Genomic DNA, 144,179 nt, shown 5'->3' with positions numbered 1-144,179 from the left:
CCGGCTTCAAGTCACTATCTGCGCAGAAGGTGGTGAGGAATTCTCACTTGATGTGGTGCTGAATAGTCAATCCTTCAAGATTAGAAAAGCTTCTTGATTTAGGAGACATTTGTTATGGAAAGATCTCAGTCTCCCTTGGGGAATCTCCCTCCCTTCTCCACATCCAGACTCCCCCAAGCACCTTCCCAGGCAGGTTATAGCCATTGCAGGATGTGCCTGCACATGATCAGCCAGGACCACCATGGGCAGCCATGACTTTCTACATTCTCATGTGTTTTCTTTGAGTTGCTCGAACTGGACATGCTTCTTTTAGGTACTTATTCTCAGTCCCCTCACTCTTCCTCATCACCACCTACTACCATGCCTTTCAAAAATATGTATTTTTATTGAGTTTGAATACTAAAGTCAGATATGATTATCATACATATTATAATCAATATTGAGAAGTTACAAAACCACAATCTAACCATGAGAAAAACATCAGACAAGCCTAAATTGATGGACATTCTATAAAATACCCTCACTTGTATTCCTCAAATCTGTCAAGATCATTAAACATAAGAAAAATCTGGGAAGCTGTCACAGCTCAGAGGGCCTAAGGAGTTATGATGACTAAATGTACCGTGATATTCTGGAATGTATTCTGGGATAGGAAAAAGGCATTAGGGAAACATGAATGAAATTAAAAAATGTATGAACTGCAGTTAATAATACATCAATAGTGGTTCATTGGTTGTGACCCTAGTGATGTAAGATGTCAACAATGGAGGAAACTAGATGTAGAGTGTATGGGAACTTTACTATCTTTGCAATTTTTTTGCAAATGTAAAATTATTCCAAAATTAAAAGTTTATTTAAATACTTTCAAAGTTACACAAAGGAGTTACAGTAGAGATAGTCTGGAATGGACAAGAGGGAACCTTCTGGGGTGATGATTATACTCTATGCTTCGTAGGGTTTTGAATTACATCAGTATATTTGCTTGTGAAAACGTAATGAATCATTCACCAAAGATTTGTGCAGTTCATTGCATGTCAATTTTATTACAAAAGGAAACATATAAACAAATATTAACTTCAGTACATGATGTGCATGCTGAAGTTATTTGAGGGGAAAAAAGTACACTCATGTCAGAAAATTGCTTTGAAGATAAAGTAGATATAAAATGCTTTGAATGTAAGATGGATTGAAAGGATAAAGTGATAGTTGGGGAGATATTTGATAAGGTAAGTAAAGTGTTAATACTGGAACCTAAGTGTGCCTAAGTGTTTCAGGTATTCTCTGTATAGACATTCACTGTACAAACCTTTTGAATTTTCTGTACAATAAAAATTTTTATCATGATGAAATGTTGAGGAAAACATAGACATATATAATGTAGAAAGTCCTTCTATTCCCCACTCTCAGGAGCAACCAGTTAAATCTATTCTATATTCCTCTACATATTTTTCTATCATATGCATAAATTTTTATATAGGATACTATACACATAAAGCTCTGCACTTCATATATTTATTTAATCATTTTTCTTGGACCTTTTCTCATGGCATTTTTATTAATATAGTGGTATAATATTCCAGTATTTGTTTATACAATAATTTATTTAATTTTCCTGAGAGGGAAATTTTAATTGTATATGAGGATTTTTGCTCGTTGGCTTTTTTTTTTACTATTACAAATGGTGAAGCAATAGATACCTTTTTGTATATCTTTGTGTATTTGCATGAGTATATCTGTGGGACACATTGCTAGAAATTGAATATCAGACCAATTTTCAATTCCACCAACAGTGGATAAGAATGCTTGGGTCCCCACACTTTCACTAACTAATTATTATTAGTTTGTTTTAACTCTTTTAAATCTGAGAGGTGAGAAAAGGTAATTGCAACTTGTTTTGGTTTTAATTTCTATATTAGTGCGGTTGAACATCATATTTGTATTTTTGGCTGTTGGTAATTTCTTCTTCTGTTTATTGCTGACCCATTCATTTTCTCAATTTTTTTCTGCTTTCTTTTTAACTTTTTACTTGTAAAACATGTTTATAGTAAACCCCTCTTGTACATTTGCAAATGTTTTCTTTTTAAAAATGTCCTGCAGTTTATATTTCAAAGTGTGTATGGAAGAATTGTTCTGCAATTTCCTTGACTTTGCCATTTTCATGCCTTGCATATGGCTTTTGCCATTCTCTACCATTTTTCTTTCATATACCAGTCCTTTCTGGTAGAGTAAGGGATGTCATAAGGTCACATTAGTTGTCCCATGGTCACACAGATGATAATAAAACTGGAACTTGAATCCAAGCATCTCCACTCCTAATTCAGTCACTTTCCCATTACTAGGAAAGAGCAGAAAGAGTTATTTCCATTTTTTGAGAATGGAGACTTCTTTCTATTCACATGCTGCTAAGTCCTACTGGAGAAATATACAGTTAGTTTGACTGTTACACATGGGTCGAGGGACACATAATCACCAATCTCAACTGGGTCCTTACTGCTGCTATCTAATTAACTTCCTAATTAACTTATTCAAAATTCCTTCACAATGACAATTTGAAACATTCTTCAAATCATACCTCTAATCAACATCCTTCACCTCTCCTTTCTCATTTCATAAAAGAATACTCAACTTCCTCCCCAACCACTCTTACATTGTCTAAACAAGCTGGTGACCATCAATCCCCATCCAATGCTCCCTTTCTCTTGCTGTCACAAAGGGCAGAGGTCTGAGACCTGGGCATGGTGGCACATGCCTGTAATCCCAGCAGCTTGGGAGGCTGAGACAGGAGGATAGCAAGTTCAAAGCCAGCCTCAGCGATTTAGTGAGGTCCTAATCAACTTAGTGAGATTCTGTCTCCAAATAAAAATATGCGAAAAGGTTGGGGATGTGGCTGAGTGGTTAAAATGTCTCTGGGTCCAATCCCTAGCACCAAAACAAACAAACAAACAAAAAAAACAAAGAGGGCAGGGGAGGAGATCCCACCCTTTGCCATCCACTCAGGACATGTCACCAGCTATTACCTTATCCATCTTTTCTGACTCTCGTTAAAAATAGAAGCAACATGAACATGCTTCCTCAACCCTAAGTCCTCCTCCAAGTTGCTCCTTTGAATTATGCAACTGTAAAAGCAAACACCCTTCCTTAGAATGGAGAGGTCTGAGATGCTATGTATGTGGTGCCAAGTTTTCTTGAAAGAAAAAGAAAATATTACATGCTGTAAAGGAGAGAGGGCATCCTTGGGGAGAAAATGGGCTTTTAGCTAAGGAGAGAAGAGACTGACTTGGAAGACTGGCCTGCCTCCTGTTCCCTCTCCAGCCCATTGCGTTGGTTTAAGCCCCTCTGTCAAGAAGAGTGGCCAGAAACCAACAGAAACTTTGAGAGCTCCTGAGTGAGCATGGAGGCCCAGAGGCTGATGGGACAATTCACTTTCAACTTGATGAGAGTCCAGGCATAAGTTGACTTGGATTTTGGCCCCACTGAGTCATTGTGGAAAACAATTTTAAAAGGGCGGTTTTTCCTGCCTGTACCCATTCCCTGGCTCTCCATTGGCTCCCAGAGGAGCAGGTGGTGCCAAACAGATACCTAGGCATGGACACCAGCATGCTCATGATAACCACCCTTGGCAACAATAGCCAATGTGGACAGTGGTTTCTGGAGTAGAAGAAAAAGAACAGAGTGGTGAGTTTAGGCACATGGGAGGCATCACTTTAGGGAATCCTCAGACATAAGCAGGTTAATCTCTGAGTAGGCCAACTTCCTACCTGGAGTAGCTGAGGAAAGAGAAAGTATAAAAACTTGATTGTGACTATGAATGTGACCTAGAATTATAGGCTAGAGGACTTTGTCTGACAGGCCCATGCACAGTCACTCAGAAGGTTTCCAAAGGCAGCATTCACTCCCTTCTTTACCAAAGGAAGATCATCACATTTTGAATAGAGCCTCAGTAACCTGTAGAATGGCCTTTCCATTCCCCTTGGATGCAAGATGAGAAGTGGGCTCTGTCACATTGTCCAGTCATCATTCCATATCCATTGAGGATTTATTCCAAAATCCAATTCCTCAGATACTCAAGTCCATTATATAAAATGGCATTGTATTTACATATAACCTACACACATTCTCATAGATATTTCAAATTTTCTCTTGATTATTTATAATACCTAATGTAATATAAATGCTATGTAAATGCTTGTTATATTGTATTGTGGAAGGAATAATGACAAGGAAAAAAAGTCTATAAGTGTAAGTGCAGATGCAAAATTTTGAACATTTTTTGATCTCCAACTTGATTTAGTCTGGGGGTATGGAACTCACCAAAACAGAGGTTCAATTGGGTTTGGATTGTCATGACTTTGGAAGAGAACAGTTTCTTTCTTTCTTTCTTTTTATTTTAATTCTTTTTAGATATACATAACAGTAAAGTGTATTTTGACATATTATACACACACAGAATATAATTTATTGTAATTCGGATCCCATTCTTGTGGTTGTACATGATGTGGAGTTTCACTGGTCGTGTACGAACAGAGGAAGATTATGTCCAGTTCATTCTACTGTCTTTCCTATGCCCATCCCTTTGCCCTTCCCTTCATTCCCCTTTGTCTATTCCAATAAACTTCTATTCTTCTCCTCACTTACTGTGTGTTAGCATCCACATAACAGAGAGAACACTTGGCCTTTGTTTTTTTGGAATTGGCTTATTACACTTAGCAGAGCATCTCCATTTTCACCCATTTACTGGCATATGTCATACTTTCATTCTTTGAAAAGTTCTTTTCCTCTAGATGGGTGAGATCAGGCTTGCTTCACTGAAGCCTGGGGCACCATTCTGATGAGCTGACAGGGCTCACTGTCAGACTTCCCTGGATCTGCTATGTAAACTGCTTCTCCCCACCTCTTCCCTACTAAACATTTGGCTGGAATCTAGCTCTCTGCTGAAGCAGACTCCCATTTAGGAAATCTCTAGTGAGTTTCACCAGACAGCATAGGTAGCAACTCCAGCTCTAAGAAGGAGGTCTCTCCAGTTGACAGACAGTTCTGAGGCTCACCTAGGTGAGGCAGCAGGAAAGGATGTAATTGAGTGATCACTCCAAAAACTCCAGGGGAAGGAGCATGAGAACAAAGACAGAGAAATGAAGAAATGGGAGGAGTGGAGAGGGAAAATGCAGAGGAAGATGAACTATCCCTCTCTGTATAAGCTGCTTTTGGACTAAAGCTCCTAAGAGCCTGGACCAACATGTTGCCCAGAAATAGCACTCAGTCAGCATTTTTCCTGTAGCTTGGTAAGTTGGGTGCTGAAGTTACTTGCCCGCCCCAGGATATGAACTTCTTGACAGACACACTGTAACTTGAGCAGTGAAAATTTCCCCTTCAAAAATGTGTCTCTGATAAACTGTTGGTCTCAAATAAGCACAAGTCTATGTTTGGGCTATCAAACCGAAAATTGAAGGAGAAGAATGTGACAGGAGATTTTTTTAAAACAAAGAAACATTCAAGGAATGACCCTAGATGGAAGCAAATTCTGGAAATTTTGCTACAGCTTGTAGAGATACAGACCTGAACAATAGATGCTTTTGACTTCTAGTCTTTCAAGATCCTTAAATGCTTTCTGCAACTTGAAAGAAAAACTTCATCACATTTAGGAGAGTTTTTGCATTGCATCACAATCTAATTTTTTAAAAAGACATGTATTTGGTATTTATGGAGGCTTTCAAATGAAAAAAGAGAGACAGAAGGAGAAGGAGAGACAGGAGAAGGAAAGGAATTTCCCATCTTACAAGTGGTCAATCTCCTCCAACATCTAAGGTCAAGAAACTTTAGGCTTTTATTTGCTTCCTTAGGTGTGGAGCCAGAGAGTGGCTGTGATAAATCATTTGTTCTTTGGAAGGAAGCTCTGATACTCTACTTAGTCACCCACATATAGAGTTTAAACAACCTTTTTCTATAGAAAGAAATAACACGTTGACCTTTAGATGCTCTGATTTGAATTTAACATGCACAACTTGTGTCCAGTCTGAAGTGACCCTAAGACATTTCTTATTGACAGCAGTTGGTCACACCAGTTCGGTCATCACTGATCCTAAAGAACCTGAAGAGATTGGTTTGAGGAGTTTCCTAGATACTCACGAACAATGGACTACATTTATTGGTGTTTATTGAGTAACTAATAACAATTGCTATTTATGTGCCAACTCCCTCAGGGGACATTTGACATTCATCATCTTATTGCCCAATCCTCTCAGGTAAGCAAGCCTTGTTATTATCGTCTGGAGATTGACACTTCAAAAAGTTATATCATTGACCCAAGGTCACTGAGTAAGTAAGTATCAGAATAGGAAGTTTTACCTGTCTCCATGACCCAAGATGCTTGACTTATTCCTTCTGAAAGTTTGTCACTTGATTTTCAGCACTTCACAAAGAAGGGTCCACACTAGCTGCTTTCCAGTCCTACCATCAACTCACACCTTAAGCCTTACCTCTGACTTCCTCTGTCTCTGTCATCTGGGAGATGAAGGGAAACAGTTCCCAGCAAATGAAATATCCCTTTCTCAGCCTTCAGTTTTAAAACATCTCCAGGATCACATACTCCTTTTCTAGAAAGTTCCCTCTTCTTGGACCCCTGCAACTTTCCCACTTTCCTGTTGCCTTCCTCAACCATCCTCCTCTGTCTCAGTCAGTGGATTCCTCTGATGCCTTTCCCCTCCCATAGATACAGATTTTCTTTAAGGCTCTGCCCTGTGCCTTGGCGCCACTCTCTTAGATTCAAGATGCAGTGACCTCAGTGGGAGGCAGCATAGCATGATGTCTTTGAGCACTGACTAAAGTACCCCCCCTGTCACATGCTAGTAACTTGGGTAAGTTTCTATTTGCCTCTGTTTGTTCATCTATACCATGAGGATTCTTTGGGATTGTTTAAGCAGAGCACTTGAACCTGTGTCTAACAGATAGCAAGCCTCATAGAAGTGTTTCGCATTATATTGTTCAGGCCCCAGGCCCTAATTTTCACCTGTACTTTAGGCCCCCTCCAATTGGTTGCTTCTTATTTCCCTCTGCAGGTCTCTAAATATCACCATGTTCATTTCTTTCATTTCTGCTCCTGAAAGATCAAAGCACAAAAGATGTTTATTGCAATAAGGATCTTCTAGAGATTTATACTCAAAGAAGGAAAACATTCAGAACCATTAGAAGGTAAATAAGAAGGGGACTGTATATCATGACTGATTACATACTTGTAGCATGGATATTTAATGAGTGAGTATATGGTCCTATGGTTTGTTAGGTCAGAAAATTTAAAATTAATTCATACAAATTCAGGTGCTGCCTAGCAACGTGTGGCCTTGAGCGGGAAGAGTGAGTCTTGACTGCAGTATTGACTGACAGCAGATCCTGGGAAGCTGTCTGTCTCTTCTTCTCCATCTGCAGCATTTGAAATTATGATGTTCATGAAAACTAAAATGTTTGAGTTGACATATGTGAAGTTTCTGGTTTTTGTTTTTGTTTTGGTTTGAGTCTACTTCTTTCCTTTAGGCTTCCATTGGAAATAATTGAGTTAACTGGTTTATATTTCATTGCGCATTATTATTTTTATTTTTTTTTCCTTTTTATTGGTCCTTTTTAGTTATGCATAACACTAGGATTCATTCTGACATAATTATAAAAGAATGGAATATAATTTGCTCTAATGCAGTCCCCAGTATTTACCCTTCCCCTCCCCTCCTTCCTCTCCTTCACCCCTTCCTTCTAATCTACTGGTCTTTCTGCTATTTTCTTAGAGATTTTTTAATTAGTGTCTTGTGGATATGCAGGATAATGAGATTCACTATGGTATATTCGTATGTGTGCAAAGGAAAGTTAGGTCAGATTCATTGCACTGTTCTTCTCTTATCCCCATAACTCCTCCCTTCCCCTCAACCTCTTTGTTCTACTCCACTGATCTTTCTTCTATTTTTTTTAATTCCTCCACTTATTTTTGATTAGCTTCTGTAAATCATATTCAACCTTTGTCTTTTGGGATCTGGCTTATTTCTCTTAGCGTAGTAGTCTTTGGATCCATCCATTTGCCAGCAAATGACATAAAGACATTACTCTTTTTGGCTGAGTAATATTCCATTGTGTATACATACCACATTTTCTTTATACAGTCATCTGTTGAAAGGCACCTAAGTTGACTCAATAGCTTGGCTATTGTGAATTGAGCAGCTATGAACATTGATGTGACTGCATCACTGTAGTATGCTGATTTTAAATCTTTTGGATATAGCCCAAGTTGTGGGATAGCTGGATCAAATGGTGGTTCCATTTGTAGCTTTTTGAGAATCTCCATACTGCTTTCCAGAATGGTTGAACCAATTTGCAGAACCACGACCAACATATGGATGTACTTTTTCCCCCACATCCTCGCCAACATTTATCATTATTTGTGTTCTTGATTATTGCCATTCTAACTGGAGTGAGATGAAATCTCAAGGTAGTTTTAATTTGCATTTCCCTGATTGCTAGAGATGTTGAACATTTTTTTCATATATTTGTTGAACTCAGAAAACTTAACACTAATAAAACCAAATAAACCAAACACTAAGTGGCAAAAGAACTCAACAAATCTCACTTTTTATTTACTCACCTTGGTTAGACATCACCACTATCCCAGTCCACCTGCTATCAAAACCTAATGAATTTGATCCTTCCCTCTTGCTCACCATCTGTTTTCTATTGGTCACAGAGCTCTGCCAGTTCTACCTTTTGCAATTCTCCAACCTGGGGGATGAAACTATTTTGGAAGTGATAATTATACACCATATGGATATAGTGAATGCCACTGAATTATATACTTTAAAATAATTCCTTTTCTATTGATTCTGTTTAGTTATAATGACAGCAGAATCTATTTTGATATATTTATACAAACATGGAATATACATTTTTCTAACAGTATCCCAGTTTTGTGGATGTACATGATGGTGAGATTCACTGTGGCATATTCATATATGTATATAGTAAAGTTATGTCATTTGAATGGAAAGTTTTGAGTTACATGTGTTTTACCACAATAAAAATATTTCCACCTTCATTACTATCACCATAGCCCAGTCCACTGTTATCTCTTCTCTGGAATATTGTCACAGTCTCTTAATGGGACTTTTATGCTTCCCCTTTACCTGCTTCTAGAGGTACTGATCTAATAGATGTGAGGAACCTGGATATTCACAAGCAACCCAGAGTGCTTATCACAGTTTGGGAATCATGGCCTACTGGAAATGAAGTTCAAAGTGCTTAGGCTGGCAAAATCCTTCATGTTTTTCCCTAGTGAGTCCTTCTTTCTCTTTATTTTACTTTTACTTTTATTATAACCATTTTACATTTTGACCAAGGATGATACTTTGCCATGAATGAAGGAGTGTAATTCACATAATTCTTTCAGTTTAGGGAAGAAGAAAGGGGAGAGCAGAGTTAGAAAACAGAATGGGAGAGCTCTGGATTTAGATCTTAGCTCAAATCCTAGCTCCACCACTTATCAGCTAGATGATCTAAGTAAGTTACTTAACCTCTTTGATCCTCAATCTCCTTATCAATTAAAAAAAACACTACTCTACAATCCTATTGTGAATATTGAATTAAATTATATATGCAGACAGTTCTTAGTACTGTCTTAAGTGGTGGCATTTAAGTGGACACCTGGCTGAAGGAAGGAAGTGAGCCATGCTACTAGAGTGGCCCTTGCATTCCTCAAGGGATTGGTTCTAGAACCCCACGGAGACCAAAATCTGCAGATGCTCAAGTGGTTTATTTTAAAATGGCGTCATATTTTCATATCACCCACACAAGTCGTTCCACATACTTAAAATCATCTTTAGATTACTAATGATGCCTAATAAAAATGTAAGTGATATGTAAATAGCTGTTACACTATGGTGTTTAAGGAATAATGACAAGGAAAAGGTCTGTCTGTGTTCGGTAAAGACAGAAAGACTTATCAAGTATTTTTCATCCATGATTTGTTGAATCTGCAGATGTGGAGCCCACAGACATAGAAGAACAACTGTATTTATGTTTTTGCAATAGTTTTGTTAAAAACGTGACTTTTAAACTCGGAAAAAAATAAATAATACCATGCTAATGACAGTTTTTCAATTAAATTCAGAGTTGTTTTCTCAAGGTTCATTTCAGTTTGCAGCCCATATAAAGGGCTACGTACATTTTCTTTTTTGCTGTTATTGTTAATATCATTAAAGTTGGGGCTAGGATCAAACATACCAGCAGAGAGCTTAACCTTGGCAAGGTGAAGCAGCACATCTTCCAGAGAGCCAGAAGCATTTGAGATGACTGTGTGGAGATGGCTCAGATGGAAGCCAAAGAAGCTCCCATCAGTTGGTCTCAATCTTCTCAGTAATGGAGGAGGTGAAGTCATCTCCTGAGAATGAGGGGGAGGGTTGGGGAAGGGGGCTTGAGGAGAGGGCAGGAAGTTGGGAGCAGCTGCTGTAGGGAATGTGATAGGGAGTCAGCAAGCGAGGAATGAACGGATTGTTGAACAGCCAGAGGGGCCAGCTTAGGGTTGAGAGCAGCATTGGCAGAGAACCCGATGAGCAGAGTTTCTCCATTGAGCCAAGAGTGGAAACAGCCACCTTCAAGGGGTCACTCAGGGCTGCAGATTAGAAAGGCAGGAATGGGACAAAAGGTAGGGGAGTGAAGCATTCTAGAGTGGGCACAGACAGTACAATGGTTCATGGACCTGGGTTAAAAAGGAAACTCATTTATTCCTTCAACAATATTTAGCTACTGCATATATTACATATATTATTCAAGTACCTGGGCATGAGGAATGGATGCAAGATCGATACACATGAAATCCCTATTTGGACATATGTCCACACAAATGCTTACCTGAAAATGTTTGCAGAAGTGTTATTCATCATTGTTAAAAACTAGCGAAAAAAACAACTATTCTTCAATAGGGGGATAGACAAGCCAGCTTGTGATACATCCCTGCAACAGTAAGAAGAAATGAACTATCAATACATGTAACAATGTAGATGAATCTGAAAACCAATATGTGGAGTGAAAGAAGTATATACAGCACAATCACATTTGTATTAAAGTGTAGAGAATTCAAATTAATCTATGGCAACAAAACAAGATTATTGATTGGCCAGCAGAAGGGAGGTACAAAGGATCACAAGGAAATTTGAGAGTGATGGATAGTTTTGTTATTTTGTTTTTGGTCATGTTTTCACAGGTATATATGCATGTTAAAACCCATCAAATCATGTACTTTAAACAGGCGCACAGCTCTGGTCGTGGTGGCACTCACCTGAACCCCAGTGATGTGAAAGGCAGAGGGAGGAAGATTTCAAGTTTGAGGTCAGCCATGGCAATTTAGTGAGACACTCAGCAATGTAGTGAAACTCTGTCTTAAAATGAAAAAGAAAATTTGCTTGCAGGGGATGTAGCTCGGTGATAAAGTGTTCCTGGTTTCAATCCCCAGTACCAGAAAAAAAATGTATGCACTTTTATGTGGGGCATATTGTAGTTTAGCTGTAATCCCAGCTACTCCAAAGACATAGGCAGGAGGATCACAAGTTTTGTTATTTTCTTTTTTCTTTTTCTTGGTTTTTTTTTTTTTTTTTTTTTTTTTGGTTCTGGGGATTGAACCCAGGGGCGCTATACCACTGAGCCACATCTCCAACCCATTTGTTTTTGAGACAGGTTCTAGCTGTGTTTCTTAGGGTCTCACTACATTGCAGGGGCTGGCTTTGAACTCACAGGGATCACAGGTCTGAGTCAAGCTTTGGCACCTTAGGGAGACCTGTCTCAAGCTTTGAAATAAAAGAAGAAAAGACTGAGACTGTAGCTCAGTGGTACAGCACCCCTGGGTTCAAACCCCTGAACCAAAAAATAGTGTGCACTTTTTAATGTCAATTTTACCTCAAAAAAGATATACAAGATAGAAAAGATACAAGAAGTCCCTGTCTTCATGAAACTTGTAGCCTACAGGAGAGTCACAAACTAGTGAGTAAATAAATATAACTAGTTAGTGATTCCTGCTATAAAGTAAATATAGGGCAATGTGGTAGAGAATTGGGTGGAACAGCAGAAAGGAGTAACTATAGGTAAGATGATCAACAAAAGCCTCTGAGGAAGTGGCATTTGAGCTGAGACCTGAGTGATGAGAAGGAAACAGTCATAAAAAGTTATGAGGGACGAACATTCCAGGCAGAAGAAACAGAATATGCACAGGCTTTGAGGCAGGTAACAGCTTGATGTATTCAAGGAACAGTGTAATATGAGCTTAATAAGCTAAAGGGAAAGAGTAGAGTAGCCCCCCCTTATCTGCGAGGGAAATGTTCCAAGACCTCCAGAAGATGCCTGAAACTAGATAGTACTGAAATATGTGCACACACACTGTTTTGTCATATACATACATACCCAAAATTAATGCTTTTCTATCTTTATACTTTTTTTTTAATATTTTGAGACAAGATCTCATTATGTTGCTCAGGTTGGTCTCGAATTCCCAGGCTCAAGAGATCCTCCTTGCCACTGGGCACAGTGGTGCATGCCTATAATCTCAGCAGTTCAGGAGGCTGAGGCAGGAGGACTGTGAGTTCAAAGCCATCCTCAGCAACTTAGCCAGACCCTAAGCAACACAACAAGAACCTGTCTCTAAATAAAATATTTTAAAAAGGGCTTGGGATGTGGTTTAGTGGTTAAGGACCCCTGGGTTCAATCCCTGGAACAACACAACAACAACAAAAAAATCCTCCTGCCTCCCCCTCACAAACCTTAGTCTCCCAAATAGAAGGGACTACAGGCAGAGGCCACCATGTTGAATTTCCTTTTCCATCTTAACAAAGTACTTATCACACACTGTGACTGTAACTTTTGCAGTTTGTGGTGTGACAGTAAAACTAACATGGATTTTTTTTTTTGTCTTTTTTACCATCTCATGGAGATTTGTTCTTACCATAGATTTTAGAAACTTTAGCGTACAGTTTTTTTCCTTAATAAGTTGAGAACTGTCATCTTTTCATTTAAAGGAAGCACATAGTGACTTATCTTTGGCTTATCTGATTTGCTAGCATCACTACTCTTGTGCCCTGGGGCCATTATTAGGTAAAGTAAGGATTACTTGAACATAAGCACTGTGATACCATGATGTTCGATCTCATAACCAAGTTGATTAAGTAAGACAGCTACTAAATGACCAATGGGCAGGTAATATTTACAGTATGGATACATTGGACAAAGGGGTAATTTCTATCCCAGGTTGGACAAAATGGCATGGCACAAAATTTCATCATTCTACTCAGCAGTAAACAATTTAAAACATGAGTTGTCTATTTCTGGAATTTTCCCTTTTATATTTTCAGATCATAATTTACTACTAGCAACTGGAATTATGAAAGTAAAAACTATGGATAAGGGGGAACTACTATATCAAAAGATGACACTTAGAGAAATTGGCATGTGTCAGATCAGGTGAAGCCTTATAGATGTGGTAAGGATTTGGGATTGCATTTGAACTCTATTGGTAATAAAATGAAGGGCCTAAGCAGAGAAGGGTCATGATCTACTTTATGCTTTAATTTTGCTCTGCTGTTTTGTAAAGGGGCAATGGTCAAGGCAAAACAAAACAAAACCAAAAAAACAACAACAAAAACAGGTAGTGTTATGCTAGCCCAGGTAAGAAATGAAAGAGGTATATAGACTACGGTGGTAAAAGCAGAGATCATGAAAAGTGCTAATATGCAGAATTCCTTTTGGAGGAAGAGTGGACAGGGTTTGGCTCCTAGACTGGATGTAGGAGGGTGAGGGGAAAAGCAGAGTTAATTTTACTTCTGTTTTTGCAAGATCAACTGGATGGTTCGTGGTAGTACCATTTACAAAATATGTGTGCTATCAGCAAGTATGGGTAATTCTATGACTGAGTATCTTAATGCAAACAATCTAGAAGGGAAGACTAGAACAAGATGAATGCTATATTTTTCAAAGGAGTAACAGTCACTCAGCTAAGCTGGGAAAGGAGGATGTTTGGAATTTTGTGAGTTTCACAGTAACTCATTTTCCCCACTGCTTTGATAACATTATAAAATGGTCTTATTTTGTCTCACTATATCATAGTCCTGGAGACATGTTTCGTTTTGTCATTAGACTTGTGTGATGTCAGTGTTCTGTGGAATTGTTTATGTCCAAAATGAGAATAGCATGGTCTACCTGTGAACAACAGGCCAGTTTGTAATAAGAGTGAGGACTAAATGTAAATGCCACAGCAGTTTCCAGATGTCAAGGACTGCTTGATCTTTCAAAGTTTTTGGAGAAGGATCTCCAAAACTTATTTGAACATGTTAACTTAGAAACAGATTTAGATACCCAAGTAGAGATGTCAAGTAAATAGTCAGATAGGCTAGCCTAGAGCTCAGAGTAGGGAGTTCATGGACAGAAAATATCAATATGGAAGTCATCATTGTAAAGATGATATTTATAGAAGAGGGTGACATTTAGTGTGTTAGGAACCAGTTGACATGACCAAGGGAGAAAGAGTACAATGTAGATGAGAAGAGGTTCCAGGATGGAGCCATGGATAGTTCAATACCAACGGGCAGAGATGAGGAGAAACCTGTAAATGAAACTGAGAAGAAAAAGAACTGATGAATAGGAGGCAATGAGACACTGGAAATCAAGAGAAAAGTGTCAAGGAAGAAGTGATCAACTCTATTAAATACTGCTTAGTAGTCACAGAAAATGAAGACCTGCAATCAAGCATTAGATTTGGCAACATGCAGGTCATTGGTACCAATGTCAACACGGTGTCATTAGTGTGATGGAGATGAAAATCCTATTGCAATGGACTAGGCCAAGATTGGAAGGTGAAGAGCCAGAATTCGGATCCATTCATTTGGGGAGTTTTACTCTATAGGGGAGAAGAAAAATTGGATAATAGCTGGAGGGAAAAGAAGGGCAAGAGAGTTGCTTTTAAGGTGGGGAAGGCAGACATACATTGTACGCTGGCAGGAACAAGGAAAATAGAGCCAGAGAAAGGCTGATGGCCCTGGAGAATAGAGGGTAGTGGTGGAGGGTTTGGAATTTGAGAAGGAAGAACAGGGATACCTATTATTATCAAACCCTTTCTCTGGACCAGGGACTATATTAAATATTCCAACTTTACAACAATCCTAGGGAGATTTATTACATCCATTTAACAGATGGGAAAAGGCTTAGAGAAGGTTACATACTTTCTTGATGTCACCTGGCTAGTGAAAGACAGACCCTAGATTTGGTCTCAGACAGTGTGGTGCTAGAGCCTATGCCCTGTACTACATTCTTCCACATTAATGGGTGATGGAGAAAGTTAAAATGCTGGAGCTTTTGTACAGACCATGCTCTGGATTTGCTAGAGGAAAAACCCAAACTCGCAAAGATTAGTGCCAGCTATTTAAGACAAAGGATGAAGAACAACCCAGCCAATTCCAGAGCAGCCACCTCCAGGTAGAGCTTGTCATTTGATTATTGGCTTGGCTTGGTACAGACCTAGCAGGCAGGAGAATGGTACGAGTTCCACCTCACAATCCTGGCACATCCATCATCACATTTCTCTCTTTATTCTTCTCAGCCATTCCTCATGGGTCCTGTTTGTGAATGTAGCTTTTGGTTGACTGGGGAGCAGGCCAATGGTTTCTCTTCCTTTCTGCCTACTCTAATTACTCCCATGTACAACCCATCTCATCCCATCCCCCACCCTAGGAGACTCACAGAAATGCAGATGCCCTCCTAGACAGCTGAAAGTTGTAGTCTTCTGAACTCCCCCAGAAGCAGTGAGTCTAAGAAAAAAGTCAAATTTATGTCCTTGAAGAACTTACAGAAATGATGTGATTGCCACAGCTAGCCTTACTCATATTGCATTCAAATGTCCTAGGACAAGAATGTCTTTATCTCTCTTCCTCACCCAAGTGTCTGAAAACTACCATTAAAGATACATTCCTTGGGGCTGGAGTTGTGGCTCAGTGGTAGAGCGCTTGCCTAGCATGTGTGAGGCACTGGGTTTGATTCTCAGCACCACATATAAATAAAAGAATAAAATAAAGATCTATCAACATCTAAAAAATATTTTTAAAAAGATATATTCCTTATATCATTGCTGGGGATGAACTGCAGATTTGATGTAAAATCAGATAAATACTAATCACATAGGCCACAGTGACCCTAGAGTAGGGGCCCCATGAGAGGTGGGACAAAATTAGCAGTTTGCTTATCTCCATTCTTTTATTTGCCAAGTTTTTTTGGAGCTGCAACCCCTACTAGATCACATCTAGATCCTAAAAAGAGCCAAACAGAGACCCTCTGTCCTCCCACAGAGCTGGAATATTTTCATGAATGGACATCTTATGGGTCAGGTATGTGGGAATTGGGTAAATTCAAATGACTGCCATCTAGTCATTCATGGCCATCCTAGTCCCCCCCAGGGTTCCAAGAGCATGTGTCAGCAAAAGCAGAATGTGCCTTGAGAAGCTGTGGGAAGTACAGCACCTTCTCCTTAGTACCCTTCCCAACGTTTGTAAACATTTTAAGGTATTTCTCTTTCCAAAGCTCATGGCAACACACAATGAGAAGATTCTTTCCTTGAGTTTTATCTTTACATTGTTTCAAGTTATCTATTTAATATATGGGAGTCATCTGAGGCAGTGATTAAGCTCTGTCAGTGATATTTAAAGTAATTTCACTCTTTGCCTTTTCCTCTGACATAAAAGGGCACTGTGGCAAAACAACATGAATGTACTTAGCATTACTTAACTGTACACTTAAAAAAAGATATTGCTGAGCATGATGGCACCTGCCTATAATCCTAGTGACTTGTGAGGCTGCAGCAGGAGGATCACAAGTTTGAGGCCACCCTCAGCAATATAGTGAGACCCTGTCTAAAGTTATCTTCCTCCTCCTTCCTTCACAAAGCCCACAGCTCCTGATTCTTTCCCTTCATTCTTCTCTTATGCCTTCTGACAATTCCCGAGGACCTTTGTCTTCAAAAGTTTAGACAACAGTCCTGGTGAAGTCCTGTAAATAAAGTATTACTATCGTCATTTTTTAAAACGAAAATCTCACCATGTTGCCCAGGTTGGCCTTAAACTTCTAGGCTCAAGCCATGCTTCCTCCTCAGACTTCTAAAGAGCTGGGACTATAGGTGAACACCACCACCATGCCCAGCCTCTCATAATTATTTTTTAAAGGCACCATTGGCCTGCAGGAAAAGGGAAAAGAGAGGAATAGTGTTTTAGTCAGCTTTTTCGCGACTGCAACCAAAACACAAGACAAGTGACAAGAACACTTTTAGAGGAGGAAAAGTTTATTTAGCACTCATGGTTTCAAAGGTCTCAATCCATAGGCAGTTGGCTCCATTGCTCTGGGCCCAAGATGAGGAAGAATATCATGGTGGACGAGTGTCACAGAGGAAAGTGTCTCAGGACCTCACACTAGAAAGGAGAGAGAGAGAGAGAGAGAGAGAGAGAGAGAGAGAGAGAGAGAAGAGCTCCCCTCACCACAAACAAAATATGTACCCTAAAGGCACACCCCCAGAGACCTACCTCCTCCATCCACACCCTACCTACCTACAGTTACCACTCTGTTTCACTGATTAGGTTAATGCTCTCGTAACGCAATCATTTCACCTCTAAACCCTATTTTATTGCCTCACACATGAGCTTTTGAGGGATACCTAATATCCAAACCAAAACAGATGGTAAAACATTTAGGCACAGTTTCCTGGTCCGTCAAGATTCTGAGAATTGGGGAGCTTGGCTGAGAAATCTGGGAGCTAGTACAGTATTGGCAACCATTTTATTTGAGCAATAAAAGTAGACTCTACATGGCAGAACTTTCTCTTCCATCCACTTGCCCCACCTAACTGCCCAAGGGCACTCCCCCAGTGAAGGAAAAGGAAAATCTAAATTGAACAGTATGTACACCTATAGTTGCTATACTTCTCCCAGACATTCCCCATTTGTGATTTCAACCTGATCTTCAAATCTCCACAACTCTGGAGACTGGAGCCTGGCCAAGGTTAAGCACTTCACTCTGAGAAATAAAACACTCTAATTGTCAAAGCCAGGGTTGAACCCCAGTTCTCCTGATTCTCAATCCTATGCTTTCTTTGCGACAGCACAGTGCATTTACTTTAGCCTCCAGGCAAAACTGTTTGGAAAGCATCCCAGGGCCTCTTCTCTTTGTTGACACAAATTCTGTGCAGATCTTGGGTTTATAAAAGCAATGGCAAGTTGAAAAGGAGAAGAGATGCTAACTAGAGAAAAATGAAAGATCCTATTAATATCACTCTAGAAAAGTCAACAACATAGAAATATGTCTGTGATGGAAGAAAAGCTTCTATTTATTTTTGTACCATCAATGAGCACTTCCAGACACTGGAACGCAAAACATCTCCTTAGTCCCTTTTTGTTGAAAGCCCCAAGTTACAAAAAAGGAAGCGTGGATCGTCTGCTTCATTATTATTATGGGAGCAAAGATCTGAATTGAAATGGAAACAGGATCTGTATATGCAGAGGGGAGAAACAGACTGCTAGGTGGGGTGAAAAAGAATCACTCCAATTTATAAAATGTTTACCATCTTTGAAATCACATTAAGAAAAAGGCTAAAATTTTCCAATTTTGTGCAGTCAGCTCATGCTCTTTGGGGATACATGATTGAAAGTGAGGGTTGGCCAAGCATCATTTTTTTCTGTCTTTTGCTGACCACAATATGATCGTTTCAACTGCTGTTGATGCCCCCATTGGCTGGTAGAAAGTTGAGTGTCTAGACTTCTGGGAAACTTGATTATCTGGGGTTCAGTTGCGACTGAAAGTGTTTGAAAAAAGCAATTGGGTAGTAAAGCAAATTGTTCTCCCCCAGGTTAGTCCATTTTTCTCACTGGGACCATTCTACAGTTACCCTGGTTATATGTTCTCAGTGGGTGCCATAAGTCATCATAAAAAGTTTAAAATGTTCTTAAAAGCAGAAACATTTTGCCATGGGATTTGCTTCTCACGGCTGGTACATTAATGCTTATTTATGGGCATTGTGCCAACTACTCCCAGCTTCTTTTATTTTTGGCAATAGATTTCTATGGAAAAATGTTACGAATATATTTACAAAGCTTCAACACCTAAAGCAGTGATTATGTTTTATTACCAAAATAACCTTGTGTCCCCAGTTATGCCAGAGAAATGAACAACATTGTTGTACTTAAAACACAGTCAGGGAACTGTCCCTGCATTGCCCTCAGCATTGCTGTATATGGTTCCCTCCCTCTACATTCCCCTCAGACCTCCCTGCCTGGCTGAGATGTCTCTCACATCTTCCCCTCTCTTCCTGTCATTGTCTTGGACAGCTGCCCAATCCATGGCCCCCACCTTCAAGGAGAAGGATTGACCTTAGGGCTGGAACTAGGACTGGCAAGGAGCCAATGGGGCAATGCCAGTATAGCTTCAAGGATTGAATCCTGGAAACAAAAGTAAGTTCATTTAACTTATTAATAGCTCCTGTAAAATACCAGATGGGCTGGAAAGTCAAAACCAATGCCTTGAAGGAGGTTTGTATATTATCAATGCATTTATATGACCCATAATATCTTTGTCCTCCCATTACTGACAAGCCAGTTGTATTTAAACAATTTGGCCCAGTGCTAGGGAGTGACTTCATGTGTGTTTGATGAAAAACAAAGTCATCATTGGTCTAAGCATTTCAACCCTAAGCAGGCAAGTTTCTAACATCCTTCTTGAGATAAGGGGTATAAATCAATACACATACAGCTCTACCTTTTCCTAGCATTGCTTAGTCCAAGAATCTTCCTTTGACTTAAGATTTATACTATGTAGTAGCTTTCTTTTTGAGTTATTAAAGTGGCTTCTAAAAATTAGCTATGATAATAGCTTATAGTGATGCACTTAGGATTGTTTTAAGTGCATGCTAAACAACTACAGAAGGAAGGGAAAGTGGAAACTCTTATTTAGCACTGTCATATTTGAAAGTGCTTCCCAATTAAGGTAAAAAAAGAGGAGGGAGTAATAAAGCAGGAATAATTCTTGAAACACTTGAAAAAACAACACTTTAACTATTCTCTATGTTGTCCAGGCTGGTCTCTAACTCCTGGGCTCAAGCAATATGCCTGACTCAGCCTCCTGAGTAGCTGCAATAACAGGCACTAGCCACTGCACCCCGCTTAAGAGTGTTCTTCACCTACAATCACACCTATCGTACTGCACCTGACCAAAAAATACAGATATAGCAACAACCCACCTCCCAAATCTAAAGGTCATTTCCAAAAGCAAAAGGACATTCCTTCTCTATATAGTAATGGTTCTCTAGGCTGGGATCTTTGAGAGAAGAGTCTTAGGTTATTGTTTAAACAAACTTTATTTCCTGCCTCTGACATTCCCCAGGGTTACAGAACTGGGGACATCTGAGCCTCATGTTCCATGGAAGAAGTGGACACTGCAATTACAACTGAGTCATTACAGGGGAGGTATTTGGAATTACTGGGGTGATGCACCCAGCTGCAGATGGCAAAGCTACTAAAACTCAGTCAAGTTACCTTTGGGATGAAAACTGGGGAGGCAAGAAAACCATACAGTTGATGTCATAGTTCTGTCCCATTCCATTGAGCCCCCTCCCCCTTCAGTCCCCATTAAGTCCATTCTAACCCCCAGACTGGTCCTAGTGTCCCCGCTAGCTCCCTGCTGAAAGAGAGAGGGAGGAAAAAGATGTCTGAGGTCTCTTCATTTTCTTTGTCTCTGTCCCTAAGGCAACAGGAAGCTGGAGCTGCTGCAGCCGGTCTGGCAGTGATGGCAAGCCCCATTGGCTCTGCAGAGTGAGCAGTCCCGGGAGCAGCTGCCAGTTAGACGGCCCAGAGTTCTGATAGACCTCATTGCTTCGGTTCAGTGCCAAGAGTTGGACGTGTTGGATTCAGTTCCCAGGGGGCTGGAGCATGGTGTCAGGGCTGTTTGAAGACAAGAAAGCAGAGGCAGTTTAGTGCAGTTGGAGGTGCAGGGTGGGAATGGAGGGGAGCGGGAGGAGGGAGAAACTGGCCAGGAGGGATTAAGGCGATGCTTCTCCTTCCAGGGCTTTCCAGACAAGGCCTCCTGACCTCTCATCTCTGTCTGGGTCTCAGGTGAGGCGAGCCCTGGAAGGGGAGGAGAGACAAGAGCCGCGCCCGGGGAAAAGCAGAGATGAGGAGGGCGCGAGCGAGCGAGCCGGGGCTGTGGCTCTAGACCCGCTCGGCGCCCTGGGCGAGGGCAGGCAGCGCCCCCGGGGCCAGCTGGAGGCGGCCCTCGGGCGGGGGTCCGGTGGCAGTCTCAGCGTCGGCTGCCGGGGCGCCTCCCGGGGCCCATTCGTGCTCGGCGCAGGCCTGAGACGGCTCATCCTTGGCCTCGACGAGCTTTCGGGAGCGGGTGTAGGCCAGGATGAGGCCTCCGGCCAGGCAGGCATAGAAAATCATGATGAGCAGGATGTAGAGATAGGCGTCGTCGCCCTTGGCGCTGGTCACCTCGCGGCCCACGAACGGATCAGGCACGACCCCCATGCCCATGCTCGGGCCAGGGCCGGCACCCAGGCCGCTGGCGTTTCCCCGATGGTGCAGCTCGAGCAGCAGGCGGCTCAACAGGGTTCGCAGCCTTTGGCTCTCGCTGCAGTTCATGGCTGTCGGGGAGTGACACGGAGGCTCCAGGACGCTGCTGACCTTTCCCCCGGACAAGGGGAAGCGAGCAAGCGGGCAGGGCGCGGCGACGGCGACGGTGGCTACACACAGCGCTGGGGCGCGCGAGCAGTGGCTAGGGGCGCCGGCCGCCGGGCCTCCTTATCCCCTCACCCCCCGCCCCTCCTCCCCTTCCCCACCACGCCCCCTCCGGCCCGCGGCTGCCTCTTCCCAGGCTCCGGCTGTCTCGCTGCTTGGGGAAAGGGGACAGCTGGTGGGGGAGGAGAAGGGGACAAGGGAGGGGGCGAGCCCAGAGGAGAGGCTGAGAGGGAGGGGGCGGGGGCTCGGAATGCGGGAGGCCCCAGGCAGCCGAGGCTGGCAGGGCAGCTTGCTGGGGCCAAGCCTGGACCTAGGGCTGCGGAAGAGAATTCCTTCCAAGTTCTGGCCACCTGCCCTGCAGGCCCGGCTTTGGCCCAGATACAGCGGCTGGGCCCCCCAAGGCTGGACCTGCCCCTGTGCGCTCTAGCAAGACCTCAGATGCCTTCCAGCAGCTTTCCCCTAACATGGCAGCAGTGACCCCTTCCTTATCCATATCTCATGGCAGTTACTCCCAAGTCAAGGACCTTGGCCAATCTCTCCTCTGGTCCTCATACCACCTTTCCACCCCCATACCTCTAAGCAAGGAGAGCTGCTCAAGCCAAATTTGGTGACAGAGTAGTCAGATTCTTGCTTAGAAGGCCAATGCAGAGTAGGGCTCTCTCAGGTTGTCCACAATGGTTGCTGGCTGATATACCACACTGCTGGAAAGTAGTACTTGCTCTGATCTCTGGTCACACTTTTTGAGGGGCCCACACATCTTAGCATGTGAGGGTACCATCCATGATGGGACCTTGTTTCCTTTGGGTAAACCATCTTCCCAGAAATAGAATCAAGTTCTTCCATTAAGAGGAGCAGGAACCATGTAATCCCAGGGACTCAGGAGACTGAGGCAGGAGGGTCACAAGTTTGAGACCAGCTTGGGCAACTTAAGAAGATCCTGCTTCGATTTTTTTTAATTAAAAAGAGCTAGGGCATAGCTCAGTGGTAGGTCATCCTTGGGTCCAATCCCAGTACAGAAAAAAAAAAAAATTAAAGAGGATCTGGGAAATTAAAAGACCCTTTGTTTATACTCTCTAGATGTTTCAGGGTCTGATGGGTGCCAGTTCTAGAATTTATGCTTACCTCCATCCCAGTTAGACTAGCACACAGATATGTATCTCTCCAGGAGTTGGCAGTAGGCCTAGGCCCTGATGGCTTCTGGGGAAGCCATATTTTCTCAGGGGGTATCTTCTTTTAGGGAAAAGAAGGCAGTCAGCAAAAGGTTAGTTTAGACTATGTTAAACTGAAAACAGGCTGGTTTCACAAAGGAAAAGGGAGGATTTGTAGGTAGTGAGGTCAAAAAAATTGAGGTAGTGCTGGTCAAGTCCGTTTGAATAGAGTCACCAAATGAGACTAGAAGGAAAGAAAAGTACATGCCCTTATCACACCTTGAAAACCATGCTGCCTGTTCAAGACCATTCAGTCTAGTGGCCATTCAAACTGCAGGTGCCATGGATTTTCAGAAGGAAGGTTTCCTGGTGCCTCTGCCCATGCCATCTTCCAGCCCATTACCAGCTCAGAGGCTACAGCATCCTGTTTTTAAAGTGAGGTTTGCACCAAACTATCCAGTCTCAGAGCCTGGCTTCAGTCTACACAGGCCTCATGACCCTGACAGTGCTTCAGGGCACTCACTTCAGAGGGGCTCAGGGAAGAGTTGCTAATGTGACTCAGCATGATGAATGACACAGGACAGACACCAGCTACGGACTTTTCAAAGCAGTAAAAACAGTGTCAGTCTAGGTATACTACAATGTTGAGCTAAAAGACTCCTCTTATCTATTAAAACATGCCCAGAAATAACTAGGGGGTTATTTGGTGGGGTTTGAGTGGGGGAAAAATCTCTTTCATTATAGCAAAGAATGATCATTTAAACTTGTATTTTTCAACAGCTTTATCAACAAGTAGGATTATTCTTGTTTTCAAAAGAGAAAACTGAAGCTCTGGGTGGTTAAATAGCAGGACTAGAATTATAAAGTTTGATCTCGTTCTTTTTAGTCCTACCACATTACTCCTTTCACATGGCTGGTGTTCATGAGCTACTTCTATTTTCCCATCTCTCCCTCCTCTGGAACCTTCTAGAGTCCAATGCTTTCTACCAAAACTGCTCTGTTATTTCTCCAGTGACTTCCCCGGCAATTTCAAGGGTCTCTGCTCAGTTTGCCTCTTTAACCTTGAGGATGAATTTGATACCATCAATCACCCACTCCTTCCTGAAACTGTCCTACCCTTGGCTCTCATGGCACTGTATTCTCAAGTTTCTCTTATCACTCTGACCCATCATTCTGTCTTCTTTGCTGGCTCCTCCTTCCTTCTTTCTCCCATTAACTCTTGGAATCCTGGGAGACTCAATCCTCAGCTTTGCTCTCTTAACATTTCCTTAGAAAGGGTCCCATTAAATGGTTTTGCCTACTAACCGACATGTGTTCAGTCAAATCTGAGTCTCTTTCTCTGATTCTTTCTTGGTAGCATCTCTCAGATTCATCTGCTTCTTCCTTTCTAGTTTTATTGCCACAGCTTAATCCAAGCTCTCATTACCTCAGGTCAAATATGCAGACTGAGAGTCTCTTGGCAGATCTCCCTGCCTATAACCCAATACACCATGCTGTGGCTAGAATAATTCTCCTCCAACACCACTTTCATCAGTCCATCCCTATATTCAGAACCCCAGAGTTACTCCTTATCATTTCTTCAATGGAGCCCTCAATCTTTGGTGGTCCTTAAATCCTCATCACCAATAGACCCCATCTTCTCCTCCTTTGAACTGAAAAAATGGCATATTCCTGGAGTTCCTTTCCAATACTGTGTGCCTTTTGCCTTTTTCAAAATTTACTGCCTGGCCAGGGTCGTGGCATGCACCTGTAATCTCAGCAACTTGGGGGAGACTGAGGCAGAAGGATTGCTAGTTTGAGGCAAGTCTCAGCAAACTTAGCACGACCCTCTCTCAAAATTAAAAAAAAATAATAAGGGCTGAGGATGGAGCTCAGTGCTAAAGTGTCCCTGGGTTTACTACCAAAACAACAACAACAAAAATCAATTTCATTATTTCACTACCTGAAGGAAACCTTGCTCCATGCTTCAGTTTGTGTCTCAGATTCTTCACCAAGTAGCCCTCATGGCTGTTCCTTAACACATGTTGCATGCGCGTGCGCGCGCGCACACACACACACACACACACACACACACACACACACTCATTTCAATGCCTATTTTTCTCACTTATGAATTTTTCCCACATCAGGTACTATTTTTCTGTAACAGCATTTCATTTCCTACACGGTATTTCAGACATTAGATCTGCTACCATTTATTTAAATTAGCCCTTATTGTAAGATTTCTATTATTTCCAGATTTTTCTCTTAACAATAATGTTTTAATGAACACATACAAAATTACTTCTAATTCCATTAAAAGAAACATTACCAGAGAGAAAACAAATTGCTAATTTACAGAAGGCTGGCATGGGGTGTAGTACCTAAGAGGGTGGAAACAGAAATGGGAAATTGTAAAATTTAAATAGGTCCATCCCTCAGAAAAAAACAACAGGTATGTGTGAGATTTTTGACTTTCTTTTTACACCAGAAGCTTCTGGGCATCTCTTCAAATCCCAGTCCCAGGCCAGGCCTGGATTGTTGAGATGCCATACTTAATGAAACTATGAATTCATCGCACGAATATTGGTTATTATTCTTCCCCATCCTTCCAGCCTGCTAAAACACCTGCCCCATACCTGTCAAATTATCATTGTCCAGGATTCATTTATTACTGAATGGTCATCCAGTGTATTGGCAAAGAGAATTAATTTATATTCATTTATTTAAACTTTCAAAAAGTCTTGGAAAGGATTCTGACGCATGCCAAGGTTGTTTGAAAAGTACAATTGAGGCGCCATGGACTAGGAAATGCTTTCACCATTCCTCGAGACTGTGAGTGCTTCCTGCCAATAGTGCAGCTCCATGGAAGTTGGTTGAATTGAACCGAGTTGAGTTTGGCCAGTTGCCAAAGATCAGGCACAGATGGTAAGCACTGTTGGAGTCCAGGAGACTGGCAAAACCACAGTGGGTTCTGAACGAGGGGAGGAAAGAAGGTTTCATGAAGTACCAACTACAGTTTGAAAGCAAATCATTTATTCATTTGACGAGTAGGAATCACATGCTACTCTGTGCAAGGCTCTGTGCTGGGTCTTAGAGACACATCGGTGAGCAAGTCACATTGGTGAGCAGTTTGTGTCTTTATAACTCTCACAGCTACTTCTTTGTGAACTGGGGACAAGTAGGGAGTGCCAGGACATGGAGCCCATTGAGCAGTCAGCATGGAGGCCAGCCAGAATTCTGGTTTGTGACTCTGGACCCAAGTTCTAAGCACTTGAGTCCAAGCCTCATCTGAAAAAAAAAAAAAAAAAAAAAAAAAAAAAAAAAACGGGAAGACCTCAGGTGGTCTGAGCCTACCGTCCCATCCTCTGCTATATTGCCACAGGTTCCTATTCCTAGCACTGCCATCTTGAGGGTGTGCCCTGTGACAAACCAGTACAGCACAGACATTTGCAAATGATGGGCAAGAATAAATAGGACAGTTTCTAAGTCCAGCTGGTACTAATGGGAATATGCACAATATTGGAAAGTTACTGGGATCTGATAAAGATCCTATCTGTGGGTAGGAATGGGCCTTAGAAGGGCTTCAAGTGCCTATCTTAGAGACTTATCAGGGATCTTAGTGGCTTGTCACGGGGCCACATTCTGGAGTGTCAAATATGGTCCCTGATCTCATTTATCAAGTGCAGACATATTATACACATTATATTAAGTAACCTTACAATAACCCTCTGAGGTGCTTGGGGTGATATTAAAAATGTTTAACAGCAGTATATCTTGAGCACTGACCAAACATAATGAACTAATGAACAACTGGAATAGATGCTGGCTGCAAACAACCATTATGGTGTTACATAGCCACAACATCATGGGGTGAAGAAGTAAGAAAGAAGTACCAACTAAATTGCTTCCCATTTCCCAGAGGAGCAAACCGAGATCTCACAGTCTTGGACTACAGGGAGGTCCAGGGTCATTCAGAACCTCTCTTCTCCCTACTGATGCTCCACCGGCCCCAGTGTTCATTGCAGGCACATGAAAACCCACTTGCCTGCCAATCCCCTAAAGCAATGGTATGTATTTCACCTGCCATGCTCATCAAATGGCCCCTACAGCCCTTTGGAGGGCAGTTGCTGTATTCACCTCGCCTGGCATAGTGCCTGATGCACAGTAAGTGCTTAGGAAATGTTTGCATAGGTCTGGATTTTTCCTTTATCCAAGAAACTTTCCACATTTGAAAAGGAGTTGCTCTGTGAAGAATGTGAAACTTGGTGGCTACATTTTTTTTCAAGAATATGTATTATATAAAATTTCAGGGCTGGGGTTGTAGCTCAGTGGTGGAGTGCTTGCCTCGCACATATGAGGCACTGGGTTCCATCCTCAGCACCACATATAAATAAATAAGTAAAACCAAGGCATTAAAATTTTTCAAAGATACAACAAAATGGAAAGAATTTTATATGCATACCTCATTACCACCTAAATTCTTCCACTGATATTTACCCCTTACGGGCTTTATCCATTCCTCCCCTAGCCTTCCTTCCACCCATTGACCTACCCAGTACCTGATGTCGATAGACTTCACTCCTCAGCACTTTCCTCATGTCTGTGATTAAGTAGAGCTTCATATATGCTTCTTATTCTTTTTACTTTTGAAGTATATCTACATCTATATCTATCTATCTATATGTACAATGGAATGCATAAACATTGATTGTATATTTTCTGAGTTTTGAAAAATGTTACCCCTACTAAATACAGACCTCTACCACCACTCAAGAAAGTTTCTCCAGGTCTTCCTAAGGAATCCCCTCTTTTCATCCTCAGAGGCAAACACTGTTTCAATTTTTCTGATATTGATTAGTTTTGCCTCTTATAGAACTTCATAATAAATAGAATCATATAATATTAACTTATTTAAATAAGATTTATTAACGCTTAGTAATTGTACGTTAACGAAATGCACTGTGATATTTCCATATATACATATAGTTTGCACTGATCATAGCCATCTACCCTTCCTCCACTCCCACCCTTTTCCCCAACACCCTACCAGTTCCTGGTAATTCCCCTTCTACCTTCAGATTGACCCTTTTTTAGTTTCCACATATGAGAGAGAACATGTGATACTCATCTTTCTATGTTTGGCTTATTTCACTTAATATGATGTTCTTCATTTTCATTCATTTTCCTGCAAATGACAGGATTTCATTCTTCGTGAGGGATGAGTATACTCCATTGTATATCAACACCATATTTCCTTTATCCCTTCATCTTTTGACAGGCACCTATGCTGATTCTATAGTTTCATTATTGTGAATAATTCTGCAATAAACATGGATATGCAGGTATCTCTTTTGTATGTTAGCTTCATTTTCTTTAGGTATATGCCCAGAAGTGAGGTAGCTGGATCATAAAGTATTTCTATTTTTAGGTTTTTAAAGAACCTCTGTACTGTTTTCCATAGTGTCTGTACTAATTTAAACTCCCACCAACAGTGTATAAGAGTTCCTTTTTCAAATAAGACTGCTTTTGTTCGGCTTTATATTTTTGAGAATCATCCATGTTGTTGTATCAGTAAGTTGTTCCTTTTCATTACTGAGTAGTATTCCATTATGTGAATAGATCACAGTTTATCCATTCATTCTCCTACTGGTGCACACTTGGGGTGCTGCTAATTTCTAGCTATTAAAAAGAAAGCTGCTGTGAATGCTTATACGAATCATTTTATGGATATGTTTTACTTGTTCTTAGGTTTATACCAGGAGGGGAAATTCTGGGTTGTTGGAAAGATTTAGTTTAGCTTTAGTTTAGTTTTATAAGAAATTGCAAGACCTTTTCCCAAAGTGGTTGTCTTTTGCACTGCCACAAATTGTGTATGAGGATTCCAATTGTTTGTGGTTACTTTTGCAGACCTCTGCTTCAATCACATGCTTAATCTTGTCTTGTACCCATTAAATGCATTTACCCTTATAAAAGGGCAAAACCTGACTGTGTTTTATTACTTAATTGTCCACAAGTTTGATGACTACTAAATATTCACTCTAGAAAGTTGCTAAAGTGTGAGTGCCAGCTCTGACAATTGCTTTTACTGAAAGTTTATGCATGACAAGCACTGTGTTAAGCACTTTCCGTACTTTATCTCAGTCCTTAATGACAATTCTGTGAAATAGGTATGTACTGTTTCCGTTATATAGATGAGGAAACAGGCCCAAAGAGGTTAAGTAATTTGCCCAAAGTCCCATAGATCATAGGTAGCCAACCCAAGTCTGTAATCTTTATTTCCATGGTATTATAATTATAATGCTGCTGTCTAATGTCCTGGGCAATTCTGATTTTATTTCCAGTTTTTAGTGGTGACAAGGATCTGACAAGCACTTGGAGATCTTTTTTCCAAAGGAATATTACCTTTTATTTATTTGTATGTTTGTTTTAATGTGGTGCTGAGGATCGAACCCAGGGCCTCACCATGCTAGGCAAGCGCACTACCACTCAGCTACAACCCAAGCCCTACTTGGGGATCTTTGAAAGAAGTAGATGACTATAAAAGAGTAAAGTAAGGTCAATCTTCCCTTTTGGGTCTAGACATAAGGTCATATGAATTTGTCAAACTTGTGTCAAATCCTGCTCAAATATTATCTTGAAATGTTTCTCCCCCCCACCCCACAGTCTTCTCTGCACAAAAACAGAAAACATTGTGGGGTATTCTGTGGGAAAGGAGCGGGAAAGGAAGAGTCCCCTGAGGCCCTTTTCTCTTGGATTCTCACAGCACCATCTGGTGGAGGACTGGGGGTCTTGTTTCTCTTCATTCAGAATATTCTGCAATTCTAATGTTTACTGTCTGTTTCTGGGCTGCGTCCTGTGTTAGGCGCTGGCGCTCTAGATGAGAGTTGGTGACTTGCTAGGATAGAGCTAACATTCTTAAGGGGTCGTGGGAAAGAGAGACACCAGGCCAGACCATTACAAAAAGGTGTGGCAGAAGTGCCATTAGAGGTCAGTAGCAGAGCACAGTGCTGAAGAATAATAGCAGCTCCAGCCTCAGACACACCTTCCTTTTAGTTCTACGTTGCCCGCCTACCAGCTGTGTTACCTTGAGCAAATCACTCAACTACACATGTGTTCCACTACGCAAAATGGACGCAGTAATAGCAGTGCTTACTGTAGGATTTTGTGGCAAGGATCAAATAAGGTAATGGTTATGAAATACTTAGCATAGCACTTGGAACGCATTAAATGTTCAATAATGGAGGCTTTGGTTGTTATTTGATTATTAACAATAAGCATATGACACTGAAGAACCAGAAAAGCATTTAACGGTCTCGGAGAACTCAGAGTAGACTTCACTGACGATGTGCCAACTGAGATGAATGTGGAGCAGGGAGTAGCCATTCAGACCTTTCTCCGTGTGGAAAGCAAGGCCTGTATCATTAGGGGAGAAGAAAGCAACAGGGTTCACCTCCTGTCACCCCTGCATCAGGAGGGATAGATAGCACCCTTTGCTTTGGGCATGCCAGGAGTTTTCATGAGGGATTCTGAGCTGGAAAATGATATGGGAACATTGAAATATTATTGGAATTAGGCCCCAGACCATCACAGAAATTGTTCTCACAGTGGGTAGGCAGAGCCTGACCTGAAATTAAATGCTAACAGAAAAATCAAGACCACTTGTGTCAACTACCATCTGTTTGTTTTAATTTTCATTTTGTTCTTTGGCAGTAATGCTTCAGTGGCTCATTATTCATCCAACATTATGTTAAATAGGTATGATGAGGCCTGGTAATTTCCCACTGCCTCAAAACATGAACAACTCTGAACCCTCAGCTGCTCTGCAAACTGTGCCTAGAGCTTACCATGAACATACCAGAGTCTATTCCTATTATTCGTCTCCTCTGCAGACTCTTAACCTTTTCTTATCCAAATTTTACCTGTCCTGTAAAGCCTAGAGTTCCTCATTCATTCAACCACTCATTCATTAGGTGTCAGGGACAGTGGTAGAGACTGGAGATGTAAGAATGAATGAGATTGTGTCTACCTTCACAAAACTGATGATGGTCTGCCCGAGACTACAGACAGGAAAAGCAATCATTCAGAACATGTATTATTCATGCTCTGCAAGAAGATAGGTGCATCTAGAACAGTGCTTTCCAACTGTTGCACACATAGATAACATATATTGATCCCCTGGGATAATGGATAAGAAGGCGAACTGCCAGAGACTTCTGGCCACTCCAAGGGATGAGAGCATCAATATCTAGGGCACAGATAGAATCTCTTGGAAGTCTCTGGTCTAAACCTCAAGCAATGGCCATGAGTCTCCTGGTGCTGTCATGCCACTTAGTCCTTGAAGGCTGATGGGACACTGAGGTGATGTTGCTGGGGACGGATGCACACTTGTTACTAGCTGGAATTTGGTGAAAGTCACTCTGGCCTCTTCAGCATTAGGCTCAGACTAGAGGCTTTCAAGGAAACCTTCCCAGACAACCGAAGCCTAAAAGATTGTGTTTTCTAAATTTCTACATATGTATTGTCTTTACCTCAAAGTTCAGCTTGTAATTCATCCCCATGATCTTTGGTCTCCCCATAGCATCTGATAGGACTGAACAAGAGACAGCCCAGAAGCACTTCTTAAATGTCACGTTTTAAGACAAAGGGAATTAATAGTTCTGAAACTTAACTGGCCCTTGAAACATTAGTGGCTTTGTTATCTAAGAAAAGGCCAGCACCTGACCTGTCTTTACAAACTTTTAAGAAAGTTCCAAAGTGTTAACAGAGAATAAAGTCAAGAGTTCAAGCTAACATATTTTGACAGCCTTACTCATGGAGATGGGATGCTAAATCCCTGCAGCTTCAGGCTAGTTTGGGAGATTTTCTTCTCTGAGCAAACCTAAAGGCCAATCAAGATAGTGCACAACCCTAGGATGTGGGAGTCAAGAGAGCTATTTTTTATTCCACAAGCAAAAGGGAAGAGTTCATAAGCAAAGTTCTCAGGGGGGGCTTTTACAAAGAAAACAAAGACCCCTGCTGTTCTGTATCCTCCCCTTGGATTCCCTGAGAAAGGTTAATTCTGTTACATCTTGAAGCCTGATGGGCAATATAATGCAACTCTGGGTGAGAAATGGTGCCACCTAGAGGAAGGGGATCATATTTGAAAGATTTGTTTCCTGGAGACTTCATCCTTCAGTCACTGTCTCGACAGGAAGGCTTCTGATTTCTTTCTCTTTGTTCCTTACCTGAACGTAGGAAGCCATATTGCTATTTTCCTATACTGGTATGCAATTTACCATCCCAAATTGACTGTGGGAATTGGAGTGCCCTATCCTAAGGAACACTTCAGACACAGCTAAGATGAGAAAGGCATTTTTAAGGAGAGCTGTTGGCCATAAGGAAGAAAATATATGTGGACATGTCTTTAGTATATGTATATACATATCTGATTCTGAGCTTCCTGGAACTCTATGGGCTAGAGCCCATAAAGAGCTGAGCAAAAGAATAAATACCTGACTTCAAAAGAACAATTTTCAGATTTCCACTGTGGAAGCCACTCTGGAGAGACACATAGATGAGTGAATTTCAACACTCTTTTTTTTCCTTCTCCCTCTTTCCCTAGGAGCTTTCTGATGTCTTTTTGGTTGGTGAATTTTTTTTTATTAAAAATCTTTATTTTTATGGACTGCGTTTTGATTCATTGTACACAAATGGGGTACAACTTTTCATTTCTATGGTTGTGCACAATGTAGAGTCACACCATCCACGTAATCATACATGTACATAGGGTAATACTGTCTGTTTCATTCTACTATCTTTCTGTCCTCCACCTGCTTCCATCCCATTTTCCTCTACACCTTCCAAAGTTCCCTCATTCTTCTCTGGTTCGTGGATTTCTTAAAATGCCAAGGCAAAAATACCAAATGGGATAAGTTGGTGTTTGGCATTTCCAAGTGTCTCATCCTTTACTAGAGCCCATTTCTAATTCTTGATATCCTTAGGGGTATATTCCAAGAAATGCCCTGGTTTTATAGCTCATCCTTTCAGAATCTCTTCTTTTTAGTAACAAAAGGAATACCCAGCTAGAAACAGCTAGCTAGTGGAAGAAACATGGATCCTACTCCAACAGGGGAGGGGTTGGGGAGCCAAGAGTTAACCAGCAGACTGCCTCTGGCAAACTGAAAACCATACCCTCTTCTATGAACTATTCTATGGTTTAATCCTAAAGATAAGTTCTACTAAAGAAAATTTAAAGATCTAGCAGGAAAGTCACCGTTGGCCAATGAGAAAGGATGAGGCATGGGCATTGTTTTTTGTTTGTTAACATACCCATGTGATTCCCAAGTCCATGTAGGGTGAAGAACCGTGGGGAGGGATGAGCTTGACAAACTGAAGTAAAATAGGTACCTTCTGGAGAAGGTGGGAAGCCTAATGACAATGAAATAGTGCTTTCAACATGGAAAAGGAATTTTGAATTCTACACCCAACCAAATGATCAATTAAGACCTCTACTATAAGATATGTTCCATCAAAAAGAGGTAATAATCCAAGTAAGAAAAAGACACAGGATATAAGGGACAGAAGATCCAAAACAGGCTGAAGGAAAAAGTTAATCTCAGGATGACAGTGAAGGTCCCATTACAATGTCTGTGTACCAGGAAAAAGAGGGCAAATGACCTACACTGAAGTAAAACAGAAAGTTCTGGATTTATTTCAGGTGAAATTGTTAGAATTCTTGTTACTTGGAAATATTGTGTTTTGATGTGCCTGGAGATCAAAACCCATAGCTTGGTGCATGCAAGGCAAGTATTCTTCCACCGAGCTATACCTCCAGCCTTGGACGTGTTGAGAAAAGCTTCAGATTATTGGTGGAAAGGAAGGGGTTAAATCATAGAAAGTGAAGCAAAGAAATCACAGAGGATTAAATGCAGGAAAGGAAAATTATGTTTTTTCTACTATACCTTTCAGCTCTGAATGACATTAACATATCTATACTTGGAGGATGAGAGATGTACCTGTACATAGCGAGAGGTCAATAGTGACAACGTCAAGAAGCAGAGTACAAGGGTGTTACTTAGATACAAGATTGTCAATACCAAAATAGCCAACCAAGAGTTGAAAGTGGTTGTTGCCTCTAGAACAGAGGAAATGGGAAAAAGGAAGGAAACAGCTGTCTTTCATATACTGCAAAATAGCTGATTCTAAACCCTCACTTTTCAATCTGTGCCTTGTCATCTCCCTACAGATGTGCTGTCCAATATGAAAATAACAAATTCAGTTACTTAGTCGCACTTACCACATGTCAAATGTTCAACAGCCACATCTTGTTGACTGTTGTTACAAACAGCACAGATACAGAACATTTTCAATTTCAAGGAAAGTTCTATTGGACAGCAATATTTTATAGGTCATCAAATCAATTTAGTGGGCCACAGCCCAGCATTTAAATAAAATAGGGAATCCATGTGCATCTCATTAATATTTTTTCATGAAAACAGCATTGTAAAATATTGTTTTGCATACACACAAGTGTGTACACAGCATTGTGATTCACAGTAAAAACAAAGTTTGAAGCACTGTTTTAAAAATTCTAACCCTAACTCAGAAAGTCAAGGGTCAAATGTTTTCTTTCATGAGGAGGCTAGAGCAAACTAAGGGGAAAAAGTAGAGGATCCCATGAAGACAGAAGTGAGCATCAGTGGGGTAGAGGAAGAGAACAGTGGGAAGGGAGAGGGGACAGGAAAGGGAGGAACTGTGGAATGAAATTGACCAAATTATGCAATGTACACATAGGAATATACCATGGTGAATTCTATCTTTATGTATACCTATAAAGTACCAATTTAAAAAACAATATATACAAACAAGGAAGACAAGTAGAGCAGAGAAAGGGGAAGAAAAAAATTATGTGTGCACAGCCATAATTAAATAACAGTGACAGAGCCAGGAATGGTGGCACATGCCTATAATCCCAGCAATTTGGGAGGCTGAGGCAGGAGGATCCCACGTTCAAAGCCAGCCTCAGCAACTTAGCAAGGCCCTAAGCAACTTAGCGAGACCCCATATCAAAATAAAACACAAAAAGGGCTGGGAATGTGCCTCAGTGGTTAAGTATCCCTGGGTTCAATTCCCGGTACCTAAATAAATAAATAAATAACAGTGACACACTCCTTGTACCTAGTAGAATCCTTACTTCTTCTGATAGCATCCTCCACAGTCTTACATCCCACTGGGAAATTTGGGACCTAGGTATCATTTAAAAAATAAATAAAATCACTTCAGGACAGCAATATCACAATGCAAAAAGTACAACACAATAGACCTTAGGGGCTGTCACATTTCCTATTTGTCCTGTCATTTGTTTTTCTTTTTTGGCAAAGGGCATTTTTAGTCCTTCTCCAATGGAAAGAAGAAATTAAGATGAGGAGGCTGTTGTGAGATTGGCTCATGGTTACAAATCTAGTGATACAATGAGCCCAGATTTCCTGAAAGAGTACAAAATCTTCAGGGGCAGGAAATTCTGTAAGGTCTGTAGTGTGCTAGTCAATACTTTAAACAACCTGAATAATGAATTCTATCTGGATATAATAATGATTATGATAATAGCTAAGCTATTCTTCTAAACACTTTACATGGATTATATCATCTTAACCTCACAATAAGCCAATACCATAGATCCCATTTATCACTTAATACCATTTTTCCAAATGGAGAAATGAGGCTCTGGCATGTTAACTTGTCCAGAGTCACAAAACTAGCGAGTGGCAAAACAAGGAAATAGACTGAGGCAGTCTGATTCCAGAGCTCTAAATACCATTTTATATATACTCCCATTTATTCCATAAATTAATATCTTCCTAAATATTAACCAGCCTAAAAGTACTAGTTCTCACTAGCACCTACCAATAATCCATGAAACATGAGTATGATCTGTCCTACAATATCAGTGTTACAAAGGATTCTATTCTACTTACTGTATTAAAGCAGTAGCTTTCAGTTCAAATAATTCAAAATAATGGATAGAATTTATGAAAGCTGGGTTAACTGCTTCATGTAATTCCATAGACCAAGAGATGGGTACTTTAAAAATTATATGCTTAAAAGTTTGGGTCATTTTCAAACTTACAGATTTCACCTTGATGCATAAATAAGTACAAATGGGCTTGATAACATGGGTGGATTTATTTCACAAGATTTGAGTGCAAAATTAAAAACAACAAAGCTTTTCATCAAGAATAAACACAAAATCCAAATAACAATCCTGCAATCGTGCATTTTAACAGAAAGTACAAATATGAATACATTATAATTTGTAACTACATTCAAAAATTAAAACATTTCTCTCCAAATCCAAAACACCACACAATCTTTAACCTGTTCTCAACTTGTTACCTTAGAAACATTTGTCATATGCTATTAGGAAAATATAGGCAGGATTACTAATCAGTCTCTGTGATCAAAGAAACATTGCTCTCCTTAACTTCTGAGTTTTTGAATCATTCATATGTATTTTGGTTCTGAAAAGCCATACAATGATACCTCCATTCTAGGAGAAAAAACAATGAATACAAGTATCAAGTAGGCAAGATACTTTCATTTAATTAAAGCAAAAGTCACAAGTGTTTGACTTAGAAATGTACATACTTGTAGTAAATTTATTAAGTACAACTCTATTTGATGGTTTACACGTAAATATGAACCATTTAAATAGGTATAAAAATGTGAGATCAAAATCTGTCAGCTCCAATACTTAAAAAGTCACTATGAATATGGAAAGATTTCCATTTACATAAACATGTATAGTTTTAGATGAAAAATCAGGGGGTAGTGGCATCTCCCTGGTCCCTTAACAATATTTGGATTTCGCAAAGAATTAGCAGCACCCAACCTTAAGTGTTAATTACTGTTTCTAAAGGACCTATTCAACAGATTAGTTGGCAGTGTTCCAGCTTTAGGGAGATGGGGGTGGGTGGGGGTGCAAACATCTGAGATAAGATAGTATGCATGCACTCACACATTTAAAATCACCATTCTAAATGGGGTTGGGGGTCACATACTGGAAAAGTCTAATAAAATCATCCTTAAAGGATTAACAGTGGGCCAAGAGTAGTAGAAGTTGAATAGCAGTCTACTTGATAATAATGGTGTTTCACTCTTCAAAGGCAAGTTGGGAAGAATGAGAATCTTCATAACTTCAGGAAAACTTACCTAGAATTTTACTTTGCAGAACACTGAACAGAAATCTTTACAAAAACCTTCATTCTTGCTTATAATACCAGATGATTTTTTTTCCTTATTACCACCATATACATAACATTTAAATATTTTCTTTATAAATATTTCAGAGCAAAAAGAATTCTCCTTGTTGCAGTGGTGGCCCACCCACATCTGTACAAAGCAATGTAAGCAATATATATATATATATGTGTTTGTGTATATATATATATATATGAATATATATAAAATGATTAAGAAAAAGTGCAAAGAATAACAGTATTAAGAATTTTTGCTTTTTGCAGTAACTATGGTTCAAGTGTGAATATCTAATCCCAGATTTTAATTATAGATTTAAAAAGAAACCCACACTCCATGTTACTGTGCAAACATCAGTCCCTTATCAAGTATCTCCGCCCTTCTCCCAAATGTAGCATTTCCAGTTTCTAAACTCTTCACAAACAGGAAAAATGTGGTAACAGTGTTTTCTTCCCTTTAACTTCCCAAAACTCATCCAAGACAATTAATCACCCGTAGGTTTGAACAAGATATTGGGGAAGTCATTCATCATCACCCGCTTTGCTAAAATTAAAGCAAAATGAAAGGCTCTCTGAAATGCAAACTACCGATCAAGAATCAAATCAGCAACAGCAAACAGATAATAAATTACGAATGTAATTTAATATGAGTACATTTTCGAATCAATCCCTGTTATCAAAGATAAATTCAGAGTCTAAATCCCTTTTCCAGGTTCAGTGCTGTGCAAGGGTCATAATTCTAAATATTTAAATTTTCATCACCTTGTCCAGAGAAAATGCTTCCTGTTAAATTGTGATTAACTTTCCATCATTTTACTCTTGGTCTCAGTTTTTCATTTTGGACAAACACAAAAAGGCAATTTTCAGCATTTTAAAAATTGTACTTTCCTCTTTAGTCATTCAAATAATTACAGTTACTGATCTCAAAGATTTAAAATAGCTATTCAATTCCCCTTCAAATATGTTACTAGATATTTTTGGTATGTATATGTTGTTTTATTCTTACTTTAGGCACTGTAATTATTCACAATAGTACAATGATTCTACATCTAACCTATTTAACAATTGTGATCTTAAAATAATACCTCCTAAGGTACTATTTTACTCTATTATATCATGACTGAATTTTCCCTTCAAGATAGTTAGAAGAGAATTTTAAAGCCCTGCAGCACTTCTGCTTTGAGTAGTGTTAATACATATTTTTGTCATGCTTAATATTTAAACTTCTGAACTAGGCAGACGAAAGACATTGGAAGCTGCAAATTTCCTCAAACTACATTCTACTCCAACTCCAATTTATTTTGTTCAACATTAAATACTTTGATTATGGAAAAAGTGTATTAGGCTTTTTTAAACAGAATTTCTGCTCTAAAATTAATAATACATCTAAAGGGAAATAACTTTTCAATTTCAGTTTCACTAGAACTATGCAAAACTAAGTTAAAGTAGACTCAACAACTATTTTAATCAGTTTTTTTATTACTACATCTTTAGAATGATATACCTACATTCTAAACAGACAGTTCGACAAAGGCTTAAACTCTAGAACTGAAAAAGAACCAGGTCACCCTCCATGTAACCTCTCCTACGAGCAGAAGAGCAACATTTTATTTGCCCCCATACATTCGCTCAATGTCTTTGAGGTAATGGTTCTTCAGTTCCTTCCTTTTCAGTTTGAAAGCATCAGTTACCAAACCAGTTTCAGGGGTCCATGGCTCTGGGCTTAAGCGAACCTTGATTGGAATTTCAAATCTCTCCAACTTCACTGAAATGAGAAGGAAAGGGATGGGAGACAGGGAGACAGAAAGGGGAGTAGGGGAATGAGGAGAGAGGAGAAGAAAAGAGAAAAATAATTAGTAAAACATGAATTCTGTAGAATTTACCTAGATGACACAAGTGATAAGGCAAACTTATTTAATGGTTTCGAACAGTTATTAATGATACCACTGTCTTATCATTTGATTTTGTATTTCTCAAAATACACATAAATTATTTCCATTAGATAGCTTCAGTCTGTAGTTTTTATTCATATAAACACACAAATGCATACCACCCCTTCCTCTTCAGAGGAATACATTTGTTGTTCCCTCAATCTGGGAGGTTTTTTCCCAAAATAGTTGTATGGTTTACTTCCTTACTTCCATGTGTCTGTTCAAAAGCCACCTTCTCAGAGAGGATTTTGTGACCACTTTATAACAAAAGAGAAGTCCTCTTGTCTCTCTGTATCTTCTTGTGCTATGCTTTGATCAAAGTACTAACCCCCACCTAACACATTATATGTCACCCACTAGAATTTAAGTTCCGTAAAAGCAGGGTCTATGTTTGTTCACTGCCAACTACAGGGCTATATCCTTAATAAATACATATAAATTTATTAGTTCATTCTATAAAAAATTAAGCTTCTAGACAAATATTCTTTGTAAGTTGTTATATATTAAAACAGAACAAAAAGGGAATTTGCTCTTTAAATTCTTTGAGAACTGATGCAGCACATGTTGTACTTGAATTAGTCAAATACATACCAGAAGTTTAAGAAAATTTTAGCTCTATTATTGTGTCTAAATTCTTGAGTTCATATTCCACCAAGTTATTTTATCTATCTTCTATCTATTTTTTGTCACCCTGGGTTGAACCCAGATATGCTTAACCACTGAGTCACATCTCTAGTCCATCTTTTTGTATTTTATTTAGATACAGGGTCTCACTGAGTTGCTTTTGCTGAGGCTGGCTTTGAACTCACGATCCTCCTGCCTCAGCCTCCTGAGCCACTGGGATTACAGGTGTGTGCCATTGCCAGGCCACATAGTTATTTATAATTAATACAAGCTCTCCTTAAAATTCTAAATGCCCATTAACAATGTTAATCTATGAATGAAATTTATTTTATATGCAATGATTTAAAATAGCAATTGCACAGAGGTAAATATTTTCATGTTTAAAAAACTACTGCTGAACATCCTGGACAACTTGAAAAACAATTTGATTTCAGTGGTAAGCACAAAGAGTTCAATTTCAAAGAAGTCTTTGTTCATATTGTAGCTGAGTTTTATGAAAGCTTTGGTAAATTAGTGAATTTCTCATTAAAATGTGGATATAAAGTCAAGTACGAAAAATAATCTTTTAGGGCTGGTGTTGTGGCTCAGTGGTGGAGCGCTTCCCTACCATGTGTGATGCACTGGGTCTGATTCTCAGCACCACATATATATAAGTAAAATAAAGATCCACTGACAACTAAAATTTTTTAATAGTAATCTTTTAAATATTACTTAGAATCAACTACCTAAAAATAACGCCTGAACATTCAGTAAAGGAACATAAACCTTGCTTGAATTAGCCGTGTCTATTCTGTTCATACATTGCAGCTCAGTTACATAGAGGTGCCTGAAATATCTGACTATAAGGTCACATTTGGATCTCAAGTCAGCAATTAAATTCTTAACTTCAGATGTGGCTCCCAAACCTTTCCTTTTTCTTTCTTTCTTTTTTTTTTTTTTTTCATTTTAGTTTCCCTACTTACATAGGTCCTACTCCAGAGATACTGACAAAATTGGATAAGGCAAGCACATTATTTCAGTTGCACACAGGCTAATTAAAGCACATTTATAAATATTCATGTATTTAATCTTCATTAGCTAAATTCTTATATAAAGAGGAAACGGGGAGCTGCTTTAGGGTTTCATTTTGGGAACTCCTAAACATTAGTACCATAAGCTACAGTATTGGACAATAAAGTTTCCTGTAAACAGAATAAAGTAATTGCCAAAAGCGAGAAAGATGAAAGATTAGGGGAAGGAGAAACAAACAATTTTTGCATGTGGCATTTTTATCTGAATTAACTTGAATGTTATAAAGTGTGGCCTGCAGGTGGCAGCAACTAGCAATTTTTATGGCCTTTGGTTCTCCTTCAAATTACCTAAAAACAATTACTTTGCATTCTTATAATACTACCTCTACCTCACATTTGTATTTAAACATAAAGAGAACTACTAGGAACGATGTGAAATCTTAGACACATTTGCTGAATACATTCCAGACTATTGTACACCATTTTGCATAATTCTCCAAAATGACAATCTTGAAGTAAAAGGTTAGAAAAATCAATATTTTGTGGAACAGAAAAGCTTATGATTTAGACATTAGATCATGATTATCATTCATTATTCAAAGCATAAATTGTTCAATTTCATGCTTCACTCTAAGAACAGGAAATTTATCAGGGCCTAAGTGGGTCCTAGGATGTTTATTCTGTTTTCTGCCTGATTAAGATGCAGTTTGACTTTCTCCATTATTGCTTTTACAGTTAAAAACGCAATGATAATTATTCGAGTAATATATTTTCTGTCAGTGCATTCAGAGAGTAACTAAAAATAATTGGAGCATATGTCTGGTGAGTAGTTTATCGGTTAAAATACCTTTATGAAATACTACATCTTTTTAAAAATCAGGATTTATATAAAAGAAAGTTCTGGAGGGTTGGTGACATTAATATGAAAGTGTATCATATCATTAATCCTGCAACTCTCACTATGTTAAAGAAGAAAACATTAAGCCACGATTCTTATAGTTATATAAATAAAATTTCAATTTGATTGTGTTAATAGGTCATTGTTATTTAAATCTTTATAGTGTCTAGAGTTCAAAAAGTTCTTGAGAAAATATTTATCAATTTAAAAACAGTTGAAAAACTATTACTATTAACTGTTTTCAAACTAAAATGGAACCTAAGTAGTTTACTTTTAAAATGAATAGAAATAACAATAGCCCAGTTAGGGTAATGAGTATCTCTGATGGAAATATAATCCAGTAAGTTTTTCTGGGGGAAGAGGGAATAATTTGGCAATGTAGGGGAAAAGTCTTTAAACTTTATATTCTCTTTGACTCAGAAACTCAATTTCTAGGAATTCTTACTAGCAAAATTATCAAACAAGAAAATTACTGAGTATAGTAGATATGTGTTACATTGGCTTAAAGTGGGGGAAAATGGTATCTCACCTAAAACAAGGACTTAAATAGATACTCCTACACCAGAATAACATTCAGCAATTAAAAATGGTATTGCAATTCTATAGCTACTGACTTAAAATATTAATGATGTTGACAGTTAAGTACACATGCTAGAAGATAAATTCATTACTTAAAAGTAACTATCATTGAGTGATTTTTACTTCCTTCTTTATAATTTTCTTCATTGTCCAGTATTTTATAATGAGTACAGGAAATCTGTAATCTGAAAAATGATTACTTTCATTTTTAAGAGTGAAACAATGGATTAAAATTAAATTAAAAGCTTCTAATTAAACAAAGTGTGTATATTTTTTCTCTGCTTGTCTGGAAAATAATTTAAATAGTTTTAAATTCTTAAATGAAAAAAGGTATTAACTGCAAGGAAAGAAATAAAACAAGAAGGCAGCACTGGATAGGAGAGTTCAATAAAAATTTAGAAGACAAAAAACTAAAGTATTAGTGGTAACTGAGAGTTGAGAGGGATAAAACAACTGCCTATGGAGAAGAGCATTAATAAGTAGCAAAGTGACCTAATGGTAGAGTCAAGACAAATACCCACTGAGTTAAGCCTCTGAAGACAAGAAGAATGGGTAATACTGAAGATTGGAGAACTGGTCCCCAGCTTGTTTAGAGAATAGTCCTTTCTCACCCTGTGCTGCTCTTCCCAAACCAGCCTAGGGACAGATTTATTTTTTTGGAAAAACTGCACTAGAGAGACTCTGGACTCAAGAACATTGGGCACAATACAGGCAGAGAGTAAGGATCCAGTGAGGGCAGGACCTGCTGTGACCCACCCTATCTCTCCCCCAGCCCCTTGCTCCCTCTGGCTATAAGAATGTTGGCAGTCAGGCTAATATTGCCCAGGCATGAGATGGGCAAAGTCGTCTTCAGAGAAATGCAGTGAACTGAGAAAAAAAAGACACTAACATCTGAATAACTTTTCAGTGAAACCCAGGAAGCTTTCCAAACATTTAAAAAAAATTTCATTCTTAAAAATGAATGCACAGACTAGGATCAGCAGACATTTGAGAAGCCACAACCAATGCAACCATAAAGTAGAACTTGGAGGAAAAGGAGAAACTAATAGAAGAAGGAAACCACATAAAAGGAGTCCCTTTAATATCCTTAGAAAACTAACAGACAACATATTGATTGAATTCATAAAAGAGCAACAGAGTATTATTAAAAGGAACACTGGGAAATATTAACAATCTTTTGAAAATTAACAATCTGAGCTGGGAACTGAGCATTCAAAAGACATAAGAGCCCTCTTTCACCACTTCTATTCAACATTGTCATTGAAACACTAGCCAGAGCAATCAAATAGACAAAAGAAATTAAAAGGATATGCATAGGAAAAGAAGAACTCACGCTACCACTATTTGCTAATGACATGATTCTATATTTAGAAGATCCAAAACATTACACTAGAAAACTTCTAGAACTCATAAATGAATTCATCAGCAAAGTAGCAGAATATAAACTTGATACCTATAAATCAAATGCATTTCTATACATAAGTGACGAATCCACTGCAAGAGAAATTAGAAAACCACCCCATTCACAATAGCCTAAATAAATACTTGGGAATAATTCTCACAAAAGTGGTGAAAGTTCTCTACAATGAAAACTACAGAACACTAAAGAAAAATTGAAGAAGACCTTAGAAGATGGAAAGATCTCCCATGCTCTTGGATAGGCAGAATTAATATTGTCAAAATAGCCATACTACCAAAAGTAGTGTACGGATTTAATGCAATTCCTATTAAAATCCCAATGACATTCTTCCTAGAACTAGAAAAAGCCATCATGAAATTCACCTGGAAAAATAAGAGACCCAGAGTAGCCAAGGCAATCCTTAGCAAGAAGAGTGAAGCAAGAGGCATCATACTACCAGACCTTCAACTATACTACAGAGCAACAGTAACAAAAACAGCATGGTACTGGCACCAAAATAAACAGGTAGACCAACGGTACAGAATAGAGGACACAGAGACAAACCCACATAAATATGGTTATCTCATACTAGACGAAGGGGCCAAAAATAATACATTGGAAAAAAGATAGCCTATCCAACAAATGGTGCTGGGAAAACTGGAAATCTGTATGTAACAAAATGAAATTAAACCTCTATCTCTCATCCTGCACAAAAATCAACTCAAAGTGGACCAAAGACTTAGGCACTAGAACAGAGACTCTGTGCCCAATAGAAGAAAAATGCAGGCCCAAATCTTCATCATGTAGGCTTAGGACCTGACTTCCTTACCAAGACTCCTAAAGCACAAGCAGTAAAATTAAGAATCAATAAATGGGATGGTTTCAAAGTAAAAAGCTTCTTCTCAACAAAGGAAACAATAACATGAAGAGAGAACCAACAAAATGTGAAAAAATCTTTACCACATGTGACTCAGAGCACTAATTTCCAGGATATATAAAGAACTCAAAAAACTTAACATCAAAAAAAAAAAAAAAACCAAATAACCCAATTAATAAATGGGCTAAGGACCTGAACAGATGCTGCACAGAAGAAATATAATTGGTCAACAAACATGAAAAAATGTTCATCATCTCTTGCAATTAGAGAAATACAAATGAAAACTACCCTAAAATTTCATCTCAGTTCAGTCAGAATAACAATTATCAAGAATACAAGCAAAAATAAGTGTTGGCAAGAATGTGGGGAAAAACGTACATTCATACATTTTTGGTGGGACTGCAGATTGATGCATCAACTCTGGAAAGCAGTATGGAGATTCCTAAGAACACTTGGACTAGAACCAACATTTGATCCAGTTATCCCACTCTTCAGTCTATACCCAAAAGACTTAAAATCATCATATTACAGTGATGCAGCCACATCAATATTTATAACAGCTAAACTATGGAACCAACCTAGATGCCCTCAACAGATGAAGGGGTAAAGATACTGTGGTACATATACATAATGGATTATTACTCACCCTTAAAGAAGAATGAAAGTATGGCATTTGCAGGTAAAGGGATGGAACTGCAGACTATCATGTTAAGTGAAATAAGCCAATCCCAAAAAGCCGAAGGCTAAATGTTTTCTCTGATAAGTGGATGCTGATCCATAGTCAGGGGTGGGTATGGAAGAGTGAAGGAATTTTACAGTGCACAGAGGGAAGTGGGGGGTTGAGGGAAGTGAGGGGAGGGGTAGAATGGTAGGGATGGGAAGGATGGTAGAATGAGAAAGACATTATTACCCTATACACATGTATGAAAAAAATTTTTAAATATTTATCACTGTCAAAAAAATGACAATGAAAAAAATCTTTCAATACCACATATTACTTTACTAAGATTACTCTGAAATATTTACATTTTTCCTGTTCCCAAATGAAATTGATGTGTACTTACTAAGAATAAAAATAATAGATATGAGGTGATAAAATTGAGGGACTCCGCCAGAAAATGAAACAAAAAGACAAAGAGATAAATAGATGATAAAACTAGATGATAGAAACAGGTAGTCCAAAGCCTTATAAAAGTAGTCACACACACACACACACACACACACACACACACACACACTGAGGTGAAGGAGGACCATGGGAGAAAAAAAAGCAAATGAACAAAAAGATAAGTATTTCTAAGAACTGAAGGGCAGGGACCCCCAGATTGAAAGAAACCACACCATGTCTACATAATGATAAATGATAAAAGACCTACACCAGGGTATATCACTATGAACTATCAGAATACCAGAATTTGATATAATCAACCTCAAAACTTAGAGATAAAATACAAAAAGGTATAGGAATATGGACAGAAGTGGAATTTTTCAGCCAGCAACACTAAAGTTAGAAGACAATGGAACCAAGCCTCCAAGACAAATTATTAAGGAAAAATGATTTACAATCTAGAATTCTAAAATATGCCAGGTGATAGCTCAATGGTGAGGATATAAGAAGCATGTAAACAGATGTGTAAATGTATCTCAAATATTTACCTCCTATGCACCTCTCTTAGGAAACTGCTGGAGGATATGCTTTATTCAAATGAGTGAGCAAACCAGGGAAAAGACAGACATAAGATTCAGGAAACAGGATCTAACACAGGAGAGAGGCAAAGGAAATTCCTGGGATGATAATAAAGGGAAGTTATGGGGTACAAACAGTCCAAATTTCAGTGGGAGGATGAATGGTCCTACGAAGGAAGTTGCCAGGAAAAGGAATATACAAATATGCTCTGCTTTCCTGTACTTAATATTTTTATAACTTTATCAGAATTCAGGGGAAGAATTAATAACAGGTACAAAGAAAACTAAGTAGAGAGGTACTATTAAAATCAGGAAAAACAAAAAGTTGTCCAAGAAAGGAAATGGAATCATAAAATAATATGTAGTTCAGCTGTGAATATTTTTAGTTATGATAATACAAACATCAATGCAAAACATGAAATTGTACTATCTATTGCAAAAGGGAGTATGTAGATGGGGTGGAGAGAAGATGATAGCTACATCATCTTCTGTGGTAGGAAGTCCACAGATTCAAATGAAAAAGGCAAGAAAGAGCAAAAAAAAAAAAAAAGAGAGAGAGAGACAATGCCATAGATTAAAACATGTGGAAAACATGGAGGGCTGCTATTTGACACAAGTCTTGTGATATTATTTACTATTTTAAAAACTGTGTATGCTTATTATTACACTGAAAAGAATTAATAGTAAAACTCTAAACAGGTTATAAAACTGGTCTACTATTTGGCTTCACAGTTACTTTTTAAATTATTTGATTTCTCAGTCGATGTTCTAGTACATTTCATCCAACCGTTCTGCTCACTTGAAACTGCAGACCCCTCTCTTTCCTGAAGTTCTCTCAGCTTGTTCTCCTGGTATCTGGTGAAGCACACCCTCCACCTAAGTCTCTTCCTCCATCCATTCCTTAAATGCTGGTGTTGTCCAGGGACCTGTCTTCAGCCTCCTGTTTTCATTTTAAATTCTCTCCCAAGGCTAGTGTATCTACCTTCATGATTTCAATTATACCCAACAATAAAGGTCTGTCTCATAAGGTTTGGTCTAACATACACAACCTCCTGCTGGAAATTTTAACTCTGATCATCCAACAAGAATTTCAAACTATGTATGTCCCAATATGAACTCATAATCTTCTCTTATAAGCTGACTTTTCCTCCTGTATTTTCTAGTTCAATCAATAGTAACATCAACCTTGTCATTTGAGCTACAAATCAAGGGGCCATCCTACACCCCTTTTCCCTTGCCTACATTATTCAAGTGATCATCAAAGCTTGATAATTTTCCTTCCTAAATATTTCCTTATTTCCTGGTTCATTGCCTTATCACTCCCACTCTCATCTAAGTATCTATTATAGCTCTCTTACTTAAATTGGTCTCCTGTCTCAGTCTGGGTCCTCTCAAGTAATATCTTAATGGTTTGGAGGCTAGCCTGAATGCATCTGTCAGAAATGCAAATCTGACCACATCACTAACCAGATGAAATCTCACAATGGCTCCCCATTGCTTACAATATTAAACCCAAATTTCAGAAAATGGCATACATAGCACTACAGGTCGTGGCCTCTGCTTATCTTTACAAACTCATCTTTTAGTTTACCAGTAACACCAAAGTACTTGTTCCCTGCCCACATCTCCTTTTCCATAGCTCTATTATACCTTTACTCCTGATGTTCTTTGGCCTAGAATTCTCACCCTAGTTAATTCTAATTAATCCTTAACAATGAACTTAAGTGACATTTCTATAAGAAAACTTTCTATGAACTCCCAGGTCAAATTAAGTGCCCTCATCTGTGGTACCATGATTCTCTGTTCCTATCTCTATTGCTATTAACATGGCTATCTCTCTTGTGTCCCTCTCACTGGATAATGAGCTCCGGGAGAGCAAGAAGTGTATCTTACTACCTTTTATATTCCTAGTACCTGATATACTGCCTGGCACATAGTACCTACTTGGATGTTCTCCAATTGGCTATTAATATACCATCTAAGACAGTCCATTTAGAGAGCCAATGTACATACACAAAACATAGTAATAGCTACATTATTTACTAAAAAGTTATTAGCTTCTAGCTTCTATAAGGTAGACCTATATAATACATATCTTCAAAGATGGACTATTCCAAACACAGGCTAGATAATCACTTTGTAGGGATGTTACAATACATAATAAACAACTAGATAGGTTATTCTACTATATGACTTTTAAGAATCTTTCCAACATAGAAATTCATTACATATTCTTAAGAGGTAGATAAATATTTAAGAGTTATGTATTTCATTACTAAACCATGTATTTCATCATTAAACAAAAATCTTGAAGAGTCTAATGCATAAGATATTATTAGATGATGTTTATGGATTTCAACAAACTAGCAATTTCTTACTGGCATTTGCAGCTTCTCGGATTTCTTTCAGTATTTCAGCTTCCATGGCAGGGTTATTGCAGATATCAACCCAAGTTCCTTCTACCCCCTTCTGTTGTGCCAAAAGGGTTAACTTTTTCTGATTAGGAACCACAAAACTGATCACATAGGACTGGTCACTAAAAATTAGAAAATAAAATAGAAATTAAAATAAGCAAAAATATTCATAAACTACTCAATGATATAGTACAGTACATATAATTCCAACTATACATTCCTCTTGTTAATGTTTCTTTAAGAAGTAATAAAACACATAACAGTGAAATAAAGACAGAGAAACAGACCAATGGACTAGAAGAGAGAGCCCGGAAATTAACCCTTGCATTTATGGTCAAGTGATCTTCAACAGGGGTATTAAGACCATTCAATGGAAAAAGGGTAGTTTCTTCAAGAGATGGTGCTGTGAAAACTTTGCATTAACATGCAAAGGATGAAGATGGACCTTTACCTTCCAAAAGACATAAAAATTAACTTAAAATGGATCAAATACCTAAATATTTAAGAGCTAAAACTATAAAGCCCCTAGAAGAAAAAATAAAGAAAAAGCTTTAGGGCAATGTATTTGGTAATTTTAAACCAAAAGTACAAGGAACTAAAGCAAATATTGACAAATAGGACTGTGTTAAAATTAAAAACTTCTGTGCCTCAAAAGACACCAAAAAATAGAGCAAAAAGGCAATCTATTGAGATGGAAAAAGTATCTTTAAGTCATGTATCTGATAAGGGCTTATTCTATAGAATATATAAAGAACTCCTATAACTAAACAATGATAGCAATAAAAAACAAATAACTCAATTTAAAAACAGCTCAGATGGTAGAGTGCTTGCCTTACATGCATAAGGTCCTGGGTTCAATCCTCAGCACTACACACAAAAAAATTAAAAATTAAAAAATAAAAACAGGCAAACAATTTGCATAAAAAATTCTCCAGAGATGATAAAAAATCATATGAAAGGAGGCTCAACAGTAATAATCATTAGGAAAATGCAAATCAAAACAAAAATGAGATATCCCTGAACACCCATTAGGATGATTACTATAAAAAAAAGATAGAAGCAAATGTTGGCAAGGAGGTAGAGAAATTAGAATACTTGTTCCTTGCTGCTAGAAATGTAAAAATGGTGCTGCTAATATGGAAAACGGTATGGTAACTCCTCAAAAAAATTAAAAATGTAATTACATATGATCCAGCAATTCCACATCTGGGTGTGTATCAAAAATAACTGAATGTCAAAGAGATGTTTGCATATCCACATTCATAGCAGTATTATTCACAACAGTCAAGAGGTGGAAGGAACCCAAGTGTTCACTGATAGAAGAATGTATAAACAATTGTACATTCTATGTATGTACGCTAGAATAATATTGGCCTTAAAAAGGAAAGCAATTCTGACACATGCTACAACATGAACAGACCTTAAGGACATCATGCTAAGTGAAATAAGCCAAACATAAAAAGACAAATACTGTATGATTCTTCTTATGTGAGGTATGTAGAATAGTCAAATTCATAGAAACAGAAAGTATAATGGTGGTTGTCAAGGGTTGAGGGAAGGGAGAAATGGAGAGTTGTTTAATGGGTATAGAGTTTTAGTTCTGAAAGATGAAAAATTTCTGGAGATTGACTATCTAACAAGGTACATACAATTAATATTATTGAACTGTACACTTAGAAATGGTGAAGATGGTAAATTTTGTCAGTTTTTAAGCACAATTATGATTTCAAAAAAAGAATAAAGTCTATAAAAATAAAACAGACACATATAAAGAAAATGTTTCAATATCTTAGGTTTTTTTTTTTTTTTTAGTTGTTGATGGACCTTTATTTTATTTATTTTCTTGGTACTGGGAATTGAACCCAGGAACACTCAACCACTGAGCTACATTCTCAGCCCTTTTTGTATTTTATTTAGAGACAGGGTCTCACTGAGTTGTTTAGGGCCTCACTAAGTTACTAAGAGGGACTTTGAACTCATGTTCCTCCTGTCTCAGTCTCCCAAGTCACTGGGATTACAGCCATTAGCCACTGCACCCAGAAGAACTTGGTTTTATTCATTTATTTATATGCGGTGCTGAGAATCAAACCCAGTGCCTCATACGTGCTAGGCAAGCATGTTCTATCACAGAGCCACAACCCAAGCCCTTTCTTAGGCTTTTGATCTAGAAAAACTTGGATTAAAACCTCATCTCAACCTGCACTAGCTGTGTGACCTTTTTGGGAAAATTACTTATGCTATGACTTATTTGTTATGGATGCTAAATGAAATGACTTCTGTGGCATAGATAAGTACTCAACAAGATATAGTAAGTATCCAATCAACAGTTATAATGTACAAGTTATCCTACATAATCTTAAAGTTTTTGAATTCAAGAACTTCCGTAGGAATTCAAGAACTTTCATAGGAATCATTTTTCAACTCTGATGAAAGATCTAAGAGGAGTTTGATGTTATGCTTATGATCATAAATAATCAATTTTTTTCTGATTTTCCTTTTACTGTAAGTATATGAAATATAAAATGTCAGTTTTGAAAGTTACCTTTTGGCAAAAGCACAGATGTTGTCAATAAGAGGACAGTTCTTCAATGCAGCTTCTACTTTCCCAAGAGACACATATTCTCCCGCTTGTAATTTCACCAGATCTTTCTTTCGATCTGTAAGTCATGAATAATGTTAAGTTATTCATGGTCTGTTTCATTAAGATACTAACAATTCTATTTTTTATTTTTTTTTGTGGTACCAGGGATTGAACCCAGGGGCATTTGACCACTGAGTCACATCCCTAGCCCTTTTTATATTTTATTTAGAGACAGAGTTTCATATTTCACTAAATTGCTTAGGGCCTTGTTAAGTTGTTGAGGCTGGCTTTGAACTTGTGATTCTCCTGCCTCAGCCTCCCAAGTCACTGGGATTACAGGTGTGTACCACCACACCTGGCAGGTATGAACAATTCTGATTTTTTTTTAATTTCATTGCCTAAAGGTTTACAGACATACTTCTTTTAAAATCTCGTTACATATAGACATATTGTTTGTCTATACATATCAGTTAAAAAGAAAATGCCTAATTAAAGAAGTACTGGCTAAAAGCTATACCCTATACTCAAAACTTGAACATCTTATCATAATCTTAAATATTATAATGAAGTTAATAGAAATAACAGAATTTTTAAGAATTAGTTTTTTGGTTCTTGAGAATCTTTTTTTTTTTTTTGGTGGTGGTACTGGAGATTGAACCCAGGTGCTCTGCCACTCTCAGTCCTTTTTAAATTTTACTTTGAGACAGTATCTCACTAAATTGCCCAGACTGGCCTCAAACTTGCCATCTTCCTGCCTCAGCCCCCCAAGTTGCCCATGCCCTGGTAATGCATTAGATTTGAATAGTAGCTATGCATAGTACTAGCTATGAGATTCTTGGCATGTCATTTAACATCTCTCACCCTCTCTTTTATCAGGAATATTAATGCATAACTCATACAGGATGTCACACTAAAATTTGCCATATAGAGCAAATTTTAAAAATGTTAATCCCCAATTTTCCATATTTAAAATTATCTTCTTAAAATAATTGTGCTCTAAGAAAATGCTGGCACAGGATGACCCAGCTTGAATAATCATCGACTTGCCTGACAACCTTTGTGTGAGCACTGATTTGCCTACCCATAGCCTGGGAGATGACTCTACAGAAACAATCTTTGATTCTAGCGCAATTAAGACTCAAAGGAAAAAAAGGATTATTGGTTCTCAAATGAAACATGTTTCCTGGAAATTTCCCCAGCCGATCAAATGTCTAGATGAAAAACTGATTTTCCCAGGTAATCTCTATATTTGGGTCAGATATTGTAAAATCCAGGAACAGAGTAAAATGGATCCCTACAGCTATGAGTGAAGGAACTATATGGCCTGGGAAGGGCCTGACTAGGACTCTGCAGAATGGTCCTTATTAGTTAGTCAACTTTTGTTTTAACTTTTTCCTGATTTAAATGAATAGAATATTTCAATTGGAGCTACTTCTTGAATTGCTTTTTTAACATAAAGGTCTACTTCAGTAAGCTCAGTAAGCGTAATGCCAAAGGTACTGATATTCTCAGAATAGACTTGGTGTTATGAATTGATATTATCATTTTCTAAGTTAAGGACTAGTTAGAGCCATATAAATGACCACCAGGAAAACATGCCCCTGCCCCTCCTGCCACACATAAAACGTTGTCCCTTGGGTGGAAAGTAAAGTGTAAGGCATAGAATAGGGTGTGTTACAGTAACTAGTTCTGCAGAACTACATGTAGTTGACCAAAATATACCTCTCTTGAACTATTTTTGTTTTCTCATTAACCAATCTTTTATTTTCCTGTCATTCAAATGCTGCTGCAGTTGCTACTGTTGGTACTGCTTCTAAGGTTGAGGTACTGCTCTGAGAATTTTATATATATATATATATATATCAACTCATTTAATCTTAACAGATACTGTATGAGATTGGTGTTGTTGTCCCTATTTTATAAATGGAGAAGCTCAGGTATAAGTTAAATAACTTGCCCAAAGATTGAACCCATATAACCATAAACCTATCGATGACCTGACCAATATTATTTCACACATATGTTGAAATCACCAAACTAAAGAAAAATACATAAAAAGAGCATACACTGACCTATAATCTGTAAGCATCCATCAGGATGAAATTCTCCAATATCACCAGTACAAAACCATCTTTGTCCATTTTCGTCCACAGAATAATCCTCTGCTGTTTTCTCTTCATTTTTGAAGTATCCCATGGAGATATTCTGCCCACCAATTACAATTTCACCTCTGGGGTTTGGTTTGTCATGAACTGTATAACCACCTGTAAATAATAAAAGTAAATCAGTTACTGTTCTAAAACAAAATTTACCTTCATTAACTTTTTAAATTGTGCATTATAATTATACATATTAGTGGGATTCATTAGGCCATATTCGTATTTGTATATAATCATTTGATCAATCTCATTCCCCTAGTACCTTTCCTTTCTCTCCCCTCCCCCTTCCTCCTAATCCACTTGCTCTACTCTGCTGATCTTCTTCTTCTTCTTCTTTATTAATATCATTATTATTGAGTGTATTATATGTATAAACAGGATTCATTGTGGCATATTTGTACATGAATATAGCATAATTTGGCAGATTTCATTTGCTGGCACTTCCCCATAACTTCATTAGTTCTTTAAGTTCCTTTGTTAATATTTTTCTGCTGATCAAATTTTTCAGCATTAGTTGGAAGAGTATTAGTTTACATGTAATCAGTTTTACATGAAGATAGTGGGTGACTGTGATTTCGGGAGCACCAGGGGAAGCTCAAAAGTAATTACCATCAACAACTACCCATCCCAAACCTTCCCATAACAAAAACCTTCACCACTAAAGCTTAGGGTTCATTAGAGTTCTGTTAGAATGGAATCACCCCCAACATGATCAACACTGATAACTGTTATAAGTAAATTAGTAATAAGTTGGCATCAATGTGTTTCAGATTTTTTTCTAAAGGTTTTAATCAAACAGAATAGATAATAAGTACCTAAGAAAGGCAGTATCTGAAGTAAGAGCAAAAGGGAAGTTATGGAAAATAGAACACAAAATTTATTTATTTTGTCTGTGGTCTGGCATGACTTTAAAATTTAAGAAATTGAAAAATTGAGAATAACTACTAAAATATGTTATCATTACTCACTGCCTCTTTATTACTAAATAAAGCTGACTTTAAGGAAAATATATAAAAATCTCAACTTATAAAATGAGATTGATTAAATTTTGGGTCATAAAAGGATTAAAGAGTTCCTTTATTAACTGTTCCTATAAAGTTAAAAGTATTCAATATGTCAAGATGACAAAACCCACTATATGCAAAACTTTAAGATCATTCTTATTATATAATGCTAAAAATCCTTTACAGCAAGGAAAACTCCAAATACATGTTCAAATAGGGACCCCCTCCCCCAAACTGATATATAAAACTCAACACCAAGAAATTAGAAAATAAAAGTTAAAGGCAAAAGTATACTTACCAAGTTTTACTATAATCATTTCTCTGTATAAAGTGCCTAGCAAATAACCCATCTAATAAAACAATTTTGATGCTGATGTCTAATATACGTATACACACAACCTATGTTTTCTTCAGATTTTTATTGTAAAATTGGAATGACCTCCCTATGAAAGGAAGGAAGATTCAGTCCTAAAGTGTAAAACTCTTGAGAATCTACTGACTTTTAAATGTATTTTTAAGTTGAGACCAGCCTAGGCAAAATAGCAAGACCCTACCTCTAAATAAATAAATAAATAGAATTACTTAATTTTTTTTTTTTTGAGACAGTGTCTTGTCAAGTTGTTGAGGCTGGCCTTGAATTCAAGATCCTCCTCCCTCAGTCTCCCAAGTGGCTAAGATTTATAGGCATGCACCATTGTACCTTGCTTCAAGCACATTTGAAAAAAGGATTCTGACCAATTTTTGTATAGTACAAGTTTCCTCTAACTAGCTTGTCTCTGTAGGTATGTAAAAATTTTACTATTCAGATAGCTGGAAAGGTGAATCAAAACTATGAAAATCTTTGCTAGAGTCAAGATCTAAAATGTTAGTTTGTGTATGTGTGAAATGAGTCACTCTGTCCCCTGAAAATCTAGATTTTTTTTTTTTTCGGCCCCAACATCCTTACCAGCAAAATTGAGCTTCAAAGAACTGCCACCTTCTGTAAACCCAGGTAAAGCTTCACTAAGAATTTTTACCACTTTCCCTTCAAGTATTCTGAAGTTGAGAATCACCAGGTCTAGAATCTAGAGATTTTCTTTTCCTCTTGGGTACCTGAAAGTGTTACTGAGTAAAAAGAAAGCACGGGGCATAGGCATCCATGAGAAAGCACTATGTGTTCCCTTAGACAACCTCACACTTTAAAGAAATATCTTGAGGCTTGCAGTAGTTTTTGATGTATCTAGAATCACAAGAGTTGTCATGAAATTCTTACCTTCCTGCCAGTCTTTTAGCTTAATTTCACAGCAAATAAGAGGAGCCCCAACTCTGCCAGTAGTATAGTCAGTAACTATGAAAGAAAAGCAACAAATATTAGGATACTACATTTCAGATGTACACACTGAGAACCCAGAAACTCAGTTTCTGAAAGAAGAGGCTATAGTAAGAGGAATGCAAAGGGTAGTCATTTTTCAGTGTTTCTACTCCATTTCAAGTGTATTTTTGCATTTCAGGGTTATAGTTTAGATAATAGATATACAAATCTTTTTGATGAGGATTCCTGCTCTTTCACTCATTGGCTATGTAACTTGGATAAGTTGCTTAACCTGTTTATGCTTCCATTTCTTCAATTAAACAGGGATAGCAAAAGGGCCTGCCTCATTAAGGGATAAGCTCTGAAGATTCATTGAGATAGTATATGGATAGTACTTAACACTTCTTGACACAAACTAAGTGTTCAATAAATGCTAGTCACCTCAACAGACGAATGGATAAAGAAACTGTGCTATATATTATACACAATGGAATATTATTCAGTCAAAAGAAGAATGAAATTATGGCATTTGCAGGTAGATGGAGTTGGAGAGTATCATGCTAAGTGAAATAAGCCAATCCCCAAAAAACAAAGGCCAAATGATTTCTATGATAAGTGGATAATAATACATAATGGGATTGGGGGAGAGGTAAGGGAAGAATGGAGGAAGGATGGATTGTGTAGAGGGAAATGAGAGGTGGGGAGGGGTGGGGGAAGGAAAAATAATAGACTAAGACAAACATCATTACTCTATGTACATGTATGATTACACAAATGGTATGACTTTACTTTGTGTACAACCAGAGAAATGAAAGTTGTACCCCATTTATGTACAATGAATCAAACATTAAAAAAAAGAAATATTCATACATAAAAAATGCTAGTCACTGTTAAGCATCATGATGATAATATCCTTTGTAATCTGTGATTATTGTTAGCAATAATCATATATATTTATAGACAGCTTATTATGTGGACACTACTATACTGAATACTTTGAAGAAAACACAAAGGATAAGGAAATCCTGCCCTCGGTGATCTACAAATGAAATATCTGGGAAGAAATACATGTGAAATAACTTAGGGAATATTTAAATACTAAACTGCATGGTACTAATGGTGAGCACAATAGTGCCTAGAGACTTGAAATGTCAATGTAAAATGAAGTAGTTTGGAAAACACTTCATTAAAGAGTTGGACATTAAAGGATGGCTATGAGCAGCTAACAAAAGGGCATTTCAAGAGAAGGGAAGAGAAACTACAGAGAGGTGAAACCAAAATTCCATGTATAAGAAAGAGGCCATGATTGGCTTACTTAGAGAGAAAAATCAGGGATGTATATTTGTGGAAAATGATGATGGATAGTTGCAATAGTGCCAGATTAAAGATGTCTTAAAGGTGTATTTAGATTTGTTACACCATCTATCAAGCAGTGAGTGAGGTAGATGGGCCTAATAAAAGAATAAAGGATAGATTTCATATGACAGAACACATGGATACAGTCACTGAAAGGCTGCCACCTCAGAGCAGCTGAAAGTCATGAAAGGTAGAATGACAACATTGGCTTGGAAGGCAAGGAGCAACCTAATTAAGGAGTGGGAAGATCTGACAGAATTTAACAATATTACAAAGTAAATATTCAGAGGACTTAAAAGCTGGTACCCTTAATGACTTTAAGGGTAATGATACCATTGGAAAAACAAATCATGTGGTAGTGGGGAGACGGTTTGTGATAAGGGAACTGATTTTGGACACAATGAGTTTAAAGTGATAGATCATTTTAAAAAATACTTTACCCCAGTGTTTCTCAACCTGGGGTGATTTTGCCCCACAAGGATATGTGGCAAGGTTTGGAGGCATGTTTCATTGTCACAGCCTAGGTAAGCAAGTTGCTACTAGTATCTGACTGCTAAACATCCTTCAGTACACAGAAGAATTCTCAACAATAAAGAATTGTCTGATGCAAAGATTGGGAAATCCTGACTTGGGGTGTTGAAAATAAAGACGTGGAAATACAAAATTTAAGACAGGAATGTTGATTTAAGAGGAACATATTAGTGATACTTTATTCCATGAGTACAATTCTCCAAAGGAGTAATTATTTAGAAAAAGAAGATTAAAGGATTAGGGTGACTAAATTTTGAGGACTGAAAATGTGGTATAAATATTTACATGGCTTAAAACTAAAGGGTACACACAATATGCTTAAGTATTTGCAAAATTAAAAATATGTAGGTTTGCATCAAATGATATTGAGATCATAAAGAAATCATGATTTCCAAAGATAATGCAAATGAATTTATTAGCGTGACTAACATAAAATTATCGGCCACATTAATAATGCCTACCTTCAGTAACTGTCCCAGCACCACATGATTCTGTCAGTCCATAACCCTGGCCAATGGGGCAGCAGAAGCAGACATTCATGAATCGGTGTGTCTGAGGAGACAATGGAGCCCCACCTGACAGCATCATACGGACATTCCCTCCCAGCAGAGCCTTCACCTTTTTAAAGAGTAACCTGGATAAAAGGAGAGAGAAATTATTTTAATACGTGCATACATTATTCTTGGTGACACACTAATTTATAAACTCTGGAAAAGATTTCTCAACTATGGTTGAACATGTACATTTCAGAAGCATGCTGGTAATAAGATGTTAACAAAGAAACAACTAATACATCTTTTAAAAATTCTGGAAAAGCTCCTAAACACCCACCCTGAAATTTGCAGTATTGGGAAACTGCTCTGACATACTGTAAATGAAAGAAAATGATGTCACAGGGAAAAAATGTGGTTATCTTTGAAGCAGTTAGTCACCTAACTTATCTCCCTTCAAATAAAATATGCTCCCCCATCCCTACCCCCAGTACCACATTTAAAATAACTGTTATATTCACACATTTCCTATTTTATGAATACAATAAATCAGAAAACTCCATGTGAAATGAATCTTGAAGATCACTTTTTTAAACCAGAACTGACACTTCTTAAACTCAAGTGTCTTGACTCAAAAGTCTATTCATTTTTCTTCACAAGACCCAATTTTATAATTAAATCTGAAACATTTATTTCATTATTAAAATTTATCAAATTGCCAAGTTCAGAGTCCTGTGCTTGCTGTATAAATACTAAGAATAAAAGAGAAATTCAGCCTTATGATTATGGTGGTAACAGTGATATTAAATTGACTTGTCATTTACTCATTCATGTTCCAGATTTAAACATACCCACACACACCCAAACACACAAATTGCAGGTGCAATGGCATGGACTCATATTTCCATCTACTCAAAAGGCTGTGGCAGGAGGATTGCCTGAGCCCAGGAGTTTGAGGCCAGCATGTGGGAAACAAGGAAGGACTCCATCTCGAAAATAATAATATTAATAATAATAATAAACACTCAAACTACAGGGCCTATGAAATGTACTTACAGATTGCAAAGAGGTGCATCATATCCCTTTTTGATTTGCTCCAATTTGTAATCATACCCTATCTTGAATAGAGTTTTCTGAATATAATTCATTTCTTGAACTTTACTCATAACATTCTTATAAATTCTGTCCATGATTTCCTAAAAGATAAACAAAACATTTAATAATCTGAAAAGAATTACACTAACACTGGGACAGTCTATAATTGAAGATACCTTATTTGTAACATCTCAGATATATGTCTCTAGAATAATGGACATATTTATTTCTTTCATTATAGAATTTTACTTGTTCACTCCTTCAAAAAGACTATAATACATATATCAAAATAATACATTGGACCCCATACATACATATAATTGACAATCAAAAATAAAACTTTAATTTAAAAAAAGATAAAGAACAAGTATAGGGGTTTCTTCAGTTCTATATCCTGTTCATCTAACATTTTAAGAAATGTTAACTAAAGTATAGAGAATTCACTCACTCTCACAGAAATATTTAATTATTCTCAGATAGCATTGAAACTCCCAAATATGTTGAAACTAATCCTAATACTTTTATCCATCTTTTAACTATGACCTTGTGACTTGCAGCATGATAGAGGGTGTTACATTTTCTTAAAAATCTTATGTCCCTGTAATTTAGGCACTTCTATTCCATTTTAATAGAAGCAAATTTAACAAAAAAGAGCAGTATTCTTACTGCTATGTGCAAAAGTAGAGGTAGGATAAGGTTTAGAATATAATAATTCCCAGGCTAACATGTACAACACACAGAAAAAAAATCCTAATCACTAAATGATGCCTTCTTGAAACTACCTAGCACAAATTAACAAAAATTATTGCATAAAGCACACTTGCTTATACATACCTAGTTTAAATATTTCAAGTACCAATTATCAGTATACATTAAGTTGTCCTATAATGAATAACTTCATGGATGGTTCTTTCAGTATTAGAGTAGAGCCAATCACAAATGAAGTCAGCAGAACCATTCCTTAAAATGTTGTTTTCTCCATTTCTACAAAAGGAATCATGATTGTGTAACGGAAATGTTTCTCTAGATCTGTGTCTGAGAAATCCCAATATTCCCCTAAAGGGATTTAAAATCCTATAACTATCCCTTTTAAAAAACATAAGGGATCCTAAAGTGCACACACACAAAAGCAAGTGCCATGGGAGTGAGACAGATGTGTCAGAACCACTTCCACTGCTTTTTTCAGTACTAGATACTAATCATGGGCGTGGAAAGGCCTCAGTGAGTAAGTAACACTATAGAGTTGCAACAAGTTGGCAGGATTTACTGTTAGCTCATCAAATCACCCTTTATCTCAAACTAACATTACATGATGTTCCATTGAGTCACTGCCTATAAGAAGCAGTGATTATTCTGAATCCTCACATTGTGAATATTAACAGCACTAAATCAATCTTTTATTCACACCCAGGAATGAAACAGACTCAAAAAACAGCATCTATCACAAACAGTTCTTGAGCTGGGGATGTAACTTAGTGGTAGAGCTTGTGTAGTATGCATAAGACTCTGGATTTGCTCTCCAGCACCATGAAAGAACAATAACAACAACAAACAGTTCTCAAGAAGGAGATTCTTTCTTTTAAAAAGAGCCTATTTGTAGAGGAGTAGGAAGAACTAAGGGAACCAGCAAGTTTTGGTGAAGTGCCAATGAACTAGCAATATAGAAAACTATTCACTATTCCTAGGCTTGAAAAAGTAAGAGGACAGTTATCACTGGAAGCTGGATAAGACTAGCCATGGAAAAGACCTGGTTACAGCTAAATGGAAAGGGACTACCCAACGGGTGCTTCATAACTGCCAAACTCTCAAACCAGCAGGAAAAAAAGTGAGGTAAGAAATGTGCAGACCGTGGCTCTCTTCCTATTCTATAATATTTCATGAGTACTTCTAATTAGATGAACCCAATCGGAAATTATAAGGCAATGAAGCCCTGGTTATTCATCCACAGAAGTTAGCCCTCCAACATAGAAAGTAGAGCAGGGAAGAATGGATGATGGGCAATTAGAGGATAAATAGCCTATCTGCTAACTCCTGCTTATCCTTCAGGCCTAAAATCAGGCCTGACTTGACACCTCAACCCTTCCCCCTCCCTACATTGAGAACCCTGTACTTTGGGTAGTCAAGTATATTGTCTCCCAAAACAAAACATAAAACTATCCTAAATGGGCAGTCATAGTTGTTAAGATTTTTATATCAGACTGGTAGAGTTCAAGCTTTGATTCTACCAAATATTAAACTTCATTCTTTATAAGAAAAAGAAGGGATAACAGGGCCCACCCATCAGAGACTTAGGGAAGATTAGCCTGGAAAACAGTAAGTACTTCACCTGCTGTTCTTAGAATCATTTCATGATGTTTTTAGTCAGAAATCTCTCTTTTTGAGAACACTAAATTCTACAACTCCTCTAAGTAAAATGACAAAGGCTTCTCTGACAGATTCTAATCCTCAGTTATTTTGTAATTTTGAATTAGAAACTAAAAAGACCATATATCTTCCATCTGTAATACATAGAAAAACTTGGACAGAACATTTCATTACCTACTCTCAGACATCTCATAATGTAAAAAAGTAATGCTGTGAAAGATATTGGAATAAGATTTAAAGTCTGATCATAATATAAGCAGTAGCAATACACAGTGTCCCTGGGGTTTTCAAAATATAAAATGCTAAAACATATTTGACTGCACAAATTGGAAAGAATGCATTAGATGTTGCAAAACTTATCATTCCAAAATTATAAAACGTCAGATCTTGCTTTTTTAAAGGCCAAATTTCACATAAGGATTTTGAGTCATTCAACTTTTTTCCTATGTGAGCTCTCTAAAACTAACAGTTGTCCTTGGTCACCATAAGACAGTCAGGAAGCTTGCATCTTTGACTCAGCTCTGTCACCATTCAGGTCAATAAAATTGGAAATGCTGCCTCAGTTTTCCAGGACAGCCCAGTGTTTCCTTGTTCCTTTTCTTAAATTAAGAGATTAAACAGGACGATCTTCAGAGTATATCCTAAGATATTATGATGAATCTCAAACTAGGTAGTTGAAAGGTCATTTTCATCACCTAAATTTTCAAGGAGCAGCAAACACTAACACAGATTTCAGAAACTTGCCATTTCATCTGTGCTAATATGTGTAAGATTTTAAGGAACACAGTTGGCATGATTCCAATAAAGTAAAATTATCTTGAAACGTAAGCATATATCTCAGAGTATTACTTTTTAAATAGTCAAAGTGTAAGCAAGAAATTATACAAGTGTTCCTCTTCTGTTCAAATTCATATTTGATACTCACTGGAACAGCAGCCATAAGTGTAGGCTTCAGTACAGTACAGTCTCCTTTGCTTCCCTTTTTGATTTTGCTGGACTACAATAAAGAAAATGTAAATATGATCAGAGAAACCAACCTTAGCAAAAAATGTTCCAACTCAATTAATAATAACAAAGTTAGAGTTACACATGGAATTTGTTCTTCTATTGCTCTGTGAGTTATATGTTACAATTATCATAACGCAAAAGGTTAAAGTGTAAGCAATCTAGTGCTTCATCCTGAAGATTGTGCCTACTAGCATATCTCAGCCTTCTGTAGAGGAGAAACACTGATCCAGAAGGAAGAATGGGACATTTGGGGAATCAAAGATTCTTATTAATAATGTACCATCAAATACAGCACAAACTACATTTTTCCACAGACATTTTCAAAAAAAGCTCAATTACAGTAGATTTAACAATTTAAAAAAAGGCAATTTTCTTTGATCAATGAATAAGCAAAGAAACATCTCAAAGTCATCTTGATGAGTATAAACTAACATACAGAGATCCTAAGTGGATAATGTTGGGCTCAGTAACATAGGAAGACAATGCCAGTGGCCAAGTTGCAGAGGTGTGTGTGTGTGTGTGTGTGTGTGTGTGTGTGTGTGTGTGTGTGTAGATATATGTATATATATAAATGTATATTTCTGTCCCTGCCTCTCTCCCTTCCTTCCTTCTTTTACCCATAAATACCATTTGGGATTCCAAATATCAGATCAATAGGTAGAAAAATTGATAAAAATCATCCACCAAAAAATAGATTAAAAATAAGAAACTCCTGAAATGCAGTTTTAATAAACTGTAAGTTTAGATGGCTAATACAAGGAAGAAGATAATCAACTCTAAAGAAGCCATATGACCCATAAGAACCACCAACTTGACCATACAGAAGGTTCTGCCAATAGAACTAAATTGATTTTCTCCTGCTTTTCTTTCAAAACAGATAAAGGAGATAAAATAGCTCCTTATGTCTTATGTATGTGCAAGTGTATGAACATTTGTGAGTGGAAGTGTGTAGACACATATGCACACCTGCATGGTAAAGCCACTTTGTAGAGAGAAAATTGGATCTCAAGTCCTTCAAGTAGAAGCTGCCTTTCATAGGTTACTGACCAGTTGTTACCATAGAAAGATGTTCCAGAGTAGCAGGAGCCACAGATTGAGTAGCCCTTATTAGAAATGTTTGGGACAAAAAAAAAAAAAAGCAAGAAAGAATTGCTTGGGACAAAAAGTATCTGCTTTAAAAATTTTTAGGTTTTGGAATATCTACACACATGTGCACATACACACATGCATTATATATAAGCATATATATAGTGAAATACCTTAGGATGGGATCCAAATCTAAACACAAAATTTATTTACATCTCATATGCACCTTACACAAATAGTCTAAAGGTAATTTCATACAATATTTTTAGTGTTCCTATGTTCTAATGGTGATTTGTTACATAAGATCAGGTGTAGAATATTTCACTTGTGGCATCATGTCAATTCTCAAAAAGTTTTGGGTTTTGGAGCATTCTGGATTCCAGATTTTTGGGTTAGGGATGCACAACCTGTATTATCAGTTTTTCGGTCTTATTGTGATCACAGCGACCCTGGTTTTGACAACATCAATATCATCTGCTATCTTCAAAAGTGTTGCCTTTTTTCTCTGTGCTTCCCTGATTTCTTATTTGAGGATGATTTCTAAATTTTAGATTCCTCGTAAGATTCAGAATCTTTAGAGTAAAGTTCATTTACAAAGTAGGAGTGAATTTTAATTAAAAGGCTTCTAATATACTAGAGCTTTGCCTAACAGACAGCTAGAATTAAGTCAGACCAGCAATAGACTACAACTGTTCTTCCTTCCCCACAATGAGGCTATTGTTCTTGGAAAGGCAGTGAAAAAAATGGGGGGAGTGGTGCTAGTCTAGGTTTCTGAATTTCCTCAAAGGGAAAGAAAAACATACCCAAAGCTTATGGAAATGTTTTTGCATTTTAATAATGTCTCCGAACGTAAGAAATTCCCACTACAATCACAAAACAAAATCATCACATATGTTTCTAAAATTTTTCTAATAATTTAAGTCCTGTATATATATAGGCCTACTCTGACTTTACTAGATCAAGTTTTATTAGTTTATTTGATAGTTTACTTATCCTATTACTATTCTGGCAAATTGCAAATGTGAATTTGGGGCTGAGTGTTATAGTTAAATTAAATACCACAGCACCCCCTCTTACAAATAGGTCATATCCTCTAACGTACACATTTGGTAGTTACTTGGAACAGAACTCTTCTTCATAGTAAAAACCACATTAAAGGGAAACTGAATTATTCTTGTGGGATGGTAAGGACTAAAGGAAACATGGGAAAATCCTACAATGTTGAAAACACTCTTTTTTCTTGATCTGAATAGTAAGGATGAGAAATCTACATGTGTACATTAAATTTAATCAAGTAATACACTTAATATTCGTGTACCTTAATTTATACATCAAAAACAAAAAACAAAATACAAATAAAGGTGGTTGGAATCCCAAATAAATCTGAAAAAAATCTATTTAAATTTTTTGTCTTACTACTATACAACCTACTAATCTAACTAACCAGGAATTTCTACAAAAAGTTAAAAGTATTACAATTTCTAACTATGAGCACCATCAGACCCCAAACAAAAGGCACTGTTGGCTGGAGATCTAAAAATAACTGCTGGGTCCTCAGGAGTGTCAGAGCCACTCCCAGAGTCAAGTCATTCCTATACTCCTACACTCACTTTATCTTTCAGCACACTGAACTCACAACTTTCTTAGTAGCTATTTTTCCCTATGCCTGGTTGAGTCTTTTCTATAGTAACTATACTGAAGAAGGTAATAACAGAACTGTGGACAATAGGTATTAGACACACTCAAAAGACAGAGTGAGCCATTCCCATTGTTGTGTTTGTTGCCACAAATAACACAGAAGGGAGAACCCTGACTCAGTGTAGTAAACCAAGGGCTGCCCTTGGAGATGCTGCAGTACTGTCCAATAAGAACTTTCTTCATGGATGGAAATAATGTGTATCTGTTCTGTCCCATATAGCAGTCACTGATCACATATAGTTTTTGAGAACGTGAAATGTGGCTAGTGAAAACGAGAAAGCAAATTTTTAAATTCTAATTTTAATTAATATCCACTTAAAGACGCAGTTAGTGACTACTGTTAAGGACAGCAAAAGTGTAGAGAAAATTCAGATGAATACTGGGCCAAAACTCCACCTCTTCTCTAAAAGAACCCATTAATGGTCCTGAGTACTATGTCAAAAAGGCTCAGTATATTTATATTCTCTACCTTAGCTTTCCAGAGTAAAAAAAAAACTAATATGAAAAGAAAAGATGACAATAATCATTCATTTCAAAATAAATTGAAAAAAACATGTAGCTGAAACAATGGTAACAAAATCACAGGGTTATTTACTGTAGCTTTATATTGCTCATAAGAGGTATTTTTTTAAGTTACAGAGAAAGTTTTAACTGAATATAAATATTTCATGTTTAAGTAATATGCCACACAATATAACTTAATATTGTCATGCCAATGTACTGAAAGTTTGTCACCTGGTCAGACAGTGTAAGTGGAGAGGAATATCCAATTCTACAGCCATAGGTAAAGCAAGATATCTCTGCTGTCAATTCTAGCACATGAGCCAAAGGTAAGTAGCCAATATATGTGTCCTTTGGTCTAAAATAAAATAAGAGAAACATTTTAAGCACTCTTGAAAAGGCATTCTCTTATTTTTTCTTTTTAGGTATACATGACAGTAGAATGTATTCTGACATACCATGTATACATGGAGTATAACTTCCCATTCTTGTGGTTGTACATGATGTCGAGTTACATTGGTTGTGTATTCACATATGAACATAGGAATGTTATGTCCAATTCATTCTACTGTCTTTCCCATCCCCATCCTATAGGCCTCCCTCAGTTTTACCACCTTCCCTTCATTCCCCCTGTCCAAACTGGAGAACCTCCACTACCCACCCCCACCCCCTGCTCCACCTTTTGTGAGTCAGCATCCACGTATCAGAGAGAACATTCAGTCTTTGGTTTTTTGGGATTGGCTTATTTCACTTAGCATGATAGTCTCCAGTTCCATTCATTTACAGGCAAATGTCATAATTTCATTCTTCTTTAAGGTTGAGTAATATTCCATTGTGTATATGTACCACATTTTCTTTATCTATTCATCTATTGAAGGGCACCGAGGTTGGTTCCATAGCTTAGCTATTATGAATTGAGCTACTATGAACATTGATGTGGCCACATCACTATAGTATGCTGATTTTAAGTCCTTTGGGTTTCTGCCAAGGAGTGGGATAACTGGGTCAAATGATGCTTCCATTCCAAGTTTGAAAAGGCATTTTAAAATCAGAAACATCTAGAACTTTATCATTTTAATATAGAGTTTAGAGAATGCCAAACATGAGCTCTGTATTTCAAAGAATAAGATTAAATAATTCTCTCTTACCCTAGTCCAGGTATTCTTTCACATTGGCCTGTCATTCCAGCTATCAAATTGCTATGATGCATCATCACTCCCTTAGGTCGGCCAGTAGAACCGCTCGTATACATGACAATGGCCATGTCTGAAGGAGTTGGTCTATTTGGAGGAATGCTTGCTAGACGAATGAAAAAGCACCATGTTTGTTTTTTTTTTCAGTTCAAGAGTTTAATTATTAAACAATAATATACTCAATGCTGCATAATGATAATACTCTGTATTGATCATCAAAAGCAAAAATTCTGGTTAACTACAATGAGAATTTCAAACTCAATTCAGCTCATTTACAGGATGCTTAGTCTATTCCCAGTCTATTCATGCCTCTTCCCAGTGTTGTATAGTGAGCAGTGTGTGACAAAATTTCCACGGCTTTAGAGAATTGGTATACACTACTGTGTGTAAACTCCTTAGGCCTCCTTCAGTTTTACCACCTTTAAAATGAGTCAATTGACTAGATGATGGTTTTTAACCACTGGTAGGCATTGGAATCATCTGAAGAGTTTTAACAAAATTCTGATTCTAAATCCCATTTCTGAATTTGGATTCACTATTTCTGGGATAGAACAAAAGCTCTATAGTTGACTCTTACAAATGCCTGTGGTTGAAAACTACTGAACTAGACCTTTAAGGAGATTTTAAAATTCTAACATACTAAGTTTTAAACATCACACTGGAGATTTCATTTTCAAGACAGTCTATCATGCTAACCCAGTAACCACCTTTCCTTCCCAGAATCCACGAAAATGGCCAAGAATGGCAGATATATTATTAGAATTAAATAATAGTTTATGGATATTATTAGAATAAATAACTCTTTGCACAAATGATTAATATTTGTATATGTTAAAATAAAAATTTTTAAAAGCAAGACATACCACTGAAACACACAAAGTTACTTTTAAACTGGCTCAATCTAATGTTCTTAAAGATATTGTTAATGGTTTAGTTATTAGGTATCCCCCAAAAGCTAATGTGTAAGACAATGTAAAAAAGGTTAGAGGCAAAATGATCAGGCTATGAGAACCTTAAACTAATCAGTGTATCAATCCATTTGAATGGATCAACTTGGGTGGTAACTGTAAGCAGGTAGGGTGTGGCTAAAGGAGGTGGGTCTGTGGGGGGTGCCTTTGGGGTATATATTTCATCCTTGGTGAGAGAACTCTCTCTCTCTCTCTCTCACTCTCTCTCTCTCTCTCTGCTTCCTAATATGATGTTCTGAGTCATTTTCCTACACCACACTCTTCCACCTTGATGTCCTGCCTTACTGCAGGCCCTGAGGAACAGAGTCAGTACATTTCAGAGGACTTAGACCTCTGAATCATGAGCCCCAAATAAACTTCCTCCTCTTAAATTGTTCTTGTTAGGTCTTTTGGTACCAGCAATGAAAAAGCTAACGAAAACAGATATCCATGGTCATTGTTTATAAACCAAGCAAATTAGGGAATGCATATCTCCTCTGATGATTAAAGCAGCAGCAATAGACATGTTAAGCTCTCAATCTTAGTACAAAACATGACACTTCCTTTATGTCCAATTTGAATAAGCATTCAAAAAAATGTGATCATAATAACTGTCTACTCAGGTAAAGTGTCACAAAAATATACGTATCCTAGAGAAGAATAGGTAAAATAGGTAAGATGTCATACTATTGCTCAAACAAAATTACAAGGACTGATATACCCTTAAGTTTTTTACCAACACCCTTTAGTTAATCAGCAGAATTAGCAACAGATCCCTACCAATCAGGTCATCCTAGTCAAGTACACCCAATCTTGAAGGGTCATCCTGATATTCAGAGATAATTGTTATGGGTCTCTTGTGTTTCTGCACATTTGTGAACAGACTTTATTCCAGACTACCTTTTCAAGGAGGTCTGCAGAGATAGTCTCTCTAAGCAGAGCTCACAGCTGATGTGCTTACTGTCCAGTACAATAAAAATAATGAAATATTTGGGTTCCCTAAACTCTGAGTTCCTCACCCATGACACAAAAGCTGATATGATACTCCGGCTACTGCTAGTGTTATCAGTAAAAAAATCTTCATCTTGACCTAAAAATCTTCTATCTACAAGAAATTTTTGGCAGGCTCACTTGTTCACTTACAAATCAGGTAAAATTTCAGACAGACTCTGTCATTTTCCACACATGGTAGAAAGCTACCTATACCTGTAATTGTAAACATGTGTTCATTCTCTAATGGTAAGTTATTTAGAGGCTGAGTAGAGGTTCAACCAATATTTTCTCCTGCCCAAATGCATTCTGTCCTCATCTAGTTCAGTATTATGACCTTCACATGCAACACAAGAAGAAAACTATTCTCATGAAGCATTAATTTTCTCTTTCCTAATGACTGACACTTTGCTACAAGGTACATTTACTATTTCAAATCAAATATCAAATACCACCTCACTGGTAGAATAAATCAAAGCATTAATCTTGGTGAACATCTTTGTATCCTGTGAAACATCATTAAAATTGCTAGCATTAAGAATTCTTTTAAAATTACTGAATGGAAAGCCCGAGATCTTTTCCTTTGCTGAGTCCAAAATCAAAGGGTTTTGTAAGTTATTTTTTAAAAAAGGAAAGTTTTTCCAGGTGTGGTGGCACACACCTGTAATCCCAGCAGCTCAGAAGGCTGAGACAGGAGGATTGCAAGTTCAAAGCCAACCCCACCAACTTGGTGAGGCCCTAAGCAACTCAGCAAGACTCTGTCTCAAAAAACAAAAAAACAAACATATATATATATATATATATATATATATATATATATATATGCGCACATATGTATATATGAATTATATGAATGAATGAAAGGGCTTGGGATGTGGTTTAGAGATTAAGTGCCCCTGGGTTCAAATCCTGGTACAAAAAAAATGTTTGCCAAAAACTGCCAAAAGTCTAAACCACTTACTATAATTCAATTATTTAGCAAAGTTTAAACAATGGTTCCCTTATGAGGAGAAAGGAAGAAAAAAGTCTTAATCATATGTTTTCAATACTTTTTAAATATTTTATAATATTTTTTAAGCAAAAAACTTTAGTTTTTTTCCCTCAAGTTACTTATTTTCCTAACCTACTGAAATAACAAACCTTGAATAAATAAATGAATTCATTTTAACTGCTTTACTTACAGTTTTCTGGTTTGGATCCCAACTCTTCTACTGATTGCATGCTGTGAATCTCAAATCCTTCAGGGTATTCTGCTTTATTGACAGTCTTATTATCCACATAAATGATGTGCTTAACACAACTGATATCTAACAGTGCAGTCTGTTCAACAGAAAGAAAACCCAACTATTAAATTTGGGCCTACAACAAAAACTCAATGATTAAACATTCCCTGCTCCAACCTGTGAAGACTATGGTGAATTAAAAGAAAATTTCATGATTAAGAGAAACTATACACAGAAATTCAGAACACTTTTATATTTTAAATATGGTACATAAAACACTTACATCCTTAGGATGAAACTAAAAAGATATAAAAAAACTACATTAATGTCTTAAGAGATGGGTAATAGAGAAAGATGTAAAATTAGATATCGAAAATTCAAAATGTGGGGAAGAAGTGCAAGTGTAGAGTTTTCTCATAGTATATTTTTTCTTTTTCTTTTTTTTATAAGAATGCTAAGTTGATATCATTTCAAAATAGTCTGTGAAAAACAAAAGATATTTTGTAAGATTCATCATAACCACAAAGCAAAAATCTATAAATATATGAAAAATTCATACATGAAAATATATAAATACATAAAAAGTAAGCAACTTATTTTTAAACAAACAGTTGACCAAGAAAAAGATCACAAAGGAAATTGGAAATGTCTTTAAACAAATGAAAATGAACACATAATATACCAAAATCTATGAGATACTGCAAAAGCAGTAATGAGAGGGAATTTTGTAGCAATCAATATCTATATAAAAAAAATAGAAAGAGCTCAAATAATTAACTGATAGCTGCATCTCAAAGAACTAGAAAAACAATTTCCAAGTTAGCAAAAGGAAAGAAATAAAAAGCATAAATAAATGAAGCAGACATTAAATAAACAAAATATCAACAAAAAATAAGCAAATAGACAAACTTAGATCAACTAAGGAAAAAAGAAAGGAGACTCAAATGAATAAAATCAGAGATGAAAAGGGAGATATTACAACTGACACCACAAAAATGTAAATAATCATTAGAGATTATTGTGATCAACTGTGATTCATCCCAGGGATGCAAGGATGGCTTGACATATGGAAACCAAAACACAATGCACCATGTCAACAAGAAAGAAAGACAAAATCTATTTGGTCATCTTAACAGATGCAGAAAAGGCATTTAATAAAAATTGAAATCCCTTCATAATAAAACTGCTGAACAAATTAGGCATACAATATACATAACTCAATAAAATATATAACATTTATGATAAGCCCACAGCTAAAATTACACTGAACAGTGAAAAGCTGAAAATTTCCTAAAAACTGGAACAAGACAAGGAAGCCCATTTTCATCATTTTTATTCAATACAGTGCTACAAGTCCTATCCTGAGCAATTAGAGAAAAGAAAGAAATAAAGGGCATTCGAATTGGAAAAATAGAAGTCAAATTGTCACTGTTTATAGATAACATGTCTTCATATAAAGGAAAAGCCCAAAACTCCACCATCAGAAAAAAATTTAGAGCTAATAAATGAAATCAGCAGTATTTTTTTTCTTCAAATTTTTTTATTATTATTATTTTGATTCATTATACACATTCATTTCTCTGGTTATACATAAAGTAGAGTCTCACTGTTTGTGTAATCATACATGTACCTAGGGTGATGATGTTTGTCATTCTATTATCTTTCCTTTCCCCCGCCCCCTCCGCACCCCTCATTTTCCTATACACAATCCATCCTTCCTCCATTTTTGCCTCCCATCCCCTGATATATATCATCATACACTTGTCAAAGAAATCATTTGGCCTTTGGTTTTTTGGGATTGGTTTATTTCACTTAGCATGATATTCTACAGCTCCATCCATTACCTGCAAATGCCATAATTTTATTCTTCTTTATGGCTGAATAATATTGCATTGTGTATATATACCACAGCTTTTTCTCAGCAAAGGAAACAACCAACAAATGAAGAGAGAGCCTACAGGGTGGGAAAAAAATCTTTGCCACACACACTTCAGATAGAGCACTAATCTCCAGAATTTATAAAGAACTCAAAAAATTTACACCAAGAATTCAAATACCCCAATCAATAAGTGGGCTAAGGAAATGAGCAGACACTTCACAGAAGAAGATCTGCAAACAATCAACAGATATATGAAAAAAGATACAACATCTCTAGTAATAAGAGAAATGCAAATCAAAACTACCCTAACATTCCATCTCACCCCAATTAGAATGGTGATTATCAAGAATACAAGCAACAACAGGTGTTGGCGAGGATGTGGGGAAAAAGGTACCCTCATACATTGCTGGTGGGGTTGCAAATTAGTGCAGCCACTCTGGAAAGCAGTATGGAGATTCCTTAGAAAACTTGTAAAGGAACCACCATTTGACCCAGCTATCCCACTCCTTGGCCTATACCTAAAGGACTTAAAATTAGCATACTACAGTGATGCAGTCACATCAATGTTTATAGCAGCTCGATTCACAATAGCTAGACTATGGAACCAACCTAGATGCCCTTCAATAGATGAATGGATAAAGAAATTGTCAATATTGCAGGAAACAAAATCAACATACAAAAAATCAGCACAATTTCTGTGCCAGTAGTGAATTATCTCAAAAAGAAATCAAGAAGGCAATCTAATTTACAATAGCTACAAAAATAAATTAAATACTTACAAAAATTAAACAAAGAGGTGAGAGATCTCCACAACAAATATTATGAAACACTGGTGAAAGAAATTGAAGATGACACAAATATATGGTAAAACATCCCTTGTTTGGGGCTTAGAAGAGTAAATACTGTTAAAATATTCATACTAACCTAAGTGATATAGAGGTTAAATGTAATCCCTATAAAAATATTATATGGAAAAATTAAATTCTGAATAACCAAAGCAATCTTGAGCAAAAAGAACAAGACTGGAAGCATCATACTATTTCACTTTCAAATATGCTATAAACTATAGTAATTATGGCATTTTCTGGTAAATGGATGGAGTTAGATAATATCATGCTAAACAAAACAAGTCAATCCCCAAAAGCCAAAGACTGAATTTTTTCTCTGATATGTGGTTGCTAATTCACAATAAGGGGCAGGGCTAGAGAAGAATAGAGGTACTTTTTATTAGGTAGAGGGGAGTGAAGGGAGGGGAAGGGGTCTTTGGGTAGGAAGGATAGTAGAGTGAAACAGACACTTTTACCTCATGTACATGTATGACTGCATGACTGATGTGATCCTATAACATATATAATCAGAAAAGTGAGAAATTATATTCCATTTATGTATGATTTATCAAAATGTATAAACACATTCTACTGTCATGTATAAGTAATTAGAACAAATAAAAATTTAAGAAAAACAGCTTGATACTGACATAAAAACAGACATATAGACCAATAGAACAATACAGTCTAGAAGTAAACTCAAACACCCACAGTCAATTGTCAGCAAAGGTGATAAGAACACATAAGACAGTGTTTTCAAGAAATGGTACTGGTACTACTCCTCTGACAGCAGATTAATATCCAGAATATATAAAGAACTCAAAACACTCAACACCAAAAAGAAAAAAAAAAGCAATCAATATGTGCAAAAGAACTAAACAGAAATCTCTCAAAAGAAGAAACAGAAATAGCCACCAAATATATGAAAAAGCATCTGACATCTCTAGCAATCAGGGAGATGAAAATCAAAACTACACTAAGATTTCTTCTCACTCCAGTCAGAATGGCAATTATCAAGAATACAAATAATATTAAATGCTGCCAAGGATGTGGGGGAAAAGGGGCACTCACTCATACATTGTTAGTGGGATAGCAAGTTAGTACAACCACTCTGGAAAGCAGTATAGAGATTCCTCAAAAAACTAGGAAAAATATGACCCAGCTATTCTTCTTGGTATTTATCTAAAAGTACTAAAAATAGCATTCTACAGTGATATAGCCACTACAATGTTTATAGCAGCACAATTCATAATAGCTATATTATGGAATCAACCCAGATGCCCATCAATAGATGAATGGATCAAGAAAATGTGGAGTATATGTATGTGTATATATAATGGAGTTTTAATCAGCCATAAAGAGGAAAGAAATAATGGCATTAGCACTAAGTGGTGGAACAGGAGAACATCATTCTAAGTGAAATAAGCCAAATTCAGAAAATCAAGGGTCGGATGTTTTCTCTCATATGTGGAGGCTAGAACAAAATAAGGGAAAGTTGGTGGTGGGCGAGGGGATGGGATATCATGAAGACACAGGGAATATCAGTGGAGTAGAAGTAGAACAAGAGCGAGGGAGGAAGGGAAAGGGGAAGAAATATGGAATGAATCTTAACAGAATCATGCTACAGACATATATAAATGCACCAAAGGGAATTTCACCTTTATGTATATATAGAATGTACCAATCAAAAATAAATTAATAGTCAGTCATGGTGGCACCTGCCTGTAATCCCAGCAGCTTGAGAGGCTGAGGCCGGAGAATCTCGAGTTCAAAGCCAGCCTCAGCAAAAGTGAGACACTAAGCAACTCAGGGAGACCCTGTCTCTAAATAAAATAAAAGATAGGGCTGGGGATGTGGCTCAGTGGTTGAGTGCCCCTGAGTTCAATCCTTGGTTATCCCCTGCCAAATAATAAAGGAGTGAAAGTAAGATTAGTACAGTTGAAGAGGAGAAATTGGAGAGAAAGGAAGGGAGGAAAATGTGAGGGAAAGGGGGATTGAAATCAAAGATCTTGTATGTATGTATAATTTTGTCAAAATGAACACAAATAGTATGTATGATTATAGTGCTCTAATAATAAAAAAGAGAAAAGAGATGGTGCTGGAAAAATTGGATATCCACAGGCAGGAAAATAATCATCACAGTGAAATGACAATCTATAAAATGGAAGAAAATATATACAAACTATGTATCTGACAAGGGCTTAATATCCAGAATATACAAGGAATTCTAAAAACTCAAGAGCTCAAAAAGAAATAACCAAATTTCAAAATGAGCAAAGCACCTAAATGATACTTCTCAACAGAAGATGTACAAATGGTCAACAAGTGTACGAAAAAGGCTCAACATCACTAATAATTAGGGAAATGAATATCAAAGTCATAATGAGATATCAGTCAGAATGGTTATTATCAGGAAAAGTAAAGACACATGCCAACAAGGATGTGAAGAAAGGGGAGCCTCTGTATACTGTTGATAGGAATATAAATTAGTACAGCCATTATGGAAACCAGTATGGAGGTTCTTCAAACAGAACTACCATATTATTCTGCAATCTACTACTGAGGATATGTCCAAAGAAAGTGAAATCACTATGGTAAAGAGACATATGAACTCCCATGGTCATTGCAGCATTATTTACAATAGTCAAGAAATGGAAACAACCTAAGTGGCCATCAATGGATGAATGAATACAGAAAATGTGGTACACATATACAATGGAATACTATTCAACCATAAAAAATGAAATTCTATTCTTCACAACAAGATGAATAGAATGGAGATTGTTATGTCAAATGAAATAAGCCAGGTACAAAAATACAAGTAATACATGATCCCACTCATATGGGGATTCTAAAAAAGTTGATCTTGGAGTGGAGTATAATGGTAATTGTTAGAGGCTAGGGAGAATAAAAGGGAAAAAGGGAGGGATGGGGAGAGGTTTAACAATGGACACTAAGTTACAGTTAGATACGAGAATGAAGTTCTGATGTATTATTCCATGGCAGGGTGACTACAGAGAACGATAACGCATTATGTGTCTTAAAAAGCTAGAAGAAAATATATTGAAAACAAAAACAAAAAAAGTATACTGAAAGTTTTTACCATAAAGACATGATGTTTGAAGAGACAGTAAATTTAACCTGATTTAAACATTGAATAAAGTATGTGTATTAAAACATCACATGATACCTCATGAATATAAATAATTTTTATATTTTTCTGTATCAAAAATAAAGTTTAAAAAAGGAAATTTTCATATTTACCTTAAGTTTGCTTTCCAGAAGTTCAACACTAGTAATCAGATAAGAAGCCTCAGATTCATTCAGTCCATGAACTACTGCTTCTTTGCCAAGCGTAGCATATAAAGTCACAACTATGTAATTAATAAAACCCAAATAGTAAATAATAAACACTTACTAGAAAGATAATATTTAAGTCAGTCCTAAATGATAGTAACACTAACAGACATAAATATATTTCATAGTTTAATTTTATTTCATAGTCTTCCTGGTACCCCCAAAGTTATCCTTACAAATTCCCAGGTATCCAACTTTTTTTTTTTTTTTTTTTTTTTTTCCAGTGCTGGGGCTGGAACCCAGGGCCTCGTGCATAATAGGCATGCATTCTACCCGCAACCCAGTCTAACTTTTTAAACCTGAACCAACTCAATTTTATAGACATAATTCATGGAAAAGAAAGGCTAAAGAACATCTATTTCGTTTCAATGTTTTTTTCGTTTTGGTTTTATCTTTATTTGTTTTACAGTGCTGGAGGAGTAAACCCAGGGCCTTGAGCATGCTAGGTAAGCTCTTTACCACTGAGCTACACTACCAGCCCAGAACACCTACTTTGAAAACAAGAGCATCTCAGAACAACTGTCTATGCAGCGCTGGGATTGAACTTAGGGCTTCAGACATTCTAGGCAATTGCTCCAACACTGAGCTATATCCCCAGCCTAAGGACCAATTTTCACATTCAAGCAAAGCCCTCTTTCAAAACATAAGGCACTTACGAGGAAAGTTGTACTTAAAGCAGGTCTGTGCTGCAATCATCCATTCAGCCCTGGTCTCACAGAAAATGGCAATGGTGCTCTTTGGTTTCAGTCCCAATGCAGTAAGTCCACTACCAAAATTATTCACTCTGCGGTTCACCTCGATGTAGTTCATCCATTTATAATTCCCAAGAATTAACTGTTAAAGTGAGACATTCTCTAATATTAGTATATTTATTCAAATAACTATAATACTATTCAAAGTATGGAAGTCTTAAAATGCCCTTAAGCAAATATGCAGAACTATGTTGCCTTTTAATAATTAGTTACACAGCACTATAACAGAATACCAACATATTTAAAATGCCCTCGATTTATGACAAAGCAAAATGAACCTCTTTTGAAAAAACTGAAATAACAAAAATGTCTTACCTTCTTGAAGACTTTTCCATTAGGCTGCATTTCATTTTCTTCACTTAGGATTTCCCTGGTCCCAAGGCTATCCTTCTTTCCAAACTTGGATACAGCATGGTCAAATAATTTATCCAGAGTGTCTGCTCCAGGGATGTCTATGACAGCTAGTGAGTCGAAGTGTGTGACAGAGCGATATGGACTTCCGGGTTTGTCTGAAGTGGGTTTAGCTTTTATTCTCTTTGCCATAGCGTTTTTCTTCTTGGCATTGGTAAGAAAATACCATGGAATAAATATAAGGGCACTGTATATTGTTATTAACAAGTGGACAGGCAGTAAAATAATGGTGAGCACATTTAGTTTAAGTTTCATAGTGGAAAGGCTTCTAAAATGATGCTTATTTCTTGTTATTCTTTGGCTTCTGAAAGCCTTAGTTTGCTGAAGAAGGCAATAATGGAAGCAGCAGTAAAAGCAGTAGAGCCAAGGCAGTTCAATTTTAGTGATACAGATAAAAGTTAGTAATCTTTGGAAGCCGACAATAAAGTACACCTGTAGGTAAAGACAATAAACCAAGCAGAAAGCAGGAAAAAAAAAAAAAACAAAATAAGAGTATTAATAAGTTGATAGCAAAATTGACTCAAATACTCAGGTCTTTATTAGTTTATATAATTTATTTGATACAGAAAGCTGAAATAACTGGTCTGAAAGACTGGCATTTTTCATTTTCAGTCATTAACGACAGTAAATGCTTTTCAGTGCACCAAATTTAATGTTTACCAAATTTTTAGGTGTACTGTTAATCTGAAGATCATTCTGTAAGTCAGGTGGTGTTCTGGATTAGATTTGAGGTGTCCCCCAAAAGCTCATATGTGAGAAAATGCAAGAAGGTTTAGAGATGAAATGATAGGGTTATGAGAGACTTAACCTGGTCAGTGCACTAATCCCCTGATAGGGATTAACTCAGTGGTAACTGTAGGCAGGTAGGTTGTGGCTGGAGCAGTGGTCCCTAGGGGCATGGCTTTGGGGTTTATATTTTGTCCCTGTTGAGGAGAGCTCTCTCTCTCTCTGCTCTTTGGTGCGATGCCCTGAGCCACTTTCCTCCACCATATTCTTCTGCCATGATGTTCTGCCTCTCCCTGGGCCCTGAGGAATAGAGTAGGACATCTATGGACTGAGACTTCTGAAACTATGAGTCCCAAAATAAACTTTTCCTCCTCTAATTGTTTTTTGTCAGGTCTTTTGGTCACAGCAATGAAAAAGTTGACTAAAACAGGTGGGTAACACTAAGGCTGGTGGTGCAAATAGATGAATATGACATTTAAGTTTGGCCAAACTTTGGGAGGGCAGGGTATGCCAATAAGGAGGTTTTTCTAAATATGTGCATATCAACAAGACAGCTTTAAATCAGATAAGGTATTGTATCCCAAAAAAGGGGATGAGCACAATTTAGGTTAATATCTCAAAGAACAACCCAGAAATATTATTCTGAGTTCTTCATTAAGGTACATTTCTGAGGTAATGTTGCTCACTATCCCCTATTTCCATAATGGGAGCAATGAGTGTAAAATCATTTCCCAAGTACCCATGTTGTACTCACAACTGCATCAGTTGCTTGGGTGGAGTTGTATAAGTCTGAAGCAGTATTGAATCCTGGCCCTCACCTATTGTGTGGTAACACTTCTGAGGCAAGTAGCACCTAAGACCCAATGGTATTCAGACTTTGGAGGATGGGGGACGGGGGTAGCTAAATCATTTCTTCAAATAAAAACTTATATAAACTGCCCACATTTCATACTGAACTGGAGTTGCTTCAGTTAAAGCAGGAATTTGGGATGTCTGGGGGTCCCCCTCCAGACCTCCTGAAACGCAACTCCCAAGGAGACCACTGAAGCATTTCCACTGAAAAGCACTGAGGTAATAAGTAACAGAGTGCTATGGTGCATAGTAGATGCAAAAGGAGTTCAAAAGAAATGCAAAACGGCCAAGAGTAACCAGAAGGAGCTTTGTAGGAATTAGATTTATTTAAGCTAGATCTTATGTCAGGCATCTGTAAATGGAGGAAGAATGGAGGGCAGTCGAGATTAGGAAATCTCACAAAGAAAGATACGAAGGTGGGAATAAGAGGACTTTAAGGAATGAGATATAAGTTGGTTAAATAGGCTATGGTAGTACAGGATCTGACAAACTAAGCAAAGTAGTTTTGATTTGACTAGGCAGAAAACTGGATGCCAATGCAGGTAAGAAAAACTGTGCCTTTGGAAAGGAAGTGCATAAACAGTCTCAGGGATAATATCATCCTGCAGGGAGTCAGGCTTGAGCTAAAAAAGTTATTTTGATGAATTGCAGGGTATAGTTCAACTATGAAAATTAAAATATTAGTTCACTTCAAAAGCAAACTGAAGCACATCCTTCTGCAACTTATGCAAACAGACTAATAGACTTAATTCAATTGACCCCATGTTAGTTGTTTTTACATTGATTAGTACAAAATGGTAACCTAATCCCGCCTTGCCTTTGTTCATGGCCTTCAGCTGAATGTAGTGAACAAGAAACTAGAAATCACTGGGTTTCAGACCTCATGTCTACCACCAAGTGGCTGTGTAACCTTGAGCAAATCATCTTAGTCCAAGATCAGATTAGATCACTAAGCCTTAACCTCTTAGGAGAGGGACACTGAGAATTCAGTGAGAACTATGAATCCCGTTTCCCATAGAAAGATATGCAAAATGATATATACAATTTCAGGGGATTCGTGAGTTCCATGATTTCAATTCAAGAACCCTAACAAGTGACAGCAAACTTGAATTAAGAATTTCTGCCCTAGGTAGAAAAGGTCCTTCTATTATGGCTTGCATGTGAGGTGCCCCCTAAAAGCTCACCTGTGAGAAAATGCAAGGTTTGGAGGAGAAATGATTGGGCTATAGCCTTAACCTAATCAGTGAATTGATCCCTGATGGGATTAACTGAGTGGTAACTGGAGGCAGGTGGGGTGTGGCTGGAGGAAGTAGTTCATTGGGGGTGGGGCTATGGGGTATATATTTTGTATCTGAAGCGTGGAGGCTCTCTCTCTGCTTTCTGATCATCATGTGAGCTGTTTCCCTCTGCCACTCTTCCTCCATGATGTTCAGCCTCACCTCCAGCCCCAAGGAATGGAGCCTACCTTCTATGGACTAAGACCTCTGAAACCCTGAGCCTTCTAATAAACCTTTCCTCCTTTACAATTGTTCTGGTTGGGTCATTTAGTCACAGCAGCAAAAAAGCTGACTAAAACAGCTTCCAACTTTAAATTCTATTACACACTTAACACGTAGAAATTTTCTCAGTCTGACAAGTCTGGTCATTCATTTCTTCAAGATGGAGTGTGTCAAGTGTCTATCACAGTGCCCATGGCCTTCATATACACAAGATCCCCTGCTACAGTCCTCTCTTCCATTGAAAATTTCGTGACTACTCAAGTCTACAATAATCTTGCGGTTTTCTGGTTTCCTGTGTTATTAGCCATTTAATCTGATACTTCATTATATTACCATCATTTTCAAAAAAACAGGGCACCTAACTATGCAGCACAGCTTAGCAGTTCTTAACTCTGTCAAGCCCAATACCTATTTCTTACAACTAAGTTTTTTTTTTTTTTTTGGGGTGCTGGGGATCGAACCCAGGGCCTTGTGCTTGCAAGGCAAGCACTCTACCGACTGAGCTATCTACCCAGCCCCACAACAAAGATTTTGTGATACCTCTTAATGAACCTTGAAAGATAAAACAATGAGCTAGACTACATAAAATCTTTAAAACATAGTTTCTTATTGGAAATATAAAAGATACCAAAAGGTAATTAAAATTTGAAATTAAAAATACTTGTTTGAATATCTAAATTCTCAGGGACAATATTAGAAGACAAAAAATATGTCTTCACATATCTAAAATGCCCTTAAATACTACCTCACCCTCAAACCAAAAATTTTCAGACTAGGGGCCAAAGACATAGAAAGAAGTAGAAAACAGTCTCTGAGAAGTTCATCATTTACTTGGATTTAAACTGCATTGTATGTTTTTTTAGTCATTCATGATGTTATATACATTTAATCTATTATATGTATTTACTTTTATGTCTTGGAGGAACGGAAAAGCCTTCTACATATCTTCAGTGCTTAATACACAGACATACACATAAACACACACATGAGGCAATGCTCAAAGAACACTCAGGTGAGGGGAGACCAGAGAGATTTTTAGTTTCAAGGTTTTCAAATTTTTCTAGACATAGTGAGGGAGTCATGGGTCATCTATTTGAATAAAATTTACATGGATGTGAAAATACAAATATAGATAAAACCAAAAGCAGAGCTGCTCAGGCAGAGGAGGCTCTAATAGCTCCTGAAGGGACTCCCTAGAACCTCCTGTTCAGCTGAATATTCAAACCACTGATATTATCTGATCCCTCATCTTTTAGAAGCAAATGAATTTTACAGCACAAACCAAACACCCAGTGTTCTTTCAGGCACATCAGTTGGCCTCTGCCCAGTTTTGCCTATCATCTTAAAATCCTTCTTTGCCAAAGGTTTTCTGGAGTCACACTTGGTTTACTGATAATTCATTTCAAAAAAGATTTGAACATTTCATTTCACTTAAAAAGTTTGAATGTAAGAGCATGGTATAGTGTTGAGCAGTTGATAAAAACATGAGCAAAATATACCCTTCAACATTAATGCATGTGTATAATACATGTATTCAAATGCATGCTGGGAACAGAGGTTAACTCATAAATAACCACAAAGCAGACTGTGAAAAGCCCCATAAAAGCAGAAAGAACAAAATACTAAAAGAATTCAAAAAAGCAGGAAAATTGCATCCATTTGCGGGTGGGGGGGTGAGAAATTTCAGCCATCAAGAAAGGTGTTTCTGTCTCTCTCTTACACACACACACGTTTTGTGATGGTTGTGAAGGATGGTTATGTTTTCAAAAGCAAGGGACAATTATTGGGAAATGACGACCGTTCTACTAGAGAAAACAAATAGTTGAGCAAATTAAAGGGGGAAGAACAGCACAGGATGTTTTTGAAAAACAAAGTAGTATGGCAAATGTCTAATGCTTTCTGTGTAAACTACTGCTCCATTTTTATGACCTAAGTCTGTGGGAAAACAATGATTTCCTAATCAACTTTACTACACAGAAGTTAGACATTAAAGACATATGCATATGATGATTTTGCAACTCAAGATTGACTACTCTGCTGTTGTACTAAGGGAAGATGAATTGTATTCTAAAGAGGAGAAAGTCTTGATATTCCAGGCAGTATCAGTTCTAACCTCAATGTCTGCTTTCAAGTGTGACTTTGAACAAGTGATATATGACCTGTCACTTAAAAACTTTATCAACAGCTTCATCTGTAAAATAGGAATACTGCTTATATTACCTGCTTCATGGTATTGCTGCGAGAATCCTTTGTCTTCCCCCACATAAATTCCAAGGGCAATCATAATCAGTCCCTGGCACACACACACTCAACTCTTGTCACTCTCTCACTTTGCTGTACTCAGATAAACTACAACCTGGTCCAATTCAATTCTCCACCTAATGTGCAACTGTACCCACATAGCTGAATTTGGAGAAATGCATGACTACTGAATGTCTCACTTTAAGTTCATGGCTGCTACTTCAAGTGGGCTCTCCATATTGCACAGAAGCCACACTGAGCAAGTCTACTCACTGGCTTACTCTTCCAGGTTTCACATCCTATTTTCTCTCTTCAGACACCAACATTTCATTTCCACCTCATGGTCAGTTTCTGACCTGGCTTACTATTTCGCAGAGAAAATGGAAATAATCTAAAAAGTCTCACAGACTCCCCTATGAACCTACTCATATCTGTGGCCTGCTCTTCACTCTTCTGTGACTGGGGATGAACTGTGTATGATTGCACCTAAGGGCCACCCCTTCACTTGTGCGCTACACCTTTGTATATACATGGTCATGGTAATGCAGCTTTACCCATTATGTCTCTCTCTCCTGCACAATTAATATTTCCTGCTGTACCGAATCATTCCCATCAGTGTCATAACAAACTATTATCTTTCATCTTAAAAACCATTCCCTCTCTGTACCTAGCTCTCAGTTATAGCCCAGTTCTTTAGGACTCCTTGCAATAGTCTATGCACTGTCTTGTAGTTATCTTCGATTTTCTCCGGAACCCACTACATGCAGGCTTTTGTCCCTTACCAATACATAAAATTTTTCTGAATACTGTCACCAATGACTTGCATGTTGTTTGATCCAATGGTCAATTAAAGTTCAGCCCTCATCTTCCTTTACCCACTGGTAGCCTTTAACACAGTTGACCCTTCTACTTGAATTTTTTGTGTGGCATCCAGGAAAACAACATTCTTCAGGTTTTCTTCGTATTTCTCTGGGTGTTCCTTTTCAGTCTTGTTACTGTACTGCTTCCTCATCTCCCTGATCTCTGAATGCTACAGTGCTCATTTCCTGAATCTCTCCTTTATTTCTACTCAATCCCATGGTGATCTGATTTAGTCTTGTAGCTTTAAATATCATACATATGGTGATGATGCCCAAATTTCTCCCCCAAGCTTAGAGGTCTGCCTTAAATACAAATTCATATATCCAAATGTTTCCTCACTGAATTCATTTAGGTATCAGTTAAGTACCTTGAATTTGGCATATTCAAAATTAAACCAGATTGTCCTTCCACAATTCTATTTCATCCAGTCTCGCCTCACTATATTGCAGTACCTTTGACCAAAAATCTTGGATTCATACTTTGTCTTCTCTTTCTCACACATTCCACTTGCAACACATCAGTAAAACCTAATGACTCTACTTAATAAATATCTAATTCAACTATTTTTCATCACCTCCACTATTGTCATCCTGCTCCAAGCCATTATCATCTCACATGTGGATAAATGCAATAGCTGATTTAATCTGCCTACATTCACCTTCTACGCCCTATAATAAACTCTAAACCCAGCAGCTAGAGTGCTCTTCTTAAATTGTAAATTAGATCTTACCATTCCTCTGCTCAAAAATCTTCAAAGAATCTCCACGATTCACTGAAGAGCTAAAGTTCTTATGTGATCTACAAGAACACATCTTTCCACTGCACATCAAGTTTGACTTCAGCTCCTACTACACTTTCCCTTGGCTCATTCTGCAGCAGTTCTACTTGTTCCTTGATGTTCCTGGAACATATCAAACATGACCTTGCCTTTGTACTTGCTATTCTCTGTGCGTGGAATGTTCTTCTAAGATATCTGTGTAAGTTATTCCCTTGCTTCTTTTTTGTCTTTACTCAAATAACTTCTCAGATGGGGCCTTCTTCAGCCACCCTCTTTGAAAACCAGACCTCCAACACTTCCTTTCTTGCTTAATTTTTCTCCTTAGCACTTTTCACTAATATATCATAGGTTTTATTTTTCATGCTTAATGTCTATGTCCCCAGTAGAACATAATACCCATGAGGCAGAGTGTTTTTATCTTGTTGCTGAATCTTCAGTGACCAGAACAGTACCTCTGTGTGTTAGTTGTTTAATACATTTGTTGAACAAGAAGGTACATAGAATTGTTCTGAAACTAAAAAGTAAAAGCATATGTAAGTACAATAATCTGAATGCAGTTAACCTTATTTTAAAATATCATTTGTGACTGGGCATAGTAGTAGACACCTGTAATCCCAGCCTCTTTGGAGACTGAGGCAGAAGGATCACAAGTTCAAAGCCAACCTCAGCAATTTAGTATGGCCCTAAGCAAATCAGCAAGACCCTATCTCAAAATTTTAAAAATAATTTAAAAATAGGCTGGGGAATGAGGCTCAGTGGTTAGGTGCTCCTGGGTTCTACAAACAAATAAATAAACAAACCAAAAAAGCCTTTGTATGTGCCAGCATTCTAGGAAATACTATGCTCTTACAATTCTACTAATTAGAATGAATTTGAATATGTTATTGGTTGCTTAACAGAAAATACCAGGCTATAAAAACTACCTATTGGAGAGGATAAAAGACTGGCATTAAAAAGCACAAAGGTCACACAATTTTCACTATGTGCTCTTTCATTGATGTCTTTCACAAAGGTATGCAGTCCTTCTATACACACAAAAAAGTGATACTGCTGTCCCACTGTTAGTGAAAACATGAAGTCTGAGTTGTGCTTTCTTAGGATCAGGTACTGTATTTGGCTGGAAAGGGCAAGGGCATCATCTTTAGTCACGGGATAGTTAAGTGCTCCTGTTGAAGTTCTTAATTTCATATGGAAACCAGACTCATAACCACTCATTGAATGTTTACTATGGGTGAGGTACTGTGCTGTATTTTAGATGTACTATCTCATTTAACCCTGCAAAGAAATAATCTCACTTTACAACAGACTCACAGAGAAGAGATTAGTTTCCCAAAGTAAGTACAGTGAGTAAGGATTTGAACTCAGTTCTATCTGATTCTACTGCCTGTAATCTGAGATGTTTGGTGAATCCTAGAAATTTTAGTGAAAAATCAGATATAATTAAATTTTGTTCTAAGGACAAGTTTAATGATAAGTATTTCATTCCAGTTACTTCAAACACTCTGTGAAAGGTTAAACACAAAAAGCATTAGTGATACATTAAGCTCCAGTACACAAAGTAAACAAAACACTACATAGTAATTAAAGTCTGAATTTAAAAGAAGAAATCACTTCCCCCAGAAGCATGTGGCATAACACCAATTTAACAATGAAAAAAAAAAAAAAACTAATACATTGAAGTTAGTTAATGCCAAGTTATTTTTCCAAAAGTTTTAGAAAATGAACTAAACCAAGCAAAGATGGGTACACTTGTCAGGCTGAAACACAGCAATAACAAATACACCTGGCTTTGACATTGTGAAAATGTTAAAAAATATATCAATTTGAAAATCAATGATTTTGAAATCATTTAAGAAATCACATTTTCAAGTCCCACATTATTTAAGACTAATTTAAATACCAACTAGTGATAGTTGCCCCTCTGAAAAGAATTTGCTGTATCAACTAAGCATTGAATCAGAAAACAATTACAAGAGTTCCAAAAGATTAAAAATATCTGCTAGACATTTTAAAATCATATTTCTAAATAGATGTTGCATCACCAAGGCTTTTGTAAAGGGGTGGAGTGCTTTTATAAAAATCTTGTTTCACACACTATTAAAAACTTCCAAATGTTTTTAAAATATATAAGAGAAAGCTCAAATACTCTATTTAAAAAGAATGGTTATATTTGTTAAATGAAATCAAACTTTAAGTAGATATGTTACAATGTAATTAACTTTATATTTTAAACTTACAAAATTCTAATATTTTAAGACATTAAAGGCATTAAGAGCAGCTAGCAGGCTCTGTATCAGCCAGTCTGCAAGATGAATTATCACATGAAATATATATCAGATTGCCCCTTTTAAGACTCACCAAATTAAAATTGTTACGAATAAGTCTAATCAATATGAAATGATCTGCACAATCAAACTTTAATTTCAGGTATGTAGTAATTACAATAAATACACTTTAAAACTGAAAAAAAGCAAAATAGAAACCTAAGATGAATATATAGATGCCCTGTGTCAACATATTGCACTTATGCTAGTTATTTTGACTCAAAGCGTATCACAACTCTGACTGATCTTTGGGTGTGTCTCTCACAAGATTAACCAAACTGTTTACTTCATCACCTGGAGAGATATTAACTCCTGCAGTCGCCATCCTGCCAGTCTCTTCCCAGCTTTTCCCAGTAAAGAAAGCACCTCGGCAGCCATGTTGAAGATGCTCTTTCGTGCTCTAGCATAAGTCCCCTCCCATAATGCCTTAAGAATATCTCTAACATGCATCAGATAATGTTGTTTCTAGGTCATAAGTTGTCATAATTTGGATCCTATCTATACATGTTGAAATGAGAAGCCAATGTTGCTGCACACTACACATACACTGTATATGCTTAAATATATATTGCTCATCTTAAGCAACTGAGATTGATTTTTTAATATGTAGATTTGTTATAATAAGAATTAGCTATATAATTAGGTATATAATTTACCCCAATGCTCTAAGTAATTTTGAATGTAAAATTTGCTAAAAAGTGGCACCTATTGGCAAAATATGATGTTACAATCCAACTTTATTAAACATGAAAAAGGGAGAAAAACCAAGTTCTGGGAGTTAGATATTTGGAGGGAAACAAATAGTTCAATGCTATAGAAGGGAAGCAGATAACAAAATGACAATTTCAAGGTTCTGCAACCTTGTTGCTAAATGAAACTGCCCATCAACACCACAGTATAGACTGTTTTCATCTGTAAAGTCTTCAATTTGCTGGGTGCTTTTCTCTGTCAGACACATTTGATTTTGACATAAGTTAACCAGAAATAGTTGGGTTACAAAACTTAAGTTTTGAGTTAACTTATAATAAATATGTTTTGTTCAAGTCAGATATACAGGGTATATCTACATGTTACATATATATCTCCTATCATCTGAAATATACAATATGTATTACAAAGTAATACAATTGAGTGCTGTCAAATATAAGTTTAGGTTCAAAAATAATCTGTAACTAGCAGTATTTCCCACAGGAATATCTTTGTGTTATAAGGAGAATTTTGCAACTAGACCTGTTTGTTTTTTTTTATTTGCCACATGACCTTCCCTCCACATTTGCTAGAGGAGGCAGTTTAATATGTTGGTTCTTTGCCAGTGTTATTTCCCAGTAATTTATACAGCTAAAAGTTATGCAATAACAGTCTTAAACCATTTCTTACAAAATGGCCAAGTCCACCACTACAATTCAGCTACATAAACATCCTAATGTGAAACTGTAGCATTTTTTAAAAAAGATTTCTCTCTACTCTTCAGTATTAAACATCTTATAAGTGAAACTAATAAAAGAACTCAAACTGATAAGTCTATTGAAGATTGAAATCTTATGGTCATTCTATCAACAGTGGCTAATAAAAAGAAGAAGGGCATGTATACCAAAGACAGTAGATAATTTTAAAAAGCCATTTTTATCCTTAACATTTCATTAAGGGTATGTCTGACATTTCAGAAATTAAAGAATTCTTAACTTAAATAAGAAGCCATACAAAACCAAATCCAAGAAGTCATGGAAAATTACTCCTAGAGTTTATCTCCATGTTAGGAGCAAGAACACATTCCATGCTGTTATTTCTCTTTCTATTCATTTGTTTACCTGACCCATGTTTCACTAAGGAGGCAAGAGTGATAAGGAAATTATTTATTTCTATTTTGAAACTTATTTTGTGGGAGCTGAGACAAAGCTATGATAATTGAAAAGAATTCTCCAAAATGCCACAGGATACTACCTGTAAATTCTTAAACGCAGTTGGTCAGATGTTTTGCCATACATAAGAATATCAAATCGTTTTAATTTCTTTGTGTTTGGAAATAAAAATTAGCTATTGGCCCATAAGAGCTATTATGTCTTTGGTTTGACATTCATAAGCTATTAAAATGAAAGCAATTCCCAGAAGACCAGAAATACCAGGGAGGTGGCATCAGATACATGGTTTTGGTCCTGGTTCAGGAGCTATTGAGCTATAATGGCTATAACAAAGTTAATAACCTATCAGTGCCTACTTCTTCATCTGTAAAATGAGAAAGATGCCTTCAAGTTTTAAGATATCAAAGATGATTTAAATTTTTAATAATAAGATGGTGAGAGGAAATGATACAGAGCTGTCAATTTTTTGCCAGATATGAACATTAAAGAGAGTCCTACCATTTACTATCATCATCATTTCATAAAATAAAAAGACCATGTTTAACTCTCCAAAATTAGAAGTATATATATCCTATAAGAAGCAGCAATCCGGGCTGGATTGTGGCTCAGTGGTAGAGCGCTTGCCTAGCACATGTGAGGCACTGGGTTCAATCCTCAGCACCACATAAAAATAAACAAAGTAAAGGTATGTGTCCATCCACAACTGAAAAAAAAAATTTAAAAAGCAGCAATCCTTTAAATTGAAAATGTTTTGATTTTTAAAAAGCTCATGATCTGCTGTCCTTTTCCTCATTTCACCTTAGACGAGTAAAAATTTCTAGCTAGCCACTGGTCTAAAAATCAGCATTTGGAAACCACTGCACTAGGTCATTTTCAAAGTTCAAGACTCCAACACTATGAGTTTAAGTTTAGGCACTCTGTTATATTTATTTTACTACATATCATGTTCTAAAGTAGAGACCTCAGTGAAGGACATTGCCAATACTTAAATTTATGAAGATCAGAAATAAGCTTATTTGTTTGAGAAATAGCCACTAACTAGAAATAAGCTTTAATGTACTGGGGCAAGTATAAATTGCTATAGATTTAACTTCACCAAAAATTATGAATCACTGACTAGATACAGTACAAGGTATCAAGATGCCAGTTAGTATGGTCCCTTAATTTTCTCAAAAAGTTGATATAATTACACATTTAGAACTTCTAAATGACACATACTTACAGATTTCCTCTTTTTCCTTGAAGGAACACGTATATCTTCTATGATTCAATCTGCAATAAGAGAAAACATGTATGAGTACAGTTACATGAGAAATGAACCCTGTAAAAACCAAGTGAGCTTTCACATTACCTGTGCACCATAACCCATGATAAGCCAGTACCAAAGGAAAAATAAGAAGTTGTTCTTAATATCTTTCTTTGTACCTTTAATTCCCCAACTTTCAGACAATACCAACTTCAGAGATACAAGACAACATCTGACCACAGCAAGTTATTCAATCTACCAAGACAGAATTCCCACCCCCAAGTGCCTGTAGATGTCTAGCTATGTTTCCATCAAAAATAAAATTAAGTATTTATCTTTAAACAATGCAAGATTCTTTGCAAATATAAATACAGCATTCATGGCCTAAGTAGAAAAATAAAAATGTTTTCCTCTTCCCTCAATTTATAAACAGATGATTTTTGTGATGTTCTTTAAAATACATACATTGAAAAAGTATAAAGGTTAGTTTTGTGGTTGAGGTTTAACCTATTTTAGACAATGCAGAGGATTTGTTACCAACTGAACACTCATCATTAAATAATTCAATAAAATGAGACCCATCAATGATTTCATATTGCTAACTTACATTTCACCACCACAGGGGTGTCCTTAGGCATGATGCCATGATTCTGAAAAACTGAAGTTTTTATTCCATCGATTAGCACTACTACTACTTGCATACAATTATGTTGTGAGAATAATCCTTCAAATATTTTTTAATCCAGATATATCAATGGAAGACATAACAACAAATATCCACATATCTGTAATCACAACACTAAATAGCTAATAGTAACTGGAATTTTCTCCTTTGGTACCATTAGAAGGATGACAGAACAAATGATTTGTGTCCAGACCTATCACTAAACTAACAAATGATGCCTTTGTTCTGTTTAACAGAATTACTTTCAACCTCAACTTAATATCCACCATCTACATTTTGGGAGAAAGATTGCTGGAAATAATATCAGCCCTTTGGCTTTTGCTTTCTATCTCATATTAAGAAAGTGTAAGTCTGAACACAAATGGTTAAGACTACTGAAGTTAGGCTATGTCAGATTTCCTTATCTTTCTCCCATTTATTTAAACATGAAAGCAGGGGGGGAATCTTGAATAAACATATTAAAATAAAGTCCAAAGAGCTCATAAGATAATTGTTATAAGAGAAGAACTTCACAGTTTTACATATAAATTATATATTTCTTCCACAGATAATTCTGATAACTGAAAAATGACAAAAAAATCATCCTTCTATAAAAGCATTTAAAGATCTATAAGTGGTGGGAGGGTGCAGGAAGGAGGAGGGAGGAAGCAGGGAAACATCTAATACTATCTACTAGTTTGTCACACTTGGAAAATAATTCCATCAATAAAAATTTGCAAAGGATAGTCAATACTTGACCCTTGGCACTAGAGAAGAAGTCAAGTGTCAGGATGGTCAGGCATCAGAACTCTACCAGTTGCATGACAGTAGTTTCAACCTAGTCACATAAAATCTCCAACCTCAAATCAGCAGGGCAAGGAAAAACAAGTCTCAAAGGTTCTTTAATACAAAGAATGATAAAGCCCAGCATGGTGACACATGCCTATAATCCCAAGGACTCCAGAGGATGAGGCACGAGGATTCCAAGTTCAAGGCCAGTCTCAGCAACTTAGCAAGACCCTGTCTCAAATTTTTTAAAAAAGGACCAGGACTGTAGCCCAGTGGTAGAAGACTCAGGAGCGAGACTCTGGGTTCAATCCCCAGTACCAAAAGAAGATAAAATGTTTCTTGATGCCTATAACCTTAAAGGCCATTTATTTTATAAAAAGAAAGAGGGGTTTCTGGGTATAGTAGTTCATGCCTGTAATCCAAGTGTCTCAGGAGGCTGAGGCAGGAGGATCACAAATTCAAAGCCAGCCTCAGCAACTTAGTGAGGCCCTAAGCAACTCAGTGAGACTCTCTCTAAATAAAGTATAAAAAGGACTGATGATGTGGCTCAGTGGTTATGTGCCTCTGGGTTTGATCTCCAGTACAAAAAACAAACAACAACAAAAGAGAGAGGGGGGAGGGAGGGAGGGGGGTTTTGAGGGTTTAACTCAGTGGAAGAACATGTACTTAGCATGTGCAGTCCTGAGTTCCATCCTCAGTATCCTCACTCTACCCCACCCATAGAAAATAAAAAAGAAAAAGAAATGAAAGAAAGTAATCTTTCTTATCTAGCCTAATGGAGTTTTTCTATACTACATAAAAATTGGTCCTTCACTTTCCTCTCCCAGCATCCCTCCTACAAAATCACAGTCATTTTATAGTCCTTCTATTAAAATAAATTGAAGAAATAATTTAATACAAAAGATCTAAGCAGATTACCACCATGCAGGTTCTATTTATACATGATTAGGGACAGGGTTGATTTGGCTAAAATTATAATACAAACTTTAGTCAGTCACTTGTTTTTTACTTTTTTTGTAATATATAGAAGTTGGTAAGTCTGAGCTCAGCAAATGTTTAACACACTAAAGTGTTAGATAATGTTTGTTTCTACTTAATAATAACCTGGTAGTATGAAAAAAGATAATACAGCATTGAAACTTGACCATCTTACAACTAGGGAAGAAGGCAGCATTGAGAAAGCCCAAATCACCAAATACCAGGGAGCAAAACAATGTTCATGCAACTAATGAGAGTAAAAATGATTTTACAAAAAGCAAACAGTGATACACATACAAGGCAGTGTTGTTCAATTTCAGACAACCCTCATATTTTGGGACAGACTTAAAAACAAACCACTAATGTGTTTGGTTATGACCCTCTCTGTAAATAAGTTAGTCTGTTAACCAATATTTTGAAAACCTTCTTCCAAATTAAAGTAAATACTAAACTTGTGATAGCATCTGTTGGAAATATTTCAAGCATGATGAATTTTCCTGTGGTACTTAATGTCTCAGGACCAATCTTAGTAAGTTTAAAATAGAACATTTCAGAAAAGAATGGAAAAATATTAAGAAAATATCACATAACATTCAAACCTGAAAGCGGATTCTGGAAAGTCTTTTTCAAAGCAATTTCCTAAGCAATGGTCTTGTACAGGTCTTATTTTAGAGAAGTTTTTATAAACTATAAACTGGCAAATACTTGTGGGTGAAAACTGTCATAGTGGAATGCAATTCGAAGTTTAGAAATATAAAGAAATAATATGAGTAAGTATGATTCCATTATATATACTAAGTTTGAATGTTATGAATTCATAGAAAAATTAGCAACATAAACACCAAATATTTAGGCACATTGCTGCTGTGTGGTGATTACAAATGAATTTTATATGCTTTAATATTTTTATATATTTATATCTTCCAAAATTCCCATAGATAAAAAAATGTATACTTAAAATTGAGTTTTAAAATTATAAAGGAAAAATGATTCACTTAAAACAGGACTACATAACTTTCTTATGCCAGCCAAACTATTGGAGGCTCAGACTTTAAGTTATGAAAGAATCTTTTCTTTTCCCCTTAAGAAGACATGTGTATGAGTGTTCCAGGAGGCTAAAATGATAAGATTGTTTCACTTGATTCATAAATATTAAAATATATTAAGGAAATATTTAAGCTTAAGTATAACTACCAAAAATATATTGTTTATAGTATGACCACTATGGAGATAATTCTAGACTGTAATAGGCTAGAATGTTGTTTCATGGAAAAGTTAGATAACTTTTTTTAAGTGTTTTAAAGCCAGGTGCAGTGGTGCATATCTGTAATCCAAGAGGCTCTAGAGGCCAGGGCAGGAGGCCAGCTTCAACAACTTAATGAGACCTTGTCTCAAAATACAAAATAAAAAGGGCCGGGGAAGTAGCTCAGTGATAAAGTACCCCAGGTTTAATCCCAGTGCTGCGAAAATAAATAAATAAATAAATAAATAGTATTTTTGTATCTATTCAAACATTACCAAATACATTAAATAAAGTGAAAGTATTTTATTTGATTAGAAATAAGTTTGGAAAGTAAACTTGAATCCTTTTTTTCTAAGCATATTTTAAGTATACACACAATTATCTATATACATTGCAACTTGCTTTTTAAAAAATACAACTCTCTTACATGTCTTTCCACATCAGATAATATATTTTTTATCAGTTCTATGGTATTCCATTGTATGACCATATCTCTATTAAGTCTAACCAATATTTTCTATTGGTGGACATTTTGGTTTTGTCTGGTTTCTCATTATTAGAAATATAACAATGAATATCCTTATCAACACTTTTATGCCAGTGCCACTATAGGATATATTTCTAGCAGAACTACTGAATCAAAAAGATATGATCTTTTAAAATTTATTCTGTTAAAAACTGACTTCTAGACCTAGAAACAGTAATACCCCAGTGGCAATGAGTATATCCAACATCCAGATCATGATTTTCCAAATACTACTCCCCAGTAAAAGGAACAAAAGCTCTCTGGAGTAGTTGATTCCAGGGACAGGGAGGGAAAAATACAATATGAGCCTGGTATAGTCTGGTGCCAGAAAAAAAGAAAGTGTTTAAAAAAGAAACAGGTCAAAAGGTTACAAGGGGCCAAACCTAATGGTCAAAGCATGGTACAATTTGGGCAACAATATAAGGATAATACTAGATTATAGCCCAAAGAATAAAATAATATTCATGATTCCTACTCCCACAAATAAATAATTGACTAAATAAACAAATGAGGCAAAAGGGACAAATCTTCCTTACCTAATAATTCTAATTAATACATATAGAAGAAATAAAGGAAATAGAAAATCTCCATTAGAACATCACAGGAATAATTGCTACAAGAAAGAATAAGAAACAGTGAATGCTAACAATGGTGAGCAAAAGTTCAAAGTGGAAACTGGATACTGCACAGTTTCAAAGGATCTCCCACAAATATTTTATTCTATTAATAAAATAAAATGTAAGTATTAATATTTTTAACACAAGGGGGGAAATAGTAACATTATTTTGGAAAAGCACAGTTGACACCATCTTAAGGAGAAAATCAAAGCCACCATCACCAGTTAGTTATAAGGCACATGAACATTATGCAAACTCTGGCAGGATGCACCAAGAAGAACACAGTATTATTTTGGTTGTATTCGTGCTCAAATTTCATAATCTCAGCCAAATCATGAAAACAAAAAAAGAGAAACCCTAGTTGGGGACATTCTACAAATACTCTTCGAAATTGTCAAGGTTATCAAAGACAGACTGCTGAACTATCATGGATTAAAGGATCCTAGGGAGACAAATAACTCAATGCAAGGTAGGATCCTGGACTAGATACTGGAACAGAGACAGGACATAAGTGTAAACATTGATGGGACTTGAACAAAGCCTGTAGTTTAATTAATAGAATCGTGCCAACATTAACAATGTGATAGTATCATTATCTAAGATGTTAAGATTAGAAGGTAAGTGAAGGGTCATGGAATTGGTGTGCTACTTTAACAACTCTTTAGTTAAAATCTAAAAGTTATTTCAAAAAAGAAAAACTGTTCTCAGAAAAATATACAATTTTACATTTCTTCCAGCAGCACATCAGTGTGCAGATTTCCTCACATCTGCTCCAACTCTGGTTTAAACAGCATGCTCGGTGCCTAAAACACTTTTACTTAAATTTTTTTCATTTTTATTCAATGGATATCCAAAAATATTTCACTACATCTAAATTTCTCATATTAGGATATTGCTTAAGTCCTTTGCCCATTTTTCCATTTAATTATTCATTGTTTTGTTGATTCATTAAGAGCACTCTGTATACTAAGGAAATACGCCCTTTGAAATATTGCAAATATTTTCCCAGTATAGCTTTTCACTTCATTTCAGGTGCTTCTTTTGGATAAATAATGCTTTGTAAGTTTTAAGTAGTAAAATGTATCTCCTTTCTAGCTTCTTAGTCATATACTCAATTCAAAGCTATAAAATTATTCCCTCATATTTCCTAAAAGTGTGATTACCAGGTCATAGATAGATCTTTTATGGGATGTGGGTGGGAAGGTGAGGGTGGGAGGAAAGTCTGCTGAGATCTACAAGAAAGTACTTCGAAGAAACGTTGTACCTATTTATACTCCCATCAGCACGACTGAATATTCTACTATGAAATATTTTTATTATTTTAATAGACAAAAATACCTACTTTGCCTGTACTCTACCCAACGAAACCATTGATTGCCTTTAAAATTAGGTTATATTCACATTCTCTGAGGTTCTCTTGATTCGTGCTTTTTTATCCAGAATTCTGCTTTAAAAACCACCTTTTGTGGATTACATTCAATAATACCTCAAGCTAAAATTTCTGACCTTCTTTGAACTCCTATAGCTCTTCTCTAATGGCTCTAATTAGTTCTTAAGTTGCATTATACTAACTTGTATTATGACTTTCTCTTAATCACTTATCTAAAATTGTAAGTTCATTTGGGGCAATGACTGTGCCTTAATATCTCTATAGCCCGTTTTGGCTTGTATTGCATCAAATGTTTCATGGAACAAATAACACTTGTCAGAATATACAGCTGGTTTAAGCCATTTGTTTTATCACAGTTCATATTTACCTTTCACTTCATTTGTTTGTAACTTTTGAAGCTAGAATATTTTTTAGATATTCAAATCAACAGATATTTTTGGAAACTTCTTGTAAGTACACTTATATTTTAGACAAACAGCTACCACTATTATATTTTAGACCAACAATAATCTATTTTAGCCAAACAAAATTCTTGGTTCTACTCAAAACCCACAAAATAGTCTCTTGAACACTGGAAAAACAGAAATAAAGTACATATCTATAAAAAAGGCACTATTTCTTTGCATAGTTAAATCTGCAGTATCTTGATAGTTTCACTTTGCCAGTTGTGAAGCAATGCTTATTTATATATTAGACCCATGTTTTCATCTAAGCTCAATGACAGTCTAATTTAAATGCCAAAACATTCAACCCTAGCAAATAATTCTATTGGCACTCATTTTGTTACATAACTTTTCCTCTAATTAGTATGGAAATAGACATAGAATTATCAAGTGCCTACTATGTGAGTGCCAGACTTCACCTGGGACAGGAAAATAAACAGCATGCATACAAATCCTACTCCTTACTAACAAAGTTAGAGTTTCAGAGCCAAAATAAGCCTAAAAATGAAATAGTAAACTGATTTTTAAAAAGAAACTCTTGTCATGGATGAACCTGGAGGATATTATGCTAAGTGAAATAAGGAAAACACAGAAGAACAAAAACTACATTACAACCCTTATAAAAAGAACCAGATTTAGTTGAATTCATAGAATTAAAGAATAGAATGATGGTTTATCAGCAGTTGTGTAAAGGGAGAAATGGGGTGGTTTTAGCTAAAGGGTACAAAGTCTCAGTTATGCAAGATGAATAAATCCTAAAGATCCACTGTATAATGTACATTCAGTTTAAAAACTACTGTCATATACTAAAAAATGTTAAGAGGTAGAGTTTATGTTAGGTGTCATTATCATCCATGTACAAATAATAAATAAGAATGTAGGGGCAACTTTGGGAAGTGATAAATGGGTTTATAGCATTGATCGTGATGATGGTTTCATAGTGTATCCATATTTCTAAACTCATCAAGTTGTATACAGTAAATCTACACAGCTTTTTGTATGTCAATCATGTCTTAATAAAGTATTTTTTAATTATTAAACAATAATTTGTAATATAAATTCTCAAGCCAATTTTAAAATTATATAGTTATATCATCATTCTCTAATTTAAAATGAACAAATTAGGTTGTGCAGCAATAAGAACACCAAATGAGTCTATCGATTTCACTTTTAGAAGTGTGCAGTATAGGGCTGGAATTGTGGCTCAGTGGTAGAGTGCTTACCTAGCCCATGTGAGGCACTGGGTTCCATCCTCAGCACCACATAAACAAGTAAAATAAAGGTGTTGTGTTCATCTACAACTAGAAATATTTTTAAAAAGAAGTGTGCAGTACACATTTCTTAGAACAGTATTTGTCTGAGCATGCTTTCTTGTTCTGCTACCAGTGACAGAGAACAGGGTAAACAAGACAATTAAGCAGTGGGATGCAGGCTAACATGAGAAATGGAAGCTGCTCACACACAAACTTTACCTGGTTTGACATTTTGTCTGGGTGCTTTTTTTTTTCCTGCCCATTTGCTCCCTTTACCTGAAGTTTATTAGAAATCTCCAAAGTTCCTAACCATATTTTTATCACAGCTTTCAAACTCATTTTAAATTCTTTTTAGAAAATTTTCTATTTTTCTTTAGCCTCTAACCTACCTCTCCCTCATATTTAATGAATAATAGAAGCTATTCACAAAGGAGAGATTTTCGACATTTGGTCCAATGAAAGTAAAAAAGTGATAAAGAGAGGGCTATAAAATTTCATTTACTCTTTAATAAATCTTTTAAAATCTTAAATTTTGAATAGGTATACATTCTAGCTTAAAATGAATTAGTATAAAACAAATTATGAAGTGAGGGACTTAGTTGATATTAAAACTTATTCAACTCCTCTTTACCTATCTTGCAAGATTTTTGTAACAATTAAAAAAAATTGAGAACAATAAAATTATAAAATCATTTCAAAAAGAAACTATTCTCCCTCCCATGTATATAGAATATTACAAAAGCACTATATATGTGCTTCTCTATATGGTAAAATTAAGAATTTCTTTCTGATAAGTTTCAGTTGTAGTTTTACTGTTAATATCATCTTAAGAGATAAGATAGAAGATGAATGTGAAAATATAAGAAAATAAAACCCCAGAACAGTACATGGTTTCTATCCTTGTGGCTACCCAAAATTAAATTAGCAGTGTCAAGAAAGAAAACAAGCCAGCTACAGTAATACAAACCTGTAGTGCCAACTACTGAGGAGGCTGAGGCAAGAGGATCACTGAGCCCAGGAGTTTAAAGTTAGCCTAGGCAACATAGTGAGACCCTGTCTCAAAACAAGAAAAGAAAAAGAAAAAAAAAGTAAAGAAAAAAGTAGAGGAGGAAAGGGAGAAGGAAGGTGAAAACATTCTCTTGTGAAGCTCTCAATATATTAATTGCATTTAAATGAGAATTTGTAAACTATAAACATCAATAAATCATAAAAATCAATAAGTCATGCTTTTAAGGTCCACCTAAGCTACAACTTGACTATTCTGAAACGACCACAGGGAAAAACTTTCAATAGATGAAATTGCTTCCACAATGGTAATTCTTGACTTAGGCGGTCAGACGCTTATGATAGTGAGTTTTAAATATTCTCAACAAATAGAATGCACAACAGTAAACACTATACTTACCAAAGATCTCCCTTTCAAGTTTATTCAAGAAGTATGATAATATAAGTGAATCTGAATTTCCAAGGCTTTCATTAAAATATCAGAGACCCGAATAATACTTTAAGGAAATGCTTGCTACTTTAGTGATCTTGACCAGGAAGAATTCCTATATAACAATCATGACTTTCCACAAAATTTGTACATTTATGGCCAGAAGTTATGCTTTGTTTTTAAAAGTCACAAAAACATGAGTATTAATAACTATACACACAGAAATGATGAATATAATGAGGATCAAATACTCATGGCATAATAATTTTTCGGAAGAAGTCACATTTTCCCCCTATAAATTATATAAAAAAGAAAAAATATAAAAAAAAAGAAAAAATATATTTTTAGAAATATACACTCTTAGAATAAAAACATAGCCTGTTCCAATGATTCTCAACATATTAACCTGGGGCTACAAGTTCCTTACAGTACTATTATTGGTAATATTACATCTGTACTTTTTATTTCTCCCATGAACAATTTTTATTTACTAAAACAAAAAAGCACTGGGGTTCCATCAGAAGTATTGCCAATTAAAAATAAATTACTCAGTGCTGTCCAAAGCACGTAACAAGGAATTTTATATAATAGTGTTGACAGAGGTGGAAATTGGTACATACTTTATAGAAAGCATTTTGGCAATATTAAGAGCTTTAAAGTCATACCTCGTAACCTGGTAACTTCACTTCCTACTTCTAGGAATATCCTCAGGAAATAATGAGACAAATACCAAAAAAAAAAAAAAAAAAAAAAACATAGGGAATAGTCATCACTATGGTGTAGATAACAGAAAAATTAGGAGTAGTCTCAAATCCCCAAAAGGAGATTGGCAAAATAATGATGCATCAAAGATTATTTAAAGATATGGGAAAACATGGAAGATACATGAAGTGAAATTTATTTAAGATGAAATTGAAAGTACAATATCAATTTTCTCAGGTTTATATGGGCTATAATTCAAAATGTCTCAGGGTTATAGAATTACAGGTGATTTTAGGTTTATGTCTGTCCTACACTTTTAAAAACTTCTACAAAAATGTGTTAGTTTCATCAATTAATAATAAAGTTAAAAATATAGCACCAGGATTTCGATTTCTTCTAGTATGTGTATGTATGTTGACAAGTGACAATGAATATGGCCAAAAAGATGTTTGGCTCTACTTAGGAGGCACAGTGACACCAAAAATTGACTTTAGCTGTATTAAGCAAAATAGATTAGATACTTAGTTTTTAAACTAGACTCAAAGTAAAACAATCTGTGAAGCTAAATAAAATGTTTATTTTATCTTATAACTGCAAGGTTAAATGATTCCTAAAGCTAAGCACCGTTGCCATCTCCTATATCAAAATGTGACTAACAGAAATTAATTATTAGTAGGGGCTGGGGTCATAGCTCAGTGGTAGAATGTGTGAGGTGCTGGGTTCGATTCTCAGCACTACATAAATATAAATAAGTAAAATAAAGGTGTATCAACATCTAAAAATATTTTTTAAATTTTTCGTAGTAAGAAAATGGGCAATATCAAAAAGTCAGACAATCATGAATGATGAGGGGTTCCACACATAGATAAAAGTATAAGTAATTTCTGAAAGACAAGAATTCCACTTATCCTGTCAAACAAACAGAAACTCAAATGGAAGATGATATTGGTATAAGATTAAATAGGTACTGTTGCAGATAACTCACATGCTTTTGTCCCATAAGGAAAATGTTTTCAGCTGACTAGAATCAGTCTCTTACAGGGTATGAAGCCTAACCCTAGAGAAGACATCTCAAGCAAAAAGAACCAAATGAGTATCACTCCTTAAATGCCTGTAATAGGTATATCCAGAGTGTTACTTTTCACACTGATGATCAGAAGGCCTGTGAAAGGAGGAGATATGAGAAGTGAACACTGTCAGTCCTTTCTTGTTTACAACCTGGTCTCTGGGAACAAAAACTCAAACTTCAGAGGATATCATCTTACCTAAGATAGTCTTGCTTCAGAAATTCTAATCAACTATGATATCACATTACATATGTGTACTAGCTGACTTCATAATGAAGGGGAATGCAGAAAAGGCTGAATCATTTCTTTTCCTCAACATTTTCATTTCAAAATGTTTTGGGAAACAGTAAAGTTATCATTAAGTAATCTCGTTTCCTGTAAGGTCCACACATCTATGAATGTGTCCTGTAATAACCTCAACAGGGCCTAGCAGCATGGAGTTCACAGCATTAAGTATCATAAAATAATACAGTTGCTACATATACAATCATACTACAATATACAGTAACATCTTTACACAAAAATTAATGTTTTTACTCCAAAGTAAAGGGAAATTGCTCTGTGGCTGACAGTTAGTTCAACTGTATTGAGCCAGTGCTTCTGAAGCAAAACTAACAAACTTAATCCCTGGATGAACTGATTAAAATGAGAGCAATCACATTTCCCAACTTTCCAAGCATTGTTGCAAGGTATACATCTGTTGGCCCAAAGTATTATCAAAGATCCTCTCTTTTGCAAAAATATCCTAGTAATGATCCTAGTTGTACCCCAACTCTGTTTCCACAAAGAAGGCAAGAAAGTATGGCTAAATTAGCAGACACTGACCTACCCTACTTGAAAAACACTTCCAAGTATAAATACCTATTTGAATCCTCAGTCACATGATAGACAAATAAATGAAAGCACTAGTTATAGAACATTAAACAAATACACACAAACACACAACTCCAAATGTGTCAACAATATCAAATTACTACTAATTTTAAACAGTTTATCTACAACTGAACAGTTAGACTCCAACTAAAATCTGGATTAACATCTTAACTATTGACTTCCTGAAGTCAATTCCTCATCTTAAAAATGTATAATTTAGGCTGGGTGCAGTGGCACATGCCTATAATCCCAGTGGCTCGGGAGGCTGAGGCAGGAGGATCACAAGTTCAAAGCCAGCCTCAGCAACTTAGTGAGGCCCTAAGCGCTCAGTTCAATCCCCAGTACAAAAAGAAAAAGAAAAAAAAAGTATAATTTACTATAGAATAAATCAGATTTCACTGTAAGAAAATACATTCATTTACAGGTTTTTGATTCATATGACTTTTTTTTTTTTTTTTGGTGGGGGCTAGGTACCGGGGATTGAACTCAGGCATACAACCACTGAGCCACATCCCCAACCCTATTTTCTATTTTACTTAGAGAGAGGGTCTCAGTTGCTTCCACTTCACTCTTGCTGAGGCTGGCTTTGAACTTACGATCCTCCTGTGTCAGCCTCCCAAGCCCCTGGGATTACAGGTGTGCACCACCAAGCCCAGCTCATATGACTTTTAAAGACTATGAACCTATTTAATAAGTTGTGTTTACCCTTTAACTTTAGAAATCAGAGAAAAAGATACTGCCAAGTTAACTTTAGCATGCAAACAAAAAGTCTACCCTTGCAAGGAATACATATTCATGCTAATTAAAAATATATGAATAATATAACAGTTATAATTTCCCACTTACGATTTTCTGGAAAATATGGATGAGAAACCTTAGAGTTGTATATCAAATGAAGTATCTGATTCACAACCAGTGATAAAAGACTAAAGCAAATCTGAACCATTTTTAAACTAATCCAGATACTGCAAGCTCCAACTCCTGGAACAGTCTTTCTTTAGTATAGTCTGCCAATCAAAATACTAAAAAAGATTGTATTTAAAATGACCCATAAGAAAAAAAAATATTATTCAGGTTTCAAATACAACACCATGTCTTAGCTGAGACGCAGTCCATATAGCAGTTAGAAGCAATATGCTACAGTCAGCCAGCCTGGGTTCAATTCTAGGCTGTCATTTACTAGAGATGAATGACCTAGGACAAGTTAACCTCTTAGCCTAAATTGCCAAAACTACCAAATACGGAATACTACTATATAGTGGGACTGTTGTAAGTTTTAAAAGAGTTAAACTCATAGCCCTATCCATTATGAACTTATTTCAGCTTCTCAAAAGCACCAACCTTAATCTCTCACCTCTCCTTCTGGCACATACCTTTTATGCTGCCAAGAACATTTTCTACTCCCTTTTTCTTGCTTCTTTTTACATCTTAGTTTAAATGAAATTTGAACAAAGCCTTCCTTAATCTCCTATTTATGTTGGCTATATCTGCTATTTGCAATCAAAGCATCCTATAGTGCTACACTTAAACTTCTCTAAATTTCTGTTCCCTTGCTAGGCTTTACTCCTCAAAGAGAAAGATCATGTGTGTCTTAATAACCATAGTAATACTTGAACCTAGCACAGCTACAGGTTCACAGTAGGTGCTTAATAAATATTCCTTGAATAGATATTATGGAATGAAATAATGGAGAAAGGAAATCAAAGAAGAGTTTTCAAACTAAGTATTTCACTCTAAGTGGAAGTTTATGCCTCGTCACACTTGAGATATATAGGACTGCTTCCTCATACACCAAGAGGCTTGGCATTGAATATGGCAAGTGTCCATACTCTGACAAAGTACAAAATTTATGCCCATTCTGGGTAAAGAACTATGACTTCATAAGCAGAGCAAATAACAGTGTGATCATACTTATTATTTCATGCCCCATATTCCAAAGCATTTATTAAAATAAGGATAAAATAAGGATACTGCAGAAAAATTACATGGCTAGTATATCTCCCTGAATATTATCAGTTGGGTCAAATGAAATGCTTGAGCACCAGTGGCATAGGTGGTGAGAAGAAAAGGAAGGTGTGACCACCATCACAAAAGCATGCAAGAAAAAGCAAAAGTGGTATGGTGGAGTAAAACATTCAGCAGCTTGTCTAGAGGGTGCCACTGGGTGGCACTAGTGTCCCTAGCTACCCACTGCAAAAATGAAACCAGGAGGGAATCATAAGGCTATTTTGCAGAGCTTAGGTTGAAAGATCACAAGTCTGTCTCCATTACTTTGATGGGCAGAAACAATTCACTGGAATTCAAGTTCCGTAAGTCTACCATCAACACAGGGTAGAATGTTGTGCTTATCAGAGACTCCTATTTGTCAATGTTTTCAAGTAGTGAAATGGTTTGAGAATCAGCTCACTATTCTAAATATAGATTCTCAATGAAGCTAGAAAGGGAGAAGGGGATAACCTAGGAAGATTTTTCAAACCTTATGATGAACCACATGAAGCTGCCTACAGCAAAAAATCTGTTCCATACCAAAAAAAAAATAAAAATAAAAAAAAACAATGGCAATTTCAAATGATTCAACCTAACACACATTCAAAATCACTGGCCTTTTGAGAAATCACTTACTGATGAGTGTATGTCATATTTCTCTGGTTTACTAAGGAGGAAAAGGTTGAGAATACATGCATGGTTGGCATTTTACTTAAAGATATCAAGAAATAACTAAGCAAAGAAATTCACACAAAAAGATATCTAAGGATAGAGAATGAACTATATTAAAAACAGGGGTTGGGGGAAGAGGTTTCTCAAAGAAACTGTCATATTGAGCCAAGAAGCAAATTAAAAATGGTATACAAAATATCTTTTTCAGCCTATATTTTAGAGGAGTTCAAACAGTTTGGGGGAGATGTATTTATAGTCTCCACAGGGAAAAAAGTATAGAAGGATATATACTAAAATATCATTTGTCTCTGATACAAGGATTATAATACTTTGTTTGATCTTTATCATTTTATCTATATACATTTTCTAAGATTAATATATACAAGACTTTGGAATCCTGGAACAGGAAAAAATTGGTAGAAAAAAATAAGAAAATTCAAGAGAACTCTAGACTTAATAGTATTGCCCCAGTGTTATGTTATACAAAATGTTAACATTAGGGGAAGCTAGGGACAAATTATACATCAGACCTCTGGACTGTCCTTAATATATTTAATACACTTTCTGTAAACCCATGTAAAATTATTCCAAAATAGGGGCATGATGGCACATGCCTGTAATCACAGTGACTCAGGGCTGAGGCAGGAGGATTGCAAATTGGGAACCAGCCTCAGCTCAGCAAATTAGCAAGGCCCAAAGCAACTCAGTAAGACCCTGTCTCAAAATAAAAAAATAAAAAGGGCTGGGGATGTGGCTTAGTGGTTAAACATCCCTGGGTTAATTCCCCAGTACCAAAAAGAAAAAAAAATTCTAAAATAAAATATTAATTTAAAAATAAGCCAATGTGGTAATAGCACATTTTAAAAATATAAAAGTACAATCTAAAAACTTTTTAAAAATCTAGAATAATCCATTTTTTGTACCGGGGCTTTAACTCAGGGCGCTTTGGGCTATATCCCTAGCCTTTTTTAGTTTTCATTTTGAGGCAGGGTCTCCTAAGTTGCTTAGAGCCTCACTAAGTTTCTGAGGTTGGTCTTGAACTTATGATCCTCCTGCCTCAGTTGGAGGATCCCAAGTAGCTGGGATTACATGTGTGTACCACCACACCCAGCTTAGAAGAAATAATTTGATTAAGCCATCCCCACATATAAAAAGGCATATAGTGGAATAAATCTTTGAGAGTAAGTCACTACTCCTCCTATCATTACAACAGCAAATTGTAAAGACAATTACATCATCTGTCCTCTCTTAAATATGAAAGTGATGTCACCCTACTGGGCATAGTAGAGTCATTGAAAAAGAAAAACATGGTTAAGTCTCTGTGTTATTTGGTTTCATAAACATCATAGCTGAAGACTACCCACCATAATAAAACATAAAGGATGGTAGGAGTTTAAATTATACCAGTGACAACCCATTTGGTTCATGATATTCTTAAAAATCCATTTTTCCAACTTTTGAGTACTTATAAATGCATATGCATGCATTTGTTCAAGAAATATTCAGTGAGTATATACTACGTTCTACCCTCATAGAGCTTACTATTCAACAGACATTATATTAAGTGGCTAGAACACAGAGCTAAATGTGTACATAAAATAGGAAAGGAAGGTTACCCAGGAAGCAATCTTGAACCCTATAACAATCTAGACAATTATAAGCTTTTTAAAAAGTTAGTAATAACAGCTACCCTCCGTGATTATCCAGTTATACCTGTTACTGCTTAGGTATTAAATGGCTTGCCTAAAAGTGAATTTTATTTTCTACGTTTCTTCAAATCTTGGGGCATGAAAAAGTATACGAAGGATGAAAGTTAGGTTCTAAAAGGGACCTTCTATTCTAAACGAATGGAAGAAAGAAAAATACAGTGTCAAAAAGCACAAACAGAAAACTAAAAGGTCCTGATCAATCTCATCAACAGACTAGCCAGCTATTTTACTCTTGTCTGATTATATTATTCCAGCAAATGTGAAATTTGGAATAGGTTAGTTCTATATGGAACACACCCAGTGGAGGTTTCAGTACCTAAGTATTTAATCTGCCTCAGTATATGGTAGTTCTGCACAGTGCCAAAATAAGAACTCAGTACTGGGGTTATAGCTCAGTGACAGAACACCTGCCTTTCATGTGCAAGGCCTTGGGATCCAGTCCTAGCACTGCAAAAATTAAGAACTCCAAGAAGAGATTAAAAGAGAAGTGCTAGAGTTCTAAAACCCCAAGCAGATCAGAAGTGTTTTTCCCCCATTTCAACGAAATACCATTCAAGGAAAGGGGAGTTACATATCTCCATACAAAGGTCAGTAAAGGAACCTGCTGCAATTTCAGTTGTTGATATTTCCTCCTACTAGATATTGCCCATAAATCCCTAATGCGTTTAGCTTTTGCTGAATAGGCAATGTAAACGCCTTTAAGATATCCCTTTGCAGTTATTTTTGTGATTATTTAATCTAAAGTACATCATCTTTAAACTAGGCAGTAATTCAATACTTCTTGAAGCATCTGTAACCAATGTCAACAGTAATAAAAGATAAGACGGTAGTTTGCTTTTTCATGCATATGGAGCAATCTGCTGCTTGCTCTTCTTCAAAGGCAAAAACCAAGGTCAACACAGAGGATGGTTTTGAAATGTTTCCCCTTACCATAAATCATCCTGAGCTCTGTTGGTTATGTGACAATGTCTTACAGACCAGAGTTTGTTAAAAAGAATAAGAAAATGCTTTTAACACCCTCATCTTATGATTTCCAGGACTGTTCTGCATGAAAGTAAAAGAGCACAATACTGAGGTTCAAAGCCTGGTGCCAAGTTCGGGCAACATGCTGCTCTTTCAGCAGCAATGTGGCAGAGTCAGGAAAAGCAGGGGGAAAATGGTGTAGCAATAGCAGGATGTGGCCACAGACTTGGCCAAAAATCAAACTCCTAAATTTCAGATAATTCCACAGGATAGTTTTATGCAACCCAAATAGGTAACTGTACAACTTTCAAATATCATTGATTTTTCTTTAACTTCAGAGGTTGTGGTCATCAGCAGAGTTCACAGTTTAAGAATTAATCTTCCACATTAAATTCCAATGAAAAAGAAATGTTTTCCCATGATTTTGTGACAAATGTTATATCTTGAAAAGATGAGACAAATAATTAGACCTTAAGTGCTTATTACCTTAGCTAGGAATGATGCCAAAACTTAGAGAAATCACTGTAAGTTGAAAAACAATGTGTAATCAAAGTCGGCTACTTCAAAATAATTGCTTCCATATTATTAAATTCACTATAGCAACATATAAGTATTAAATAAAAATCCCACCTTTGATAAAGAATGATAGAGTTCTAACTCAATCTTGCCAATTTTCACTGACAACTGATCACCAAATTAAAAACTGCAGAGCTTTTCAATATATTACTTAGCTTAAGGAACCCACAGGCTACACCTTGTTTTTAAATATGTCTCTTAAGTACAAGTTGGATTTGAGATTCCTGGTTTTCAAAACTCAAGGTGCACCCTGGCAATAGACCATAAATTCAATACTACTTCCTCCTCATCTTTGGTAATGCCCTAATATAGCATCCACCTCCTGTTTCCTGCTGGCAGTGTTCTGAGAAAAATGACCCCTGAAACAAAGGTGGGGGAGGAAGGTAGTCAACAGCTTTCCCAAGTTGAGGACAACTGGAAACAAGACATGAGCACACAAATGCATTATCCCTATAGGCTAACACACAAAATTTGGTACTTAGTGTTATGAGTTTCGTTCTTGGGTTTTGGAGAAAAACACTGGTATTTGAAAACTGTGTTAGGAACAAATTCCCAGCTTTCTTTTTTTTTAAATTTGTTCTAATTAGTTATACATGACAGTAGAATGCATTTTGACACATTATACATAAATGGACGATGACTTCTCATTCATCTGGTTGTACATGATGTAGAATTACACTGGTCCTGTAATCATCTACGCACATAGGGTATTATGTCTGATTCATTCTACTATCATTCCTACCACCATGCCCCTCCCCTCCCTTTGCTCCCTTGTCTAGTTCAAAATACCTCTATTCTCCCCTCCCCCACACCAGCCTTATTGTGAATTAGCATCTGCGTATCAGAGAAAACATTTGGCCTTTGGTTCTTTGAGATTGGTTTATTTTGCTTAGCATAATATTCTCCAGTTCCATCCATTTACCAGAAAATGCCATAATTTCATTTTGCTTTAAAGCTAAGGGATATTCCATTGTGTGTATATACCACAGTTTATTAATTTATCTCTTGAAGGGCACCTAGGTTGGTTCCAAACTTCAGCTATTGTGAATTGCACTGCTATAAACATTGATGTGGCTGTGTCACTGTGGTATGCTGCAAATCCCCAGTTTTCTATTATTGCAATCATACGTCAATCACTCCACAGAAATATTGCAGGTAACCAAATGACAATGGTATAAATGCAGAGTAACACAGGCATAAGACAGGGGTTGGGAGCTATCCCACCACTGGAACTTTTTCCTCCCAAGTGCCAGAGCTGTCACCCTAGAGCACTTATGTTTATACTTTACTGTTATACCCCTACTGAGCTAGGATTCAAGACAGCTGGCAGGGCTGGTGTAAGTGTCTTTTTAACTCCACTATTATGTACCCCTGGGGCTGAGAATTACCAATCATTCAGTTTAAGCCAAGCAAGTGCCCAAAAGAAATGCAAAGACATGGCTCACCTGTTAAAAGTGATGTTGGGGAACTCCATTTTGAAAGAGAAATACAAGATAAGGCAGGGGCATACACCATGAAGGTTTTCATTTTATCGTTAACTGGCTCTTCTAAAACAGCCTGTACTTTAATATGACCTGTAATGAAGTATGGTACCCCCCAAATTCATGGGAAATATACTCCAAGACATTCTTCACATGCCTGAAATTGTGGATAATACTGAACCCTATATACACTGTTTTTTCCTAAACATACACACTTTTGATAAAGTTTAATTATAAATTAAGCAAGGAAGCGACTGTGATAAAAAATAGAATAATTATCTCAACATACTGTAATATAAGTCATTAAAAACTTATAAACTGATTATTTCTGGAACTTTCCATTTAATGTTTTCAGACTGGTTGACTGTGGGTAACCGAAACTGTGGGTAACTGAAAACTATGGAAAGTAAAAACCGAGGATAAGAGGAACCTCCTGAATTCTCTGAGGGTTATTTCCTAAAGAGAAACTTTTCTCCTACAAATATTTTAAGATTTAATTTTTTGGTAATCAAGATAATGTTAAAAAACGTAAATATGAGCTGGGGAGATAGCTCAGTCGGTAAAGTGCTTGCCTTGCAATCACAAGGCTGCAGGTTCGATTCCCAGCACCACAAAAAAAAAAAAAATGTAAATATGTTTATAAATGAAAAGATCCTGCTTCCACATAAAAATTCTGGCCTTTATACTTGACACTAAAAAGAAAATCTAAGTAAAACAGTCACATGTTTCTAGGGAAAATTTTGAGTTGCATAACATCCTTAGGAGGGCAGTCATTTTGCTTAAAAATATAGAACATGTAACTGTATTTGAATGAGAATGCTAATACTGACTATTTGAGAAAATAAACACTACGTGGATTCCCAATTAAAGGTTGCATAATTCACCAAAGTTGCACCTGAGCCCTGTCTTTTCTAGCTTCCAGGTTATGGAAACAACTTGCATCTTGGAAACTCTTAACTTAAATAGTAAGGAATTGTTTAGACATAGAGGGGAACCCAATACCTTCTAAAATCTTTGTGGGCTTGCTTTGCTACCTAAAACTTTCTGCACCACAAATATTCCACCAAAGACTTGAAACCATGATAGACTAACATTATAATTTACCTTTGACCAATTTCAGAAAGTGGTGGTTCCAAGCTGTGGGAGTATCATTATCCCTGACCTGCTTTTCTCTTTTCTGCACTATTCATCTAAAACACATTCATCTGACAATTGTTATGAATAATGCCCAGTTCTATCCTTCAGTAAATTTATGATTTTTCAATCATTATTTTAAGCTCCTTCTCAACTTGGTATCTTCAGTGGTCATGTGGAATACATCTTTTGCTTGGATTCATTCAATGCAATATTAGCATGAGCTCTCTTCTCAAATTCATGATTGAATTTTAAGCTCATTCACCAAGTTCCTGTTTCCTGTCTGAGGGAACTTTTTAGCTTTCAGTTTGTCTGAGAAACAGAAATGACTAACATATTCTGAGCACAGTGAAGGATCACCATCTTCCCAGCAGTACCAGCACTGCCCACTTCCTTAGGTTTTCTTTGATGACACATCAGTCAGGTACCCTCTGGGGATTGGTCCTTCCAAACCTATCATTACTTTTTTATAGTATTAAAATAGTTTGAGCACACATTAAAGGTAATAAACAAAATACCTAAGAGAAAACAGGTATTTCATCATGTGTTCCCACTGCATTAATATTCAACAACCACTAGAATCCACCATTAACATTTTCAACACCTCTTTAATAGTCCAATCTCACATCCCCTTCTCATTAATCAACTGAAATAGGGAACCTCCACCCTGACTCCCCTGTAAAGTCTGCTAACTTGATAGCACCTATAAGAGAAAACTCATGCTATCAAATCAAATCCAAAAAGGCCAAGATGCATATAATTTTGCAAAACAGAGGCTGTTTCCATCATCATAACAAAAATATAAGTGGCTAGGCACATCCTTTGTATTAACACCTTTGTCCACAGGTGGTCTTCCTTTATAAAATGCACAACTGAATTTGTGGAAAATGATTAAAGGAACAAAATTTCTTCATCATAAAACGATATATTATTGCCTCTAAGTGCCACAGCATAAACCCAGAGAATATTATAATGAGCCTTCAGTGGATTTGTTTCATAAATACAAATGATAGGAGAAAGTGGCATACAGACATAATTGCCCAAACCTATCATGGTTCTCCAACACAGCTCCGCTCTTCATTTCATAGAAGTATCACAGAAGACTGACATTACTACAGATACCTAGATCTTCTTTACTCTTATAAATTGTAAAGAAATATAACTTTGCCATGCACAACTTTAGCCAAAAACCAGACACAGCAATTGGTTTTTCTTTTACCAAAAGTAATCATTTGTGTGAACTTTTGTAAATGTTCATTAAAACCAAACTCCACACAAATTAATTTTCTAATGACATTTTAAAGTATTTCACTTATATGTCATCACTAGCAACCACAATTTAATTGCAGGCAAGTGCTGTATGATGATGCTTCCATCAATGATACACCACATATATGATGGCAATCCCATAACATTACAGTGGAGCTCACGAATTCCTATTACCTACTAAAGTTGTAACACAATACATTATTCATGCTTATGGTGATGCTAGTGTAAACAAAACTACTGTGCTGCCCGTCATATAAAAGCATAACATATACAATTATGTTCAGTAGGTGTGCAGTACGTTGTTCCACCTAGGTTCACACGATGATAAAAATCAGCCTAAAAAATCCACTAACAATACATTTCTCAGAACATATTCCATCGCTAAGAGACATATGACTGTAACAAGTTCACAGTTAAATTCAAAACAGAACTGAACTGGTTCAACACTGACAACATAAAACTTCCCTGGTTATTTGTTTCTGGTGACCATAACTTTTTTTCACCAAGATTATAGTTTGTCCTAGAAACTGGTTATTTTAACTAAAACATTATATTTATATGGCACAAAATTGTTCTATTCTCACCAGACATCTTTTTCACTCATTCAGAGTTACTGATCCTGAACAATGTTCCCAGTATAGTTTCAAGTTAAAGGAAGCAAGTTATAAATCACTATGTACTCTGAGAATCCACTTTTGTAGTTAAGATGATACACATGTGTGTGCACCTCTGATTACAAGTGTGCATACATGTGCATCCAAATGTCCATATACATACAAAAATTTATTTATAAGCATACACAAAGAAGCTCTCTGGGTATGGGATCATGGTGCTTATATTCTTCCCTAAATTTTCAGTGTAGAGAATTTAGAAAATATGAATAGTATTTAACAAAGGGGAAAAAATTATGTAATAAAAAAACACCTGAGAGCTCACTCAGTACAAGCCATTACATTTGTAGCACAGTACTGTTATGTAATAAAGTAACCATATTGTAATTATCCTTCAGTGTGCCAATGTTTCATATTATCAATCTTCAAAATTATAAAAATCAATTATAAATTATTTAAAAACACTACAGAATTGGATAGGGTAAAAAGTTAAAGTATCCCTATGTGGCCTTCCTCTAAGAGAACTCGTTTTCCTCTAGGGATACCTACTCTTGGTGTGTTATCAATCAGACCTTTTTTATTATCTGTACAGATGATAAGGGTTTATTTGTTTTTTGATAAGTGAAATTATGGTGTACAACTGTTCTGTGACTCCCTTCACCCTTATCTCCTACATAAAAACATACTCTAGAACTCCTATGTCAGTTCCTATAGGTCTCCTTTTTCCTTTAATTGCTCTATGGTATTCTACAGTACAACCTATTATTTAAATCATTTTCTTACTGATGGATATTTAGGTTGCTGCCAAGTTTTCACTGTAGTGAAAAAATGTATAGCTTTATATACATGGAGATATTCCCTAGAATTGCTGGATCAAAATGTATGTACATTTTAAAATGAGGACTGAATTATTCTTTCTCAAAGACCTACAAAATGTACAAACGAATGTACCCATTTGTTAAAAGTGGTTATGTTTAATTTTTGCCAATGTAGTTGGTGAAAAATGGTTTATGTTTCCCTCATTATTAGAGTAAATTTGAGCATAATTTTTTATTCATCATTTTTATTCATTTTTTTCTGAAAAATGCCAACTTGTATTCCTCTGCCACTTTTTCTAATGGGTGTCTCTCTTACTTATCTATAGGAGCTCTTTACATATTATGCATATTATATAGTAGAAGCCCTTTATCTAATGTGATTTAGAATAGTTGGGGATAAAAAGTTAAATTTGGGTGAAAATTATTTTTAAATATGCATTGCACACATTTCATTTTATCAGTGGTAAATGTACAATCATTCACCAACATTTTGATATAGGGTCCAGAGGCCAAGACCTTTGCCTTTAACACCTGGCCCACTGATTATATAGAACTTTAAACTGAATTCTTAGGACAAAACTTCAAATGACTTGAGACACTAGTAAAGCAAGGTAAGTGCAAAACTTTTTTGATTTCTACATTAATTTTACACAGATCTATTATAGTTGTCTTAGCCATACCTACTTAGTATTTTCCTTAGCAACTTGTTTCAAACTCTTTGTAAAACACTCAATTTGTTTCATTTATAATGAAGCTTATGTAACTAAATTGTATTTTCTTCAATATCTATCCACTCCCCAACTCCATCCCCCATCCCCATAAACTAAGAAGCAAATCCCAGACATTGTACTTATTAACCTGTAAGTTTTCAGTAAGAGCTCCAAATCTCCCAACTCATATTTGACCAGGTTACAAAATATTAAACAAATTACATGTTTAAAAAAACATGTAGAACGAAATTATACAGGTTAAATAAATAAACATCTTGGTACACAAGCACACTGGAATGCTACAGACTAACCTACTAATAGCAAAGGTTCAGTGCACAGGAAATTGAAGATCATCATTTAATGTAGTAAGTCAGGAAAGTCAAATATTTCTACTGCATATGTGGAAGCTATTTCTCTCTAGTGTCACATTTATCTTTTCAACTTTTTATGATGTCTTACTTTCCAAAAGTATTAAAAATATAAACTTATATTTTTAAATATATACTAATATTTTTAAATATATCTTAATTTCTGTGTATCATAAGAGGTGGGGATACATTTCCTTCTGAATGTATAAGCAACTGTCTTAAATCCATTTCCATTTTCAAAAACACTGAGCATTTAAGAGAACTAAAGTGTCAACTTACAAAAGAAGGAAGCTGGGCAAACAAAATAATAGACAATAGTCTAAGTTCAGTTCGACAGACTCATAGTACTATGTCTTTAAATATCACAAAGCAATTTCAGGAGCAAAAGTGCTGCCATGCCTGGCTTACTGATTACCAATCACTGTGGCTCCCAGTGAAGATCTACATCATCATGACTGCATACACTTCTAGTTGCCATACCTATAAAATTACATTCACATGGAAATAACTAACACTTCAATAATCACAACAAAATCAACTTTTCCAATTCTCTATACATGCCTTACCAAGCCTGCTAACTTTGTCAAGAAAACAGTCTTCTGAATCACAATATCCTCTAAAAATGTAAACAAAATGTACAAAAAGTCAAGGCAGTCTGTTAAATTTCTTTGATAACATAGGATGATGATTTATAAGGTTGCCTTATCTCTGGGATCAAACATTTTCTATAAAGGTCCAGAGAGTAAATAAGTTTAGCAGGCCATAAGGCCTGTTCTACCTCTGATGTTGTATTGTGAGAATAGCCTGACAGTACATAAATGAATGGATGTGGCTGCATTCCAGCAGAGTTTATTTACTAAAACAGGTAATGGGTAGGATTTGGCCACAGGGAGCATTTTGCTTGTCCCTGCCTTATACCAATGTTGATCTTTTTCAAACAGGAATATATTACCCTAGCTGCACAAATAATTGAGCAAATATGATAACAATCAAAAGACAAGTGATAATTTTAATACCACTTTGCAGAAATGATTATTCTCATAATTAATCACTAACCTTTTCCTATAAGTTCTTATGAGTGTATAACTATAGTTTTATACTAGGAACTGAATCCAGGAGGTGCTTTCTCACTGAGTCACATCGCCAGACCCTTTCATTTTCTGTAGTGCTGGGGATTGAACCCAGGGCCTTGTGCATGCAAGGCAAGCACTCTACCAACTGAGCTATATCCCCAGCCCCCCAGACCTTTCTGTTTTCCATTTTGAGATGGGGGTCTCACTAAATTGCTTAGAACCTGAATAAAATGCTGAAGCTGATCTCAAACACGTAATCCTACTGCTTCTACCTCCTGAGTTGCTGGGATTACAGGTGTGTGCTGCTATGTCTGTCAAGTACACACACACATTTAAATGTAAAATAATTAGCATCACTTAAAGCTAAAATTAATTTTTAAACATTTTTAGTTGTATATGGACACAATACCTTTATTTTATTTATTTACTTATGTTTATGTGGTGCTGAGGATCGAACCCAGTGCCTCACATATGCTACACAAGTGCTCTACCACTGAGCCACAACCCAGCCTTAAAATTTATTTTAAAAACAGTTAAAATGAATGCTAAGTGCAACTATAAAAGGAAAATATGGAGTTTTAACAGTCAGATTCAATAATCTTTTATTCATTATTCTGATAACAATGAAAAAAGCCCACCAAATATGTGGTTATGATTCATAATTTCATTACTGAAAATGCAGAAATAGACTTTCAAAGAATGGTTAAATGAGAACACAAATTTGTTCCTCGGGTTACTTATCAAAATCTTTGATGAGAAAATATATAGTTTTGCCAAAATATTTTTAATTTAGAAAGTGAAACCAAAAACCTTCTTGGCACATCATGTGTCTATTTACTTTAAAATACAGATTTTTATGTTGTATGTGGTATGTGACAGCCTGGTGAAGTAGATATCATATTTTTAAGGCACAAAAGCATGGGAGCCATTTTAATATAGTAAAAGCATGTGTGAGCATTCACATACTAAACTCAAGGCCATTTGTTCACAGAATATATTTGTGCTCTAGGACTGTTGAAAGAGAAAATGCTCATATTGCTTACACGAATAATTGATATTATACAGAGGGAAACAAAATTAAGTAAGAAAAGTACGTAAGATCCCTTGACACCAAAAGAATAGTCCATAAAAGGAAGAATTAATAAACTGGACCTCATCCAAACTTAAGCCTTTGTTCTGCAAACATCTCTGAAGAGGTTGGGAAGACAAGCTACAGACTAAAAGAATATACTTTTTTTTTTTTTTTTTTTTTTTGCGGTACTGGGGATTGAACCCAGGGCCTTGTGCTTGCGAGGCAAACACTCTACCAGCTGAGCTACCTCCCCAGCCCAAGAATACACTTTTGAAACACATACCTAAAGGATTAGTATTTAAAATATGTAAAGAACTCTCAAAACTCAACAGTTAAAAAAATCCAAATAGAAAATGGACAAAAGACATGAATGAACATTTCACTGAAGGGGATACAGAGATGGCAAATGAGTAAGTGAAAAGACATTTGACATCATTAGCTCTTCAAAAATCACAAATTAAAATTATGGGAAAATATCTTACAAACCTATCAAAATGGCTAAATTAAAAAACAATGACAAAACCAAATGCTGGCAAGGATGAGGAACATTCATACCTTGCTAATGAGGATGTAAAAAATCATACAGTCACTGTGGAAAACAGTTTGATAGTTCCTTAGAAAACTAAATATGCAACTACCAAACAACCAGCAATTGTTCTCTTAGGCAGTTAAACCAAAGAAAGGGAAATTAACGGTCACATAAAAATTTGTACATAGTTTTTCACAGGATCTTTATTTATAACCCCCCCCCCCAAAAAAAAAATAAAACCCTGGAAACTCCAGATATCTTTTGAGAAGTGAATGGTTAAACATACATCAATACTAGGGAATACCACTCAGCAATGAAAGGAACAAAATGTTGATAAAGGATACATTCTCTACCTGAATCCCCAGGGAACTATATACCACATGGGTTAAAAAAAAAAAAGTCAATTTCAAATGGTTACATACTGTGTGATTCCATTTATTTAGCATTCTTAAAATGACAACAGATGTGGAAAACAGAACAGTGATTGCCAAGTGGCCAGAGAGCCTGGGAGACATCTGTAAATATAAAAGGGCAACATAAGGAATCCTTGTGGTGAAGGAACTGTTCTGTAGCTTGCCTATGGTGAACATACAAATCTACAACTGATAACATCATAGAGAACTAAATATACACAAGAGTTCATGTTAAAACTGCTGAAATCACTGGGCTCAGTGACACATGCCTGTAATCCCAGAGGCTGAGACAGGAGGATTGCAAGTTCCAGGCCAATGTGGGCAATTCATTGAGACCCTGTCTCAAAATTTTAAAATAAATAAATAAAATAAAGAGGGCTGGGAAGGTAGCTCAGTGGTAGAGCTCTCAGGGATTCAATCTCCAGTACCAGAAGAAAAAATATAGAAAAAAGAAAAAGAAAACCACTGGTAAAATCTGAATAAAATGACTAGATTGTATCTATTTCAATTTCTTGATTGTGATAATATAGGTATGCATTATGTTACCATTGGGGAAAATCAAATGAAGGGCACTATTTTTTATGACTATATGACAATCTACAACTATGTGAAAATTCAAAGTCAAAAGGGAACGAAAGAAAAGAGTATGTAAGACAAGTTGGGGAGGAATGCTTTTAGTTTTGCTAAGGGTTCAGCAATTGAAAGCCAAGGAAGGAAACAAAAGTAATTTTGAATAGTCTATAGTTAATACAATCATCTTCTCCCTTATGGAACCTTAACTTCTCCCAGAATTTGGTTTATGTCACTGATTTGGCTGTTGTGTTTTATTGTTGTTGTTTGTGGTACTGGAGATCAAACTCAGGACCTCACACATGCTAGATAAGTGCTCTACCATTGAGTCCATATCCTTGGCTTTCATTTTTAATAAAAATTAACTGCACATATATCTGTCTCTCTACAACTCCACCACCATCCCAGACAACATACTCAAAGTAGCAGCTGTCTTCATAACCATAATATCTTGAGGGCCTGGCACAAAATAAGTGATAGATGAGGGGAAAAGATAGTTGAATGAATAAACACAATGAGATATCAGTGTATTCTTTTAAAGTTCTTGGCCAATAACAGTTATAAGGCAGTATGTACACATTTTCTTACAAATCTCTAAAAACCATGGATATTTAAAAACCAGTGTTATGTGTGTATATATGCATATATACCTATAGTATATGTTTCATTTACAAGTAGAAGTTAACAATATGACATCTGACTTTTGTAAAATGCTTCCCAATTTATAGATTTCCAAATATAGTAAGGAACTCATTAAGACCCAATGAATTAGGAACTAAGTATATTTAAATTGAAGCTAGCATATGTAGACCTTTGAGGAAAACATTCTAAATAGTAAATGATACATCAGGATTTGTGACAGAGTCTTAATGAAAAGTGCATTATATACACATATTCGTCATATCTCTTGAGTATTAAGAATACAGATTTCATATTGAGGAACTTTCAGATGATTCTGTCAACTGTCTGAAGACACTTTACAAATGTGAAAACTAGGAAAGGTAAAATGACTTGTTCAAGGTTACAAATCTAGGTAGAGCTGGAACTAGTACCCAAGCTTCTCCAGAGTCCCAACTCATTTTCTTCTCACTGAATTGGGCAAGATTCTTCTTTGTCCACTATCTCATCACTGCCCCAAATATTCAAACAAAAACTTAATCTGAATCATTTGTTGGTTTTTTTCCAAGGGTTTTCCAAAACACACACACACACACACACACACAAAGCTGAATGTACTCGAAGTTACTTGCTGCATTACACTTTCCATGGATTTTTTTTAGGTGTCAGATTACTTATGGTCTGATAAGGCACTTTAGTCTAAAATGGGAAGTGTACTGACAGTTTAATGTTTCATCTGACACCTAAATGGCAGAGTATTTGTTAATTGTAACAGGAATCTTACATGTCTTAGCCTTTAGCAGCTTCAATTGAAAAGATGAGTTATTTTGCAGTTTAAGAAAGAGACTTTACACCATTAAAATCTTGATTGATAGGCTTATTGGCAGTATAATAATTAAAGCTCCCCTTGCTGCCTCGTGTATCAAGAAACTGTTGTTAGAGGCAAAAGAAAAGAAAAACTAAAGTTACAAGCAACGATGGGAAATAGTTTCCTTGGGTTAAATCTCCGTTATGCAGCAACATGTTAGTAAGCATTAATTTAGAGGTACAAGAATGAAAACACTAGAAGGAACCTTAGTTATGCTCCACACCAACATCCTTATTTTTGCAGAAGAGGAAACTGAGCAGTTAATTAAACCATTAACCAATAAAGTGAAGTGCTTACTTTTTCAACGGGGTTCTTTTCAGTGCTATTTTACCCTCATTCTGCATCTCACCATCATTTCTCAGAGTGAGGATGGACTTTTTTTAAAGGTCAAAGTAGCGAATAAAGCAAGTTAATTTCAAGAGGGTGAAAAAAATGCCATCGAAGGAGGAGATGCTGAAGTAAAAAAGAAATGACGTCTTATTTCAAATATGTAACCCTTTGATGGGTTTAGGCAATGAATCATATTCTCCTAGATTTTTCTGTGTCTATAGACTTCAGCCACAGTTCTTTCGGGTACTCAAATGAGAGGAAGAGGAAGTGAATAAAGCTAATACTAAATATACAGCACCAAGTGAAGGCAGGGATGTAGATAGAAAGGACAGGGTTGGGGGTGGCGGAAAGCATGCTTCTGCTAGAATTCATCTGTTTTCTAGCATCACCTTTTAAAGGTATGGATGTTAACAGGATATCGGCATCCCCCAAATTCGAGAGTCCGGATGCTTCTGTAGCCAGAAAGACCCCCGACCCCGGCTCTCAGTTAAAGAGCGACTGGGAGGGGACAAAATGGAGCTGAGGTCTAGGGGCGCCCTAAAGGTCGTTTGGAGGTCTAGCAAGCAGTTGATGTGCTCCTCTCAAAAGGGTCATGGCACAGCCTCATAGTCTGATCAGGAAGATGACTTCTGGCCTCGGGTTACCGTGAGTGGCAGAAAGAGGCAAGCCAGGTTCTCAAGGACCCCAGCCACTACAAAAGGAGAAGACAGTGACCGCAGGTATCTTCCTGGCCTCGGGAGAGGCGGGAGGGTAGATTGGCCGGGCTCAGGGAGAAAGCGAGCGGATTCCCGGGACAGGAATGCCCACCTAGCTTCCTGCGGGCTCAGGTGAGCTACGCTAACCCCCGGGCAGCTGGAGCCCAGAGACCTAAAAGCAGCGGTGCCCGGGCCGCAGCCTCGTCATCAGGCGTTACTCACCCAAGGCGCTGCCCTCCGCGTCTTCGCAGCCGGCGGGCACCTAGCCCTCGGGAAGCTCACGAAGGGAGCCGCGTGCCCGCGAGCACTGGGGCGAGGAGGGGCGCGCCGCGGAGGCCAGAGAAAAAGCCGCAGAGGCGGCGCGCGCACCCGGACAGCCGGCGGGGGCGGGGCGCAGCGCGAGCCCGGAAAAGACGCGCCCGGAGGGGCGGGAGGAGCGGGGGCACGCGGTGGTGTGGCTGAGCCGGCCGAATCGCAGGCGGCAGACGGCTCGGCCCACCCACATGCCCGCCCCCGCTCGCCTGGGACGTCAGCCGAAAAGGCGGAGCAGAGCGAGCACCAGCTGTAAGGGAAGGGTGCTGAGGGGGCGCGGAGGCGGCTAACGGCTCCTTGCCGGTTGCCGCTGCTCCCGGGCTTGCTGGCAGTGCCGTCGAGTGTGTTTCCAATGGGCCTTGCGCCTAATTGCGGAGAGATGCAGAACCGGCCCACGCCCACACCTGCTTCTGAGGACTGCGCCCCAGGGTGAAAGTTCCCTTGAGGTCATCCTCCAGATTCCCTTTAAAGACACTTATCTTTGGACTTCATTGCTCTTCCTTTAGAGAGAGACCTTAACACTCTGACTGAAGGCATTCCTGCTTCTGGAAGCCTGAGCTAATGTTTCCCATCCGTTTATCCTGACTCTTACTGCGTTAAGATCGCCACTCCCTCCCGCTAATGAAATAATCACAAAGATGCTACGCCTTCCATTTTCACCACCATGTAATGGCAAAAGAACTCAAAACTGATAAGAAAAAGTCACCGCAGCACTGTGACATCTTACTGGCCCTGATCGTTGTTTATAAGCCAGTCCTACAAATGCCTTTCCCAAAAGATTCGAGAAATTTTACTGGTAAAAATAAAATTCCAGGGAACTGTCTCAGTACTTCAAAAGGGACAGACGACAACTACAAATGAGCCAGGACAAACTTCCAAGAATATATCACCAAAAGAAATAAATGTCAAGTATTCTTCCAGTTCCCTGGTGCATAATGGTGGACTAGCTTCCTCTTCCTGCTGATAGTGGGCATTTCACTTCGCTTGCTATTTTCCATTTCCCCTAGAATTACCAGATATGCCTGACCATCTCAGATTGCAAACTACAGTACTTCTTAGACTGTATACATCAGAACCATCTGGGGCTCTTGTTCAAATGTGGGTACCGAAAGCTATAACCCCCATACGTTTTGATCAGGATCTGAGTGAAACTAAGAATTTTGAGTTTTTAATAAGCATCCCAGGTGACACTGTAGGTAGCTAACTGAAAAGTACAGAGCTATAGCATTTGTATTATTGCTCTGAAGTCCTGGTACTCATTTACTTTCCAATCGACCCAGTCACTTACATATAATTTGCCTATAAATATTGCTGAAGCACTCATGCAGTATCCTTTTTCAAGAATGACCTAGAAAGTTCAAGACTTCAAACATCAAGTTTAATTGCTGTCTTTATTTTTATGAGATCTTGTTGTTAATCCCAGAAATGGGTAATTATTTCTCAGCAATATAATTCAGTAGTTACCTAGAGTGTACAGAGAACTGTCATCTGTAGTAGGGTTAACACAAAAGTTGGAAGAATGATCATTCCTGCCCTCAACACATTTAGTGTCTTGTGGAACTAAAAAAGATACAACACAGAACTAGTATAACACATAAATCAATGTTAGACTGAGATGAAAAAGAACTTCTAATTAAAGGGTACTTTTGCCAGTTTCCTTATTATCTTTCTCTTGACCCAGACATTTTCAGTTAGGTAATTCATCTGAACATTTAGTCCTCAGTTTACTGAATTTCCTCCAACTTTACAAGACATAGGAGAAAGAAGTCACTAGAACCTGAAGATCTTTTGTTGTTGTTGTTGTTATTTGTATGTATGTCTGTCTAAAACATATGTGTATGCACACATACATGATATAAATATATTTATCAGACCAACAAAACTGTTTGAATTTTCAAGAGCTTTAACATTTAAACTATTTATTAGTACCCACAGTTCTGGCATCTTTATTACCTAACATATCTCACCTTTTTCTCCACATTGAACCACAACCAGAATGAAGAAGAAAGAAAAGCTACTTCTCCAGAAAGGAAACCAAATATATCTGCCCTATTTCCAGCTCTTCCTTTTTCACTTTTTTTAGGGTCAAAACAAACCTTTTATTTCTCGTCATCAAAAACTCTCCAAAAACTACTACGCAAGAGCTAAACATTCCCCAAGCAGCTGTCAGACATTTTAGGGAAAACATTTGTACCATTGTTTACTAGTTAGGAAGATGGAGATGATCCCTTTTTAAAAGATGACAAAACAGATGCATGTAAAATAACTAGTAACAGAGTCTGGATTTCCTACCACACCAGGGGGCTTGCCATTACATCAGCCTCACTCAGTAATGCATCCCGCCCAGAACAATCCATTCAATTAGAAACTGAATAGATAAATATATGGAAATAGAAGAGTTAGGGAAATATGCAATGCTATTGACAGATTCAAAATATAACATAAAAAAAGCACTGAAAGCATGGAAATTAAACATTTCAAAGCTAAATAGAATTTAACATGACCACTCTGTTGGCAGGCACTGATATTTAGGCCTTGCTATTTTGCTCTTCTGTAACAAGAAGCCGAAACAGATAGCCAGGCTGCTCTTGGCATTAGTTATTTATGGAAGAACAGAAAACAACTGTTCTTCATTAACTGTATAATAAACCTTTGCATGCTAAACCTTCTTCACAGGCTTGTAGAATAATAATTTCCTCTAGTGGTTCAACTACAAGCAGCAGGACTTTATAATAATATTTGTGTAGACAAGTTATTGTTAGGGTTTGCCATTATCAAACCTTGTTTTTGCAGACCTAATAACCAGTACAAATACTGTCTGTAATGGTGTGTCTGAAACGACTAGTGAAATCAGAAACCTAGGCAGATCTTGCTGTGAATGTAAATAATAACTTAAGCTACTCCTTTCAAAAATGAAAGAAGGAGGGGCCGGAGTTGTAGCTCAGTGGTAGAGTACTTGCCCAACCACACTTGAGGCCCTAAGTGTGGGCCTCAATCTCCATCACCACAAAAGGAAAAAATGCAAAAATGGTCAAAGGCATAGCAGCTGGATCTAAATGTCTGTTTGGAGAAATGATTAATCTTTTCAAATAATTGTTTCTCTTCATTCCAGTACATTTTTACCAGTTTTAAAACTAGTTGAAAGACAAAAACAAATGGAAAGACATGTATTGCCCCTGAATGATAAAATGCAATGTTATAGACTAAGGTCTTCCCAAATTAATCTATAAAGTCAGTGCAGTTTAAATGCAGATCCCAGCATGGTTTTAATGGAATTTAATTTCAGTTTCTCTCATGAAACTCATTCATTGTCTGTTTAAAGCTAATTCCTATCACCCCCTAAATAAAGTCCTCTGCAATTGTCCTTGAAAATTGCTTTAGCAACCTTCCCCCAAAAGAAAAAAAAAAGTATTTCTATTATCCACAAGGCCAAGATGGAGTGAAATGTGCTGTGATTGTCATTACTGCAAGAAAGTTACCTCATATTTTGTCCACTCTTTGTGATGGTTCTGGCCCAGTAATGCTAGGAGAAAAGATAGAGCATCAGCCTCATAACTCATCCAAAATCTCTTTTTAATTTCCTTTCTTCCCCTTTCATTTACAAGAATATTCCAATATGTGCCATTTTTAAAAGACCAGTAAAATCAAAATTTTAAATGTTCCTTACCCAAAATCATCAACTATTAAAGCTGGGAGCCCTGGGAGACATAGTAGCAGAGGGGAAAACACACGAGTTTTGGACTTAAGCCAGTCACCCTAGACCACATTACATGACCTCTTTCTGAGCCTCAGCCTCTTCATCTGTAAACTGGGGGTAATAATGGTATCTTATTCATATGGCTCATCTGAGGGAAAATTAAATGAAATTGTGCTTATAAAACACCTGTAGAAAATGGTGGCTATTAATTACCAAGTTCAACCTCCTTATTTTACAGATGGGGAATAAAAGTAAGTTACAACCAGAACAGTCTTTCTCCATATTCTCCTACTTATCAAGTGACTCTCATTAAAGCTAAGGGTTAAAGTCCTTGAGACGTGATCTATAGCCATTTCATTCACTAAATCACTGTCTCACCTCCAAGCCAATCCCCATTTCTTTCAATCCTCAAATATTCCCTTTGCTTATACCTTCTATGAAATGGACAAACCCCATATTTATATCCAAATATTCACTCTGCTTGAACCTGCAGAAATGTATTTAAAGCAATCCTTCTTCAAACTTACATACTGTAATAAAACTATCTGCTTTATTTGGACTCTACATGATGCCTGGTATAAGCTAAGTTCTTATTATTCAAATAGAAAATCCTTATGTTCAAATAATACAAGCCACCATTTATTGAGAATTTACTATGTCCTAGCTGCTGCACCAATCAAATTGCATTAATTTATTTAACCCTCAAAAAATCCTGAGGTAGATGCCATTATTATTTCAGAGGAAAATATGCATATGAGTGAAAAAGTAATATTTCACCCATCCATGTCAATATCACCTAAATACTCCTAAAAGAGGAGCCAAATTTTATTTTATAACATCCTACTTCTGTATTAGATCTAGTGTGAACCCCTCTCATGAGATGACATTTATAGGAAATACTTTGAAAGTAAGCCCATACATATTTTAGAAAGTCATTTTTAGCTATTATTTGTACCAACCTAGACCACCTATAAAAACAGCTTTCGGTATTTATGAAATAGTTAAGCAAATCTGATTTTGTCATCACAGGACAAAAATTTAAGCAGGTGATCTAGATCAGTTTATGACTTAGTTTCTCCATTTGACTATACTCTATAATGCTATGGTGAAAATTAGCCCCTATGTGAATGTAGTCAAGCTCTTCGTAGCTGTCTTATCACTGTACATGAACTTAATACATTCCTGAAAGATATTTATAAAGTAAACTTTCAAGATCCTCCAACTTAGAGTGTATGAGTGCCAGTTTCTTCATATCCTTGCCAAATTGGAATATCAAAAATTTAAAAATCTTGCCAATCTGATAGGCAAAAAAAAGTGCTATCCCACTGTTGCATAATTTGCTTTCATTAAAAATGTTTAATAACATTCTACATCTATTTCTAAAAGTAATAATTACTCATTGTAGAAAATATGGAAAACACCAAAATATATAAAGAATGCTTTTTAAATTTACACTCTAGCATCCCAATTACTATTTAAAATTCTAAAATTCCATTTATCAGTTTTTTCTTAAGCATGTTTTTTTCCCAAAATTGGAACCATTTCCAATAGATAGTATAATGGTTTTCTTTTTTAATTTAACATGAAACATGAATTCTCCTGAAATTTTCTTAAAGTTCTTTAAAGGCATAATATTCGGGAATGTGTAATACTCTAGATATAAGTGTCATGTAATTTATTTAATCATTATTACCCCATTGTTTGTGGAACATTTGGGATGGTCCCCCAATTTTTCCAGTACTATTAATGGTGCATTACAAACATCCTTTAAAATAAAGTTGCATCTCTTTATAATTATTAGAACTTGCTAAATCAAACTATATATTTTAAGATAATTGACTCATCACCAAATATTCTTCCTCTGATTTTAAAAGAAATCAAAAATAATTTATAGTTATAATTCTATTGAAAAGAAGATCACCAATAAAAAAACAAATTGTTGCACTGGTGCTATAAAATCACAAAAGTAATTTCATTTTATCTTCTGTAGAAGAATTGGAAAACTTCAGTGTTGTGGGATATGTCATTTTTTCTTTACATCTCCTGAGTTTCCAGTGTTAATTGAACAGTTTCTCTCAGTGCCAATGTTGTACAAATACTTTCTTAAGTTGTCTTGAGGGCTGGGGATATAGCTCAGTTGGTAGAGTGCTTGCCTTGCATTCATAAGACCCTGGGTTTAATCCCCAGCACTGCAAAAAAAAAAAAAAAAAAAAAAAAAGTTGTCTTGAAAATTTTTAATGTTTAAATTTTTTAAAAAATTACATCTTAGAATTACTTCCATTTAGAAATTGCTTTTGAATATGACAAGGCAGTGATCCACAATTTTTTTCTTCTAGATGGGTACCTAAGTGTGCAAAAGTACATTATTTTTAAATCATAATTCATCCCATTGATTTAATATATCATTACCGTGATTAAATTTGTATAAGCAATTATATGTGTATTCTCTACATTCTTCTACTTACCTACTTATTTATATAACAAAGGTACTTTTAAGTGAAAATTAAAAATTCTTAAACAAAAGCAACCAACCTAAAATAAATCATGTTTGATTCAAGGTCAAGTGAGATGTCATTTCTTTTGTTCAGGATTTGCGTTAGGGAAATTTTTATAGGGTTACAATATTTTAACATTCTACTGGGGCTCGGTTCAAGGGCACATGCTTGTAATCCCAGTGGCTCAGGAGGCTGAGGTAGGAGGATCACAAGATCAAAGCCAGCCTCAGCAACTTAGCAAGGTCCTAAGAAACTCAGCGAGACCCTATCCCTTAATAAAAATATATATAAGGGCTAGGAATGTGGCTCAGTGTTTAATCACTCTATGTCCAATCCCTGGTACACAAAAAACAAACAAACACAAAAACATTTTACTGGGGAAAAAGTGGGAGGAGAGAGATCAGAATTAAACACCTTCAGCTTCAATTACAACCTCTTACCCCTGCCCCATACTCTACCATATTTTGCAGCATTGTGGAGAAACTGCTGCTTTCTTTGGAAGTAAACAAGCTGACCTGGGATTGAAAGAAAGACTTAAACACAGAAACACAAGAAAAGCACCGAGGCAAAATATACCTGTAAAGTAACAAAAAAGAAATAGGTGAGAGGTAATAAAAATATCAGGAACAGGAATTTAGGTAATGCAGATAAAAATTATTTCCTGATAAAAGTTCTCTAATAGTGAATTTTGATAGAGCCTTTATCTGTTATGGTGGTCCAATGAGTAAACTTCTGAAATTGGAAATAAATAGTACCAATGCAATGATCATGTCAACTACACTCATCTGAGATGGCAATCCTTGCCCTTTCCATTGGCAACTGTAGTTTCTGATGAGGAGTCAGGGGAAGAGACCTACCTGGGAAGGATTATGTTACATTTAGGTACATACAATGGGCTGGGTATAATCTAGGGATTAAAATAAAAAACCAATGGCAACAAGTTGACCTGGAGCTCACTGGAGCCTATGTTAGAAGGCCTGCAGGGAAACCACCATGGTGGTGGGGTAGAATCAACTCAATATATATAATTTTCCTATAAGTGAAGGGGAGGAAAACAAGCATTTCAAAACCCAGTGCTGGGCTGGGGCTGTAGCTCGGTGGTAGAGTACTAGCCTAGCATGTGTGAGGCCCTGGGTTCCAGCCTCAGCACCACATAAAGATAAACAGAAAAAATAAAGATGTGATGTCCATCTACAGCTAAAAAATCTTTCTTTTTTAAAGAGTGTTTTCCTGTAGAAAACAAAAATGCATCATCAGAAAAGTGAAAAGTCAAGGTGTCTTCATTTGAGGTCACAGAATTTATGGAATGAAAGACTGGAAAAGTTCAGAAGATGAGAAGTATTTTAACCACTGACTAGGGAATAGAGCTATATCCTGTCTGAGCCAGTCATGCTGTGTTTTATAAATAAATATCTATGACACACATTGCAAAACATAGGTTAAGAAACCTTGTGACAGAGGGAAGATCATCACATGTACAAGTGTATCAAGGTACTTGGTCAGGACATCAAGCAGAGTGTGACTTGAGCACTTGGAACTTTGTGTCCCTGGGCCCACTATTCTGTTGTTACAGATTTGACAGAAGCAACTGTTTTCCTTGCTATACATGCAAACAACAACAACAACAAAAATTGCATTTGCCTTTGAAATTTAAAGTACCTAAAACATGAACTTCTCAAAAACAATTTTAGAGCTGTAAAGGGCTTTAAAGGTCATGTAACAATTCAGTCATCTCTTTATTTACAAATGAGGAAACTGGGGCTGCAAGAGGTTAAGTAATTCATGCATGGCTATGAACCTAGTTATTTCAGAACTGGGGACTGGAACATAGATTTCCTGACTCTTTGGTTAAATGTTCCTTCTACTTTACCACATTGCCTACCTCATAGCAATTTCCCAGAGGGTTTACATTTTAACTGTAAGCAGAATTACTATAACCACATTTGTTAACATACCCTGGTTTGTTTGAATAAAATACCATCAGGAATACCTAAGGAAAGCAGGAAAATATGATCTGTTCAATTTAAGTGAAATGTGTTTGAGGAAACAAGTGGAATTTTTGAAGGGAAAGATGATTTCTTGTCCTTTACACAATTTGTAAAGGAAAAATACCCAAACTTTTCCAGTTTCTTTGTCTATTATCTCAATGTACTTAATCTACTCATTTATAAAAATTTACTACAGGTTGTAACTTCTTCATACACAATGGATTGATTCATGAGGTCAATATTGAGTTTTCCCCATCAGCCATTACTTTTCTTATTTCCCATCTGCCACTTTTATGTCATTCTTAATATTTAACAGTATTAGCAAATATTTCAGGCCCATATTCTTAATATCAGAAAGGAACTTCTCAGTGTTGCAGAAAATATGACACTTCTCAAAAAGTTAAACAGTGTTACCATATAACCCAATAATTCCACTTCCAAATATTTACCCAAAATGCTGAAAACTGGTACTCAAAAATACATACACACATTTTCACAGCAGTGCTATCCACAAGAGCCAAAAGGTAGAAATAGTCCAATGTCTATCAACAAATAACTGGACAAATTTTTATATCTGTACAATGGAAATTTTTTCATTCATTAAAAGAAATGAAGTAGCCAGGCATGGTGGTACACACCTATAACTCCGGCAACTTGAGAGGCTGAGCCAAGAGAATGGCAAGTTCAAAGCCAGCCTCAGCAACTTAGTGAGGCCCTAAGCAACTCCATGAGACCCTGCCTCTAAATAAAGTACAAAAGTGCCTGGGGATGTGGTTCAGTAGTTAAGTGCCCCCGGGTACAATCTCCGGAACAAAAAATAAATAAACAAATTAAAAGGAATGAAGTACTGATAAATGCTACAACATGGATAAATCTTGAAAGTAGTATGCTAAGTAAAAGAAAGAAGACACAGAAAATGGCATTGGGTGATTCCATTTAGGTGAAATATCCAAAATAAATTTATAGTGGCATAAAGTAAAATAGTAGATACCAGAGCTAGGGCAAAGGGAAACATTGTTTAGTAGGTAAGAAGTTCTACTTTGGAGCCTTGGGAAGAGTTTATGACTACATAGAGGTGGTGGTTTCACAACATTGTGTGTACTAAATGTCACTAAGTTGTTTAAATTGCATTATTCAAATTTCACCTAAATAAATTATTATTTTAAATAGTAGGGGCTGGGGTTGTGGCTCAGTGGTAGAGTATGTCCCTAGAATGTGTGAGGCACTGGAACCCATAAAACTATCACATAAAAATAAATAAATGAAATAAAGGTATTGAGTCTATATACACCAAAAAAATTTGAAAATAATCTGCATTGAAAGCATTTAAAAGCAAAAGATTACAAAATGCATCTTTTTAAAAGTTCATGAAATGAAGCATCTGAGAAGACACTACTAGTAGTAATATCTCAGAAAACAAAATGGAGTCAGTTAACTAAGCTCCCTTAGGGTAAAATTTGTGTTCAATGAGTTATGGGATGATTATTTTGCTCATTTACCTTGGCTTGTTTTCTTTTTTTTTTTTTATTTTATTCTTTTTAGCTATTCATGGCAGTAGAATGTATTTTGACATATCATATGTACATGGAGTATAACTTCCCATTCTTGTTGTACAGGATGTGGAGTTTCACTGGTCATGTGTTCACATATGAAAATGGGAAAGTTATGTCCAATTCATTCTACTGTCTTTCACATTCCCTTCTCCCCTCTCTTCTCTTCATTCCCCTTCGTCTAATTCAACAACTATTCGCTCTCCTCTTATTGTGTGTTAGCATCTGCATATCAAAGAGAACATCTATCCTTTGTTTTTTGGGGGATTGGCTTCTTTCACTTAGCACGATCATCTCCAGTTCCACCCATTTATCAGCTGTTTTCTAAGGACGAATGTTTTCTGTATCTGCTTTGGACCCTAAGTTGTACAATATACTAACTTCATTTGCTTTACTATAGTATTTTCGTTTTTATCTAGCATCATGGGTTTTTCTGAGGTTCTCAAATAGACAAGAACTAGGAATGAAATTTTAATTTCTTTTTTGGTACCTGGGATTGAACCCAGGTGTGCTTAGCCACTGGGTCACATCCCCAACCCTTTTTGTGTTTTACTTTGACACAAGATCTTGCTAAGTTGCTTAGTGTCTTGCTAAGTTGCTGAGTCTTCTTTGAACTTGTGATCCTCCTGCCTCAGCTTCCAGAGCCACTAGTTATATATGCATGTTCTACCATGCCTGGCTGAAATTTTAATTTTTTTTAAAAAATTCAGTACTATGTAATGTGATATAACAAGTATAATCATTTTATGATCTAACCAGAATTGCATAATTTTGAACAGGCTAAAGCAGGAAAATGTTTTCTGCAGGATTGGAGGTATAGATCAGTGATAGAGCATGCTTAGCATGCTCAAGGCCCTGGGTTCAATCCACAGTACCAAAACCATTTTTTTTCTGCTGAATTTCCAGAAATTTTAAATCTTCACTCCAGATTTATTCACCAGCTTATTCAGTCATTCAGCAAATATTTATTTAACTCTGAGCCCATGGCAGGGAATTGAGTACACAGATATAGTGCTGTGCTATACAGACTTAGTCACCGTACTTAGGAAACTTATATGTTGAAGTAGAAGACAAAGTAAGTTAATTCCAGAATGTGATGTGTTGTGGACAACATAAAATGTGAACATGAGATCAAAAGTGTGATTTGTGTAGTGGTGTACTGTAGATAGGGTGATTTGAACAGTCCTTGCTGGGAAGGTGATATTTCAGTTGAGATATTCACATGATTAAAGGGACCCAGTCATGCCCAGGTCATAGGGGAAAGTGGTCCAGGCAGAAGGGTCATCTAATGTAAAAGCCTTAAGGCTAGCATGGACTTGGTCTTTGTTTATCTCAATGGATCATAGAGAACCAAGGTTGGGAATGGAAAGAAGTCAGAGAAGTGAAAAGGGGCTGTCATTTCCAGGTACTATAGTCCAAGGTAAGAGGTCTGATTTTACTTAAGTACATCTATGCTCTGAAGTGTCTTTCCACACCAGCCATAAACTGCACTAGTAGTAGCTAGAAAAAGGTTGGTGGAACACACACAAACATGCACACACACATACACCACTATTAAAAGGGGATATGCCACCAGACACAGTGGTTTATGCTATAATTCCAGCAACTTGGGAATCTGAGACAGGAGAATCATAAGTTGGAGGCCAGCCTGGGTAACTTAATAAGACTGTCTCAAAATCAGAATAAGAAAGAGTTAGGGGTATAGCTCAGTGGCAGAGTGCCCCTGGGTTCAGTCCCCAGTACCACAAAAAAGGGGGATATGCTAAGATATAGATGTTCCTCTGGTTACAATAAATTAATTTTATCAACTTGAAATAGTGTTTTCCTTTTCTCTAGTATGGGGTTGTTCAATATTGGCACTATTGACATTCAGGCTGCATAAACATTTGGGGACTTGCCCTGTGCATTGTAGTATATTCTACAGCATCACACATGCCAGTACTATCCCTCTCCCTAGGTTGCAGAGATATCCAGATGTTGCCAAATGTCTTCTGGAGGGGACAAAATTGATCCTGGTTGACAATGCTATTCTAGTGAGAGGCAAGGAAGTACAAAAGTTGCCATAGAGTAGGTAGAATTTGAAGAAATGACATTTTCTTTTTAATTTCACATTTCCCACCTCCAGGCTCATTCCAAAGCATCTCTTGATTCTCCTGCCTCTGGAACACATATACTGATGCCAAGTAAATATTCAGTAAATTTGTACAGTGTAGACTGCCAATTTATACACATGATCCAGAATTTTTCCTCAATAACAGGGCAGTGGGTGGAGGATACAACTGGATTAGAATAGTCTAGGCAGATGCCTTAACTTTGCAATTCATTATATTTATATAGAGCCTTGGAGAGACTAAACTTTCTATATATTCCCAGAATACCAAAAGAATTATTCATTTTAGATATTCTGACAAAATTATCTGAAAATACATCTTTTATTTACTTACTTCATTATTAATGGTAGAGTTTTATTTCCATATACAGCATCTCTTAGCAGAGTAGAATATCAGAAACTCTATAGTAGGCTTTCTCAATTGGGGAACCATTGACATTTTAGGCCCGAGAACTCTTCGTTTGGGGGATCTATCTACTATATTATAGGATATTGAGCAGCATCCCTATTCTCTACCTACTGGATTCAAAAGTTCCAGGCCCTTCAAATTATGCAATAAATATCCAGGAATCCATATTAATGTAAATAAATGATAAATATATAAATATGAGAGAAGAGACATATTTCACATGCACAAAATTTCTAAATGATTTATGTTGATACACTCTCCTTGAGGAAATAGAGAATAACTTCTCTCCCTTTAAGTGAGGGCTCCACAAAATGATGTGCTTCCAAATAGTACAGTATGGAATAGGGGGGAAGTAACTTAAAAATAGAGAAATCTCACAAACACTATCTTGGACAGGTAGCTAAGGTTAATATAAGCAGGAATACCATGCTGATAGCCCTAGATGTAAGAATGGCAATTCATTTCTATGGTCTTTCCCCTAAAATTCCACAATCCCAGTCTAGTCATGAGAATGACACTAGATAAATTGAGGAACATTCTACAAAATACCTAATCAGTACTTCTCAAAACTGTCAAGATAATCAAAAACAAGGAGAGTCTGAGAAACTATTACAGCCAAGAGCAGTCTAAGGAAACATGAGAAATACATTTAATTTGGTTCCCTGGATGGAGTCCTGAAACAGAAAAAGAACATGTGGTACCAACTAAGTATATCTGAATAAAGTTAAAACTTCGGTTAATAACAATTTGTTGATATCCATTCCTGCCAAAACAATATATCACTTTAATATAAGTTATTAACATGGGAAAACAGTGGAGGCAAACTGAAGTGTTTGTAGTCAGTTTGCAACATTTTTGTAAGTCTAAAACTATTGTAACAAATAGTTTATTTTTAAAAATGTCTTCAGATATTTCCAAATAGCCCCTAGAGGGCAAAGTCTCCTTCAATTGTGCATCACTGTTCTAGGTCGATCTATCTATCCATTTACCTTTTGGTTATAGCACTCTCCATCCTTGGCAATACTTCACTAATTCCAGCTTCTCCGTGTTGTCAGAAACTCTTGATGTTTAAGAATTCTTACAACTGTAAAATCTCTTGTGCTTCCACCCATCCTTCCGGAACTTTCCTCCTCTTTATTATGCCTGGCTATTCACCACATACCAATTGGAATGGGGGTCCAAAATCATTTCCTTCATGTGTAACACTATCTATAATAAATCAAGTCTGTAAATTTTTCAACTTCCAGGCATGAGGTAACAGTTCAGTGTTCTCTTTTTCAATTTGAAAATCTGCACACTGAGATGATTGATTATAAAGGACTACTTGGATTTCATCACTGTTGCAATAACTGTGCAAAGACTGTAGATGTGATACTGTCTTTCTATGAAGGCTGCTTTGCCCTGGAAAGATATTCCACTGATTTATGGAACAGAAGGCTTCAAAGGCAGATATGAAATAGAATTATTTAAGGTAAAGAGGTCTGCCAAACTCAAAATCATCCTGCAGTTTCTATAGCATTTTGTGCTGAAAAACCATCTTCACTAGTAGTTGTTAAGCTTATTTCTTTTATTGTGCTTATTTCTTTTCTTCTAGGTCTAAGCATGAAGGAAGAAAATAGCTTGACTCAATATTGAATTAAACCTGAAAAAATGAAATATAGCAATAAGAAAAACAAGTAGAGTCGCTATCTCTTTCATGGCTTCTTTCTAAAGTGGAGGTTTCTTTTATATCAGTTTCCTTCTGAAATGCTCTTCCTGATTCCACTCAGCTCTAATAGGAACATAGCCTATGTTTTACTACATGTGTGCCAGGGTGTCTTGGCTGAGCTGTAGCTAGTACTAGAACTTTGTCTGAGAAGAATTAGGTGACACTTTCCTCTATTCCTTCATTTACTCATCTGCATAAATCTGTATGCATGAAGATTTTGAGGTCTAAGTAGAAGACTGATAACTGCTCCCCACTCTGACACTGCAGGCACACAGAACAAGGAAAAGAAAGTTGGAAAACACAGATGAAGGTAGAGCATTGCTGTTCTGGCTGACCCTTTGGATTTGTGGGGAAGGGTATGTAGCTAAAACTGAAAGAACTGTTTTCATGAAAGGCTATCTGTCTATTGTGGGCTCAAATAATGCTCTTCATGGTTAAAATGACAAAATTATCATAGAGTTGGATGAGAGGCCCAGATCCTGATAGCTCAGGGGCTAAAACCTGGGATATTTAGAAGCCTTGACACAGACAATCTTGTGGGTTTTTTTTTTTTTTTTCCTTTACTGGAGATGGAATCCAAGTCCTCACATATGCTAAGCATGTGTTCTCTTCCTCAAGCTCCATCCCTAGTCCTTTTTATTTTGAGAGATCATCTTGCTAAGTTGCCCAGGTTGACCTCTAACTTGTGATCCTCCTACCTCAACCTTTTGAGCATCTGGCATTACAGGCCTGTGCCCCCTGCTAGGCCAGACAATAATGTTTACACAAAGGGCATCAGAAGCCGAGGCAGTGATGACTAATAGGCTAGAGTGTAAGAAAGTGAGTTAGCTCCTTACAAGCACTGATGTGGTAAATCACTCTGATGAGGATGACCAGAAATAATTGGAGACTCTTTGTAAGGGGGTTAATTTCCTTTGTGAACAGGTGGGAATCTGCAGCTGATGAAATTCGGATACTAGTGTTCATGTAATCTCATTTAAACAGCTAGAAAAATCTGGGATAATTGAGTTATGTATTTCTTCTTTTCTAGGCCTCAATTCTACTAAGAACTTAGTCTTCATAAAGCTGGCTCAATCTTAGAAGAATACTGCTCCACACCAGAGCCCTTGCTTTCCTTTAAGGTCTTAAGGAACCCTATTGTTTCCTTTAAGATTCATACACTTTATCTTGTCTAACATCATAGTAACTGGCTATAGCTCTGATTCTCTGTAAATTCCCTAGAATTAGTCTTCCTCAGATAGTCTCCTAAGTCAAAAAGTACACTCCTCCCTCAGAAAAGTCATCTAACATTATCCCCCTTGGTAAGCTGTAAATATCCTTTTGTAAACATTTCCCACAGGGAAACACTTGCATCTTTCAATGACTTGCATTTCTTCTTATGAAAGTCTATCTCTTCAGACCATTACTTTGCTGAAAATCCTGACTTTTGCAACTTAGGCAAGACTACTATTATTATTTTGTCCCTTGTCTCATTTTCTTAGAACTGTTTGGTCAATATGAAAATAAGCATTCGCAATTTTTGCATTGTGACAAGTAGAGAAAAAAATTAGTGACTACCAATACTTTCACAATATATTATCAACTAATAAATTATTTAGGAACACAAATTTTGAACTCTAACCACCCGTTCTGTTGCCTGAGAATTTAAAGATTCATATGAGACATGTACAACCAGAGAAATGAAAAGTTGTAATCCATTTGTGTACAATGAATCAAAGTGCATTCTGCTCTTATGTATAACTGAATAGAATGAACAATAAAAGAAAAGATTCATTTAAGAACCACTTAATATTCCATAATAATATAGTCAGTTAAATGTTGATGCTGGTATCCTGACCATTCACCTCTATCACTAAGAAGTTGAAAAAAGGTTGTGAATTAGGTTCATTTTAATCAACGGCAGCCAGGGCTGATAACCCACCAAGAGACTTGGAAATTGGTCTTTGGATGAAACTTCCAACTTGCTTTACAATTAACATGTAATTCATATAAAATCCAAGTGTTCATTTAGTCTGAGTGTGTGGCATGGAAATTATTCACAAGATGATGTGCAAAGCATCAAGAAAGTGAATATCAATACTGCTGAGATCATATGCCAGCATATGTCATGGAAATATAATATAGCATCCTAAGATATTCATGGAGATAGGCAACTGAACATTAGAGTCAAATCCTATTGAGATAAAGCAGAAAACTATGGTCAGAAAATTAATATTTTAGGAAACTTAAGTAAGTAGAAATAGTGTTAAAGCAACAGTAATCCAAAGGTCATCAGAGTTAGGTCTTGGGTTTCTTTAATAAATATATTACCATTGCCATGAAGAAATCTTTAAAATCAAATGACAAACCAGGATCACCTAGAAGGAAAGCTTTGAATGAGGTCAAGTATAATCATACTAGATCTGATAGGCATTCCAATAGTTTCCACAAAGCAAGCAGAAGTTGAGTAAACAGGTAGTCTGTTTCCCAAGGAAATGCTGTAAAGTCAGAGTTAATAAAAGCTTAACTATAGAATTTCAGACATTCATAACAATAAATGCTCCAATGTGGCAGACAATAGTCAAACAAGCCATTAACATGCAGAAGCTGCTATGTGCCTTCTGCTGTGGGGCATATGAAAAAGACATGTAATCTCTTATTGAGGAAACAAGACTTGAATACCCAAAACAGAGGAAGTTATAAAACAAAGAGGCCAAAGGCTGGGGCAGTTTAGAAGCATCAGAACAAATCCAAAAAGTCTAGAGTAGTAGAGGGTTTCAGAGAGAAGTCTGGATTTTAACTAGGTGGTAGAAAGGATGATAGTGCTTCCCTGGAAGAAAAGACAATCGGAGGAGGGAAGGAAATGAGAAAAAATAAGAATTTAGGGAAGAATAAAAAAATCGGCCTGACAGGAACAGAACGTGCATGTTGGGGAAGAGTGAAAAGGCTGTTTGGGAGATATGGGCTGCAACATAGAATAGAACTTTAGAACTGCAAACCATGAAAGGCCACAGAAATAGATTTTCTTATGCACACTAGTGTAGAAAACACTGCATCACTAATGAAATTTCCAGTCACTCTTTCACATGTGGATGACTCTGCCATGTTTCCTGTTAATAACACAAGGGGAGGAGATGATGCAGAAATTGAGTGAAATAAAATTTAAAAAGGAATAGCTTGATAAGTAGTCTCAGTCTTCTGAAAGCAAAACATTATTGCTCCCCTCATTAAAATTAAAGTTATTTTCTCTCTCTCTTTCTCTCTCTCTCTCACACACACACACACACACACAAATAGGCACTAAATTTTACTTAGGGAGAGTAGCTCTTTGATCAATTGTTAATACACAACAAAGTGCCTCCCTTTCTAGCCTGCTAATATTTCAGTAAACAACCCACTCTTTAACATAGATTAGATATATTTTTCTAATTTTTATCTAAGAGTTGCAGAGATAGCATCTACATTTGTGTTATCACAAAACACAACAGACATTTCTGGTTTCCTGTCCAGCACATAAAAAACCTTGGAAGTTTCTACTCTGTCCTAATAACAACAACAAAAAATAAACAAGTAAATTGAAAAATCAATGATTCTCCTCAGATATGTCAAAGAAGTAAGTTCATAGGGAAAACTACTGGCACCCAAACTGGAGAGACAAGTGGAGCTAGAAAACCATAACTTCCCTGTGCAGAAAACTATGAACAGAGGCCTCCACAGGAATTGGTTCAGAGCAGGAAAAGAAAATCTAAACCTGTAACTGGTGAATTGTTGTATAATCGGTGTGAACATGGAAATGACCTAAGATTTCCTTTATGGGTTTTACCTCCTAGAGTTCTACCACTTTCTTACAGTGAAGATCAGAGTAAAATCCCCTTGGGCTTCCAGTAAGAGGAAGGATGAAGTTACTTTTGTGTTATTGTTCACAGTATAGAGATTGAACCCAGGACCTTGAGCATCCTAGGCAAGTTCTCTACCACTAAGCTACATCTCCAGCCATTTTACTTTTTATTTTATTTTATATTATTTTATTTTATTTCGATACAGGGTCTCACCAGTTTGCCCAGGGTAGCCTTGAACTTGTGATGCTCCTGCCTCATCCTCCAGAGTAGCTGGAATTATGGGCATGACATACAAAAAAATACACCATGACCAAGCAAGATACACTAGATGTATAAGTCTGGTTCAACATTTGAAAATCAATTAAAATAATCCATTACCTCAATAAGCTCAAGAAAAAAATCACATGATTATATCAATAGATGCAGAGAAAGCAATTAATAAAAATCAGCCCCGTTCATGATATGAATTTTCAGCACACAAGAAATAGAGGAAAACGTCCTCTACTTGATAAGTGAATTTTACAGAAACCGTATAGATAACATCATAACTTAATAGTGAGAATCTAGAAGCTTTCCAGTTAATATCAGAAACAAGGAAAAGATACTCCATCTCATCACTCCTTTTCAACATTGTGCTAGAGGAGGTAGCTAAAGCAATAAGAGATAAAAGTTGCCCAACAGGTAGCAACACACCTGTATTTCCAGTGACTTGGGAGACTAAGGCAGGAAGATGGCAAGTTTGAGGTCAGCCTGGGCAACTTAGTGAAACCTTATCTCAAAATTAAAAGAAAAAAGGACAGGGGGTGGAGCTCAGTAATAGAACACCCCTGGGTTCAACCTCCAGTATAGAAAAAAAAAGAGAACCCTAATGTAAACTATGGAACTTTGGGTAACAATAATGTGTCAAAGTATAGTGCTCAATTGTAACAAATGCATCACTTTGGTGCAGAATGTTGATAGTGGGGAGGCTGTGCCTGTGTGGGGTCAGGATATACATGGGAACTCTGTACTTTCTGCTGAATTTTGCTGTGAACCTTAAACTGCTCTATAAAGTAAAATCTATGTGAAAAGAAAATGATGAAAATTATTTTAATGGCACAAGTAGATGATATTCCTTTAGATGATTTACATGAGAAATTCCCATTGCAAAGCTGTATGTATTTCTCTCATAACACTGGCATTTAATTTTATAGGAACCATAACTAGGTCTATTTTTATGCCATCATAAACTATGCTGTTAGAAAACATAGGGAGCTATTTGAAATTGGGCATGGATATGGAATCAAGTGAAAGTTTAAGAAAGGTTAAAAAAAAACCTGGAAATGTCCATTACTTTGACCTCAGAGGGGAAAGTACTGACCCAATATACATAAACATATTCAGTCAGTCGTTCAAATATTTATTAAGAACTTACTATGTGCTAGGCACTGTGGGAGACATAGGAATCCCATGGTGAGTTCATACTGTCAAGGAACTAACAATCAAGTGAGTAAAGACAGACAATAATCAAATAATTAGGACCCAGGACACCGGTTTCTGAGATCAGCTGCCCTTTGCTCTATTCTTGGAAAGGCAGACCCTGGAAGAGCTGGAAAGGGTCCTCAATACAGAGGAACTCCTTTGCGCTGCTCCTTGACAGAGTAGGAAACTGGCCTGGTTTCCTCTAGAGATTGAAATCACAAGGCTTTATAGAAAGAAGGACTTTGCTAAGGGACAGAGATGTGGTCCCTGCCAAGGAATGAGAGGGCTAGAGCTCTTCCCAGCTGGCTGCCATTCCCAGGAGTTGATCAATATTTTCAGCTTAAAAAAAAAATCAAGTAACCCTGCTAACCAATGTGAAAAGGAACTGTGACAAGCACTACAAAGCTGTAGTAGTGTACAGTTCTCTGACACCTTATAACAGTTACATTGACCTACTCAGGGAGATCAAAGAAGGATACCCTGAAAGAATTTCTCAAAATTCACTCTAAAGGATGAATAAATCAGGTGAGAAAGACAGGAACAAGTGTTCCATCAAAACAAAGAAATCAAAGTATGCAAAGGGCCTTTGTGAGACAAGAGCATGGCGACCTAAAAAACTTAAATAAAGGCAAATGTAACTGTAGTGAGGCAATTAAGGGAGATGAAGATGAGGCTGGAAAATAAGTATGTGCCACATGATGCAGGACCTTGTAGGCCACATTAAGGAACTTTGTGTTTATCATAAAGAGTAACAGGAAGCTATGAAGCTTTTAACATGAGAATGATATAGCATTCCTTATTTAAAGACCATTCTGGCTGCAGTGAAAACAGATTGGAAGGAAGCCAAAGTAGATGTGGGTAGATTAGAAGACACTGCAGTAGTCTAAGTAAAATGTGATGATACAACCAATGGTGATAATGGAGATGGAAAGAAGTGGGTGTAATCTAAATATTTTTTCAGGAAGTAAAAAGATGAGTTTAACAAAACACAGGTTTTGGAGTGGAGGGAAAAGAAGGGAGGTATCAAATGATCCCTAAGCACAACCACATAGAATGGTAGGGCAAGCCACTGAAACAGGGAAGCCTAGAAGAGGACCAGGCTTGGGAAGCAAGCTTTGTTGGAGGGGTCTTTCTGACATCATATAGAAGAGGTCAAGTAGGTAGTTAGATAAATTGTTCTGTCAGTCAGATGAAAGGTTTGAGCTGGAAATATGGATTGGTGAGTTCATCTGCATCCAAGTGGTAATTAAGCTGTAGATACGGATGAGCCTTCCTGGGAAGAAAGCATACAGTAAGATGGAAGGGAATTCAGAGCTGGGCCTCAGAAAATTCCAGCATTTGTAGTGAAAAAGAAATCATAATTATATATGGATGATTGTTTTTGGAGTGGTGGGTACTGGGGATTGAACTCAGGGATGCTTAACCACTGAGCCACATCCCCAGCCCTTTTTTATGTAGAGACAGGCCCTCACTAAGTTGCTGAGGCTGGCTTTGAACATCGGCCTCCTGAGCTGCTGGGATTACAGGCATCTGCCACCACGCCAGACTTGGATGACTTCTTCACTTCTGGAATTCTGAAATCCTGAATTCTTTCTTTTGCCTGGCCACCCGATTACTCGATGCTGTTCAAGAAATAATTCTCCCCTATTTAAATCAGTACTCCAAGTGTCAAATGAATCTGTGCCATTTTGGGGGAGGAGTACTTTGACATTTTACCAAATATCATTAGGAAACTGCTAGCAAATATACTGTAAATTGAGTATATTGTCAGTGTTTAATTTGTTAAAATACTGAGCAAAATAAGTGGGACTCAGAGAGAGATGTGCTCTTCCAGAGTGGTTTCCACCATAGTGGGTAAAGAGATGACCCCTTGACTATTGTGATCTTCAAGGTGGTCAAGGTCCTGCATGCCCAGCCAGAGAACAGAACTATGCTTTCAAAGTGTATAGGATTCTGGCCAGTGACCCTGCTGTAGGAAAAAAAGGAGAAAAAAAGAAAGAGGCAGGGAGAGAAAGGGCGGGAGGGTGGGAGGAAGATGGAAAAAGGGAAAGAAAAAAGAAGCAATGTTCCCTACTCCTTTGTTAGCTAAACTCTGTAGTTCATATTTTTATGCCCTTGGGAGCTAAGAGAAACAAGTTAATAATTTGGTTGATTTAACATTCTGAACTCTGAGTCAAAAAGTTACTCAACAGTCCTTTTAGTGGGCAATGAGGAGATAAAATATTCAGAGTCAGGAGTCTGTGCCTCTGAAAATGATTCATATAACTGAGTAATCTTGGGGTAAATAGTACAAACTCTGTTTCCATATCAGTAATACCACCTGTCCTCCCTATCTATTGGGGTTATTAATGAGAGTCTGATGAGATCACAACTTTGAAAGCATTTTCTTAAATGTCAGATATTATCATGCCCCAAATAAGTCATCTACCAAGAGCTAGTCTGTCTTGAGCACTACTTTGTTACACCACACATGTATCAGTTCCTGTTCTTGTTTTCCCAGCATGTTGAAAATAAAGACTTCTGAACTACTAAGATATGTGCTAGCTACTTCTACCACTGCAGTTAAATATCAAAATAAAACATTGTTATATTAGTCAATGGTCCAGTTCACAAATGGCAATTCTAAAACAAAAAAATGTAAAACTAAGATTAGTTTTTATCATAATAGGATTGCAAAAACCTTGACGTAGCCCACTGGCTCATACAGTATCTAGTTGCGAACAATCTCTCTGACCTCATCTTGTACTGTACCTCCCCTTCTCTTGCCCTGATTGAGCCCTTTTGGCTTCCTTTTTGTTCCTTCAATAACCCGAATGCTATATTAGCCCTAGGTCTTTGTATTGCTTTTATTCACTCAGAATGCAATTTCCCCTGACATCCCTCACTTCATTCAGCTCTCAGTCAATGTTATATGCTATACACTATATCAAGGCCTTCCTTAACTGCCCTACTTAACTACTCTAAATACCCTATCTAAAGTAGCATGCAACTTTGCCATTCACATCTCTGTCTGCTTCCTCCTTAGATTCATTTTGTTCTTCTTCTTCTTCTTTTAACCCGGAATTGAACCCACGGCAATTAACCCTGAACCACATCCCCAGCCCTTTCAAATATTTTATTTAGAGAAGGAGTCCCTAAGTTGCTTTGAGTCTTACTAAGTTGCTGAGGCTGATTTTGAACTTGTGATCCTCCTGCCTTAGCCTCCCTAACCACTGGGATTACAGATGTGTGTCACCACATCCAGCATTATTTTATTATTTTTCATAGCACTTATCACCACCTAACATCCTATTTTCCCCCTGCAGTGTTGAGCATCAGACCCAGGCCCTCCTGTCTGCTAAGCAAGCACTTTAGCACTGGGCTACACCCCAGCCCTGTAAGTTTCTTTTTTTTTTTTTTTTTTTTTTTTTGTTTTCCTCCCCAAACAAAAATGTATGTTCCAGGAAAGCAGAGAATTTTATTGGTGGAGGGTACCAAGGATTGAACCCAAAGGCACTGAACCTCTGAGCCACACCCCAGCCCATTTTATTTTTTATTTTGAGACAGGGTCTTGCTAAGTTGCTGAGGCTGGCATTGAACTTGCAATCCTTCTGCCTCAGCCTCCTGAGCCACTGGGATAATAGGCAAGCACCACTACACCCAGTTTAGGTAGAGGACTTTTGTCCACTTTGTTCCACTACAATATACTTCACTCTTAGAATACAGGCTGACACATAGAAGGCACACCATAGATAGCAGTTGAATGAAAGAACAAATTCCTACTATTCCTCTGGCTGGGAAAATCCTTTTTCACACAGCACCTTACAACCATGAACCCAAGGAATTAGGATGACATACTAAGCAGTAAGATGCTTCTCTGTGTATGATCATTTGGCAGATTTTGCAAAAAACAAGTATGTGATATAGTAATAGGATTTCACATGGTATTTTCACCTATCAAAATCCCTGAATGCCATTAATCAACATAGGCTATGGAAACTTTTGGATAAAACTGGCTGTTTTGAATATTCCTGCAGCTTCACCAGTTCCTCTATCAGTAAAACAGAATGGGGTTATTGGTAGGAATTGACTAGTCACCTACATGCCTCTTGGTTTTCTGGTTTTTGGTTTTTTTGTTTGTTTGTTTGTTTGTTTGTTTGTTTTGGTACCGCGGATTGCACTCAGGGCACTCGACCACTGAGCCACATCCCCAGTCCTATTTTTTATTTTATTTAGAGGCAGGGTCTCACTGAGTTGCTTAGGGCCTTGCTAAATTGCTGAGGCTGGCTTTGAACTTTCCATCCTCTTGCCTCGGCCTCGGGAACTGCCAGGATTACGGGCGTGTGCCATTGCGCCCTTCAACCTACATGCCTCTTAAACTTGTTACCTTACTGAATCAAGTGTGTTGACAACAGCTACTAGAATTAATTTTCAGGAAAGATTCACTAATAATCAAGTCCTAGAATATAATCAGACTATGAGCACTGAAATAATGTTAGTTCATTGTATAACAAACCAAAGAATAGAGAACATT

The 144,179-nt window shown here is 36.7% G+C and overlaps 2 protein-coding genes across 4 annotated transcripts; both read right to left on the bottom strand.

The window, feature by feature from the left end:
* Positions 1-20,257: 20,257 nt before the first annotated feature.
* KCNE5 (potassium voltage-gated channel subfamily E regulatory subunit 5) lies at positions 20,258-21,826 on the bottom strand. Its single transcript, XM_079123836.1, has one exon. It carries the CDS (start codon positions 21,666-21,668, stop codon positions 21,240-21,242), a length of 429 nt encoding a protein of 142 aa, XP_078979962.1. The 5' UTR covers positions 21,669-21,826; the 3' UTR covers positions 20,258-21,239.
* A 14,210-nt stretch (positions 21,827-36,036) lies between these two features.
* On the bottom strand, positions 36,037-120,498 carry ACSL4 (acyl-CoA synthetase long chain family member 4). Of its 3 annotated transcripts, XM_079124844.1 has the most exons (16): positions 120,341-120,498; positions 89,646-89,699; positions 77,192-77,431; positions 76,781-76,958; positions 76,032-76,141; positions 70,020-70,158; positions 66,857-67,007; positions 65,943-66,066; positions 62,341-62,412; positions 59,013-59,152; positions 57,927-58,099; positions 55,540-55,614; positions 53,197-53,388; positions 51,086-51,200; positions 48,508-48,665; positions 36,037-38,890 (listed from the first exon to the last, which is right to left on the bottom strand). In XM_079124844.1, the coding sequence occupies exons 3-16, from the start codon at positions 77,417-77,419 to the stop codon at positions 38,733-38,735; spliced, it is 2,013 nt and encodes a 670-aa protein (XP_078980970.1). In that variant the 5' UTR covers positions 77,420-77,431; positions 89,646-89,699; positions 120,341-120,498; the 3' UTR covers positions 36,037-38,732. The 3 variants fall into 3 exon arrangements, with proteins under 3 accessions (XP_078980970.1, XP_078980971.1, XP_078980969.1); XM_079124845.1 differs by lacking the exon at positions 120,341-120,498 and having other exon boundaries at positions 89,650-89,657; XM_079124843.1 differs by lacking the exons at positions 89,646-89,699; positions 120,341-120,498 and having other exon boundaries at positions 77,192-78,897.
* Positions 120,499-144,179: the final 23,681 nt, after the last annotated feature.

Source organism: Sciurus vulgaris (assembly GCF_902686455.1).
Source record: "Sciurus vulgaris genome assembly, chromosome: X".
Lineage (NCBI taxonomy): Eukaryota > Metazoa > Chordata > Mammalia > Rodentia > Sciuridae > Sciurus > Sciurus vulgaris.
This window is presented reverse-complemented; position numbering and strand designations above follow the sequence as displayed.

Coding starts and splice junctions, on each gene's coding strand:
- KCNE5 (XM_079123836.1), bottom strand. CDS start 21,668: ATGAACTGCAGCGAGAGCCAAAGGCTGCGAACCCTGTTGAGCCGCCTG.
- ACSL4 (XM_079124843.1), bottom strand. CDS start 77,542: ATGAAACTTAAACTAAATGTGCTCACCATTATTTTACTGCCTGTCCAC. Junction 66,067..66,856: donor GAAAGAATACCTGGACTAGG/GTAAGAGAGAAT, acceptor ATTTTATTTTAG/ACCAAAGGACACATATATTG. Junction 48,666..51,085: donor ATCTGTGCTTTTGCCAAAAG/GTAACTTTCAAA, acceptor TCTAATTTTTAG/TGACCAGTCCTATGTGATCA.